Here is a 122,098-nt window from a genome sequence, read left to right as displayed (position 1 = left end):
AACAGACAAAACTGACTAACTTTTGTCAATATCAAATAAACTGAGAACTAAAAGGAAATTCTCAATCTCTCCTTGTTGTATAGCTGAGCTTTTCAAACAGTTGTAACAGTTACTTTAGTCTGACAAAAGCCGAATGACGAATTAGCGCTTCCAGTCAGAGACTGAGGCTACGTCCACACGTACACGGGTATTTTTGAAAACGGAGATTTTCCGTTTTCGTTTTAAAAAATAATCCCGTCCACACATAAAGGTAGAAATGAAGGAAAACGCTGCTATGAACATGCCAAAGCAGCAGGTGGAGCTAGATTCCTAACCGTGCAGAAATGTTGGCCAATCAGAAGTCTAGAAGCCTCGGTGGGAAAAAGTAAACAAAGCTGGGGCATAGAAGCAGAACCGAGTCGTATGTGTGGAGGGACAGTAACTGTGTGTATATGTAAGCATTTAAACACTGCAGAGAGTAGAATTAACAGTATTGTAGAAATTCATTTCACCGAAACAATAACGTGGCGCACAGTGTGACGCATGCACCAGTTTATTGTATTTCCAGACTTGCTTTCGGCACAATTTACAGTGCACGCTACTCTGTTTTTTGTCAGACTTGAAATAGCCGAAATACCGTCACACTACGGAACTTCTATGGCTCTTCCGTTCGACAATCTCTCCGGCGTTGGAACCATCATCTGTTTTCTCTTCGGTCACGCTCGGTTGATTTTTCTAGTCGGCACACTCATTTCCTCCATTACGCGCTGGCTCCATTACCCGCTGGCTGCTTCCCAAACAAACACACGTGCGGCTTGGCACTTGTGCTGTACGTAACAAGTCACGCGACGTGACGCTGCGGCTGTGATTGGTTCAGCTCTGCGCTACTTAATTTGGATTGGCTGACCTTTTTTTTTTTTTTTTTTTGAGGACAAGAGCGGCGAGGTCTATCGCGATAGCTTAATTTCTCTATCGAGTAAAAGTTATATCGCGATACATATCGTTATCGTTCTATCGCCCAGCTCTATCTGTAACCCTTCTTTAGTCTGACAGTATGCAACTAAAGCTGCTCTGCATGTGTACACACACATATATGTATGTATATATGTATATACATACATATATGTGTGTGTGTATGTGTCTGTGTATATATATATATATATATATATTAGGGGTACAACGATACACAAAATTCACGGTTCGGTTCGATACTTTGGTGTCACGGTTTGATATTTTTTCGATGCAAAAAAATGTTCATCCCTTTTTAATTTGTCATTTATTAAAATTATAAATATATATTTTAACTCAAAAGAACAGTTTTTAAATTTAATGTTGCTGAAACAACAAAATAATAGTAAAAAATTAATCTATCTGATCGAGGAATCCCTCATCTTTGGAAAAGAGAGTTTATTACAGAGAAATGTCTCTTTCCAAAATAAAAGCTATACTACACGCTTCTTCTGGGCTATACTCTCAGCAGCATATTAAACATATCAGGTCCCCATGAGGAGAATCCTGTGCTAACGGCTATCTAAATGACTCGGGTAAAGTTTGTAGCATGCGTGCTTGTTGTTTTTGTCTGCTTCCACTTGTCTTTGCTCTAGGATGTAAATGTGCAGTCATATTCGTTGTGTTCCCACTAGTGCTGTCAGCATTAATCTGAAATGACGTTAACGCCACAACACAGCAAATCTCCGTTAACGAGTTACCGCGGATCGCCCCGTACGTGGGGCTGGATGCCGTCAACACGTTAACAAGCTAACTGAGCTAACGCACTAGTTCCCACCAATTGAGCATTACGTGGCACATCTGACATACTGTTTTACTTTTGTCCATGACGCGCTTACCATCAGGGTCATGCTTCACATGAAAACCAAGATAGTTCCAAACGCCAGATCTGAATGAGGGTGGGGGAGGTTCAATTTTGGTTAGCGTTGAGGCAGTTGCCATGTTGCAACAAGCTTAACTTCTGTGTTACTAGCTTGTGCTGTGCTCAGTGGATCTGTGCTCGACAGTGCAGATCCACTGAGCGCTCAACACAGACAGCATCGGCAGAAGAAAAGTTGATAAAATAAATAAAACATTTTGTATTGTTCGATACATATGCGTACCGAACCGAAAGCACTGTATCGAACGGTTGTGTCGTTGCACCCCTAATATAAATATATATATATATATATATATATATATATATATATATATATATACACACACACACACACACACACACACACACACACACACACACACACATATATATATATATAATTTTTTTTTTTTTTTTTCTTGGGTTTTTTTTGTCAGTTGAAATTGTGGCATGGTGTTTACACAGGGATTAGAATTAATAAAGACAGTGTAGCAGATCAGTTAATTTTAATTTGTCGTTATAATACTGTCTGGGTACTAAAATTCCAAACTTTATTTGCAATCATCATGTTGAAGTAATATAGGACATTCAGTAATGTCTGTGAACTGTTTTTTTCTGCAGCTGAATAATAATAAATATAATGTGTAAGTGTAAAAGAACAAAAAAAAAACCCTTGGATTTGGTGCTTTTTTAAATGAAGGATGAAATTTATACACACTGATTTAAAATACACATATTCTCATTTAAGTTATTCATTCAGCTGCAGGATTAAAGCTCGAAATGTCTTTCAGTTTGTCAAGACCACTTAATTTCGTCTGACTGCAGAAGATTGCTTCTTCTTGCCGACGCAAGGCTTTTGTGACAGCATTTGTTGGACCGAGCAACACACAGTAAAAGTGGGCATCCCAAAGAGCTCAGTGCAGATCTGAGAAGATGACAGATTGACACAAACAGTACAAGTTATTAGAAAGTGTAGCCACATTGCCACGGTCTGAAAAAGATCCAAACTGTCGTCCTCAGCAGAGATTAAATTGGCCCAAACTGCGAGGAACCACCAAAGCCCGAGTCAGTGTCACTGTGTTGTGTAAGAACCAAGCTCCAACTCCAAAGCTAACACGTTCAAGCTTAACTAAAGTTGGAGATTGTGCAGGGGAAGCAACACAACTTCATATAAAATTATCCATTAACAGATTTAATTGATCTCTGCTATTTCTAAGTCAGATATCAGATATAGTTAAAGCACTTGTTCAGAATGCACCTTGTCCCAAATAGGCAGTTTACAAGATATGCTACATGTATAATTTTCATGATCTTGATTTCAGACAACTCAAAACTAAACTTGTGCATCATCAAAGGCAGAGCTGGTTTTGATATCGGTTCATGTTGTGCTTGAAAGTTGTCTCAAAAATTCACAAAACACAGTTTTAACCCAGTCTGTGTATCTGGCTTTCACTGCTTTCTTTCTATCATAAACACACACACACACACACACACACACACACACACACACACACACACACACACCATGGCAACTTCAAGTCTGTGTTAGAAGAAGCTAAATTATTTGACTAATAATAAATTAGAGTTACAGAGTTGAGTACATTTTAATTTGTGTTAAAGCCGCCAGTAGAAGTACATCTTTACTGACTTATCTTTCAGAAAATGCCCACAGCCCCAAATACTCTAGTGGTTCCATAAAATTTCTGTGAATGAATGCAAACCGTGTCACAGGCACTGATATATACAAAAAGATCATTAGCTCATCAAGTTACCAGTTGTAAGTTTCTTGTGTCTACAAGAAACTTTACCCTACAAAATATCTGAGTCTGGCTGACAGTTAGTGAAGCCACGTATATAACTGAATAACAACCATGTAGTAATGATGGCAGAGTGTTACCTGCTCCAGAGTGTCAAATGTCCATTATATAACTGAACTGAAGTATTAGGGTTTTTTATGTTTAAGTATGTAGACATTTTTAAAAAGATGTTAAAAATATGTTTGCCCAATCAAGCACAGAGACCCTGTAAAACTGTAGAGCTAATTTCTTAAATCAGTCAGCGATCTCGTTCTGAAGTACAATAAAAAGTTACCTGATGTCAGTCTGGAATGCTATGTGGCCGTCTTCTTCGGGCTGCTCTCGTTAGGTGTCGGCACAGCGGATCATCTGCCTCCACCTCACCCTACCCCACCCCATGGTGAAATTTCAGTGACTAAATTTACAGGATTTAGTGAATGGGATGAAATAGAATCAGTTCCAAAATGATATTGAATGAGAAATTATTTGGACGTTATGCAGTCAGTTGTAATACAGTATGGGACTGTACATTATGGGTTAGACATGCAGTTGAGTCGTGGTTGAAAGTAGATCCCCACACTTGAGGAACTGAACAGCATGGCAGTGTGCCCGCCGTGTTGTAAACTAAACCTTGTGCTCAGCCGAGCTTGCACTGCTGCCGTCCAGATTGATGATCATTTTGACCTGGTGGACTTCTGGGGAACAAAGACAGTAAAGCAGTTGGGTTATCTTTCTCCTGCTGCGTGCACATGGACTTCTCAGAAAACATTTAATTCCTCAGCGGTACTGATTGAGCTGGTGTACTTAATTTATACATGCATAATTAGAGCAAACGTGGCAGATTTTTGTAAGACACACCTGATGGTATAAGTTTGTCTACATTACTCTCGTAGGCTTTCTGAAAGTTTTTATTTGGTTGTGTTCTCACTCATTTTCAGTCCTTTCGTGCAACGTTCCAAGTGGACAATAAAAGAAGAAACTGCCTTAAAAACATCTGCAGCAGGTGATTAATATTTGAAAGGCATGAGACACAAGAATACATCTCATCTTAAGTTTAGAAATGTTCTCAGTTAATAGGTGGCTGTCAAAAAGGCGAATACATTTTTTAATAACAGTAAGTAGAACTTTTTGTCTAGTTTATTCTGATATGCTCACCTTTCTGCTACATTCTGCTTGCTCAGTCTGTTAAACTTGATGTGTTAAACTTATTTTCTTCAGTCCTTTACTTAGTGACTATAATAACTAAATGTGTTTGTGACATGTTTTAAACTGGCTTAAACATTTGCTGAGGGCGCTTTGGAAAATCTGATGCAGTGGAAACAAGTAGATGATTCTTTAACATCTGTAATCTGAAGGTTGCTGGTCTGAGCCCCGGTTTGGACTGTCTCGGTCGTTGTGTCCTTGGGCAAGACACTTCACCCATTGCCTACTACTGGTGGTGGTCAGAGGGCAGAGGTAAAGCGCTTTGGGGTCCTTAGGGACTAGTAAAGAACTATACAAATACAGGCCATTTACCATTTTACAGATAAAGTATATTTTGATGTATGTTTGTGGTATTAACTGGTTATTTGTTAGTGGTAAATTTTGCCTATTAACATTGAGAGTTATTATGATATTTTCTTGAACGGCAGGTGAGTGCGTCTGTGATTCACTGTAGATGTTGTTAGAATGCAGAGGAAACGCTTTACAGACGAGTGTAAGCTTGTGCTCTGTGTGCAATCGCAGGCCATGATTGGCTGGCTGTGAAACTGATACACGGTGTGTTATTGGTTTACCTGTGCATAGAGCTTACATCCTGGAAAATTGATCTGTGTCAATCTGCATATAGGTTAATGTTTGAGCTGTTGGGGCAACACAGTTTCTTCCTGCAGTGATGGATCGCTGATTAGAAGGTCTGTGTGTGCGTTTCAGGTCTCTGTTTTGGAGAATATGTCAAACGGGACCAAGACAGGAAGTGTCTTTGGTTTTCTTTTTAGTTTAGACAAGAGTGCTTAGTATTTGATATATATATGTGTTAATTCTGTGATCACTGTAATCAAAGTACTTAACTTGACTGTAATAGATAATCCATTGGTGAATAAGTAACACGCCCATCTGCCTCACTGTCTCTGAGTCTGACTGGTTTAGAGTCACAGCAGAAAGCCATGTCATCCACTTGGTTGTTGGCGCTAACACAGAATAGCCAGTGGTCAGGAAGACTTTGGACACCTGTGAAATTACTCCTGTAAGTCCGATTGCATTTTCTTCGTATTATTGATGCTTTAATTATTCATCTTTAACTCACCTGTATGCCCGACTGCTCCACATGTCAGAAAGAGCATCCCTTTATCTGACAATACCCCACGGCCAGGATACAGGCGGGAAATATTAAACTGTTAAAGGTGCTAACTCTTTTTTCTGCTGGCTCTCCTATCAGTGTAAGATAACCCCAGGCAATCACTTATCGGTGGTGCTGACAGATAGTGGCCGTGTCGGAGGCCGTAAGGGGAGAGGAGCTGTCATCCAGCTCACTGTTCCTGTGCGTGAAGAGGACAGAGAGACCACAGAGTTGTCAACACCCTGGGACCCCTGTACTCCAGGCATTAGAGAGGCTTGTAAGAAGAGAGTGCCACATTTTTTTTGCACTTTATGTTGTTCACTATCCTTGTTTTTTTTATAATCCTTAAAAGACAATAAAGTTCCCAGTGAACATCAGTCCTCCAGAAAAATCAGAGAGTTGACCTGAATCAGTGCCACTGCAGAGCTGCACAGCTCGAAGGGAGGAGCAGTAGTCTGCCAATTTATCTGCCTATTTACCCAGTCCCTGAAGTGGAAAGACTATGAAGCACGCACTTAATGTCTGACTCATAAATCCACTTGGCTCTTCATATGAATGATCCTTAAAGAGTAGGTGATTGAAAGGAAGAGATATCCTTCTATATTTAGGTGAATGCATTAATCAATAATGCATCCAGCTTATCCTGTACCAGCTTCTTGATTAGCTAGCACTCATTATCCACTGAGGCTTTGTTGCATGCTACCAATCATCAAAATTCACCATGTACTATTCTGAACAAATCTGAGTTTATGTTTTAAGCATGTCTCGTCACAATGTTAAAAAGGTCATATAAAATATTGAAGTCTTTGGTTCTCACTTTTACATTTAGTGGACTTCTTAAAGGGGCTGGCATTCAGATTATTATTTTTTTAAATAATTTTTATGTGACAGTAAAACAAATAGATAAAGAGTGTTTGTAGTGTTATTGTCGTCATGCTCAAACTTGCGCCAAACAGTTTTGTTCTTTGTTCTATTGTCCAAATATGATTATTGGGGAGGTTATTTTTGGTGAGCCTGTTTCCCCCACAACAACCACTGGCGTAAGGTAGCCCTCTGTCTGAGGTCGAGGTAACCGTAGCAGGCCTTGGAAAGTGAAATGCGATGCTGCAGGCCCTCAGGGCTGTGTTTTTGAATCACAACTGCATAATGAGCTGGCAGAGCTCCGGCTGCATCAAAGATGCAGCACCCTAGTATCTGTTTCAAGTCACAGTGCACAATAGTGCAGTGTCACCTGTGCAAGAGCAGTGGAGGCGTTGGGATCAAGAGGAGCACTGAAAAAAGGCTGAAATCTTTCTCCCACCCTGCTATGACACCCTCAGACTCACTGCTTACACTAAATCTCCCTGTTACACTTTGTCTGTGTGGTGCTTGATATTGTTAATCTTCCTTTCAATCAAAAACACGTGTTGGAAATGGCCAAAATACTTGTTTTCAACTTGAGAATTCTAGAACAGCGGTCTCCAATCCCTGTGCCATGGACTGGTACCGGGCCGCGAGAGTTGAGGCTCGGATGTGAAATTCATGGTTTTCAGGGGTTTTATCGTTAACTCTGTTTCCCTGGGTCTTTTCCCGTGTTGTAGTTGTGTGTCTTATTTTGAAATAAATATTTACGCGTTACCATAGCGACCAGAGAGCATTAAGGAGCAGAGAGGAGGATGTTACTCTCAATGTTGTTGGCACATTTCAGGAGGACGCTGCTAATAAAGTTACACAATTACACAGTGAATTTGTGTTTATTATTATACTTACAAAATACCACAGTTTTTGTCTCAGTTGTATCATTTTGTTTTGTTGTATTTATCCACAACACCTTAATGGCCGGTCCGTGAAAATATTGTCTGACATTAAACTGGTCCGTGGTGCAAAAAAGGTTGGGGACCGCTGCTCTAGAATACTTGACTGCAACATCATGACTCAGTGATCAATCAATAAGTGAAGGTAGCACATCTTTACAGTTAGTGACATTTTTGCCTGTGTTCCTATTTCTGGTTTAAATCAGTGAAGTTACTGAAAACCAGCAGTCTGACATTACTGGCTGCATAGAAATACATGGAGGGTAAGTGAAGAGCACAATAGTAATTGGTGGGGTTATTGGGAAACAAACAAGCCCGGTATATGTTGTTGTCAAAAATTCTGCTTATCGTTAATGTGAATGCAGTTTAAGCATTACCTAGTTGATTAAGTGGAGAGCTAGAAATAGTTGGACTTGACCTCAACACAGAACTCAGGTTCTTGACATTGTTTCCTGAAAAGGAGCTGGACTCTGGTCCACTCTGAAGTTGTATGTTGGGGTTTTCCTTGGTGGAGTAAAGGGTTTCTTTCCTTCACTTTCAGCTTGGGGATGACATGTTAACTCTTCTTTGCATGACGCTGCAGAGGACACAGCTTTACGGGACTCCTTTCTTTGGTGGATTCTTGCCAGAGATTTTCTTCCTGTTAAAAGCAAGTCTTTTGAGTCATTAGAACTGTGGTAGTATCTCTCGGGCACTAAGGTGAAGAGAGGACTGTAGTCTTATTGAGTTTGTGGAACTCCCGAAGCAGCTGATGGGAACCATTAGGCCAAGTGGAGTGTGGCTCAGGCAGTGGCTGAAGTAAAAACTCAAGTCTGAGAGGAATTTGGTGAGGTTGTGGATCAAGACTTTAAGTGAACATGATTACGGCAATGAGGCAACTCAGGAAGGGTTAACAGCACTCCCTCCTTAAGCGCTTATCAGCAATGTCAATAGCATTGTTTAGCCAAATCCAATATTCCATCAGTGCTTAGTATTGTTGTGGTTTGATGTTTTGGAAGTCAGCATGGGGGAGTTGGTGAATTCACTGAAGTGCTGTTTCAGGATGTCAGGAATCATCAGGAGTCTGGATGTGTTCAATTAAAATGTCCTTATCTAGTCTGATGGTGAAGACTAACATCTCTTGTGACTGCTGTTCTGTTGGTTTTATGTTTCACAATATGCTGTTCTGTCATTTCTACTAATAAATGAATGGATCATTGCTGTGAACCCAGACAACTGGTGGCTCCTTAATCTCATGACCAGGGTTACCTGAATACAAATCCTCCCCACTTTTGGTTTCTGAACCACATTACACGTCCCTAATTCTAACTAAATGTTAACTAAAATATGGATATGCTTTAAACTAATGTTATGAAAGTCCAATTCTCAATCGCAATGTTGGACAAAACATCAGTGCTGAAAACTAGCCAGTTTCATTACTGATCAATTACAAATTATTTAGAGGATAGCAAGGAAACTGTTGCTAGTAGGTCAACATCGACCATATGACCTGCTATAAAGTGCTGGATTCAGATGGATAATCTTAGAAAAAGTCCAGAGTTGGATACACGCACATATCTTCAATTTTTATCCATGTAGTAAACATGCGGGAAGGGGAGGAGCTTTGACAGTTGATACTAAAACACGTCTAATATTTAAAATGCTCACAAAGATCATAATAATACCAGAAATGAAGCAGCGTGTCTAGAATTTTGTGTGAAGACTGCAGAACTGTTCTTACAGCCGCATCCATGTTTTTATGTTGTTTTTATGGTAATCTGATGTAGAGCATATTTAAAATGTACTTATTTGCATGCCATTGCTGTTATAGTTTACATTAGAATTGCTTTAAATGCTGATGTTCACATTCTTGGATAGTGCATCCAGACCACGACACTCGAGGACGAAAAGACAAACTACTTGCTCCTGATGAATGTAGTGTGTGTGTGTGTGTGTGTGTGTGTGTGTGTGTGTGTGTGTGTGTGTGAATGTTGGCTAGAAAGCACTTAGGCATGTCTGTATGAAGGTGTATTAGTGGGTGTACGAAGCTTGTTGTCATATAAAGCGCTTCGAGTGCTCGAGCAGAATAGAAAAGCAGGGCATAAGAACCAGCCTATCATGTACCATCTAAGACATGGTGAGATATGTAAACTATCGTATACGATAAAGATTTTCTCTTTCTCAAAAAAATGTGTGCTCCTCTGCTTCACTAGGAGTTTCTTTTGACCCAGCGGTTCCCCCAGTGAACCCCACCCCCAGGCCCTTCCTGACTCAGGGATACCATGGGACCCCCTCCGGTTTACCTTTCCAGCCTCCTCTTCCTCTCGTTCCTCCTCCTGTGCCACGCCGGGACCTCCTTCAAGCCCCAGGTTGTGGAGCGAGCATCTGACCCTGAGCTGCCGCAATCCTCTGGTAACACCTCAGGCTCTGGAAAACGGACGTGTTCTGACACTGTGGTTTGTAAACCCGGCATCCTGCTGCCGGTGTGGCTACCACTCAACCCTCCACTGGGGGAGCAGGCAGGGAGGGCAATCATCTATTTCCTCTGTCTCATGTACATGTTCCTGGGTGTGTCCATCATTGCAGACCGCTTCATGGCATCTATAGAAGTCATTACCTCGCAGGTATTATTGAACTTAAAATTGGGAATTAAAAAATGCAACCATTAAATTTTTTACTATCAGGGTTTTGTGTTTGCTCATAGTTGAAGAGTGTTTTGGCTCCTTTTTATCAGGAAAAGGCAAATTTTGTTTGCACTTTGAGCTTGCATTTTTTTAAATATCAAAGTAAAGTGCCAGTATATGTTGCCTTAGATGAATTAACAGATATGAGAATTAGGTAATAAAGAGAAACAGTTTTAAAATATTTACTATAAATTTTTAAATTTTCAATCTTCAATTTAAAAAAATAATTTTATCACATTAACTCGTTGCCAAAACAAAAGTAGTTCTAGTATCAGGCCCACTGTGTTTGAAGCATCGACTGTATAAGATGGACAAAGCCATTGTCACCTCACCCATTGCTGCTGGATTCCACTTTTGAATCACAGTCTTAGTTTGTTTGTTTTTCTGGGAGCTAAAAATGGACGCTAAAGGTAGTAATCCTGGTTAGCAAGCTGTAGACATGCTCATCAGTGCTAAATAACAGGCTAGTTTAAATTTCAGTACCAAAACCAAAGCACAAATCTCTTGGCTGTTCTACAACTAGATAATTATTTTACAGATAATTCTATTAAATAAGTGGTGGCATACCTGTCAATCAAAGCAGCCAGACCCCTAAATTTATGCCTTACACAAATTAAATTACCACCCTCTTCCAAAAATGTTGGATCACCATGTAAATGTAAAAGCAGAATGCCTGATTTTGCAAATCCTATAAATTCATATTTTGTTCACAGCAGAATACAGTTTCATGCAAAACCAGTAGAAACGTTTTAAACTTATTAGATGACCTAGCAACAGGTCAGTAACATGACTGGGTGTAGAAAAACTATTTTAGAGAAGTAGAGTTTAAATAAAGGTTTGCCAATCTGTTAAAAAATAGAATATTGTTCAACATAAAATTGTGAAGGCTTTGAATATCCATCATCTTTAGTACCTAATATCATAAAAAGATTGATACATGTACACAAGGGATGGGGCCAAAAATCAGTACTGGATTCTTGTCTGTGGCAAAGCTTGTTTAAAATGGACCGTAGTAGACTCAAAAACTGTGATTAGAGTTTACATTTTACACAATGTAACAGCATTTTGAAATTAGAGAAGCAGTCCTCAGTGCAGTTATTATGAAGAGTAAAACTGTCAACAGTCAAATGAGCTGTTTTTTGTACCAGACCGTAAACAAGATTTCCAACCTGATGTATTTGGGCATTTCAAATATGTCTTAACTGAAATTAAGCATTTTGGGCATTTTCCCAAACTTCTGTGACTGCAGGAGAAAGTGGTGACCGTCACCAAACCCAACGGTGAAACCACAGTCGCAACGGTACGGATCTGGAATGAGACTGTATCCAACCTCACGCTCATGGCACTGGGCTCCTCTGCACCTGAGATCCTGCTTTCTGTTATTGAGGTGCACAACTCATTACATTTGCAGCAACATATGCGTAACATATACAACAAATGCTGGAGCTGTATGTGCACTCGGAGTCTGTTTTGAATTCTAGTTGTTACGTGGCTCTTATTCGGTTCTAGTTAGCTTAACAAATGAGCTTTGATTGACTCTTTTTTTCTCACTTTAACAGGTGTGTGGGCACAACTTCCATGCTGGGGAGATCGGCCCGGGCACCATAGTGGGCAGCGCTGCCTTCAATATGTTTGTGATAATTGGTCTGTGTGTGTGGGTGGTCCCTGACGGAGAGTCTCGTAAGATCAAACACCTCCGGGTGTTTTTCATAACGGCTTTCTGGAGTATCTATGCCTACATTTGGCTCTACCTCATACTGGCTGTCATCTCACCTGGGATTGTAGAGGTATGTTCTGATGGTTGCATACATTTTAACTGAAAAACATATGTACTTCTGGCCACAGTGCTATTGTTGATTTTTGGAAATGCAGCCTCTGCACTAAACACACTTTAAAAATGAGTATTTCTTTAAAGTTTGTGGTTTTATGAGATTATTTTCTTGAAAAAATGTGTTGTACTCATAAATATACAGTGACTAGTGTATTATTATTTCTTTCAACAAATTGAAAACTCATTGAAAATGCCATGTTGGCCCTTCACGTGGAATACACAGGACCGGATGAATATGGCTAGAGACTGCCCGTACACCATAGGCCAGGCTTGGCCAACTCCAGGCCTCGAGGGCCGGTGTACTGCAGGTTATAGAGCCTTCCCTGGGTCAACACACCTGAATCAAATGATTAGTTCATTACCAGGCCTCTGGAGAACTTCAAAACATGTTGAGGAGGTAATTCAGCCATTTAAATCAGCTGTGTTGGATCAAGGACACATCTAAAACCTGCAGAACACCGGCCTTCGAGGCCTGGGTTTGGACACCACTGCCATAGGCGGAGGAGAAGAGGACTCGTAGGGGTTTGCATTCTGTGGAGGCAAACTTGTAGTTTGTGCCGGCACTTGCGGACAGGATCATACCCATATTTTTTCATCTAAGAAGGGGTCCCCTTTATGAAAAAACATAAATGCGAGTGGAATCTCCTGAAATGAATTCAAGTCTCCAACACATTTATTCCGGATATTATCACAGTTACCTTTTGTCAGCAGATTAGACGTGCGACGCTTCTGACTCCGTACAGCTGACAACGGTCCAGCTAAACAACAATAACAGCTGGTTATAAGCCAGTATTACCCCAGCTAATGATAGACTAGATTATTACAAAAAGCACACGGGTTGGTTACATTCTCATATAATACAAGAGAATTCCCTAAATGTCCAAGTCAGCAACGGTAGATCCACTTCAAAGAAACTTCCACTAACACTGGCTAAAAGCAGCTAGCAGTGGCAAAAACAGCAGTACTTATGGACGGAAGAGTTGAGGATATCTTCAACAACTCACTGCAGTATCCCTGTCGTCAGTCAGAAGTAAGTGTCATTGACTCATACGCTCACACTGGACTCTTTTTACACAGTTTTACAGCCTCCTCCAGAGGCAAGGTAAGGAGAGGTAAGAAAACAGGATTCAGTTGACTTCAATCTGCAGTCTGCTGAGATCTAGTGGTGAGAATTCACACCCCGCAGCTTTAAATATTAATGCATTGTTACTTTTATTTGTATGACATTAGTGCCATTTGTTTTAAGATAAGATAAGATAAGATAACCTTTATTAGTCCCACACGTGGGAAATTTGTTTTGTCACAGCAGGAAGTGGACAGTGCAAAAGTTGAGGCAAAAATTAGAATACAATAAGAATAAATACAGTACACAACTGTACAGAATAGAATAAAATAAAATACTATATACAGTAGAATAAAATAAAATAAATATACAATAAGATAAAAATAGAATACAAATACTATATACAACTGAGTAAAAATACAACGATGACAGAAAGGATTATTGCACTTAGTATTATTGCATATGTATGGATGTGTGTGCTTGATCAGTTAAAGTCTTTATTATGGAGTCTGACAGCAGTGGGGAGGAAAGACCTGCGAAATCTCTCCGTCCCACACCGTGGGTGCCGCAGTCTCCCACTGAAGGAGCTGCTCAGTGCTGTCACAGTCTGCTGCATGGGGTGGGAGATGTTGTCCATCAGGGATGACAGCTTAGCCGCCGTTCTCCTGTCACTCACCACCTCCACTGGGTCCAGAGGGCATCCTAGAACAGAGCTGGCCCTTCGGATCACCCTGTTCAGTCTCTTCCTGTCCCCAGCAGAGATGCTGCCGCCCCAGCAGACCACGCCATAAAAGATAGCAGAAGCCACAACAGAGTCATAGAATTTCTTCAGGAGTGGGCCCTCCACTCCAAACGACCTGAGTCTCCGCAGCAGGTACAGCCTGCTCTGCCCTTTCCTGTAGAGGGCGTCTGAGTTATGAGTCCAGTCCAGTCTATTGTTCAGATGAACACCAAGGTACCTGTAGCTGTCCACAGCCTCAATGTCCATACCTTGGATGTTCAGTGGTTGCAGTGGAGAATGCTTGTGCCTGCGGAAGTCTACCACCAGTTCCTTGGTTTTACTGGCGTTGATCTGGAGGTAGTTCAGCTGGCACCAGTCCACAAAGTCTTGGGTCAGACCTCTGTACTCCTTGTCGTCCCCATCAGTGATGAGGCCGACTATTGCAGAGTCATCAGAGAACTTCTGCAGGAAGCACTGGGTGGAATTGTGGGAGAAGTCTGCAGTGTAGATGGTGAAGAGGAACGGAGCCAGAACCGTTCCCTGTGGGGCCCCCGTACTGCAGACGACCCTGTCCGACACAGCCCTGAGTCCTCACATACTGTGGTCGGTCGGTGAGGTAGTCCAGGATCCAGGTAGTGAGGTGATGGTCCACTCCAGAGTTCACCAGCTTGTCCTTTAGAACCGAGGGAAGAATGGTGTTGAAGGCACTGGAGAAATCAAAGAACATGATTCTCACAGTGCTTCCAGCGGTCTCCAGGTGAGCGAGGGAACGATGTAGGAGGTGAATGACGGCATCATCCGCTCCAATGCCAGGCTGGTAGGCAAACTGAAGTGGGTCCAGTGATGAGCTTATTAGGCGCCGAAGCTGAGCCAGGACCAACCGCTCCAGGGTCTTCATCAGGTGGGATGTCAGAGCCACCGGCCTGTAGCTGTTGAGGTCCTTGGGGCTTGAAGTCTTTGGCACTGGTACAACACAGGAGGTTTTCCAGAGCTGTGGGACTCTTCCCAACCTCAGGCTCAGGTTGAAGAGGTGCTCCATCACCCCACACAGTTGGTCCGCGCAGGACCTGACGACCCTCGAGCTGATGCCATCTGGACCCGCTGCCTTCTTGCCATTAATCCTCCTCAGTTCCCTCCTAACCTGGGTGGTTGAGAGAGACAGGCTGGAGCCTTGTGTTGAGTGTGTATTGGATGCTGTTGTTGGGGGTGGGGGGGAGTGAGCAGGGTGAATAGAGGAGGTGTGAAGTGTCTGAGGTGGAACAGCAGCAGTGGGGGTGGGTGAGTCTGCAGCCGATGTTGCAGACTGCCTCATGGCTGAGTCAAATCTGTTGAAGAAATGATTCAGTTCATTTCAAATGTTTGTTCAAATTTACTCTCTGCTAAATTTACTTTCTTTCATCAGAAAGTAATAATCATACCAATTCTACCAAATGTGGCAATCCTAACAATCTTATGCCTAAGCAGCAGATCTGAAAATATCTTTTTATAGCTTCCCTATGCCCATGTGCTTCGTTGGCATCAATTAGTTTGAAAGAACCTGAAATGTCAGTAAGAGGAAACTGTGGAAGACCTGAAAGATCAATAATACTCATAAAAACTACATCTCTGCATGGCAGAAGGGCAAAGCAAAGCATCACATGACTGAGCTGCAGACACAGAAGTGGTGGCTCACTGTTGCACTTTGCAGTGTTCATGTACGGACGACAGATTAGCAAGAAAACAAATATTTAAATCAACACCTGAATTCTGCTGTAAAGAACAAAAGGAAACGGTGGAAAATGTAAGTGGCAAGAATCTTCAAACAGATGCGGGGATCTTAAATACTGAATCTTACATGACATTCAAAATATTACGAGCTGTATTACAAGGTTTGGTAAATCCTCACTTGGTAACCCTTTGCACACCCACAGTCTGTATTTTTAGATGTTGTGTTTCTAAAACTCACCCAAACATCTAATTAGCTAAAAGGTATACACATACCTTTTATTCTATTTTTAATATATCAAATGAGTAACTGATTATTTTTCATGTTGCCTGCATAATCAGGTGTGGGAGGCCATAGTGACGCTGCTGTATTTTCCGGTGTGTGTGATCTTGGCTTGGATCGCTGACCGCCGCCTACTCTTCTACAAATACATGCACAAGCGTTACCGTGCTGACAAGAGGCACGGCATCGTGGTGGAAATGGAAGGGGACCTTGCTCCCAAAGGCATTGACATGATCGTGGACGGAAAGCTGTCAGACAGCAGTGCATGCCCTGGAAACTCCTCCACTGTTACGGTCTCTGTGCAGACAGGCAATGAACTAGACCCGAACAAAGATGAGGTAAGACTCAGGCAAACGTCTTATTGAGCCACTCAGCCTGAAGGCTTTAAAAGAGCGTTTTTTTTCTCCATTAATTTCAGGTTTAACATCTGTTTTGTTTTAGCTAATTAGAACTCTGCTCCCTGTAGGGGTCAGCGCAGCTGATCATCGTCCTCTATCTCACCCTGTTTCTAGCACCAACCCTCAGCATGCCCCCCTTCACTACATCCATGAATCTCCTCTGTGGTCTTCTTTTTTTCCTCCTGCCTGGCAGCTACATCTTCAAAATCCTTTGTCCAATATATCCTTCTTTGCCTCTTTGGCACCTGTCCGAACCATCTCGACCTTGCCTCTAACTTTGTCTGCTAACCGCTTAGCCTGATCTGCCCCTCTGATATACATTTAGTTATGGCCAAATATCTCGTCAATGACATGAATGTCATGATAAGTTTATTTTCTAGTGATTTCTTTGATCGGTTCTTTATCCAGACTGGAATAATTATACAGCATATATCTTGAATGACTGAAAAACAAGCATTGGGTTGCACAAGTTTGATTTTGTTTTACTTTAATCCACTCAGGGTCAAAACTTTGCTTGTATCCACACTAATGGTTAAATGTTCCTCAACAAGTTCCACCTCAACCAGGTACTTTTGGTAGCCATCAGCAAGCAACTGCTGTAATTCTGACTGGATATTTGACCAGTTTCAAGCAAAGTCAACAAATTTTGATTAGGATTGAGGCCGGAATTTTGGGGAGGCCGTTCCAGTAACCTGATGTTACCTTTGCTTACTTTACCCATTACAAAACCAGTTTTGATGTGTGCTTGGAATCATTATTCTATTCAAACACCCAACTGAGACCAGGTTTCAACTGTGTAGCTGTTGAATTAAGGTGAAGCTGAAGAATTTGGAGGCAGTCCTCAGTCTTCATTATTCCATCCACTTCATGCTTTGCTGCATGAACTGAATGTGATGCTGCCACAACAATTCTTGACCGCTAATACGATCTTCAGAAAGCCTTACCTTTACTCTTCCCAATATATGTCTTGTCATTGTGACCAAATATCTCAATCTTTGTTTCATCTGACCATAAATTTTTGCCCAGAAAGCATTTGGCTTGTCCATGTGGGCAGCTGCACATTTTAGAGAAGGAGCATGGACTTCTTTCTTGGTCTGCAGCCTCTCAGTCTGTGGTGATGTCACGATGTCTTCTTCTAAATCGTGGCAAAGTGGTCCCACATCTAAATAATCTGCAGTTATGTACATTGTTTAAACTGGTTATCTTTGAGTACCAAAGCTCCTCCCCTTAACCATGTTGAAAATTGCTCCAAAGCCAGATCTGTGCCGAGAAACCAACTAATTTAAGTGAACACTACAAATTCTTCCAAGAAGTGTGGCCAAAACTATGCTAACAGCTCGTTGATGGCAAACCCACTAAAATGTAGCCAAATATTAGTGGGGGTGTATGTATGTATTTTCATGTTCATGCTCATGATGAATGCATGTAAAGTTCTTACTGCTACTGCACACATTTCCAATCAGTTCATTTTTGTTTAGAGCTCAGTGAGTTTATAAACAGTCATATTTAATGGTCACACTAGACATTAGTTTTTAGTTTAGTTTCACTTTATTAAAGATACGCATGGGTCCATAGCAAATAAAATAAATACAAAGTACATGTAATATTAAATAGTGGCAGTTCATTATCACGTTTCCTGAAGCAAATAAGATTTTATCTCAGTTGGAGTCTCAATAAGGGAATTGCAGAAGAGCAGACAGGTCGTCAAAGAAACAACGACATGTTGTGTCATCGCAAACTAAGATATTTATTTTCGTTCTGGTGTGAGCATCCCTCTTCACATCCCCACTGCAAACCCTGTCTGGATAGTTACAATAAAATCTCTTCTTGTAAGACACTGTTGAGCAAATCGTTTTTAAAGGGCGTTTTTACATAACATTAAGCAACACACATATCTGTGTAAACACAAGACCTAGTCTGACTACTAGTTCTCCTGCTCTGATAGGTTGTCCGCATCTTGAAAGATCTTAAGGAGAAACACCCAGACAAAGATTTGGACCAGCTGATCGAGATGGCCAACTACTCTGCCCTGGTTCACCAGAAGAAGAGCCGTGCCTTCTACCGTGTCCAGGCGACTCGCATGATGATCGGTGCTGGTAACATATTAAAGAAACATGCTGTTGAGCACGCGCGACGTTCAGGCCACGAGACTGATAAGGCCACGTGCTCGCACATTTGTTTTGAAAGCTCCCAGTATCAGTGCACGGAGAACTGTGGCTCTCTGACCCTGGGGGTGATCCTCGATGGGGGAACTGGTCAGAATACATTCTATGTGGACTACTGTACAGAAAATGGTTCTGCCAATGCTGGAGCAGACTATGAATTTACTGAGGGAACCCTGGTGTTCAAACCAGGGGAGACCCACAAAGAAATCAAGGTAAGAAAGGGAAAAAAGGTAATGTTAGTGTCAGTGTTTAACGTTTATCGTCTCTGTCAAGTGTCAAACACAAAAATTGTCCTGGAGAGGTGACCAGGAATCTAGATTTCTCCCCTATAGTTGTGGTGTCTGTCATCAGTGGGATCAAAGAATCTGTCATTCTGAGAATTTAATTGTAGTGAATGTTCAATAAAATGGTTAACAACCACGTGCATCTGGGAAGGAATGTAACTTTAAAATACTTTGCTCTCTCCAGGTGAGGATCCTGGATGATGACATCTTTGAAGAGGATGAGCATTTCTTTGTGCGCCTTCAGAACCTGAGGTTAGAGGAGGGTGGAAATGAAGGGATGGGGACTCCACCCAAAGGGAGACTAGTGGAGCCGCTGGTTGCTACGGTCACCATCTTGGACGACGATCATGCTGGCATCTTCACCTTTGAGCAGCATGTGCTGCGGGTGAGTGAGAGCACAGGCATCCTGACGGTGACTGTGTTGAGGAACTCGGGGTCCAGGGGCACAGTTGCTATGCCGTACCATACGGAAGATGGCAGCGCCAAGGCAGGAGTGGACTACGAGGAGACCAGAGGGGAGCTGGAATTCACCAATGAGCAGACCAGGTAAGGTATAGTAACATAGAGGCAATGACTGGGAGATAGGGGCACACTGTTAATCTAGCTATAAGCTGTCATTCCTGACATCTCTACTTTGGCTTCGGTGCTAAAACTTAAGCCTATATTTATTTTTCACTTTAAGTCACACAAAGTGACGAATAAAAAAAGGTCTGCTTGAAATTTTTGCAATTTTATGAAAGTATTCACAGTCTTTGCTATGAGCCTATTCATTCACTATTGAGCTCAGGTGTGTCAACTGGTAAATTCAGTTCATTGGACATTACCTATGCATGTTACATATATATAGGTGCAGATGCTTAAGAAGCAGAGACTATGTTGTATTTCTGAGTTTTTCTTCCTGTGTAAAATCACAGAACTGTTCTGTATAGAAATAAGTGCGTGTGTGTTTGTCTGTGTGTGTGCTTGTGTCTTCAGTCAGACATTGCGAGTGTGCATTATAAACGTGGAGGAGTATGAAAAGCAGGAAAACTTCTTCATTGTGCTTGACGACCCCAAATGGCTAAAGCGAGGACTCTCTTGTGAGTGTGTAATTATTTCAGATTTCATTTTTAATGTTAAAGTGACTTCTCATGACTCTGTCACTTAAAAAATTAGTATAAGATAACAGTTGTAGTCTGTTTTTCCTTTCTCATCTACACTAATAGAAAGCATTAGATCGCATCAATGTGCAAGATCAAGTATCAAAACAGTAACAACAACACACGCAGCTGAATGCTGCAAGTAACCTCACACGCAGGCGTTCACTACTGTCTCTGTTTCACTGCAGCACAGACGCTACAGCTAATTATGAGTTACTGGTGTAATTATTTGTTCGTGTAACCTCATTGTGTCAAAAAGATGCAGAAATTGGATATTTGCATGCCAGTGGAGGGGAAAGAAGTAGTCGTGTATAAAATAATTTTTGTGGAAGTTCAGAAGGGAAATGAGTGTAAGGCTGTTTTATCACAGCATGAAAATATTGCTTGTACTCAGTCATTATCTGTCTTTGTTCACAGCACTGCTGCTAAACCAGGGTAAGATTGTTTGGGTGTGGTTTTGCATGTGATCTGTGCAGCATTTTAAAATAGCTGGCTATTATTTTGAAATTCCAAATCCTTGGCCCTAAATGTGACAGTGTGAAGTGGTCGTTTTGCACTATCAGCAGAAATTTGCATTTCTTGTTTTGAGCTCAGTGAACGCCCAAGCTCTTGCTTCTTTTTACACTCACTTTAATACCTTACTGTCAATTTGTGAGTTTGTCTCAATGGGCATGAAGACGTCTGTAAAACGTTTATGAATACATTAATATTTATTCCACGGGTTTGTGTTTTTATTAAAAAAATAGTGGCAGGGCCAGAGGATGAAACACTAAATGTGCTTGTGAAGAGGGCCAAACACTCGGGAAGTACAAGTAGAAAGACTGGAAAACCTGGCTAGCTTATGTGCAACCCAGGTGAGCACATTTCACTCAAGCAAGCAGAAACCATCTTTGGGCCAGGAAAAGCTTCAACTCTGTTGGGAATGCTTTCCACAAGGTTTAGGAGTGTGTTGATGGGTTTATGGGAATTTTTGACGATTCTTCCAGAAGCATATTTGTGAGGTCAGACACTGATATTAGACAAGTAGGCAGTTGACCTCAGGTAGAGGTCAGGACATGCCGAAGCATGTTGTGGAAATTTTAAATAACCTGCAAACACCCCCAGGGAGCATTTTGAAGTGGTTTAATAACATATTGCAATATGGATATGTCAGCTTCCACAACTCTTACATGTTGGCCCATCTCACGGGTGGGGGGGGGGGCTTTACCTTCAGCCCCATCCTTAAAACCTCCCTTGAGCAGGATGTCCGTCTACAATGGATCCACTGTGAAGGCGTAATAAAACTTGGGGTCCACTTGTGATAACATTCTACATGCATGCATACAACTGGTGACAGGACTGATCTTGCTATACTAAAGTGAGAAAGCGATATTACTATTACTAATGTGATATGATTAAAACATATGATTAATACAAAAGAAATCTGCCACCACAAGCATTAAGAGCTCCTTTCATTGGAACTATGGGGGCCAAGCCTATTTCCTGAAAAACAACCCCACACCATAATCACCCCTCCACCAAACTTTACAGTTAGCACAAAGCATCAGACAAGTAACGTTCTCCTGGCAACCACCAAACCCAGACTTGCTAGATAGAGAAGCATGATTTGTCTCTCCAGAGAACATGTCTCCACTGCTCCAGAGTCCAGTGGCGGTGTGCTTTACACCACTGCGTCTGACGCTTTGCATTGCTCTGGGTGATGTACGGCTCTAATGCGGCTGCTCGGTCATGGAAACCCATTCCATGAAGCTCTCTACACACTGTTGTTGAGCTAATCTGAAGGCCACATGAAGTTTGGAGGTCTGTAGCGATTGAATCTGCAGAGAGTTGATGACCTCTGTGCACTATGCACCTCAGCGATCTAAGTGTCCAAGTTTCTGTTGTTCCCAATTGCTTTCACTTTGTTATAATACCACTAACAGTTGCCTGTGGATATATTTATCAGTGAGGACATGTCATAACTTGTTAGACAGGTGACATCTCATTGCAATACCACAGTAGAATACACTGAGCTCCTGAGTGTGTTTGTGGAAGCAGTCTGCCTGCCGAGGCGATTGAAACACCTCAATATAATAATTTGGATGGGTGAGTGAATACCTTTGGCAATATAATGTAATTGATGCACTGTACTGTGCACTTGTCTTCCCACTCTGATGGCAAAATTTACAACCAGTTGTAAATGGTTAAAAATGCAGAAGCTACTATATAACATGTTACATTGTGCTAGTGTGCTATTTTTCTTCACCTTAGCTTCAACTGAGGTTAAGAGCACGTGTGTAAGATATCATTAAGGCTTGAATAGTGATCTCCTGTCTGCTCTCTCTCACAGTGAATCCCACCCCTGAGGAGGAACAGGCCAGGAGGATCTCTGAGATGGGAAAACCCATTCTTGGAGAGCACAGCAGGCTAGAGGTCATCATAGAGGAGTCCTGTGAGTTTAAGGTGTGTGTGGAGTGAGTGGGGGGTGTTTGTTTCTTATATTATGATGCTCATACAAGTGTTACACTGCAAGTAAAGTGGCAGTTACTGACATGAAGTTATGTTAAACACATGCAGCCTGAAGATTGACAAATTAAACCAGAACTTTACTTGCAAATTTGGACAAATTCCTTTAAAAACTTTGAAAAATAAATGTGTAAGATTGTACAAGTATGTGGTTTTCTTCACTAACCTCCTGCTGCCTTGTTGTGCGTCAGAGTCCCAATGGAGTACTAGACCAGGTACAGTTTCTACTCACGCGCTGTTTGATACTCATCTGCTTCCAATCTATCTATTTTATTTCATTCCATGTACCTTTATTTCCCATACATAGAAGGAATGTATGTGTACATTGTGTATTGTGTAAGCACTGCTTGACTAAGTCCATCTCATTTGGTACTGTGTTTATACCCATCAGCCACTATATTAGGTATACCTGTATAATACCAGGTTCAAACCCCTTTTGCCTTCAAAAATACATTTATTCTTCATGGCAGAGATTTAGCACGATGCTGGACGCATTACTCAGTTTGGTCCATGTTAACATGACAGCATGACTCAGTTGCTGCAGATTTCTCAGTTTCAAATCTCTTGAAAGGTACTCTGCTGACTGTGGAGACCGTTTGAGTACATTGAACTCATCGTTATGTTTAACAATCAAGTTTGAGATGATTAGAGCTGTGTGACAAGGCACACTATCCTAACACTTGGGATTATAAAGGGATGAAAGTGTGCCAAGAAAAAATGCCTCATAATATTATATCATTACTGCAGAACTAAACTGTTAATACAGGGTAGGATGGATCCACCCTGCCAGATTCTGACCATCCAAATGTGGCAACAGAACTAATTAGACTGATTAGACCGGGCAACAATGTGAGTTGCTGCTGCTTTCCTATCCGCTTGAAACAGTCTAGCTTTTCTGCTCTGACTTCACCAGGGCAGTTTCACCCAGAGAACTGGCACTCATTGACCAGTCTTTCTCTGACCGTTCTCCTTAAATTCTAGTGTGAAGGAAAATCCCAGTGGATCAGCAGTTTCTCAAACAACCACACCACATTCAGAGTCACTTAAATCACTTTTCTTCCACATTCTGATGCTCTGTTTGAACTTGAGCAGGTTGTGTTGACCCTGCGTACATGCCTAAACGCTTTAAGCTGCTGTGTGATTGGCTGATTAGATATTTATGTTAAAGAGCAGTTGAACAGGTATACCTAATTAAGTGGCCAATATGTGTTCTTATTCTCAATTAGATAGATGAATGATCATTTAAATAGTATTTATTCTTTTTGGTGTCGGGGTGTGTGTTAAATAACAAAACAAGTTAAAATGAAAAGACATTTGAGACGTGGTTTGAAAAAAGTCTTGAAACTGTGTAATGTGAACCCATCTGTTGTGTATGCATCCATGTAAGCAATGATTGTTTCTGCTTGATTACCAACATATTTAATTTGTTGCAACAGAACACTGTGGACAAACTGCTCAAGGATACAAATCTGGCCGTGGTGATTGGTACGCGCTCATGGAAAGAGCAGTTCATCGGGGCGGTCACAGTCAGTGCAGGTCAGTGGCATCTTTGTATTTATTTATTGTTTTGTGTTTTTGTCATTTTTTTGGAGCTTCACTTGTAAATTTCTGAAATTCAGGTTTGCCTGTGAATCTTTATGCATGAAATTTATTGCACTGCATGTAATTTTATTACAAGACTTTGTGAACGTTATAATTAAGACTTGTACTTTTGAAACCAGGTATGGACACAATGTGGACTGGGAAGTGTGGTAATGTCTCTGTGTTGTAAATGGTAAATGGCCTGTATTTGTATAGCGCTTTACTGGTCCCTAAGGACCCCAAAGCACTTTACACAACCAGTCACCCACCCAGTCACCCACTGGTGATGGGAGCTACATTGTAGCCACAGCCATCCTGGGGCGCACTGACAGAGGCGAGGCTGCCGGACACTGGCGCCACCGGGCCCTCTGACCACCACCAGTAGGCAACAGGTGAAGTGTCTTGCCCAAGGACACAACGACCGAGACTGTCCAAGCCGGGGCTCGAACCGGCAACCTTCCGATTACAAGACGAACTCCCAACTCTTGAGCCACGATCGCCCCCAAACAGAACTCTAACTTCAACAATAAACTTTTGGTGGTTAAAACTGACTAGTGTACAGTAAACGTCGCCTTGGCTCATGGATGTGAAAGATTTAAGATGCTTTAAATACTGATAATATTTTTTGATGCGTTGGGTCTTACAGGGTTAAAGCTTCATCTGATACTATGAAGCGGTCTGTGATTGGCCCAAAGTGTGATTGCACCATTTGTAGGTATTGACGTCTTCTCTTTTTTTTGCCGTGTTTGATTTACTTTCTCTGTGTCTTGGTAAACAGGTGATGAGGATGAGGGAGAGGAGCAGCGAGTGCCCAACTGCTTCGACTATTTCATGCACATATTTTGTATCTTCTGGAAGATCCTGTTTGCTTGCGTCCCACCCACAGGGTACTGGAATGGCTGGGCGTGCTTCATAGTGTCAATCACTGTCATTGGTATTTTAACAGCCATTATCGGAGACCTAGCCTCCCATTTCGGGTGCACCGTCGGCCTGAGAGACACTGTCACTGCAGTGGTCTTTGTAGCACTGGGGACTTCTCTTCCTGGTTAGTGAGGTGTTCTTGTTGTCATAGTTGTTGTTGTAAACACTCTTGTATTGCAGAAGTTTGAATTAGGAAAGTGAATGTAAGAATGTACAGCTGATTAGCCTCATTCTCTAACTTGACTGTTTTCTTTTTCCAGACACCTTTGCTAGTAAAGTTGCTGCTACGCAGGATCAGTACGCAGATGCGTCTGTGGGAAACGTGACAGGAAGTAACGCAGTTAATGTGTTTCTGGGCATAGGTGTGGCCTGGTCTGTGTCTGCCATATACTGGGAAGTCAAAGGGAAGGTTTTCCGTGTGGACCCAGGATCACTGGCCTTCTCTGTCACGCTTTTCACCATTTTTGCCTTCTTGTGTATGGGAGTGTTAATGCTTCGCCGAAGGCCGTCCATAGGTGGTGAACTAGGAGGCCCACGCGTCCCCAAAGTCCTTACCTCACTGCTGTTCTTTGGACTCTGGTTCCTCTACGTCCTCTTCTCTAGCCTGGAGGCCTATTGCCATATACAAGGCTTCTAAATGAGCACAGCTGTGGAGAGTCATGCCTGCACAATAACACACACACACAAAACTCCCACTGATAAACAGTTGCCGTCATCATTTGACATCTGCTGCTACGGTTTAGAAACATACGTATACACACCACAGATTCAACCACGGAACATCCGCTGCCGGACTGTGAAATTATTGTGACAGCACTCCTTCATTTTCACCTCATGAAGTGCAGCGACTGCTTTTTAAGAAAGCAGAATAGATGTGAAGTCGCTGGATTTTGCTTGATACCTGGAGACTCGCATCCTGGATGCCCAGGATTTGGTCGTATGTCTCCCCACACCTGTAGAGTCTGGGTCAGAGCTTATTTTACAAGATGACTATTTCAGGCGTTTATATACAGTAAGCTGCTCAGATACATAACAGTTGGAAGAACACTACTTTGCTTCATATGTTTCTCTCGCAAAAAGAGAAACTTTGTTTGTTAGTTCATTGTTGTCAGTATTCATGAATCCAGGTGATTTGAAGGAAGACTGCAGGCCACTCAGTAGCAAGTGAGCTTTTTTGACAGTCCACAGGAGAAGCAATAAGCTGCTGTTATGAAATATCTCCCACTGCTCAGTTGTGTGTCTGTGTTGCGTTAGGTGACATGAGGCACTGTTTGATGTTTAGCGCTCTGCACCTGCTTAGTTTGATCCCATTGTAGGCATTGATAATAGCAACACTACATGGAGCCAGTATTGAAATGTGAAACTGATAAAAAGTTACACGATGAATTTCTCATAAGCACCTTGTGTCTGCCATTTAGTTTGACTCCTTGAAAACAACGATTCATTCACCCCTGAAGTCTTATCTGTTTATTTATCAATGGTGTAATGTTATTGTATTTCTAATTTTATGAATTTGACTGTTATTGACAAAAGCACGTTGTAATTTATTGTAAGTTGTCATAATTACATTTAAATTTTAACTGCATGTGTCTCGATGAGGTTTGTCTTCAAGTCCACGTAAGTAAGCATGATGGTATGACTTATTGGGGTTATACACTTACCTGTTCTGTGTTTAACAGATGCATTTTAAGTTTGTGCACCCAAAAAACATGGAAAGTGAGGTTAAAAAATATTTTTCTCTTAAAAGAAAGAAAAATCAGTACATAATATATAATTTAATATAATATAATAACATGTCATGCAGGTCGGACCTCAATTAAAGCCTAAAAAATTCACTATCTGAGATTTTAAGCAGAGCAAGATGAGTTGCTGTTGCTGGGGAGCAACTGATAACACCTCTTATTGTAGAGAAAAGTCACTGATAGCATTAAATGGTATGTGAAGAGGAATGTCAGCGTATTTTGTTTCCTTTTTTCTTTGTTGATTGATTAGAGGGAAGGTTTGTTTTACGCTATTGTTCTTTTTTTATTAAACATAGAAAAGAATGGATGATCCACTCACTGAAGAACGACAATGTCCTTATTTATTGAACCTGTGAAACATGGGGGGGGTTAAATCACCTGCGATAGGTCACATGACCAAGACCAGTGACACTAATATCCAGTGTAAACCACGTCTTATACAAGACAAAGAGTTGACAAATAATCGTCAAGTAATACATATTACCTTGGCATGGGTCAGTTAAAGATGGTGTTGACTTTGAAGACGAAAATGTTTAAATAAAAACACTTTATAAAAGACTTTCTACAACCCAGGATTCAGTAGCTTGTAGAACCATATATAGCAGCCTGAAGCAGCTGACTTTATCAGTCTTTGTTGTGGTTGTGGTTTTAGCCCACTCTTCTTTAAAGTGTTGCCTAAGTTCACTGATGCTTGCAGGCATTTGTGCCGCAGTATTTCAACAGGGTTGAGGTCTAGACTTTGACTGAGCTTTGGTTCTTTTCCTTGCTGCTGTGTTTGGGATCATTGTGCTGTTGCATGATCCAATTTGGGCCAAGCTTCAGCTGTATTACAGAGAGCCTCACATTAGACTGCAGAGTTCATCATTACTGACTGTTACCCAAGGTACCCAGGTCCTGGGACTGTAAAACAAACCCAAATGAGCAGATGTTCGTGATGTGCTGCGATTAACTTTAGCCAAACATGAAGATTTTTTTTCTCAAGCAGTCCACACCACAAACAACAGTAAAAATCGCATCTAAACTTCACAGCATCAGGAGACTCACAAAAAAATCATAGAAGTATTCATTCTGTGCATCAGATGTTTTCCTGATTGTTTACAACTTGTTAACTGCACTTATGCACAGGGGCTGCTGCTTGCTGTATCCTGCAGTTATGGCAGGTGTATCAGATGAAACTAGGTGCACGCTTCATTGGCTTTGCAAGTGATGGTGCAGAAAAAGGTGTAAAAAGGCCAACCTTTATCTGACTCATTTTCCTCACTGCATCATTCACAAGTTACAACCTGCGATTCAAGACGGTGCAGAACACGTGAGTCAATGCGAGTCACTTCTGACTGATGACTGCGATACTGGCATGAGTTGTTAAGGATATCCTGAACTTTCCTGTTGGTAAGTTCTGCTTTTTTTGCTGCTGTTAGCCAGCAACGGTGAAACTTCCTTTGAAGTGGATCAAACGTGGGAAAGAATAACTCCCCAGGAAGAAGCATCTGGCAGGACTAGGCTCAGGGAGGGGACTCCATCTGCAGCGAGGGGTTTGGGGCGAGAAAAGACAGGAGAGATAAACACGTAAAAATGATCAAGCTGTTCAGAGGGAAAGTTTGATTTTTAGGACACTTGAGTACAACATTAGCCCACTGGCTTAATGTTAGCTTATAACCAGCTGTTGTTGTTTAGCTGACTTGTTGTCAGCTGTCTTCAACTGCTGATAATAAGTGATAATTGTGATGTCGAGAATAAAACCATAGCCATATTTATTGACGTTTTCATGTCTTAGAGCCCTGACTCCAGGAAGAGGATGATGTTTTATCCAGATCACGCTCTGTCTTTCCTTCACGTTTTCACTTCTTTGGTGAAGGGACTCTTTTTTTCAGATAATAAAGGTATGGTTCGTCATATCTTAAATGTTAAAATTTGCTTCCACAGCATGCAAACGTGTGCAATTTCTTACTGGCCATATGTTCAGTATTTAGCCACATACAAAAAATATGATCAAAGTATTCAAAATGGGAGAGCAACATGGCCACAAATCAGCACCTGCTCCTATGTATTTATAATGAATGAACATATGTCTATATGAAAATGTTTCGAAACATATAGCCATGACTGAACGGCACCATCTACTAAGTTGGACAGCACATGCAACTCCACATTGTATGCACAGCAACCTTGTGCAGCGCAACATTCAGTCTGGTTGGTGTCTTGTATTGTCAAGCTCTTGAATTGTTCAGATCCGCTATAACACGCATGCACTCAAGGAAAACTGCCCAAGGATACTTCAAAATGCAAACTGGAATACCCAAAGATTGATGCACCGACCTTCCAATTAGTAGACAACCTGCTGAACTGACCGTATACATGCATGAGGCTGTTTTGAGATGACTTCCAAGCTGCTATTAGCAATACTTAAATACTGTTGTTGGGATTTGATAGTGGATTGTTTACTTTATTTATTTGAATATTTTACACTAAAGGAAATGTGTTTATCTTGTTACTGTATATCTTTATTTTTCTGACTTGTAACTGTCCTAAACACTGGACTCCTGTTGAGAGTTACATTATTGCTGCAACAAAATCTTACTTGCGATGATCCAAGGCAAGGGTTCTCATTGTGTAGCCTGCAGGCAAGGAACCACAGTAATGTTTCGTGCAGTCTGTGAGTGCCACGAGAACAGTGTGCAAAATTGTACATTTTATCCATAGCTCAACAACAGCCTCAAATATTTAATGCACATCCATTTGATGTGAGAAGTTTTAATTAATAGGTGAAACGTGCACATTTAAGCTGATTTGTTTCTCACATCTGTAACCAGATAAACATAAAAAAGACAGAAGAATAAATCATATCTTCTTGTGTGTCTATGTGAGTGATATTATGAAATGACAAAAGTGGAAATAATATTTTCAAAGCAAATACAGAATGCCTGAGATTTTCATAGAATTATTTTCCAGGTCAGTAATAAGGACAAATCTACCATAAGCTGGTAGGTATTGGTACATAGAAAATTGCCAGAAATGAGCAAATAAGTGTTTAATCCTCAAAATTCCCCAGTGGAAACTGTACTTGGTGTTTCACACCCTGTTTGAATTCTACTAAAATCATGTGGTATTCAGCAGGCCCTAAAATTCTAATAAAACCTCAGACATAACAAGACATAATATATATCACTCATTATTCATTTGTCAAGAACTAAAGCAGAACAAAGAAGCATTTGGAAGTGCATCCTTGCTACTTTTATAAGAAGAAGAGAGTAAATAACACCTAAGTGCTGTTAATCAGATACACTTGATTAATCTTCATCAATAATCTTAGTTGCTGCCCATCAGTTTGGCAAGGGTTACATGGACAATTCGAAGTCCATCATTATTATTAAGATTATTCACAAGTGAAAATTATTTAAGAGAGTTGCCAATCTTCCCAGGACTGGACGTCTCATCAAATTCACCGCAGGGTCGTCCCATGGAGTCCTCAGTTACTATAATAACCCCCCAGTTAGCATTCTTATATGTTAGCTTAAAACCTGTCTGTCTTGCCTGGAATTATTTCAGAGCTTAGAGGCAAAATCCACATCTGTGTGTGTGTGTGTGTGTGTGTGTGTGTGTGTGTGTGTGTGTGTGTGTGTGTGTGTGTGTGTGAGAGCATCTCCCTAAACCAACCTGCACAGAAGGAGCATATGGTGACAACTTTGTATGTGCAGTGAAGGTCAGGAGGCTCCTCCTGGTGGCTGAAGAGTATGTTGGAGGGCAGTTATAACTGTGTTCTCTGGGTGTGACGCGCTGAGAGCAGTTGGGTTGTCTGAACAGATTTGTCTGATGTCCACTCGCAGCTGTTCCAGGAGTGCCGGAGACACTGCCCTGTGAAATGGTGAAACACAGATTCTATCATTTTGGAAATAGAAAAAAACCCTGTTGTTTTATTTTCTAATGTTTCTAATTAAACCCACGGTTTTGTAGGCAGAGGACAGTTACAGGCACCATCATTTACAGTAATGTTTGGAATGATGTCATCAGGGGGCGTTGCTCTTGAAACACTGGCAGCTTAGCCCAGCCCTGTAATTGTTTGGATTTTCACTTGATAAAAATACCTTTTTAAAGATGTTTAGTATATTTGATAGTAAAATCAGGTCAAACTGTCTCACAGCTCCTGCTTTTACTGTGTTATAATTAAACTTTGTCATCTCTGTCTTATCTGTTCTCCTCTTCTTCCCCTTTCCTGCTCTCCTGGTGTCTCATCAGTCTGCTGCACTCTTAATCAGAGCTGCACTCTCCTCCTGTTCTCTCTCCTGTCCTGGTTGTAAAAAGAAAGCATCACCCTGAGCCAACCTATGCAAATCTCACATACTTTAAATCTGAAAGGAAAACAGTAAGTACTTTAATACTCACTCTCAATACTTAGAGAGAACAAAATGCACAGTGGAATATTATCAGTCATGGATTAGCCTCCCCAGCTTCCAATACTCACAGCTCCTTCATTGCTGACCATTTTGAGTCAGAATAAATGAATATTAAGACAATTAGGCTGCATAACACTGTATCCACACAAGTGTTTTATAATTACAAATACGTGCCATAAGTATGATACATGCGATTAGCAAAGAACCATTTTCATGGTCTTAGAGGACGCACGTTATGTATAATACATAACAGTAATATTACAGCTGAATCTGATGTTTTCACAGTGATTGGCTGAATATGCTCCATGGATGCATATTTCCATGAATGATATAGTTCGGTTTTCTCCCATAACATTAACGTGGTGTGGCTTGCTGCAGTACAATTCTAATTCTAATTGCATTTTTGTTGTAACCCACACCTAATTTGTTTTTATTTTGTTATCCTCCTTCATTCACTTTATTTTGCTGTCTCTGTTTTTCTGATGGGGACGTTACTTTGCAACCTAACATCCAGAGATATTAATGAAGGAAACGCTCTTTTCAATTCACACATCTTTTCATTCCAAATCCAAGACCTTAACTGGTGAAAAGGGCAAATTTAACCCTTCCACTAATATATTTTATAATTGCTTGATTATTTCTATTCATTTTTTTCATTAATGTGCTGAATTTAAATGTTGCTGCTGGACTTAGAGTATTGTCTTTTTTCCCTTAGGGCATCTTTGTATGTAAAAGCAGAGAATGTGAGTCCTGTAGCTCAGATAAATGTCTCCATTTCACAACACAGTTTACTGTTGCTGAACTTTCAACAGTGGCAACAACATTCACACATCTGGAACTTCTAGTACTGAACATGTGAATTATTTTGATCGATTATTTAGATAGATACTTACACTAATATTGGCCCAAGAAACATCCCAAATAGACCAAATCTGATGATGCCATAGCCCCGACACTACATACTGCCCTCTCGCACCTGGAGAAGAGAGACACATATGTGAGAAGGCTGTTTGTAGATTAGAGCTCAGCATTCAATACCATCGTTCCCTTGAAGGAAACTGCAGGATCTAGGACTGAGCAGCTCTCTCTGCAGCTGGATCCTCAACTTCCTGTCTGACAGACACCAAGTGGTCAGACTGGGCAGCATCACCTCATCCCCCTTCATAATGAACACTGGTGCTCCACAGTGGTGTGCACTGAGCCCTCTCCTGTACTCACTCTACACCTATGACTGCACGGCAACTAGCAACTCCAACATCATTGTGAAGTTTGCAGACGACACTACAGTGGTGGGTCTTATCACCAAAGGTGATGAGACGGCTCACAGAGAGGAGGTCAGCACCCTGACGCACTGGTGCCAAGAGAACCATCTCACTCTCAACGTCATAAAGACAAAGGAGTTGATAGTGGACTTCCGGAGGTGTAGAGAAGCACGTACCTCCATCACCATCAACGGTGCTGCTGTGGAGAGAGTGAGCAGCTTCCGTTTCCTAGGTGTATGTACATCTGGTGGAGGATCTCACATGGTCAGTTCAAACATCAAAACAGTGAAGTGACTCTTTCTCAGGAGACTGAAGAGATTCGCCATGAGCCCCCGCATCCTCAGGACCTTCTACCGCGGTGCCATTGACAGGATCCTCACTGGATGCATCACCGCGTGGTGTGGCAACAGCACCGCTTACAACCGCAAAGCTCTCCAGCAAGTGCTGCGGTGTGCTGAAAGGATAATTGGAGGTGAGCTGTCCTCCCTCCAGGACATCTTCAGGAAGCTGTGCAAGGATGATCAAAGACTCCACCCACCCCAGTCATAAACTGTTCAAACTACCTCCATCTGCCTGATGGAGGTACTGCAATATCTGGGCCCAAACTAGGAGACTGAGGGACAGCTTCTTCCATCAGGCCACCAGACTGCTGAACAGTGACACTTCATAGGCACCTCACTCTCACTTACCGGAACTTCAACACTATGCCTATTTTACATATATGTATATATGCGCAGACCAATGACTGTTTTCTACAGTAATTGGTGCAGATACACACACACACACACACACACACACACACACACACACACACACACACACACACACACACACACACACACACACACATATAAATATTTGTCATATATATTAGTAATGTGCATACATCCTTAAAGTTGTACATGTATTTATTCTTATAATTCTCACATTCCTGCCCTTATATTCGCTTGAAGCTTGTACACAAGAATCTCACTCTCATGTGCTGTACCAGTGTACCATTAATGTGACGTGACAATAAAAGTGATTTGATTTGCCAGGAGGGGCCACTGGTGGGTAGGCAGCAAATTTGGGGGGTTGACCAGTGCCCCCTTGTATAATAGAATATCTATTTGATGGAGACAATCAGACAGATAAAATTCTTCTTCTCTTTCTGGTCTTGCTCTTGTTCAATCACCATTATTTCATCATATTAAATATGTGCTGGAAGCAAGAAGTGATGTGAAATTACAACTTTTTAGGCTCAAGTTTCTAAATGTTCTGTTTTTCACTGTTTTTTGATTGTAGATTAAAACTAAATTAAAGCGTTTTTCATACAATCATTGGTTCTAAAACATGAACAAAGGGATCAACTCCACCTCCTGTCATGACATTAATAATTGACAGGCAAAAGTGACCAATAGGAACATGCTAAGCGCGAGCCACTTTCTTGTTGCATTCAAAGGTCATCATGGGAAAAAGAAGCTTCATAGCACATTAGTCGAAACGACATTTTTTTTTAATGTCGAACGGACATTCACAGAGAGAAAAATGTTTAGTCATTCGAATCATCGTCTCACATGCAGAATAAAATATGACTTTTTTTTATGGGAAAAGGAAGTCTCCGGTCTTACACCGTGGAAGTCTAGAGTGGTTTATTGAAAATAGAGCCGTTGCTGATGGTTATGGAAATACCATCCCGTTTTTTCCCACGTATCTGGAATGCAGCAATAGGCCGGCACAGGGGACAGGACAACATGGCTGCTTCTGCGGGCCGATACTACGGAGAAGGTGGCAGAGCAACGAAAAGACAGAAAACTGAAGACGGAGGAATGACAACGGTAAGTGTTTCCTTCTGACTCCGGTAGTTGGTGTTTTAGTATGCTTAAATGGGCCAGTTTTGTTTATCTAAGAAACAAATATACTTTATAGCAAAAGTAGTGCTTGTCTCACCGCTAGCTAAAATTAAGTAGCTAACTAGCGAGCCAAACCAAACAAGCCAATGGTATGGTCAGATTTCGTTTAAGCAACAGTAATTGCATGTTTATTGTGTAATATGAAATAGCTGTTTAATGACACGCAATTTCACTGTGTGTACAGATAGAAGACACGTTTTAGTTTCAGTGTTGCAAAAAAACTCTGTTGCAGTTTAATGTCAGTTTCTAACACAAATCCCCAGTGCAGTTATTGTTAAAGGGCTGATTGACACAGATTGGCTGTTTTTGTGTTGTTTATGTCTCAGCAAACATTATCTTGCGTTTCCTTTTTCTTTCTTTTTTTTAAATGAAAAAAAATAGGAGAGCTACGATGACCCTCACAAACCGCTCCCCTCCCCGGTGGTGCATATCAGGGGTTTGGTGGACGGTGTCATGGAGGCTGACCTGGTGGAAGCCCTGCAAGAGTTTGGCACCATCAGGTAAAAGCTGAACACACTTAAAATGAAGCTTCTCTATCGTGTTTGTCGCATTCAGTGGACTGAGATTGGTGCACATGTCTGATGTCAACCATACACTCCCGTATGTTCCACAGAATATTAACAACTAACAAAAAAAAGGTATTGAGCTGATTTAAATGTTGGTTCTTGTTAATTTCATATTCCCTAACTCAATTTATAACACTAGTTTAGGTTTGATAAGTTATAGGCAAAGTAAGTTTGCTTGTAACTAAATTCAAGTTGTGTAGTTTTAAAATTAATAGGCTGATTGTGCCTTTATTCATTAAACATGGTTCAGTGTGGGAACTATAAATCTTTCTCTTGCTTAATGTCTAGTTTTGTGGTTATGATGCCCAAGAAGCGGCAGGCCCTGGTGGAGTATGAGGACATGAACGGCTCCTGCAATGCTGTTACTTATGCAGCAGAGAACCAGGTTTACATTGCAGGTCACCCTGCCTTCATCAACTACTCAACTAGTCAGAAGATTTCCAGACCAGGAGACTCGGATGACACTCGGAGCGTCAACAATGTTCTGCTGCTCACAATTATAAACCCCATCTATCCCATTACCACGGTAATGTAAAAACATCTTCTTATAATTTATTATTGTATATTCCCACAGATCATTCAGTGAATTCATTGTTAGATATCAGGTATCTGATAATGCTAGTCAGATAATCCATTGAAAATCCCCAAAAGTTGATTCTGTTCATCTGGACGCAGCGTTTTCAGTGGGAGAAACGTTTGGTCACTCATCCAAGTGACTTCTTCAGTCTCAGCTGACTGCAGGTTTCCCCAATCTTATAAACACTACATTTGCATAATGACTGAAACTATCACCAATGAAGAAACAATGGGCTGGGAGGTCAGTTCCTTGATTATTAATATACAAATTCTCATGACCATTGATCAGCAACCACTGATCAAGCTCATTGAATAACAACCACTGATCAATGGCCATGAGTCCCATTCACAGAGAGTTGGGGAATCGCTGCAATCACAGCTTTGTAAGATGGCGAAAGATGTACCGTTAGGCCCCCTCCTCGATTCAGAGATCGTCTTTCCCATTTCATGTAAATGGCCTCTTTGACTCAAACCAGCGTTCCTCCCTGTCCAGGATGTTACATCCTCATCATTGAAAGAGTGTCCACTGGCCTGTAGGTGTAAGTAGACTGCAGAGTCCTGGCCTGACGAGGTGGCTCTTCTGTGTTGTGCCATCCGCTTCAAAGGAGATTGTTTGGTTTCCCTGATGTATAAATCATGGCAATCGTCTTGGTATTTAACAGCGTACACTATGTTACTATATTTGTGTTCGGGGACCTGATCCTTGGGGTGGACTAATTTTTTTGGCGCAGCGTGTTTTGGGGTTTGAAAGCCATGGAGATGCGGTGTTTAGAAAAAATGCATTTCAGCTGTTCTGATACTCCTGACACATATGGGATCACTACAGGTTTTTGCTTAGGTAACTGTTGTCCTTCTCTCCTGGATCAGCTGGAGCCGAAATCATTGAAAATGTTACAAGAAGCACACAGTGGAAAAGTCCAAATTCATGACCTGAAGTAATGGAAATCAGGGCTGTAAAATTATAAAAATATTTCTTTATTTATTAACTTCCGAGTCTGTAATCAGTGGCACCTAGAGTAAATGCAGTTAACCTTGCATTAATGTAATGTTTCTGCTCTAGATGTTGCCTCATAGTCGCTGCTGACCAGTCTACAGCTGTATATGGTAGCTGTGCTGGTTAGTTTCCTTGCCTGTATCCTACAGACCCAATCAGAACTTCACATGATTCCATCTTAAAGAATGTTAACTATCCCCAGCTTAGTGAAAACAAACATCAGAAAGAGATATGTGAAATAGTTATATTAACGTTCCTGAAATGTATTTCCAATTCTATTATTTTATATGATTCCAGCTGCTCTAATGAAAGTACTTGTTGTGCTGTGATCTATTCCTATTCCTCATTAAATACTGAGATATATGTCGTATGTTCTTATCCACCCTAAAAATACCTGTATGAGTTTTGTCTCATACATCTGGTCCTGCTTCACTGTTTATCTTTGCTGGTCTCTACAATACTCGTCACTACTATCATCAGTATCTTTTCCCCTTTGATGTCGTTTAAAAAATCTAGTTTTTGACTTTGGGTAAGAGCTTTCAAAGCACTGTGTGTTTGTGTTTTAAAGGTGAAATGTATGTTGTCACATAAAGTATTCTCACGATAGTGATGTATCAATCTGTGTGTGTAACCCTACAGGATGTACTCTACACTATTTGTAACAACTGTGGCCCTGTACAGAGGATTGTCATCTTCAGAAAAAACGGTGTTCAGGCCATGGTCGAATATCCTTTTAGATCATGTTTTTTTTTACTACTCCCACTCAGAAACATCAGTATGTTTCTACATGAGCATTTAAACCTTTATGCAGTCAGACCTCCCCTTAACTCACTGCTTCCACATTTGATTCGGTCCAAAGTGCCCAGAGGGCTAAAGCCTCTCTTAACGGGGCAGACATCTACTCTGGCTGTTGCACCCTAAAGATTGAATATGCCAAGGTAAGTGTCTAACCACCCTTTGTAGCTCGACTATTAATATCAGGTGCTTGTGAGAAGAAAATCATTTTCATCTTGCCATCCTTTCTATAGCCAGCGCGACTCAATGTCTTCAAGAATGACCAGGACACATGGGACTACACAAATCCCAACCTGAGTGGCCAAGGTAACGTGTAGCCCCTGCCTGTCCCTCCCTCTTTTTTTTTTCTTTCTCTTTTCCTCTCATGGCATTGTATGGGATGGTTAGGGTTCTCTGCCTCCAGGGGTATTGCCTTTGATCACAGACGAATGGTTTCTTTGACCATGCAGCTCAGCCCTGTCAGAGGCAGTATTCCTGCGATGCCTTCACAGTCTTCGTGCATTTTCTCGCCACACAGCAGGCACAATGTAAGGGCATGAGGAGCAACCTCCAGGGCAGCTGACATAAATTATAGGTTCGTGCATGTGAAAAGCCCATCGCACTAATCACAGCAGCATAAGCAGGCACACCATTCTTCACATAGGTTCACATTCCCTGTAGAGCATGTCACAGCTGCACAATCTCACATCTCTGCCAACTGTAATCCAGTGAACACAGCAGAGGCTGTTACACCAGTTAACCTTAAAAACATAGTGGAGATTTTGTCAGAATTAAATCAGGCTTCCTGCTTTCCAACTGAGTGTCCTTGTTGGACCTGTAGAAGGCATGTGATGATGGGTTTCAAATGTTGGCCAGACTTTGCAGGCTGGAAGGTTGTTGGGTGTTAGCATTGACAGCAGAGACAGTATGTGTCATATAGGGCTGTGCGATATGACCAAAATCTCATATCCTGATATAAAACATTTATCGTGGCGACAACAGTATTTATCACAAAAATATTACATTTTCTGTCAATTCTGTGAATCTCGCTCAACTCGACTTGCGTGAAGTGTTTTCAGCTCGGCGTCGTGTACCTGGAGTCGAGTGTTACATAAGTTGAAACAGACGCAATTTTTCTTTGAGTATTTATTACACGGCGTGCTGCAGGGAAAAGCCTGTTCTAAGGTTTGTTTTTTTAGCACCTGACGGCTCTTTTTAGCTTCTCATCCGTAAACACTCTGCATCTTTCACGTGATTCACTGTATTTTGAAAAATCTCAACAGGATCTTGAGCTTTATTGTGAAAGGTTTATGTAGAAAATAAGCAAGCAGACGGCAGAGCCATGCGATGGTTTTACCGTTGTTGTTGCTAACGACAACGCATAAAAACAGTCGCATGTCCGTCCGTAGTGTAGAGAAAGAGAGAACTTTAAGAAGTTCTACTGTGACCATCAAAACGATGAAAAGATATTGCCATAAACAGTTTATTTTGTGACACCACGAAACAAACGATAGCGTAAAATGAAACGATAGACGTTTTCATATCGTGATATCGAACAGTCCTAGTGTCATAGTGTGAGACTTAATTTTTTAATTAATTTTCGATGAATGGTTTTCACACGTGTCAAGTATATGATCACTTTTAACAAAAAAAACAAAGTGAAAGTTAACAATATGGAAAGTGATGTGAGCTTAAAGATGGGTTAAATGCAGATTTCATGTGTTATAATCTTGGTGGAACCCAAGTAATTAGCATTTCATGAAATAAATTAAATAGTAAAGCTCCAAAGTTCAGTGTTCCTAATGTGTTTTGCGTACCTTGAGTATTGACGATATGTTAGGACCAGCTCTAGCAAAATTGGTGTAGAATGAAAATGGCTACCTTTTTGGGTAATTATATAAGATTTTTATGCTTAAACATGAGTGTTGCTGCACTGCCAAGTCTGTGACCAGTTTAATACTCTTGGCTGTTCAGATGTCACGGTAGCTGGAAAAAGACAATTCACCTTGATCACAAAGACCCTACTGCTGCTGTTTGTTCATTTGTTGTTGTTTTTTGTTTGTTTTTTTAAAACCTGATCACAGGCACATGCTTTACTTTGGTGCAGTTGTCTGATGGAGAATTTATATTTTTCACTAGACACTGTAAAAGGTGTAGTTACTTGTCTGACACACAGCCGGAACCACAACATGTACATTGCAAGTTTCATACAGGTTTTTGACATCATGTCCTCATAAGAAAGTTTTTGATATTGCATAGCTTGCACTGCCTTACGACCTAGAGGTACTCCTTGTGTCCTCACGGTGCAGAATCATACAGGCTTACCTCAACCTCTAAGCAGACACAACGGCTTCTACAGCATAACAGCAACCACAACTAATGTAAATCTGCTTTATGGCATACTGTACGTCGGACACAGTGGGGCATCAAATACCGGAACACAACCTCAACTCGGTACTTCCTTATTCCAAGCTCATCACCACCACCTGACATGGGAATCCATTTCATTTTTGATGGTGGGCAGTAGCCACCATTTTCAGATTGAGGGACAGAAATACTCGAAGGCCATGCGAACAGACACCCCGCATATCCACTACAGACTGATGTTGTAGATTGATAAGCATCTACTACCATCACTTTACCACTACAGTACATGCCATCTGCAGAGCTCCGAGGAGTCCCCACTTTGACACAACACATTGATGATGAGGGTGGGGGTCAGCTGTGTGGCCATAGCGACCACACCTCCCAACTGTTGGGATGTGCTTACCCTAACACAACCACAGGAAGCAACAAAGGAGTTTTCAGACACACTCAGCCTGACCAGGGAACAGATGACACCACATATGGGGGCGGTATACAAAAAAGAGGCCATGCTAATACTCCTCATCTCTACCTTCCTGTGCCGAACACCACATGACAACACAGCGATCCGAATATCCAAGGCAACATACAGCTGAACTGCTATGACAGCACATCATATTTCTAGTGACTTATTGTCAAGCTTTGCAAGTGGCTGACAGCTATTAAACCAAATAAACGACATCAAGTGAGTGCCATTTTTACACAAGAAGAAATATCCATGGGGGGTCCATGAAGACACAAGCATCAGACACCTATCAAGCATACAAGCACAGAGGCAAACAGATTACAGATCTTTCCCAAAGCTTTCTGCATTTATGGACTCTGGTGTTCTGTTTTTTTTTTGTTTTTTTTGTTTGTTTTTTTCCCCCTGTACCTTCCTTCCCATTTCCCTTCTCCTCTTTGTGCTATTCTTGTGTTGTTTCTGCATTGTTTTCATTTTTCCTTTTTTTTTTTTTTTTTTTTTTTTTGCACTGGACCATAGTGATGCCTTTAACGCCTCCCGTGTGATGCAGGTTTGGCTCAGTGTGTCTGTGGACTGACAGCCCACTCAATCGGTGCATATGTCCTGCTTTATGGTCAGAGCACGGTAAGCTGGAAATGAGCCTCTAATAGCACAATTTCCAAAAACAGAGCGGCAGCAAGTCAAAACCCAACATGGACGCATGGAAGTACTTTTCTCTCTGGTGGTGGAGATGCAAGGAAGGAAGGAAGGAAAGAAGAAAGAAAAGACAAGAAGAGGGAGAATGAGTTGAGGCTGGAGTCAGAGATTGGCGAGTAGCATCCTTGCTGAAGACTGCCCCCTTTCTTCTCACTGTGTCCCATGCTCCATGTATGGTGCTGTAAGTACTGAAATAAATGAATAATCTAACTTCATGGTTAACAGTTCAAAAGTATTGTGGGGAGAAATCGCGTACTGTTGATTTAAATTGGGAGATGGAGATGTCTTTTATGTAATAGTCACGTAATTCATTTTAAAGAGTACAATTATAGGTTGCTGCAGTACAACACATGAACCGAGCAGTTGTAAAGAATATTTGATCTTGACCTGTGTGTGTAGAGTTGTTTTTTGGATGAGAGATTAAAAGTTTTCACAAAACTTCACAAAGTCCAGTCAATTTCAAAGCATTTTAGACTGTAGTATGAGATAAAAATTTCAAATGTGAGTCACAAGGCAGATCTTTAACTTCTTTTTTTTATATATGTGAAATTTGGTTATCATGCATAATGACACAACAACATGGGAGATGGTTTGTAAGGATGTAATGGAACCAAGTTTTTCTTTTCTTTCTTTTTTTAAATCAAATAGAGAGAGAGAGATATTGATGCTTATATTTTTGGAAAATAAGACTTGACATCTGGTGACTCCTTCCAGATTTCTCAACTCGCATTGCTAGTTTTAATATTTCTGTCAGGCCAATGTAGCTGTCCAACATGGCCAACACTGTGATTGTGAAACTGTCCATGACACTAGGATTATGGGTGTGCTTGAGTGCCGTGCCAGATGTTCTGATGTTTAGGTTTAAATGCACCATTGAAAGCATTTTACATAGAGGTTCCACATGAAGACCTTCATTTGCAGCCTGTAAATAAACAAACAGGTGGCGGAAATGATTGTTTACCACGGATGATGTGCACATAGTGACAAAATTATTACTGAGAACTTGATGGTTTAGATAAGTGATTGCATAGGGAGTAAAGAAGTTCTACCCTAACCTTACAGAGAAGGTGCCTGCTAAACAGATACTGGTTTAAGAGTTTAATTTACTGAGTTTTGGTGAACTGAGCTGAAGGAAAGCCTTCTTTGAACAAAAATAAATCTGTTCGTACTTTTTGTTGAAGTTAAATCAGCCGACGTCGCTGGTTTAATTTTTCACCATGTTATTAGTTTCAGTGCTTGATGTTTTTTCACTCATGTTATATCTGTGTCCTGGCTTGTAATAAATGTATACTGATATTCAAATAGTTTTCAATAAAACAGCAGGTGCTGCTCTTAGCACATTGCGTATTTTACTCTTTGATTTTCTGTTTTAATGTCTCTATTCGAAACAACTGAGCATGTGATGAAATGTGTTTATACAGTGTTGCCAGATTGCTACTTTTTTTCATGATGTTTTATTGGATTTGACGTGTGTCATGTGTACCTGCACAGATGCTGATGGTGAAGGCAATTGGAACAATTCACAAGGTGTGTGCGCTTGTAGTAGAATGGCAGATGTAAGACTTTAAAATTTGAACGCTATCTTTCAAAGTCACTGTGGAAAAAGAAAATCTCCATTATGTCACCTGTAAAACCTGCTGACTGTTTGAACACTTTTTAAAGATTTCAGGCCCTTCAGTTGCATGCCATTCACAAACATGTCCCTTAGCATGTTGTAGCCCATGCAAGGTACCTTTGAGACACGTGGTAAAGAAGCTGTTTGATGGGCAACTTTTTTTTTTTTTTAATCTATTATAGATCCCAATGCCAATCCTAACAAACGGCAGAGGCAGCCTGCTCTTCTGGGCGATCACCCACCTGATTATGGTAAACATCGCATAATCAAATTAGTGTGACATGTAGAAAAACGGACACTGCTCAAAATCTGTTACAATTATGTTTGTTTTTTTTGTTTTGCTTGTTTGTTTTGGGGTTTTTTCCCCATCTTAAGGTGGACCACAGGGAGGTTATCATGGCTACAACGATGACAGCTATGGCCCCCCTCCTCCCCATCGCATGGGGCCAGGCATGGGTGGGCGTGGTCGGGGTAACCAGCGCTACGGTCCTGGATATGGACCGCCACCGCCCGAGTACGGTCCTCACGCTGACTCTCCAGTTCTTATGGTATATGGCCTGGAGCCCTCTAAGATCAATGCTGACAAGGTCTTCAACATCTTTTGCCTGTATGGCAATGTAGAGAGGGTAAGTGAAAGCTGACTGAAGCATCAAGTCATTGTTTTGCTGTTAGACCCCATAAGTGAAGGACATTTATAATATTTTGCCATCTTTCCAACAACTGAAAGGGGCGCAAAGAAGATTTGCAGACACGTGAAAGCTTAGCACGCGATACTAACTTGTCAGCCATTTTGGTCGTGTACTAATGTTGAAACATTTTTTGAATATGATCACTTGAGAACAAGGCGATGCAGAATTTTGAAACTGATATATAAACTGATATATCCTTCTAGCTGTATCTGCTAGGAGGCCGAGGGGTAGCACTGAATGCCGCCAGTGTTTTGTTTTGTTTTTTCCACTGAGGGCCAAATTCCAGTTTCCTCAGATGATCTTTTTTGGATAAAGCTTTCATTTCTCTGATGGTAGGTAACACCTTACCTGCTAAGAGGGACAGATCGCTTGTTATCCAAAGCCAGCCAGCTGGCTAGTCTTTTTGTGCTTGATTGCTAACATTGCTAACAATAACAAAAAAAAAAAAGCCTGTTGGTTGTTGATGTTAGTGGGCTCCATTTCTGAGCTACTATGTGATGGTGTAGCTTACTGTTGATGCTGGAAGTGGGAGAAAGACAAGTCCATCCTTCAGACAATCTGAAGGTCTTTTTTGTTTGTCCCATTGCAAGGAGGTGTCGGCACAAAAGTCATCATAAAAAGTTCATGTTTAAATACTGTGTGTACTGCTGGGTAATATTGTTTTAGTCTATTTTTCTTTCAGGTCAAGTTCATGAAGAGTAAACCTGGAGCAGCAATGGTGGAGATGGGAGACTGTTACTCTGTGGACAGGGCCATTACTCATCTGAACAATAACTTCCTTTTTGGACAGAAACTCAATGTTTGGTAAGAACAGAAACAATTTAGAAACATCAGCACAGACTTTTAGAGATAAATTTCTCCCTTAAAAATAAACAACAGATGCAAGACCTCTGGCCTTATTTCTTTCAGTGTGTCCAAGCAACAGGCTATAGTGCCGGGACAGTGCTACCAGTTAGAGGACAACACAAGCAGCTTTAAAGATTTCCATGGATCACGCAACAACCGCTTCACCTCACCAGAGCAGGCGGCTAAAAACCGAATCCAGCATCCGAGCAACGTCTTACACTTCTTTAATGCACAACCCGACATCTCTGCTGAGATCTTTAATCAGGTAAAAAAAAAAAAAAGCAACAAAGGTTGCTATCTGTGATGGCCAAAAGCATCCATCCAGTGTTGCCAACTTAGCGAGTTTTCAGACCCCTTAGCGACTTTTTTCTAAAAAGCGACTAGCGACAAATCTAGTGACTTTTTCTGGTGTTATTGGAGACTTATGACGACTTTTTCACATGAAAGCACGTATCACTCTTACTCTCAACAAGCAGCGGGTGCTGCCGTGGGCAACTCGCCCATGTGAAAATGCTCACAAGCGGCAGGCAGGTAGTCCTCACGCAGCAGTCGCCCCGAGCTGATGTCAGAGCAGGAGATATTCCCCTATAAAAATGTTCTTTTACTGTTACTTTTTGTGGATCAAAAGGTTTAAAACTAGTTAAAAAGACACACACACCAAAACAGTAACTCCACCAGAGTGCCTATTTCGGGTCACTTTTGCAGGTCCAAAATCCGGATAAAGGAGGAGGGTTGGAATTATTTTTTTAGGGTTTTTTTTTTTAACTCACTCTGTCTCTTCCACAATGTTATTTCTCTCTCCTACAGCGTCTGTTATAATTACATCGGTAGGACCAATTATGCAAAGATGTCATTTAGCGACTTATAGGACAGCCAATAGCGATTTTCCTTGCTGAGGAGTTGGCAACACTGCATCCATCTCACATTTTCACTGAAACGTGTTTCTGTGCTCAGGTCTGTGATGAACTTGGAATCAAGAGGCCCACAAGTGTGAAACTTTTCACTGGAAAGAGTGAGTAATATGTTGTAAATGGTCTGTATTTGTATAGCGCTTTACTTGGTCCTAAGTACCCCAAAGCGCTTTACACTATACACAATCATCCACCCATTCACACACACATTCACACACTGGTGATAGCAAGCTACAGTGTAGCCACAGCCGCCCTGGGGCGCACTGACTAAGGCGACACTGGCGCCACCGGGCCCTCTGACCACCACCAGTAGGTGAAGTGTCTTGCCCAAGGACACAACGACCGAGACTGTCGGAACCGGGGCTCGAACCAGCAACCTTCCGATTACAAGACGAACTCCCAACTCTTGAGCCACGATCGCCCCACACTTGTTGTCACTAAAGTTATTATCTCATTATTTGGTTGTGCTGTTGTGTACTAACGGCTTTTTAATACAGAAGTGTTATTCAGCATGGTAATGTCATGTGATTTGACAGGTGAGCGCAGTTCATCTGGCCTGCTTGAGTGGGAATCCATCAATGATGCCATGGAAGCACTAGCTATGATGAACCATTATCAGATGAAAAACCCTAGTAAGTATTTAACATGTAGATCAACAAGCCAACGTGGTTCTTGGTATGTTGTACATTTGAACCCTTAATGACATTTTCTACATTTTATGATGAAAGTTTTCTTCTGGCTTCTATATTCTAGGTGGGCCTTACCCTTATACACTGAAGCTGTGTTTCTCGACTACACACCATGCCAACTAAATCTTCCTTGAAACCATTTGTAATGTTTTCTGTCTTTGGATAGAGTATACTGCAGCTCTGTTTCACGTACCATTAAAGCTGTGTTGACAATAATTAGGATTAACGTGCTTTAGAAAATGTTACTTAAATTATAATTTTTTAAAATAATTTATTTTACTTTTACCATGTTCTTCAACTTGTTGTTTATTTTGTATGTTCACAACACTACGTTTGATCGCCCGCCACCTTCTGTCTTTTGGTTATTAAATAAAGCCAACAGTAACCATAATGTTGCTAATAATTTAACCAGTGTCACATAATCAGAGATTGTGTTGTATTATTTCTTCAAATCCATTCTTGAAAATAAAATGCATTCTCTCAAATCAGTTTTATTCATATTGCTCCAGTTCAAACTTACAGTGTAAAGCACCTTGAGATGACTCTAAGTCAAATACCCTACAATATTATAGAGAAAACTACAACAATCAGACTATTTCTTGTAGCAAAGCACTTGATGATATTGGGAAGGAAGAAATCCCTTTTAACAGGAAGAAACACCTGGCAGGAAGAGATCTGCTTCAGCTGGCTGGGGATTGTAGGGAGGGGATAGTTGTCATAACATCAAATATACAAGCACTTGTATAAAATGAAGAGATATGGGTATAAATTGGATTAATCCTGTTCTGTGTGTGTGGACCTGACCCAAGTGGATGATTAAAGAGTCTGATAGCGGTGGGAAGGAATGACTTCCTGTAATGTTCCCTCAGACAGCTAGGTTGAAGGAACCTAGTGCATCTTTCTTACTGCCTGTCCTAACTGCCCTGCAGGTGGGCAAAGTTGCTACTCAGAGCTGTGTACCTGAGACCATATGAATATCCACTCTCACTGACAACAGAAAAAACAATCAGCTTTCAGCTCACAAGGATTATTTACTGACATAATTTTTGAACTTTGAGCATAGATAATATGAACATTAATTATTGTAACTTTTTATACATCTCAAGAAATAGGTATAGAAAAATATACCCTGCGATTTGTTCAATGCAAACCTATTTCTATTGTCCTTATAAGATTATTCTCCAGAGTTATTCTTCTATTAAAAAAATATATATATATATGTTGTAGAAGAATCAGTTTCCCTGTTACCACTGTGAGAGAGACGAATCTTAATGCAAAGTACATCGTTCCCACTGGAGATTTTCACTATGTGACTTCTCATCATCCCAGTGAAGCTGAGTTTGAAACTGTCACGTCTGTGCAGGAAGTGGAGTATATATATATAATATTTCTCATATGTCTCCAGCATTACAGCACCAAGACTGCCTGTCCTCTGTTAATCAAAGTAACCGCAACACAAGCCGTGTTTTCTGTCTCCCATCCCAAAACAAACCAGCTCCAGTTAAACAGGTTTCACAGAAAAACGCGTCCGACTAGCGTCAGTATCTCCGCTACTTATGTATCTTGTCGCCAGTAAAGTAGTCCCTCTGAATTTTTCCCTTTACTAATTGTTTACAACTGTTCCGTTTCTATGTGGTCTGATTACTTTGTTGCTCAAAAGAAATTTAATATTAAAAATCTAGAAAATAAGAAACAATGGCTTTAAAGAGAAACTACGTCTCCCATAGTGCTCTGAGCCCTGGCCGCGTAGGTGTTTCCGGTGTCTTATAACATTTTACTTCCTTCCACACAGGCTGACACGAACAAACGAGAAAGAAGACGTCGTTAAGTTTTGAATGTTACCGCCAGTAGTCGGATTTTGAACTTAGTTTTTTGTTATTTTCTGTTGTAAAATCCGCAGTATGTGGCGAATGGTGTCGGAGGACTGAAGAATCGCTGCAAAACGTAGTCCGTAACGTGTAGGCCTCCGAAGAAAGTTTGGTCGAGGGCCTGTAAACAACATGTCCTCCGCCTCGCAGTCTTCCTCGAGACGGCAATGGTGCTACCTCTGCGACCTGCCCAAGATGCCTTGGGCTATGCTGTGGGAGTTCAGCGAAGCTGTATGCCGGGGTTGTGTCAACTACGACGGCGCAGACCGGATAGAACTCCTCATTGAAACTGCCAGGCAGCTGAAGAGCACTCACGGAGTTTTAGACGGCAGGTCCCCTGGTCCACAGCAGGGCAAACCCAGCTCTGCTGGGCCCCTTGAAGCGGGGCGGCATCACGGAGAGCGTGTAGACCGGGGGAGGGGTGAGTATGGGGCTTCTTCTCGCCTCCCCAATGGTCTGCATAGAGCTGAAGATGTAGCTTTGTCAGAGGGCAGCCGACAGAGCCCGAACACTCGTCGGGCTATGCCTGGGGTAGTTTCTAGTCTTCATAACACCATACCCCATGCCTTGATAGCTCAGGGGCTAGTAGCAACAGCTTCTCATGGGATTTTAACCCCATTAACAAGCACGAGAGCTGGGGCCGCTCCTATTGCCGTCTCAGCTGGCCCCATAATAAGCGACAGTGGCAGAAGACAGGCTGTGTCCCTGGGTATGGGACCTAGCACTTCTACTCTAGTGGGCATAGATCCGGCAGTGTGGAGGAACAGTGAAGTAATGGCTGAACTGAATGAGGTGGCTCGTAGTAGAGTGGAAGGCTGGCCTAACCGTCCCAAAGCAGTTCGGGATGTGCTGGTAGCTCTCAGCAGCTGTGTCCCCTTCAATGTGCGCTTCAGGAAAGACCATAATCTGATGGGGCGTGTTCTGGCCTTTGATGCTAGCGCTACTCCAGAGTTTGAGCTGAGGGTGTTCGCGGAGTATCCCTCTGGCTCTGGAATGATCTACTCAGGAGTTCCAGATCTGGTCAGGCAGATGTTCCGTGACTCCGCCAAAGATGCTGGTAAGGCAGTAAACTCTGGGCTGCGCTACGTGGAATATGAGAAACGGCAAGGCACCGGAGACTGGCGTGGGCTGTCTGAGCTGTTGAATGATGGTGTGCGTATGTTTAAAGAGCCTCCAATCCCAGAGGTTCTGCCACAGCCAGACCCAGTGCTGTCTTTGGCAGCTCCTGGACGCCCCGGACCAGCCAAGGGCACCACCAGGCGCCGAAAGGCTTCTCCAGGCTCTGAGAACGGAGAGAGTGAGGGAAGGGCCGAACACCCTGTGAGGGAGCCCTGGCCCCGGGGCACGTACTCAGGCATGGAACCTCTTCCTGGCATGGCTGTACCTCAAGAGGGCCCACCTCGTCTACACAACCAGCCTTCACCCATCTCAGCACTTATGGGAGTGGCAGATGGCCTGAGTTCCAGTCACATGGCCAGAGAGAGCCCCAGTATGTCCACAGCCCACTCCTCCTCAGCTGGGCGCCCCAGCAGCAGCAGCCCCTCGACTCCCTCCACCTCAGTCTCTCAGGCAGCTGTAGGGCAGGGTCTGAGCACTGGAGGACAAAGTAACAACACAAACACTGGGGAGTCTACAAGTAGCACCCCAGGCACCCTGCTTTGCTGCACCCTCTGCAGAGAGCGCCTGGAGGACACTCACTTTGTCCAGTGTCCCTCAGTCCCGCACCACAAGTTCTGCTTCCCCTGCACCCGAGGGTTCATCCGCAGCCAAGGTCAAGGAGGAGAGGTTTACTGCCCCAGCGGAGAACGCTGCCCCCTGGCCGGATCCACTGTGCCTTGGGCCTTCATGCAGGGTGAGATCTCAACCATCCTAGCTGGAGAAGGAGATGTGACAGTAAAGAAGGAGAACGACCCTTGACCCTCCATCCTTTTGGCAGTGAATGGTGAGAAAAACCTGAGAGGAGCAGGCCTCTTTGTTTTATAGCAGAACTTTATCAGCGAGTGTTAAAGCAACTATCAAAAGCAGTTAAAAATAAATAAAAATGGCAGACAAGTGCAGGCATATGGTTTCACATGTGCTTTTATTAAATAGGGTAACTGCAGCCCAAATTGTTTAACAAATGTTATATATAAACATTTGTTAAACAACTTGTGTGTTAATATTTCTTCAACACTATTCTAGAAATTAGAATATCTTTGGTGGTAGATGTCAGACAAGGTTTTTGTTTTGTTTTTTTGACCAATTTGGGAAAAAAAATAATTTGTAGGTGCTAGCTTTGCCCAGCCAATTTCTCTGATGATTTCAGTGACACTGTTGAGTTACTTTCAACTCTTCCTTGTCACGAGGGGTCACTACGCCACATGCAACCCGAAAATGTATTAGTCTCTGGCTGGAATTGAACTAAGCAAATGTGTAAACTGCTACACTAGTGATTTCAGTGTTAGAAATGGATGAAATCTCCTTATGACGACTTGATAGTTTTGCTGAAGTTGTGGCACACTCCCATCATCAGGTCTGAGGTGCTCATATGACTTGGCCAGAGCTCAGACAGAATCAAAAGTGATGGAATAATACATGACTAAAACTTTTGACTTCTGATAAGTTGTCTTTAGATGTTAGAAGGCACCAGATTTCAGTGTTAGTGTATGTTAGGCATTAGACAACCTGATGTCTCATTGGAGATTTCATGTAATCTCATGATGCTGTGAGCAGGGCTCTGTGGGGGCACACCATCTGTGGCACAACTTTGTTTCTTAAAAATTCATCTACATGAGCCTTGTAATGTTTTTAGCCTCTTTGTTCTCTTTTAGAATGATATCAGATATCTTCTTGATGTTACTGTGTGAGAATATTTTTGAATGTGGAGTTACCTGTATGTATTAGATGCATCTCAATATCAGGTCTGAGCTGTGGGACAAAGAATCCCTGTGTCACTCTACTGTTTGATATTCTTACATGGCTTTCTTCTTTTTCCACAGTGGATTAAAACACAGTGAAAGCACTTACCTATAATCTCAAGCAGAGGTCCACTTTGGCTGTAGTTCATCATGTGTGCCTCCAAGAGCCAAATAACTCTGAAGCCCAGGAGGACCACTACACAAAGACCGGTAACTCGAGACAAGACTCACTCACGAGAGGAGGGAAACGTCTGAGCATCGGGGCTGCATCGTGATCGAATCAAGTCTCGACCCAATCTCTCTCCATCCTTTTAAAAAAACAAAAAAAACCCCCAAAAAAATCTATTTATTTTTTTTTCCTAGTGTGGTAGAGGCCTCATTTCAAAAAGCCCAGGATTAAAAGCACACACTTCCCCCCCCCCCCAACAATGACAATCTGATCTTTTTTTTGTTGTTGGTTTTTGCATCCTGTCTGACACAGATGCAGGATACTTTTTACATGGTTTGACAGAATGATGCAATTCTTTAAAAACGAATGTTCAAAAAATGTTAAAACCATTGGGTCCTTAAAGCCAAGGGGAGAAAAATGTAAACCTTACAATACGTCACTTGTTATTCTCTTTATATTGTGTGTCAAAAATGTGAATTTTCTTTCAATATGGCTATGTAATTTCTATTTTTGATACAATACAAATTTCTATGTATTTGTTTATAGTGATGAGAAGACCAAAGATGGCTTCATGCTCAATGTAATTTTATTGTATTGTAGCTGTGTATGCTGTATTCACTGATAACCCTGGCATCAGTCACTAATTAGTTCTTCTATCATGCAAGTAAGCTTGTTTTGTCTATTTACTTTTTAAATTCTATGTATGGTAAAATTATTAGCATCACAATCTTCAATGGTTAACCCACATACTCATGTGATCTTAACAGGTCAATTCTACAATAAATGACAATGTAGTTAAAACTTAGTCACTTTGCCGCTTTTCTACTAATGACCGTTGGAAGCCTCAGTTGTGCATTTATATAAAACTTTATTAGATAAATATTTTTGACAGGAAAAATAGGGAAATCCCACACCAGCTCACTGGCATGATTAGAATCTTTTCCACAAACCACTATTAGCAGGGTTGTAAACAAACTGAACAATGTGTATTTACATGCACTTAGGTGACCTGGCTGCAGTAGTATGAACAGCCTGAGGGGTGTACTACGAATGAAATTCAACACGTCCAGGCTTTTGGGTACCACAATGGTGGTATTATCTGTTGGGCTGTGCTTTCTGCTTCAGGGTCTGTGGGCACACACATAGAAAAGGGGGTGTTTTATGTACCATGTGATTGTTCTTCCCCACAAAATGATCGCTGAGTGACAGAGACATTATCAGCCAATAATACAGTGGTTGTTTAAAATCTATAAAGAATATAAAAACTAAAACACTGCTGGTAATTCAGTGCATAGATGCGGTAAAAAATTTCCATTTAAGCTAATAATTATAATTGCCAAGTGTGCTCTTTGGTGCTGTTCGTTTCTAAGGTGACAGCTGGAGTTCTGGAGCTTTAAAGTGTATACATTTTAATATCAAAGTAGTGAATTGTATGTATATATATATATATATATATATACCATAAAACATGTTTTCTGAATCTCCAAATTAATACATGCGCATTCCCATGACAATGGAATGCATAGTTTATGCTTCATTGAGTGGTTTTAGTTAGGTACAACAAATCAAATCGAATCACTTTTAGAATAGAATAGAATAGAATTCAACTTTATTGTCATTGCACATGCACAGGTACAGGGCAACGAAATGCAGTTTGCATCCATCCAGAAGTGCTTTAGTGATATAGATATATTACAATATATATTAGCAATAATATAGATATGTGAGTATATTACAGAAATGGGTCTATTATGGTATGTTATAATGTACACGGTATGAAGTATGTTGTGAATATTCTATAACTATAAGTATGTACAGGCTGTAGTGAGTACAAGCTATGTACAGGATATGAACAGGATATAAATATGAAAAACTATACAGAATATGAAATAAATAACTTTACAGAATCTGGGATATACAGCTATACAGAAATGGGAACTATGCAAGTTGTAAACAGTTGTAGGATTAAAGATTATCGAATGTACAGAAAGATTATTACAGAGCTATACAGTAGTGCAGTTAAGATAAGTGAGGGTGTAGATAGTTTCTACAGAGGCTATATAAAGTGCTAGTGGTTGTGAGTGGTGGTTCAGTCCATGTTATTATTGTGTTTGAGGGTACAGTTGTCCATTGTGGGTGTGTGTATGTTCAGTCCATGAGTTTAACGTGGGTCAGATGTCAGGAGGCAGAGTTCAGGAGTCTGACAGCTGTGGGGAAGAAGCTGTTCCGGTACCTGGTGGTCTTAGTCCAGAGGCTCCTGTAGCGCCTCCCAGAGGGCAGGAGGGTGAAGAGTCCATGTGATGGGTGACTGGGGTCTTTGATGATTTTCCCAGCCCTTTTCAGACACCGCTTCCTGTAGATGTCTTTTATTGTCACATCACATGTGCAGGCACACTGGCACAGCACATGCGAGTGAAATTCTTGTGTGCGAGCCCCACAAGCAACAGAGATGTGCAAACACAACAACACAAACGAGCAAAATACAATTTGCGTATATAAAACATTTTCCAGCAGACGTTCTATATTGTGCTTAATAATACATACTGTAATATTGGCTTCCAACCCATTTCATATGGAAACTCCAAACATAACACCTTGCTGATTTAGCCAGGTAAAAAAGCCATTTATGTGACACAAAACGGAGTTTCAACATAGCTAAACCATTAACTTCACAGTACACCCCGCTGGTTACTCCAGAATTTAAGTAAATAGCAGCTGCTCTGTTACTGTTGAAAGTGGGAGGCCCGACATTCATTTCGAGATGTGCGCACTCAGCTGTAAAATGCTTTGGTGAGTCACCGGTAAACAACAGCATGAGCAGTCACAACAAATAGTTGCTGCTATTTAGCATGTTGAGAATGTGACATTAGACAGATTACACATGTCTGTCATCTTGGAAGTGATTTATGCCAGACTGCTGTTTACCCACTATTGACTCACATGACTGATCTCTGGTAACCACATTAATGCTCAGGAGTAAAAAAAGAAGTACATGTAAAAACCAAGCCAGCTTCTTGGCACTGGTAAAAATTTGCATTTGTGTCCATGAGAATAAATCACTCTGACTAGTGTGCACAGAAAATGAGAAATGTGTGTATTCATGGCAGGATCCTCTAATCTGTTACACTGTTCAGTGCAACCAGGATTCTCACTTTCATGAATAAGTCACTTTTACAGGAAATGTTGACTGCAGTCCTGCTCCTTAAGTGCATGTGAATGTTTAATAGTGATCAGCCATACAGGATAAAATGCTTGACCAAACAATTATATGTAATATTGTAAACACCACAAGCAAACCCAAAGAGCTTTAACTAATATCAAACCAAAATGTGTTTAGCTGTAAACATACTTTTACAAAGACAGTGGTATAAACCTATATTCATTTACATGCAGTTATTCATTTCATTCATACAACTGAAGAAAAGACAGAAGTGGTGAGCATGATCACGGTGCATATCAGTGCTTCAGATGGGACACCCGCCGTCTACCAGGGCCTCCTGGGCTGCCTTCAGGGTCTCCCGCTTCACACACTTCCAGTAGCCAGAGATGCCATTTTGAGGCTGCACCTGAGGGCAAGACACTGTGCATCACACCAACGGTTCTGGGAGACGAGCATTAGCATGCAGCCTAGGAGTGATATGTAAAATATCTATTGCTAATAAACAATTTGTATTTTTGCCATGATTAAAGTCAAATGATGGCAGTTGTTTCTACAGTACATGTAATCCCAGGGACACCAATTAGGATGTAAATATATGACATGTTGAGCAGTGTGCCCACTACTTTAACTCGCTTTGGTTAGCTAATTAAGGGGTGGATGTAGCTCAGGAGATAGAGCAGGTCCTCTACTGATCGGGAGGTTGGAGGTTCGATCCCTGGCTCCCCCAGTCTGTGTGCCGAATATCCTTGGGCATCCATCGGTGTGTGAATGATAGTTAGTAAGCACTTAAAAGCATAGAAGACAGTGCTTGTGTAAATGTGACATGTTGTATAGAGTGCAATAAGAATCAGTTTATGTAAGGAAAATAAATACAACTCTTAGTTAAATGAGACACACTCATGTCTGCTAAAAATAAAAGTTGACCTAGGCTGGCCAGAAGAGCTGGAATGCTCCACCGTCTCCTCGGCTGTCTGTACAACAGTGAAGCCAGAATATTTTGAAAGCAGATCCTGCAGTTAATCGACTTAAGCACCATTTCACACGATGCTTTATTCAGTAGATTTATGGCCGGCTCAATAAAAGTAAAAAAAATGATTAATGATGATCCTTAAAACAGCAATAGAAAATGAAGCTTACTAACTGAATTTTACAGAAGCCTGAACGGAATTAGATCAGTAACATAGCTCATCATCTGGATTCAGAAAGCTTGTAAATCTACGTTTTTCATGCGAGGCAGCAACTGGACGAGAATCAGATTTTCTTACAGCAGCGCGACGTTCAGAGTTCGACAGTGGAGTTAACAGACTGCTGCTGAAAATTCAAAACATTTTAGCAGGTTATGCTTCTAATGAACATTTGCAGATGTATGCCACTATTGTTTTAGTTGATCGTTTCCAGGAATGGTCGGATGATTTGTCGCTATAAATTCTGGGACGGCAAGTAAGCACTGAAGCGCCTTGGTTAGTATTCAGAGAATTCAAACACTTCTTCTTATGGCTGCACAGATACGTCAGCGTCACTTCACTCCTTAAACAAAATGAACAACTGGAACAGACCCTGAGATGGATGGACCTTGGCAACCAAAAGCTAACAGTCCAGTCTAATATGTTCATGTGCCCTTTTTAAATAAACTTGTGTAAGTAAGTAGTTCTTAGTGATAGACAATGTTGCACATGGATGACATGAGTTAACAATGTGCCTTAGTGTTTGTGTACTTCAGTGTGATCTACACTACAGTTAGAGGAGCACTGACGATCTTTGATAAGTGTCTTATATCTGTACCCACACATCAGGCTTTTACAGTTTTATATTTAACACATGGAGGTGAGAGAGGCATTCACTTCACTTAAACATGGTGACAAAGTAGAAAAGTCAGTGTTTTATGGACACAAAACAGTCTAAGAAGATGGGGAGAGTACCTTTAGACCCCGCAGTACTCGGTCATTCATCACACCAATGAACTCCTTGTGGCTCAGGCAGTTGTCTCCATCTACGTCGAAAAGCTTAAACACTGTGTCCAGCACGTTCTCGGAGAGTTCGTGGCCTGTGGCAATCGTCACAGCTCGCTTGAACTGGGCTGTAGGGAGAAGAAAAAAAAAAAAAAAAATCTATGTCTGGAAGATTGGAAGAAAACTACAGACTGATCTAACCGACAGAGAAACCGTACCCATGCCCACAGGACGGTTGGCTTCTGTGACCATTTTCATTGAGAAGGCAAAATCTTCCAGGTTGTTGGTGAACAGGCAGAAGGCTTTGAACTCATCGAATGCGATACTCTACAAAAGAAAACATGACAGCTGACTTTCAGGCCACAACAAATCCTATTCTGACGGCACCGAGTGGAGGAAGCGTGCTTGTACCTGACCCGCAGGTATCTTCTTCCTCATGTTTTCCCAGTAGACTTCATTGTCTTCTTCGTTGGTGTAGTGTAGCAGCCATTCTGCAAAGTCTTCCCTCCGCATGGTGTCCATACCTTTGGAAAACTGCAGAAACTCCATCTCCTGGACTTCAGCCTGTAGGTCCTCCATGAACCTGAACAACAAAGACTAATTACAAAGAAGGCTGACCCACCAGTGTTCTCCTGCTGAGGTTTGCCAGCGACACAGGTGAAGACCACACAGTGAAGTCCAACATTTTTATATTCAAATGAAAGGAAAAAAGAAAAGAAAAAGAAAACAACTATATAAAAAGGTGAAATTCCACAAAAAGTAACAGTGGAGTGATAAAGTAAAGACAAATTCAGCACAGTGAGGTCTTCTGGTATCCTCAGCCTCAAGTACAGCTACATAAAGTTAGGTAATCATAATTGCTACATCCTTATTCCATTAGGGATTGGCTGGCCTGTCACAGCACCTTTCTAGTTATGGACCACTCAAAGCACAGACTACAGTGGAGTCACAGTGGACCGGTCAAGTAAAGAGAAACTGAAAAGGTCAACAGGGAAAACCCCACAAAATACACAGATTTATATCAGAACATCAGTGGCTTAGTAGCACATCTGGCTCATAATTAATCAAAATTCACAGGTGATTGTAATGTGTGAAGTATAGATTCTTTTGGTCATTTGGTTGGCTGTATTTCACAACCATATAAAAGTATCTGAGTTAGTCAGAAGTAACATGACAACATGCCAGAAAGGTCCAGACAGACTTGGTACCGGGCTGTGAGACTTGAGGCTCGGGCGTGAAATTTATGGTTTTCAGTGTTTTTTATCGTTAACTCTGTTTCCCTGGGTCTTTTCCCGTGTTGGAGCTGTGTGTCTTATTTTGAAAGAAATATTTACGCGTCACCATAGCGACCAGAGAGCATTAAGGGGCAGAGATGAGGATGTTACTCTCGATGTTATTGGCACATTTCAGGAGGACGCTGCTCATGAAGTTACACAATTACACAGTGAATTCACGTTTATTATTATATTTACAAAATACCACTGTTTTTGTCTCAGTCATATTATTTTATTTTGTTGTATTTATCCGTGACACCTTAAAGGCCGGTCCGTGAAAATATTGTCTGACATTAAACCGGTTTGTGGTGCAAAAAAGGTTGGGGACCGCTGGTTTAGACAACTCAAAATGTGATGTCCACATATGTGGACACCAGGTCCTAGGAGGTTAACACATAAGATTTATCACCATGAAGAATCTTAATAAGTGGAAGAAGATGGGTAGCTGGATAAGGAATCTTCTGTTAACCATTGAATATTGTTCAGAAGTTAGAATTTGGTCAGTTTAAGTAAGGCAAGGCAAGGCAAGTTTATTTGTATAGCACAATTCAACAACAAGGTGATTCAAAGTGCTTTACAGAGACATTAGAAACAAGAACAAATAAAAAGCATGATTTAAAATTGAATAAAACAAGCAAATAAACTAACTAACTAATTAACAAACAAACAAACAAACAAACAAACAAACAACAGTATATAAAATCAAAACAGATAAAATCAGAACAGTAGATAAAATCAGTAGTTAAATGTAAGTTTTGAAATTTAAGCTTAAAGTGTGGATTTGGTGCTTTATTCAAATGCAGCTGAGAACAGGTGAGTCTTCAACCTGGATTTAAATAAACTGAGTGTTTCAGCTGATCTGAGGCTTTCTGGGAGTTTGTTCCAGATATAAGGAGCATAAAAGCTGAATGCAGCTTCTCCGTGTCTGGTTCTGACTCTGGGAACTGATAAAAGACCGGATCCAGATGACCTGAGGGATCTGGATGGTTCATACTGGGTCAGGAGGTCATTGATGTATTTTGGTCCTAAACCATTCAGAGCTTTATAGGCCAGCATCAGAACTTTAAAGTCTATCCTCTGACGGACAGGCAGCCAGTGTAAGGACCTCAGAGCTGGACTGATGTGGTCCACTTTTTTGGACTTAGTGAGGACTCGAGCAGCAGAGTTCTGAATGAGCTGTAGTTGTCTGACTGATTTTTTAGGTAGACCTGTAAAGATGCTGTTACAGTAATCAAGCCTACTAAAGATGAATGCATGGACTAGTTTTTCCAGGTCCTGTTGAGACATCAGATCTTTTATCCTTGATATATTCTTGAGGTGATAGTAAGCTGACTTTGTTATTGTCTTAATGTGTTTTTCTAAGTTTAGGTCTGCATCCATCACTACACCCACATTTCTCGCCTGGTTTGTGGTTTTTAGATGTATAGATTGAAGTTCTCTGGTGACCTGTAATCGTTTTTCTTTGGCGCCAAAGACTATTACCTCAGTTTTGTTTTTGTTTAGCTGGAGAAAATTGTGGCACAACCAGTCATTGATTTCCTCAATGCATTTACCAAGAGCCTGTACAGGGCCTCGGTCTCCTGGTGACATTGTGATATATATTTGTGTGTCATCTGCATAGCTGTGATAGTTTATTTTGTTGTTGTTTATAATCTGTGCCAGTGGGAGCATGTAGATGTTAAACAGAAGGGGTCCCAAGATGGAACCTTGGGGAACTCCACATGTGATACTTGTCTGCTCAGATGTGAAGTTACCTATTGATACAAAGTATTTCCTGTTTTCTACGTATGTTTTGAACCAGTTTAGTACAGTTCCTGAAAGACCTGCCCAGTTCTCCAGTCGTTTGAGTAATATGTTGTGGTCAACTGTATCAAATGCTGCACTGAGATCCAGTAAAACTAGGACTGACATTTTTCCACTGTCTGTGTTCAGACATATGTCATTAAACACTTTGGTCAGAGCGGTTTCAGTGCTGTGGTTCTGTCTAAAACCTGACTGGAAGGCATCGTAGCAATTATTCTGTTTTAAGAAGTAACTGAGCTGTTGAGAAACTGCTTTTTCAATGATCTTACTTAAAAACGGGAGATTTGAGATCGGCCTGTAGTTGTTCATTTGTGTCTTGTCAAGATTGTCCTTTTTCAGTATAGGTTTGATTACAGCAGTTTTTAGTGATTCTGGAAACACACCTGATAATAAAGAAAAGTTGACGATCTGTAACAGGTCTGACTCTAAAGTCTTTGAGACCTTTTTGAAAAAACTTGTTGGCAGGACATCTAAACAGCAGGAGGAGGAGTTCAGTTGACCTAAGATGTCCTCCAGGTCTTTGCTGTTAATAGGTTGAAACTGTTTCATGGTGTTTAAACAGTTTTTTGGTGGACACAGTACATATCCTGGATCTGCTGTTGATGTACCAATTGCTTGTCTAATTTTTTGGATTTTTTCAGTGAAGAATTTGGCAAAGTCATTGCAGGCCATGGTCGAATGAAGTTCAGCTGCCACTGACACAGGAGGGTTTGTTAGCCTGTCAACTGTAGAAAATAAGACCCGAGCATTATGTAGTATGCATTAGAGTTGTACTATGAAAATGACAAATATGATCTTGACCCCAGTTTGAATGAAGACCCATGAGGTAATCACTGTTAGCACGTGTCACTAAAATCTGATCAAAAGCTATCGGAGAAGCAAAAATTCTTATGAACTGCGAATAGATGGAAAGATGACGACTATCTCGCTATGGTATGAGCTCAACACTCCTTTGGCTGGATGAGTTAAATTGGGCAGAAAGAATGTGTGCTCCTGAAACACGTGGAGAACTTAAGTTTCTTTCTCTCTCCTTTTTTTTTAAGAAAGCAGTTCAAGCCTAATATGAGCTTTACTGTTCTTTTCCTTGCCTTTGCCTAACGACATGTTCAAACAGTATTTCTACATGCAAAGGATTTAGGGAGCGTCTACATCCCTTACAGGTGAGATTCAAATATTGACAATGTCTGAGATTTCAAAAAGACAGAAATGTTACATTGTAAAATTTGTATACAGAGCTGCTACTTATGAAAAAGAAAATGTCATGTGCTCTGTAGTACATGACTGTGATTATTAGGGGGTATCCCTACCGGCAGAAGTCCTTATACTGCAACTTGTTGTCCCCTTTCCTTCCAAAGAAGTAGGCCTGTAGTGTTGTGTTCACACCTTCTCCTTCTTCTGTGGTTTTCTGGGTAACATGCAGACAGTGTTCAACAACATCATGTGTGTTAACATTCAAAGTGAAGTGGCAGAAATGACACCATAATACTGATGAAAACCCCCAAAACAAAACATGCTAATGTTTGAGGTAGAACTAGAGTAATATACAAAGTGTGTCAAGAAGAGTCATCTGATTTCATAGTGTTTTGGTGAGAATGGAAGCACATACTGTTGGAAAGACAGGATTTGTGAGTATCACATAGCTGTACACATTTGACGTGTTTGAATATTGAATGGACATATGCCGTGCATCCAGAGGGAAACACATTGAGCACTTGTGAAAATTATAAGTTTTGCATGTAAAAGTGTAAAATCAACCATGTATTTTAAAATTTTCTGCAAACTTTTGAAAACAGATTATTCTTTCTGGTCCTCGGCCAGTGTTATCAGCCTGTATGTTTTCAACTAGCCCATCAACCAATGAACACTCACCTCTGTAGTATCTATCGGGGCTCGCAGTTTAGTTTTTCCCATGATTTTCTTGAGCTTCAGCAACAAAAAGAAGAAATAAATTAAATTTAAGTTAACCAGTTAATCAAAATAACTAGTTGTACTGAAAATGTTTGGCTGTCCAAGTGTGAGCAACATCCTACATTATCAAACAGACAATACAAAAAACAAACAAATAAAAAACAGCATGTTTGAAAAGGGGTTTCTCTTTACAACAGTCACAAGACAAGTCCAAACAAATATAAAGCTGTGGTACAGTTCACTTATCAAGTTAGAGATGTGGCTTTCATGTAATCACATGATAGAAACCAGAGCAGATGAGAATCCATGCACTTCTACTTTTCACTAAATGCCTTTGGCTTGTTCACCAAGTCATAACATGAAACTATAACAAGGTGAAGGACGTGCCAACATGCAGTCTAAAACAAAAGCCCATCGTTCTAAGCCTGAGCGCTACACAAATCTTCTCTGTCTGGTTGAAAAGTCAAAGAAAAAAAAAAAAAAAGTCAGATGACTTTAAATAAATCCACTAAACTCAAGCAGCGACAGATAAAATACAAGACTCGAGCAGCTACAGCTCTCCCTCACCTTCACGTGGTGCCTTGGTTCATACTTACAACTGCAGGAGTTGTAGCACATGAGGAAGCGTTAAAAGTGGCGACAGTTTGAAATTAAGTGCACACAGATATTTAGAACAAATATTCCTGTATAATAAGTCCGCCCATGAATTTACTGCTTCATTATGATCTGTTATAATCTACTTCTGCTTTTATTGTCAACACATCCTAACACATCACAGCTCTTACTTTCAAAAACTCCTTTTTGTCCACATGCTCGTTGCCATCAATGTCGAGCATTTTGAAGGCTATATCAAATCCAGTGCGCGGCTCTGCAATAACAATGTAGGGCAGTTATGTAGTTATGTCATGTAGACAAAGAGTATCAGAAATAAACAGTCCAGAATGGAGTGAACCAGTCAGCACAATATCTCCTGCAGGAGCTTGGACTATTGGAGAGACTTACTGGTCAGGATGGACAGCAGGAACAGATACTCTGTGTAGGATATCAAACCTGTGAGAGATAAAATACACTGTGCTGCATTTCAGAGAACAAACAGGGGGACACACTGACAAAGAGGATTATCATTAAACATGAAAAGGTGGATTGTTGATGGTCTGCTGACAGGTTAAAGCGGACCTCTCATTTTCTTTATATTTTGCAAGGAAAATGGGAAATAGGCCATTTACTGAAACGTGCAAACATGCAAGCAAATGCAGAACATAAGATGAAACCAGAGTTTGTAGACATTGTAACCTTAATGCCCGGGATTACTTCTGATTGGATCTCGTCTCTCCAGAACATTTACATCTCGTTTTTAATCATAGACAACACATTTTATCACTGTGCATTCATTTTTATCTAGTTATCGTCCTGTTGTCATCAGGAAAAACAGTCAGTGAAATGAACACCACGGCTGACATGCAGCCCCAAAACGTGACAAATCCTCCAAAACGCCTGAGGTTTTTAATAGATGCATCAATTTTGAAATCCTACGCCTTGTTCTTGAGTTATTGCATTCACACACTCATGACAATGCCCCATCACTCTTTTACAGCTGAGGGTAAAAACGTTTCTCTAAAAATTATCAGCTACGAGCCCTGGACTGAAAATGACTGACAAAAGCAGCCAATGTCCAAAGAAAACCTTTTGAAAGACTTCTGAAAAACCTGGAGAACTACTGCTCAACAACACCTTTAAAAAATGATAAAAGGAGCTGGTGATCATTCTGGTGTTATAGTGAATAGAGAAATTGGGGGGAGGATTTAAACAGATGATCCACCTGACAATTAAAAGGTATGGCATTGCAGTCCCCTTTGAGAACTTACCTTTGTCTCCCAAGTTTCTGAAGAGATCATTACCAGCACGAGCTTTAGAGGCAGCCACCAGCATACCGTTCACATCCTGCCGGGATAAAACGAACCATTAGCCTAAAGAAAAGTCTGCATGTGCAGGTTACACACTGCTAGGAAGTTAATGTACCTGTTTGGTTAAAATTTTCTTTTGCAGCTTTCCTGCAAAAACCAGAGAAGATGTGTTGATAACAGAACAGCACAAAATTATTCAATAACAGGCACGAGGCAAGCCGCGCACGTGAAGTTGTTCCATGCACACAACAAACTACTCTGTTTTGCTTTGTGGGAACATGGAGGTTCCTCTTCCCAGTCAGAACTGCACTCAGTCTTCTCGTACTGCTGCACGGCCACTGATCTGAAATGTTTGGGAGGTCTGTCTGGGTTTGGATACATACAGATGGTCTAGTCCAGTCTTACTGACACATGAAAGCACTGTACACCATAGGCCACACTCACCCATCCCCACACACACAGCATTTTTTTTATTAGTTAAACACAGTAAACATGAGCAGTTTAAGTTTCACTATATTCGCATTAGAAAGATTCACAAAATAAGGGCACTGTTCTTTGACATACATGACACATAGTGGGGATGAAAAAGTATTTAGCAAAGTTAAATCTACCATTTGACCTGGCAAATTACATCCTATATATATTTAGTTAAGAAAGAACAGGGATGTAGATTATGGAAGGCTTTGAGCTGTTTAACATGTTGTACGCTGTATGAGCTGCTTACGATCAACTTTCTCCAGCATCACAGAGAATAGGAAGTCTCTGGGGGTCATGTAGGGCTCCTCTTCATGGACGACTGAGGCAAACTGGATGAAGCGGATTTTCCTTGCAGACATCTGGGGAGCTGCATCTTCCTGCAACAGCACAAGGAGCACAAACACCAATGTAAGCTACAGAACACATGTTCGACAGCACCTCCCTTTATATGTTTAATGATTAAATGGACAAATGAGTGGTTAGTTAAAAATTAATTTTATTAAATTATATCTAATAAGTCAGACGAACAGATTCACTGTGTATAAGTACAAACAGTTTCAGTGAGCACCGCTAGGGGGCACTAATTGACACTATGAATTTGGACGGTCTTTTTGTAGATATCCAACTAACATTATTGTGTCGCTTGTACTTGTAATTACGAAACATCGTACTTTAAAGGAACACAGACAGGTATATGAGCGGTACTGTTCGTTTGCGGTGAATTTTGACGACAGAAACTTTCTGAAGTGTCTACTTACTTTTTCTTCCTTAGCATAAACGGCGAAGGGCAGAGTCCTGTTGTTTACATGATACCGGTAATAACAGACAACCCCGGTGCCAATTACAGAGGCCACAATGCCGCGACCGACAGTACGGTACTGTGCGAAGGTTTTCAGAGATCGAGGGCTCCTCAAGACACCCCTCAGGAGAGCGGTAACTTTCCCCCAGCTGGCCATTTCCAGGAAGCTAACTCGCTAGCTGGCTAAACTGCGTTCGTCTTAGCAAAGCGAGGCCACGCCCCCTCTCCAGCCGTGATAGGTAAGGACTAGATGACGTGAAGCCGTCAGCGCCGGATTGTAGAGTTCACCTTTTTAGAAGAACACTTTTGAGAAAATATTATATATAATTGTAAAAGACACTTCATCTGGATTGTTTACAGAGCTGTGGCAACACATAGAAAAAGTAGCTTATGCCTAATATTATTTTAAAAAGTCAGATAAACAAGCTTAAAAATCTCGAAATAGCCTTTATTGAGTTTTTAAAATAACCGAATATGCATTTTTATTTCAAAAGTAAACAAAAAATAATCAAACATATAACATGTCTCAGTTTTTGGGGCCTCAGGTCCAACATTCAGATTATATAAACTCTATACTGGCCCATGATTGGCCAAAGCCCTGCTGGTACATCAGATATATATATATATATATATATATATATATATATATATATATATATATATATATATATATATATATATATATATATATATATATATATATGTGTAGAGAGAGAGATTCCAAGGCCTGAAGGCTGCCTGTCACAGGCTGTATATCACCCAGGTACAGACCGAAGAGGAAGGAGTGGAGCAAAGGTCAAGATCCATTTAATTTAACCACTCCTCATTCCTAGACTATAATGTCACAGAGGGCATGTTCTCTGGTGAAACTAGACTACCTGAAACAGTGTCTGCTGAATCGTTACTGTAGTCTTGTTTTGGTTTAAAATACAATTGCATTGTAATAATATATAAGAGAAAAGATGCATTGTTTTAGTGCAATTTATCAAACAGAGTCAATATGTATCAAGTATCTTAGAACAAGAAGAGGTCCAGGATTTATTTTTGAAAGCAATCATCAAATCTGTGTCAGAATTCCAGAAAAGATTATCGGGAACATATTAATGCGCCGTGAAGATCTATAAAAAATGTGTTCACACCTACAGAGGGGGAAAAAAGACAATAGCAAAATGAAGGGATGAACAGATTTTATGAGACAAAACCACATTTCATATTTTCACAGATACATACTGGCAGATGTAGCTTTACATTCTTCAAATATACATCGAATTGTGCAGATTTTGTGCCGCACTGTGTGCATGGATGTCTTTAGAACAGATCCTGCATCACTGCTGCTCTTTCTCACCGTGCACAGGGCTGCACTTGAGTGCCCCAAAAAATTGCACAAACCTTTATTTTTACTCACATTAATTATTCACATCTGTCCAATTTTTTTGATGCACCGTATGCTGCTTGGATAGGAGAACTTTAGTTGGTTGCTCTAAGAAAAAGCCAAGAATACAGTATACATCTTTTGTTGTTGTTGGTACTCTGGTTACTGTGTGTACAGAAGGAGATGTAAAGCATTTGGATGACTTCTCAGTATGGATACAGTCTGGAGCCCTTCAGCAACGATTCCTTCTTGCAGCAAAGTGTCAGTATGAAGGCTCCTGCAGCTCATTCCCATGAGGAGCGCAGTACACTCAAAGACTAACCCTATGTTTAATGAAGGTTTCGGCCATGTTTACATAATCCATAAATACTTTATTGTATGTTACTGTTATATGCAAATTACAACCACCACATTTGTTACACAACCTTAGAAGGCTTCAGCATGGAGAATATGAAGTTGTTACTGCTGCTGCTACCTTGTGACGATAATGCTCTGGCTTTTCAGCTCAACTCTGAGAAGAAAGACGGTAATAAACCACTCGTTTATCTTGTAGTTGAAATCAGTGTGTGGTGTCAGTGGGTGTGTGCAGGTATGCGTGTGTCCACATCAATTCCACGTCAAGTTTTGCATCAGCAAGTTTGGAGGTTTATTTAATGTCATAGCAGCAAGTTTTAATGTAAGGTAACAAAGACATACACACATGTAAGACCATCAATCAATGAAGGAAACAGATTTTTGCACATTTTTTTTCTCTTCAGTCACGTTTATGCTGCCTATTTAGTTCGTTGACTGCTGTAACATAGTGGAAAATACCCCCCCACCCCCCTCCCCCTATGTGTTTCATAAAAGTAATGGGAAGCAAACATTTCAAATGCACATGGTAAGGCAGGCTAAGTATCTGCCACGAATCAGAACAATCACAGCCACATGAAAATACCAAAGCATCTAATTAGATGACTGAGAATATGTATTGCAACGGCAGACGAGTGTCAGGTCAAACAAAACATTATTCATGATTAAAGGACCAACTGTTTCCCGCTGTTCCAGCAGATTTCATGACATGGCACTTATGTAAAAGCAAACAGTGTGTGACAAATAAAAAACAAAAGAACATTCACATTGTAGCAAAACTTCTCTGTTCGCAATCTTGTAATGTGAAAGTGGACTTTTGGTGTTTTCAGAAAGGAAGACTGTTAAGAAGTCATTTTACACAACTGAAGAAGTGCAATTCGACAGTATGGAAAAACTTTGTGTTGCGAGTCATTCTCACAGCACAAATTTCAGGAGATTCGCAGTTTCTCATTAGCTCCAAAATAAGCACTGTAAAGACTATTTGGACCTATGTGTGGAAAAATAACTCACATATACGACAAACGAGCACTATTTTATAAAACAAAATAATCACTGTGATGACAAAATACTTTTATTCCCTGAGCAGCAGGTAGTGAACTGCCCAGGCTAGTTGATCCTGTTGTGTGTGTAATCCATAAACTGAGCACACCTCCCACAGTAACACTGGCTACTCAATCAGCTAATATTACATGGGGCAACTCTTCAGTCTGATATAATAAATATATGCATATAAAAATACAACAAGCATACCTACAGTACACCTGCTGCTCTTCCCCAGTACAACGTATTTAATACATCTAGATACTGGTGTACTTGTATATACACTGTGATAATTAATAGTGACTCCTAATTTGCATAATTTGTATTTAAATGTAATAAACATTAATATATGAGTGATGACTGATTTTATTTGTGGATTAATACAAATGTTTTAATTTTTACCGATTCAGAGTATGGTTTTATTAGAGCACAGGTTTTATTGGTATACATACAAAGATAGGTCTATACACTTCATGACTTACATGTAACTCGTCTTTGACAAATAGATTCCAATTGCTTTGAAGGTCAAACGAAGGACAAAGGGCACAGAGAGGTCTCGTCTCTCACACACCTGCTCAGGTTTTGACATTATGGGGAGGGGGGTACCTGAAATCAGTACATTCTGTGGAAAAGAAATAGCAGTGATACAGTACAAACAGCAGCAGGGCCATTTGGCTTCTTCCTCTCATGCTTACTGCAGAGAGAACACAACTCTGCTTTTTCAAACAACCCTCGGGATTTTGAGAAGTCGTCTATGACAGCAAATACAACCCACCCACCCGCTCACATTAGATTATTGCAATTTCAGTGCTGCCTGATTTATGCCAAGAACACAGAAATAAAGGCAAGTTTAACAGGTGCACTAAGACTATTTCATGCAATGTTCTGATTTTTTGTCATGTACACAAAGGGATCGTCTCAGGCTTAGTGTTACTTTGAGCGTTGCCACTTTGAACATGCCTTGGGGTGATGGATCAGAATTTGAAGGGATGCTCTTCTCTGGACACGGATCGTTACGGATAAATCATAATGAGAATCAGAAGAAGTGAAAAGAAAAGAACTGTGGAAATGACACCAGTGAAGTCAGTTGGTAACACAAGCATTCCGTTATATTAAGATGAGTCAAAGCTAGCCATGTGTCGGGATTAAATGTCACTATGATTAGTATACAGATGTGTCAAGTGTTTAAGGTGCACAACTGCCTGGAGTAAGCTTACGTGGAGGTGACAAAAAAATGAGAGAATTTACAGCTGCTTCTACATTACTTCTTATTTCCTTTCCCCCATTTCTCTCACCGACAAAGAGGAAACATAAAAAAGTATATTGCTTCAAAAACATTTTTCTTTTTTTACTATTGAGAAACATTTCATTCGCCACTTCTCAGGTTTGTCTAGATAGACAGAGCATTACATTATCAGTCAAAGATACATAAACAAAGATGCTGTGAATCCGAGAGATTAAACGATCAACAATAGGAAGTGACAGTGACTAATTCTTGGGACCATTTGTTGGAGTCTGTCTGCCTGTTTGTCCACCCGGCCGGCCTCCTATCTACCAGCAGGTGGCCCACCGCAAGCACTGATGTATTTCCTGGGTGAAGGGGGAGAGGCTGAGAGATTAGTCTGTCACAGTTACAATAGTCAATCAAAGGACCGTGGCCTCGGTGTGTTCCAGCTGTGTGACCGAGGACCTGCAAACCTAACTGCACATGCTCTCCATCCATCCCTGCCTCCTATGCTGTTTGTCAGTGAGTAGCAGTAAAACAAAAAAGGGCTTCTCATTTGCTCTTTCCAGACGTGCTGGAGCCCCCCGCCCCACCCTCCAGCTTGTCAGCAATTTCAGATGTGTCTAACTTCTCAGAGCCGTCGCCTTTCTCTGATCTCTCCTTCTCAGACCTCTCCTCCCCCTCTACAAGCTCGGACCTCTCTGACCTGGCGTCTGCATCTCCCTCCGACTTCTCCTTCCTCTCAGAGCGGTCAGGATCCATAGATGAGGTGCCTGGCTTATCCCACGTGCCCATGGCCTCGTGCTCAGCTATACAGGTGGTGATAGTGGAAGTCCATGCCTTTAGGTCCTCCTACAGAGACCAGGATCAGACAGAGAGCTTATATAAGGAGTCTGCTCATCATATAATGCTTTTTTCTCTTTGCATTTGATTCATTGTGTGGTTTGGGATTTACACATCGCATTGTTACGCATCCAAATCTGAGCCTGCAGCAGATATATGCAAACCATCCAGCTGAAACGCTACATTTTCTTTATTTGAATAAAGTGTCTTCAGGTGGGAAACAATGTAATCAAATTTGCCTTTGACTGAAGGTTGCACCTCTTCTTATTACATCAGTGGTTTGTGGCTTTGTGCCGCACCTCATTCACACAAACCGAACCCATCAATTACTAAGTGGAAAGAGTTCAAACTATAAAGACAGAACCAAGAGTAGAAGAAGTATTTAGGTTCTGTACATGCCAAATACTGCAAGAATGTAAAATGAAGTATTTTCATTTCATTTACTTAAAATTGCACTTGATCTAAGGGACTGAGAGATGGTTAATGTGTTGTGGAGGATTGTTTCCTGCTGCTGCTGGGATCATTGTCCTGTTGCATGACCCTATTTGAGTCAGGCTTTAGTGGTTGGACACATGAGCTCATATTTGACCCTAGAATATTTCTGGATACGACGCAACTCAAAGTGTTCACATCACTGCAAAACAACTTCAAAACATTTGGAAATGGCTTCATAATCATTCCAAGAATGATGGGCACCAGTAATTATTTCACTAAGATCATTGCTGATGTCTTTCCCTTTTTGTGTTAACATGCACTTGAATGGTCCAAACAGTCAAAACGTCAGTATTTATAGAGCTGTTCACACTTGCTCAAGATCTATTAATCTATTAACACATTTGATTAGCAGGACCTGCCTGCAACCTACCCTTTAATTCATATGGAAGCAGTAACGGTGTACTTTTAACATAATGCTGACATAAATACTACACTGAATACTACACTCCCTAAGGAAATTATGTGGCTGCAGTGGCTTCAAGACAGTAACAGTAACAGACTGAACTAATTAAATAACACAATATATTACAAAGTTTACAAAATATAAGGAATAGCTCATATATATACAAATAGCTCAATTATAAATTTCCAGAATATTACAGAGGTTAGATATATATGACTGACATTTTACTCTAACCTGTAAAACTTTGTTATTTGTTATTTTCACTACAGAGCGTGTGCAAAAGGGTGTAACTATTGCACTGTGTACTGTGTATTAGATGGAGGAGTTGTACAAGGAGATAACCACAGGCAGGAATGATTTCCTGTGTCGCTCACTGGTGCATTTGTGTAACATCATTCTCTTGCTCAACATGCTCCTCTATGCTGTCCTTGTGTGATTTTAGTAATCCAGTGGCATTAAAAAGAGACAAACTGGTAATATTATAATCAAAATGTGTGAAAATGTGTTGGATACAAGTTAAAGAAACGTCATTCTGTTATCTGTGAAGTTCCATTAACAAACCAAAACCAACATTTCTGTTGTTCTAGATCTTCAGTACCCTCTTGTCAATAGTAACATATCACATACACATGTGGCCAGACGTTTACATAGACTCATCATGGGTATGAATGTTACGGTAATGGAATGATTATACAGCAAACATCTTCACTGACTTTAAAAACAACAACTAGGTTCACAGATGACAAATATCTTTGATGAGAAGATCCAGAATGCTAAATACAGGCTCAAATACACCCCTGCTACTATTTGGTGAAATATCTCTTAGCAAGCTGCAGGGACACCAGATGGGTTTTGTTCGCTATCAACAAGCAACAAGCTTCCAGCAGAACTGTGGTTGGGCATTTGACAACTCTTGTCAGATTTGGTAGAATTCATTCAAACTGGTTGGTTTTCTGGCCCTGCTTTTGAGCCCAGTCCATACATTTTCATGATGGTTGAGGTCAGGGGTGTTGAGTTTAAAGATGCTGATTTTGGAGCAGGGGCTTCTTTTTTGGTCAGAACCCTATTAGTCCAGTGGTGACACATCTGAATTACTTGTATTTATGTACAATTGTTTAAACTGATGATCTTGGAATGTGCTGTTGTTTAGAAATGCTTGTGTAAATCTTTAATCCTCATTTTTAGATATTTATCATGTTCCTTGGACGTTCCCTTTGTTGCAAGTATCGGTCAATCCAATGAGTGATGCCTTTTTATGCTGGTAAAGAGAAACTACCAACCAGTCATGATCACTAACAAGAAGTTAACAGGGCCTTGACCTATCAAGTTAAGACATTGAAGAGCCTTTAGCACCACTTATTAAAAGGTTTAAAGTGAGCTTATATGTATTATTTTGACAATTTTGAAAATAAAAATCCAAAAGAATTCAAACTTGTGCTCCTAGTTTTTGCCTTTTAATGTCATTAAAGACATATGCTGTATAATCGTTCCACCCTGAAACAAGAAAAAGCCAGAGAAACAATTAAAAGCCCAAAATGACCATGCCATTCATGCCCAAGGTGAGGGTATGTAAATTTCTGGCCAATAATTTATATAGTATTTACCTGAAAAGCGATTTCCTAAAACAGCTTGACAGTGTATTTTTAAACAAATGTTATTGAAACTGGAGTAAATAGTTGATTTGTTCGGCATATTTTGAGTCTGGTAGCAGGGCGACCTGTGCAGATCAGTGCCCACGTTTAAGGTAATGTTCAAGATAATGAAGGAAGGAGCCAGCCGGTGTAATGCTGTAGATTATTACTTTAATCAAAATTGTTTTTGCAGAACAATGAGCAGCAAATACATTTATTGATGATCTTTGTCTTTTCATGAGTTTGATAATGTACTGACTGATCAGAATGCTCCATGTCTTTAAGTTCTAACATACTAACACCAGTAAGTTAATTGACCTTACCAAGTTACAAATGTATCTTACCTCATCTTTTGCATGAAACACGAAGTTGTTTCCATCGTTCACTCTGTTGCACAGAAAATCAATAGGGACTTGTCAGTTTTTATGCATTTGCATGTATTTTATAGCCATGTGGTTAATCAATAATTTAAAATCTTTTAATAGGCAATAACCTTTAAAGACATATTACACTTTTCAATATAAACTCAGTAAAACCACAATTTGAAATCACAGTTACTGGCAATAAAATTTGCCATAATAATATGAATAATTCTTACTGAAGGATGAAGACATTTTTCTTCTTCTTGTATCCCATCGACGGATCAAACGAGCAGTTACTAAGGTCAACAGGAGGCTCTCCGTTGTATGTTGTGTTGTGGTTCCTGGCATCCTTATAGAAGGTCAGCTTTCCATCTTTCAGCACACAATATACGTTCACCCAGGACTTGCTGGAAAATCACAATGAGACATCAAACAGATTTGTAATGCATTTCTGCAGATAAGTTGGGTCACATCAGTTATTTTTGTTTCAAACAATACACATTTAAATTTTAGAATAACTAATAAAAATCAATGAAAATTTGCAATCAACCTGTCAAGCTCTCTGTTTTCCCAAATCAAATATGCCGTTAACCGAGATAAACCACTTGAATCAAACATGCAAATGAATCTTTGGAAAATCCTTTCTGCTGGTTTTGGAGGCAAAAATATTTAACTGTCCAAAAACATATAGATCTAACTATACTGTCGCTCTGTGTCATAACACATATATAGTGTGACTGACCAGGACTGAAAGCTAATCGTCGATGGTTTCTTCAAAGTTCATGACACATGCTAACATTGATAGCATTGATAACATGATAGCTGGATCCGACTGAGGTCAGTTTAATAAATTAGTCTTCAATGAAGACAGTCAGCTCACTCTGGTCAAAGATAGTAACGACAGTGAGCGTGAAGGTTGCTTCTAGACAACCTGCTTTCTTTTCGCAAACACAAAAGTAATACCCTGCTGGCTGAAACCATAAGCTATTTGACCTGGTTTGCACAGTTTTCCATAGTTTGCAAATTTTTGATCAGACCTTTAATGAGGCAGTTGTTATTGCTGGGGTGGTGTTTGTCTTTTGTTCATGACTTCTTTACCTGTTTGGGCTTCGCTGCTGAGCTTCAAGGTCAGAGCTGGTGGCCTTTTTTCGGTAGAGGGAACCTTCGTTGTGGGCAGTGTGTGAAGGCGGCTGGGGTGTTGTTGGGGCTCCAGTTGCCGGGGCTGAGCGGGATCGTCGAGTCTCCTCAGGCTCTTTTGGACGGGGCCTTCTCCTTGGTTTGGGACGGTCTCGGGCACGAGGACGTCCATCAAAACGGGTCACGGGTGCTGAGAGGCTGCTAGGAGGTCGATAAGGCTCTCCTCGTGCCTGAAAAACCCGATAACAAAAGAGAGAATATTGCATCTATACATAATTTAAACTAAAGTGACACCACAATACTGTGGTGTGCAGTATGTAAACTCACATGTGCTGCCTCTCTCTCCTGGACCTGCTCTACAATCTCTGCCATGGTATTTCTCTTCTCCCTGGATGGACAGCAAACATGAGTCACCCACACAGCAAACACAATCGTTACGTAACCTCCAAATGATAACGATCATGCTGGACTGTGCTGACTGGGCAAACTGTAAAGAAACCACTCATTCACATACCCTGAGCGCTTGTCAGAGCCCTCCTTAGCAGAGCCCTCCAGGTCACTCGAGTCCTGCCTCTGCAGCCTCTGCTTGCCGCTCCCCTCCTGTTCACTAGACGACTGCCTCTCCAGGCGCCTCCGGTAACGCTCTTGCCGCACAATCAGCGGCAGCTCATTCAGCCTCGCTTGAATTTCCTGTTCGCTGGAGGTCTGTCTGCCCAGCTTGTACTCCCTTTCTCTCCTCAGATGGTCCATCTGAGGGTCAGAGCGGCTGCCACGGGGATCTCTCTGGAGGCGGCCGTGGAGGAGCTCCAGCCCTGACTCTGGCCCCATCATGTCTGCCATCGGGATGTCGCCAAACTGTTCACGCTGCACTCTGCTGGCTTCGAGAAGAGGGTTTACAGCCTTGTGGATGTGGTTGATTCTAGGCTGCATGAAGTCAGCTTTCAGGTGCTGCCATGCATATGCCATTTTAGGGTCCATGATGCCACCACTCTGTGCCAGATATCCAGAGCTGCCCAGGCTTCCACTGCTGTAATGATTTTGTGCCAGATAGCCTGAGCTACCCAATCCGCCAGCGCTCTGATAATTCTGTGCCAGGTATCCAGAACTCCCCATATTAGACTGCTGTGCCAAAAACCCAGAACTTCCCATATTGGGCTGTTGTGCCAAATACCCAGAGCTCCCCATGTTGGACGGTTGTGCCAAATATCCTGAACTCCCTAAATTTGGCTGCTGTCCCAAATATCCGGAAGTCCCGATGTTTTGCGGTTGCGCCAGATATCCAGAACTGCCCATATTCTGCTGAGACAGAAAGCCTGGGCTTCCCATACCTCCACTGCCTGGCTGCTGAGCTAGGTTACCTGAACTTCCTAACCTGCCACTCCCCAGATGATTCTGCATCCCACCCATGCTCCCAGTAGTTAGTCCAAAGTACCCAGAGCTTTCTGCGCTACAAGCAGTTTGATGGTTCAAACCGAGATAGGTGGAGGTGTCTACTCCACCACTCTGAGAGGTCAGTGCTGAGAAACCAGAGTCACTCCCACCTCCGGCTGCCGGGTGGTTCATCCCAAGGTAAGAAGTACCCATCAACTTCCCGCTGCCCTGATCCAGTCCGTGGTAGCCTGATCCATTTATAACTGGACTATAGCCGGCCAGTGCTGAAGACAGTCTCTGGCTTGCAGAGGTGGCACCCAGATCCAAACTGGGCTTCAAGGGCTTCGGTTCAATTTGGGCCTGTACCGTCTGCCTTAGGAAAGAAGAGGTAGCACTGGTTGAGGGAACACTGGGAGTCAGGCAAGATAATGGGAACATCCTTCGGCTGGAGAGTGGGGTCCTTTTCTCCTCCTCTTTTTTCTTCTCAGCCTAGAGAGAGAGTTAGCTACATAACTAATAGCACCATATAAACTTGATTAACGCCACATTTTATGCGATGGTTCCAAAAGATGCAGGTAAAGCTAGTGATTTGTTCATTTCAAACATATGCCAGACAAAACACTAAGCAATGTAGCGCGGAAGGCAGATTGGGTGCAGTGGGATTAGGGTACACCACATGCACTTAATGTCACGAGCCAGATTAAAGCCTGTGATGATGCAAACTCATGGTATGCGCCCATGCCTGCTAAGCAAACACAACACGTAGTCACTTTAAAAAAAAAAACTGTGACTCCGGCAAACTGATTCATTATTTATCTACAGTCAAGCTTACAGCAGAAAGCTGGCGCAGGGAGCTGAAGCGTTCTTTCCAGGTTACAGCAGCCTTGCGGAAGGCCTCGTGGCGAAGGATGAGCTGCTCAACCTCATCAGTTTGGGCTTGGGCTACTCCTCCCTCTTGATGCCTGGTAGTGATCAGCGGCTCCTTGGCCTTTAGCCAGGCTTCTGCTTTTACTGTCTCCTGAGCAAACTGGAATTTTTCTTGCTCTGGAAGTGACAGAAGACCAGCCACACTATTACCAACTCACTACATGCTTAATGCATACTCAGTAGAATCTGTTATTTACATGTTTGTGTATGTATTATGAGGGAATTTTATCATTTATGTTACAGCTTGGATTTCAGTCTTTTTGGTTAAATTGTGTTGAGAGTGAATCTGCAATGTCAGCTCAACCAGAAAAGAACAGTAAGATTCATACATGATTCATGATATATTAAATGCACATAGTGGCATGAAAGGGAAAAACATTTATAGTTTAGGCCCATTTAACATTTAACAGAGTGTTTTGTTAAGTATTCATCTATTAAGTATTCTATTTACTCACTGCGCTGCAGCCGTTCCTGGTGTTTGTCCCATTTTTCAACAAGATCCTTCTGCTTAGTCAGAAGACTGTCCAACTTCTCTTTTATCTGCGGCGACAGGCAGGTTGGTTTCATTACTACATAAAGTAATTGTATGATTTTTATGTATTCTTATATTAACAGTGTGAATATTTTTTGTCAGACCTCCTCTGAAGCAGGGTTGCCAGCAGCAATCAGGATCTTGCCGAGATCTGCACACTGCTGTATGGTCTTGCTGCGTCCATCTATTTTGGCTTTCAGCTCCTGGTGTTGTCTCATCATTCCCTCCAGAGCTGTCAGATCTCTGAGGAACACAGATCATTTTTTTCTGGTTACATTAACCCCCTCACAAAATATTTTAAAAAAGGAATCCTGACAGTTCTACTTCTTAAACAGTTGTTTAACAGCCATATTAGTCTCCTTATTTAGCAGTATTAGCGATGTGATTGTATTGGCAGCAATAGTTTGCAAATCTGTCAAAGAGCAAAAGATTGCCAAAGGGCCTCATGTACCAGCCATGTATATGAATGATTCACACACAAATCAGTGATTGACCAATATTATGTCAGCATATTATAACAATATATTTAATACAAACAAATTCAGAAAAACCTCTGATCCGGACGGAGGGACACAATACTGTCAGGCTTTATCACACCAGCCTTCATTTATTACCTGGACGAGTGTGAAAACATTCTTACCCTGCCCCAGACATTCTCTATGGATTGAGTGAAAACATTTGGGTGTCAAAGTTAATATTAAAAAAACTAGCAGACTGCATGAAGAAGAAGAAGAAGAAGAAGAAAAGGAATAAGAATAAGAAGAACACAATCTTATAGCCAGACATGAAAAAAAGAAAATTTTCAAGGGCTTGTGCCAAAAGATGGCACTGCAAGTGATGAGAAAAAAGGATGGTGGGGATCAAAAGTTGAGGAAGGCTCAATTTTTGTAGAGGCATAAAAATGTTAGCTGCATCAAAACACACTACATGTGCATATGTTTCGCCATCTTTGTGGCTCCCATAGTGCTGTATGTTCATGCATATGCTGATATGTGGACATCTGCTGAAAGATTTCAGGCCAAATATGAAAATACTGCAAGTTGGACGGTGGTACTGGTTGGGAACATGACAAATAAAGGCAGTGATTAGAGTGTCAACCTGAGAAGCCCCCAACAAAAAACAAAAACAAACGGTGTAGCAGGTGTCATATGAAATTAGGTCAAAGCGGCACAGAAGACAATATTAACATTTTGTCTTCATTGACCATATAAGACCACAGAAACCTGCAGGTAAAAATGCACTCTCTAAAGCTCTAATTCATCTTTTCCAAACTGTAATAAAGGAGAGCCATACCTTAACAAGCATATGCTACCTTACCTTGGCTCATCCCATCCTATCTGGCCCATGATTCCTTCCATCCACATTAGGTTTTCACGCACCACTGAGAAGAACTGGACCTTATCAGTTACTGAAGTCACTTGGACACGACTGGCCTCACAAGAGCTCAGCAGCTCCTTCCATGCATCCATCACTTCTTGTTCCTTGACCATAATAGCCTCAGCCTTCTCACCAGCATAGATGGTCCTCAGCTGGGCAGCATTCTCCTGCAGCTGCCTCACCTGCATAAAGACATGCGTCACTCTGTTTAATTAATAAAAGATTAGCCTTAGTTTTTAGTCAAAGTTTGCTTTGTCTATGACGTATAATCTATTTTGTGACAAACACAAGTTTGGTGAGTATATCACTTGCCTGTGCAACTAGAAGTTGAAGGGCATGCTCAAAAGAGTGCATGAGTCTCTGCAGGGTGGCTGGATTGGTAATGTTGGCTTGGCACGCCCTCACTTCTGGCAGCTGCTTCATCTTCCCTGCGATCTGAGCCAAGACCTACAACACAGGACAACGCTGTCATCATGAGTGCTTTAAAAATAGAAGCTGCAACTCACGCCCAGACAGTCTACCTGTAATGTTGAGGAAGAACAGGGCACACCTGAGTCACTGTCTGATATCGGATGTGACCATACCTCCTTGCAGTCGGTGAAAAACTTGTGCAGCTGGTGCGATGCTGCCAGCATTTGTCTGCGGGTCTCCATCAGCTCCAGCAGGTCAGCCCACGACTCGTTCAGTCCGTCTTTCCACTCAGCAATAGTGGCCGCGTCTGAGTGGCCACAGTCTATCATCTCGTTCACCATTTTGTTCACTTGCTCCATGCGCTGCTGGCCAATGCTGTTGGTTTCTGATGCAAACTTGGTGAACCTCTCCTGAAGGACCTGAAACGCAAATAAACAACGCAACGCTACAGAGACTCACACAAACATGAATCATTCTTTATTCTCATAAATGTAATGTAATTTAACACAGTGGATGATTTCCACCCTGCAAATACAGAATGCTTTCTCCTGTCCTGACAAATAAGTTCCTCGTCAAAAATGTCTCCAATGAACGTAAAAGGAAAGTCAGATGTATCCTATCAATGCAAAAGATGTTTGTTAAATAAATCTGTTGAGTGACTGAGCAGCTGATTAAAACTGGACCAAATTGCACCACTTCCAGTGAATCCTTGCAGGCCATGGTGCCCCCCTGCAGTTCACCCCATTTAAAACAACTTTTCTCTGATCAGCTGTCCCAGACAGAAAGAACACATGAAAAACAGGTGGGTGGTGCTGTTGTGCTCATTAATTTTCCAATCTCAAAAAAAAAAGTTACACGGTGTAAAGTTTTCACCACAAGATGTCAGTATATTGCAGATTGAAGTCCACTGAGTTTGCTTTCTTACCCCTCCCAATTCAAGCACATGATCCTAGCTATGGCCATGGCTGTTGGTGGAACAAACATGTTGCAGTCAGCCAAGAGAGATCAAAGTTGAAACACAATATACGTCTGTCTCCTTTATGGTATACACTATATAAGTATTCACCCACCCATCCAAATCATTGAATTCTGGTGTTCCAATAACTGTCATGGCCACAGGTGTATAAGATTAAGCAACCAGGCATGCAGCATGCTTCTACAAACATTTGAGAAAGAATGGTGTGGCACTGTATTAGGATGCCACCTGTGCAGTCGTGAAATTTCCTTGCCACGGTTCACAGTTTGGGCTCAGAATTGACTGAGACTAGAACACCTCATGTGTTCCTGTTGTTTGACTAGATGCTAAAACCTTGTAGATATACTGACCGTGACATCCTCGAGGTCCTGGCCTAGCTCAGTGGAACTGGCTACTGCTTCACGCTCAGTGATCCACTTCTCTAACTCCTCTACTTCCTTGTTGAGCTGGTACAGCCAGTACTGCTGTTCCAGCTTCATCTTTCTGTGTTCCACCATGTCCTTCAGAGACACATAGAGGCGGTCTATGTGGGACTGCTGCTTGGTGATCTGCTCACTGTTGAAAGTTAAGACAAAACAAAAGAATACAATTACAATTTCAAAACAATTTTCCGTTAAACTTTAGTACTTAGAATGTGCAAAACAAATTTAGGATAATCTGCAGGGATTATGGCACACCTGTCTGGGTGTCCTAGTTCTAGTAGATGTTGGCATTGCTGAGATAACATGCCTACGGTCTCTGCATATGTCTCCACGGTTTGCTCCAGAGCCAGGTGGGTCTTCAGAAGTTGTAGCGTGCTCGCCTCATCCTGAAAAATAAAACACCATGATCACTTTGATGATAACCTATGGCTGTAAAGAGCAGTGTGAATATTACAGGGGTACATACTGTGCCTTTTTCTTCGCTGGCCAGGTTGAGCTTCTGTCCTGACAGCCAGGATTCCACTTTAGCTGCTTCGCTGTAGTACTGCTGAGCCTGTAGCGCAGCTTCCAGCAACACAGACCTCCTCTCCGTCTCCAGCTGCAGCAACTCCCACAGCTGGCGTACATGTCCCGCCCCCTCACGTACAAATTCCACCTCAGGAGTTCTCAGTGAAGCAATGATTGCTGCCCGATCAAGAACCTCCTCAATACGAGCCCGCCGCCCTGTCAGCTCCCTCTGGATTGCCTACAGAACCGATGAGAAAGTTCTCAGTCTTATCAGAATGTGGATTACATTTCAGCTGACCATGGCCAAAAGTCATCCCTGACTTACCTGGTTCTTTTTGATATACTGCTGTACGCTCTGGAGGTTGTTTCCATAATCCTTACAAGTAGCTAAAGGAAGCCTCTCCTGAATCCACAGCTGCCAAACAACCACAGTGGGGTTATTAAATATTTCAGAAGGCATGTTTACGATCAAACGTAGACCAAACACGGAAGCGATGGCAAAGACATGATATATTTACTTTGCAAATTTTGAATATGAAAAAACAATTATGTGTGATGATATTGTAACAACCATACTGGCACATTTTATAAGCAGTGTTTAAATTTAAGACAAAATATATGAAACAAGAAGAGGAGGGACTCACTATCTCATCTTCCAGGTCCTGGGCGACTTGATGCATCTCTTTGGAAGCCAGCAGGATGCGGCGTCGCTCCTTCAGGGGCTCGATGAGGCGGACTATACGGGTCTCCACTTCGCCTGACTGCTCGCCGACCTCCTTGTCACCTGCCATCAGCCCTCGCTGGGGTAGGCAGAGCCCCTGCAAGCTTCCAAGCTCTCCCACATCCTTGTAAAAGTCCCCTATCTGAGACTCCATAGCCTTCACCGGATAGAAAGGAAAGGTCATGTTACAACCATATGAAGGATGGACAAACACAGCACGTCAGCTGTTTCCCTAACAGAACATTTCAGGGTTATATAACAGGTGCATTTTTGAATGCCTCTGAACCCCATGTTTGAGAGCAGGCCACTACAAGGGCCGCTGTGGGCTATTTATTGAAAATTTTCAACTATACAGAAAAATGTTGCAATTTAAGCCAAACTATACAAGAAGGCTCCACACTTCAGTGGAAATATGCACCTACATCCAAGGTGGTGTTAACCAATAATAATTAATTACAGCTTTCTTGATATGTTAAACACATTTGGTTGAATTTTATGTTGCGCTGGTTTAAGAGACAAGTTCAGACCAAGAGGAGGGCCTTGGGACTTGCCTGAAATTTCTGGAGCTGTTCATTGAAGGTTGGCAGGTGGTGTGCCTGTTCCAGCTGGGGGGGCTGCTGCTCCAGGTGGGAGAGCTGATTGTCGAGGTCTGAGTAGCTCTTCACTGCTGGCTCGGGTTTGTTATTTTCAAAGAGCTGGCGGGCCTTGGCCTTGGTCGTGGTCTCCAGGTCAGACCAGCACTCCCTAATCTCCTCCAGCTTCTGCTGCACCACTGAACGGAGCTCAGGTTTCTCCTGGATCAGCTCCTGACCTTCCTGCAGAAAGAAAGTGCAAGTGTTAGGGTAGGTTTTTAGAGAATGGTGCATAGTCGTGAAGTTTTATTAAAATTACATTATGTGTGGCACTGTCACTTCCTGGCCAAGTGATTTTGTTGCTTCTCGCTCTTGCACTCCTTTAATGTCAGGTTTTGCTTCAATGGAAGGCTCCTACAGATCGCCTTGCTTGCTACTAGAAATCTATAAGTTGCACGATGCTGCAAACAACTGTCAATTCAATTCAGTTCAATTTTATTTATACGTCACCAAATCACCAAATTCATCAGACTTGACATGTATCGTAAATCAACTTTCCTTTTGAAAGCATTTTTTTCATGAACCTTTTATTGATTCATTTCACCAAATGAATATTTAGAATTGAATAAACACACTAAGCCACAAACCTATAGATCCTTTTCCCAAGTCTGTATGCATTCTTGTATTTCAGGAAGGAGCTGGGAGAACAACAGATAGAAAGTGAGTGGCTAAATTTGGTTTTGTCCCCAAAATAGCTCAGCACGACAGAGCTCCACGCCAAGGCTGCAGCCCCCCGCTTGCAGAGAGGCAGGTGTACGGAGCAAAGTTTGGCCTTGGGCTGACCTAAAAATGGTATATGGCAAGTCTGATAAACCCCCGTTCCGCCCTTCGCTCATACTCCTCTTCTCTCCCCTAAATATTTGAGCTCTGTTCATGACATGATGTGGATGAGGAGATTTGATGAGATCAAAGCTTGTGGTGCTTCCCTTTGTGTCAGTTCTTCCCTAGAATAGATAATTACCAGTCTCCAACTACAGTGAGACTTAGGGGAGTAGGAGGCGTTTTCCTTCTATGACAAGGTACTCCTTCGTGATTTGAAGCACCAGAAAATGCTGCACTTTTTAAGGAAACGTCCTGTTCTGGCTTGCTCTGGATGATGCATTGCTTATTTACTTCCGTCCTATTATCACATCAGCCATGTGTATGGTGGGGTGCATCTTCTAAATCCTGCTTCTCTCATTTATCTTTCACAGAGTTGAACCTATATCCTATGGCTTTCATAATGCAGTGCTGCATTCCTTCTTTTGGCACAGTCTGCTAAACTGCTGCTAGCGCTCACTCGCTCACATCCCTCGCTCTCCCTCTCATAATGCAGAGCCAGCAGAAAGCAGGTCTTTCTCACTCTCTTTTCTCTTGGCTTTACTGACACACAGAGTGAGGCAGAAGGAGAAGAAATCAGAGAGGGGGTGGACAAAGGAGATGAGAAAAGGCAGACTAAAGGAAGAAGGGAATCGAGAAGAGAAAGAATCAAAGGTTTATGGTGCATACAGCCCAGGCACAGTCAGATCCAAAGGGTATCTGTGAAGGGAATTTTTGGAGGCCATCGTAGCTGACATAGTACCATATTTTAATGGCTACCACAAATAAATCACGCCATTATGGCAGCATTGTGTTGCCAAATTCTGCAGGCTTCCATTTAAAGCTGATGCAGCATAATTCAAAAGTGGGTGGGATTAAAGAGCTTGTTTCATTCCACTTGCAAAAACAACAGTGTATTCACACCACACAGATCGATGCACTGTAGGTGTGAATACACTCTTCTGCTCTGCAACTTGGACTATTATCTGCTGAACACCTGCCGCTAATGAATCTTTAAAAAATTACTTATTGTACAATTGTGGTTAAAAAGTGCATGAATTTTGGCCAGTTTACCCACTGTAGAGTCCACATGTCATGTTCAGACCAGTAAAACAGATTATGTAAGACTAGAAGAAACATATGCGAGAACAAAAACAAAGATTTGTTATTCTGTTCAACAGTCACCTCAAGGTAGACCCTACAAGCGCTTAAATTCAGTGAATTCCAGCAATTCACTGAATTCAAGCGTTTAATTTGAGATTACATTATTAACTGTTAATAGTGTGGCAAATCATCACTATTCAATTCAATTCAGTTTTATTTCTATAGCACCAAATCACAACAACAGTTGCCTCAAATCACTTTATATTGTAAGGCAGACCCTACAATAACACATACAGAGAGAAAAGCAACAATCATATGACCCCCTATGAGCAAGCACTTTGGCAACAGTGGGAAGGAAAAACTCCATTTTAACAGGAAGGAACCTCCAACAGAACCAGGCTCAGGGAGGGGCAGGGTAAATGCCCCTTAAGTAGTTTTATTCAGTCTTATATAAGCATATGGGACATGTATTAAGAAATTATATATGCTGAGCCTTTAATGTGGTACAAGATGGCAGTGTGACTTCCTCTAATGTATGGTTTGGAGATGGTGGCACTGACTAAAAGACTGGAGGTGGCAGAGTGGAAGATGTTAAGATTTTCACTGCGAGTGACCAGGATGGACAAGGTTAGAAATGAATACATCACACTGATGGCTCAGTGGCTTTTGAGATAAACTTTGAGAGGCAAGGCTGAGATGGGCTTTAATGTGATTTTCACTTTCCACTGTTGCCATTTGTAAAATTGAATTTGACGCCCTTGACCTCTAAAATAGGTAAACAATTAGAAAAAAGGTCAAGACTTGGATGATTACTTAGTTAAAGGGGCTAGTGGAGTTTCCATATGGAGAAATCTGGCTAGAGAATACAATATGAAGAATGATTGAGTTAATCTGAATATTTGTGTTAGCACAAATACACAGAAAAATGTGCAATAATTTGTCCAAATATTGGGCAAAGAAGATCATGTCTTCCTTTGGAAAGCAATCTGCTGTGCATGTATAGAACATGTGTATCCATACAAACTAAAAAGGTGTATAATAAGAATAAGTGAGCTCTGTATCCGTAAAAGAGTTAGAGTTGCTAACACAAAGCAGTTTGATGGATGTACTAAAAGAACACGTTACTGGCTCAGGTTGACCCTAAAGCCAGAATTGTCTTTGCCATATATGTGATTTCTTTTAATCTAGCAAGATCACCATAGTAACTTGTGCTGAACACACAACCTCGTCTGGAGCTGGTTATGTTCAGGATTTTTGCTGTTTTCTGTCGGTTCATATGCTTCATACCTGAGGAGGAGGAAAGCCATGCGGCAATTTTACAACATGCAAACTGTATGTTTTCTTAATGTACAACTCTAATCTGCTTCCTGTAGTGTAGCTAACTAGTCTATTAGTAGGTTACTTGTGACAAAGAACATAAATAATATTAGTTTCACCTTAATCTGGCAACAGACAGGAAAATGCCACAGAGGAATGGACTGAATGTCCTAAATGTCTAAATATGTTTCAAGTTTCAGATCTGTAAAGGACTGGTGAACAGCAGTCACAAGTCATAAAATAAATATATTAACTCAATAATTCAGAAGATTAATGGTTCTTTTGCAACATCACTAACTGATGTAATTGCAGGCACAAAACTCTTATCGCCTTTTGCCATTTTATTTTTTACGTTCTTTATTCAACTTTCTCATCGATTTCTCTAACGATTTCACTCAGTGCAGCAGACAACATTCAATCTGTCCATTCTGTGCAAAGGATGAGTGAAATGACATGTCAAATGCCCACTTACTGTATATGTGACAGTGCGCAAATCCTGAGGCAGCCAGCCTGGTTTAAAAGCATGGCTTTGAGCCACTTTTACGTTTTGTGAATCAGGTAAAGCAAAGAAAGCTTGGCCATGTTGACCAGGTGGAAAACAGGGAGATAAACAAGGGGAAGACATGCAGAAAAGGGCCACGCGTTAAACCCGAACCCAGGCCGCTGCACTCCATTTGTGTGGCAGATGGTCCCCAGCTCACCCACAGGGCCAAACCGGCTCCCTGCATGTGCAAGCCTTTGACTTGGATCAAATGAACCAGTGTAGTACAGATATAAAAGTGTAAAGAGCCTGTAGGGTTGACACAAGATTATACATGCCTCTCAAATCTATTTTACAAATAGCGAGCAAACAGAACAGAAGCCAGAAAATGAATTAGTGCCTATTGGTAGGCTTTTTATCACATAAAATAACCAATCAATACAGTGAGTTTGATGAGCTTTCATTAGCTTATGCTTAAAACACAACCTCATCTGGAAAATCCCTGATGTTCCATTCAGAGTTTCAATTTAAAATAATCTATAAGTACCACATTTGCACCTACTTTTATCCTGGAAATATGTTCTAAGAAAAATAAATATTCTTTCCTGAGAGAGTATATTTAATACATTCATCGAGGTGTATGTTGGTAATACCACTGAATAATACCATGCGGTGCAAACTCTGTAAGCCAAGAGTGTTTTACTTTGGTTGAAATGCAACTGATAAAAGAAAGTTTTAAACCAGCTTCCTGGTTTAAACCGCCTGTTTGACTCGGTGTGTCTTCTGCATGGAGTTTGTAAGTTCTCCCTTTTGCCTGCACAGGGAGTCTGGCTCCTCATGCAGTTCAGACAAGCTTTTGAAGGTAACTGATGATTCTTAATTGGTTTACACTGGGTCTTTAGATTTAGCAGATTGTGAGTGTGTGTCTGTCTGAAATATACACTGGTGACCTGTCAAGGCTCATTTAGGCTCAGTCAGAATCAGAATACTTTAAGAATAATATTAATACTTTAATAATCCCTAAGGAAGCCCCCATGTAGCCCAAAAAAACAATATGTAAATGGATGGATTTTAGGAGGCTGTTTATTAGTAAGAATATTCAGTCAGTAACCAAAAATGTATGCTATTCCAAATCTTCTCCATTATGCCATGTAACAGTGTTATTCTCAATGGACTTAGTAGTTTTTGATAATTATCTGTAGCACGTTTATAGTTTGTAGAGCCCTAAAACAGCAGAACTGAGTGCACAATGAGTAGTAAAATAAATAGATTAAGTTAGCAGAGTCTGAAGCCTAGCTTAACAAGGAATATTGATAACCACCAATGTGATCCCAGTCATCTCTGACTGGGTTTTGAGGTTTTTGTTGAGTCAGCTACAGAAACAAGAAGCATGGCTATGTTGAACCTGTCAAACTGAAATGTGATTAAAAAAATGAATGAATTCATTAAAAAGTGACATAATGCTAAGATAGCAGTAAATCTGAAGTTGTGTTAAGGCTAATGAAGACTATACTAAAGTAAATACTAGCATGTAACAGTGCTGGGAAGCATATCATTTTTTCAAATATCATTGAGCAAACAGAAGACAGAATGTGACAGTTCACGACATCAACACACAAACATCTGTGAAAAATGAAAATCTAATATTTGCATATTTACAAAAGTATAAGGCCAAACAGGATGTTGGGTGATCCTAGCTTGCCAAAAAAACATTACAAGCTGGAAGGGACTCTGTTGCTACATTCAAGAACAGTAAAAACAGATGGAGGATGACAAAAATAACTTGTGACCAATAGAGGACATGTGTTTGTTGTTTTGTTTTGTCTTTTTCTTTTTTAAATTGCACCTTAACTTAATTTCTAGACTTGTTGCTTCTGTGCTAGGCTGTCACTGTGGGAGGGCCTCATATAACTATCTCACAGAGCTAGATAACCAAAACTGTCAAAGATACCATGTTACTCAGTGGTAACAGGTGTTTTTAGCAGTGACAGAAACATTTTGGCCACACAGTTTCTACTGAAAAGCACAATAGGCACCCAGTTAAAAATTTAAATTGTAGTAAATGGTAAATGGCCTGTATTTATATAGCGCTTTTACTAGTCCCTAAGGACCCCAAAGCGTTTTACATATCCAGTCATCCACCCATTCACGCACACATTCACACACTGGTGATGGCAAGCTACATTGTAGCCACAGCCACCCTGGGGCGCACTGACAGAGGCGAAATTGTAGTACAGCATGAGACCTACTTGACCGCCCAGCTGTCAGTAAACAGTCTTGACATTTGGTTATTGAACACTGTGCTATTAAATAAATCCGTATGAAATATTGTTTAACTCTTGATTTGGATAAAATGTTTCTTGGTCTGCAGCCGTCCTTCAGGGCAATCAAGGCAAGCAGTATTTACTTGTCAAATCTAAAATTAGAGATTATTTAAAAAGAAAGTATTGCAGTCTCTCCTTTCTCCTCAGGCAGTGCTTTCATAAAACTTCTGTCCTGTTTAGATCCATTCTTTACATTACTGCCATCTTATGGCTGCAGTTGGAAAGCTCGGCACTTGGCTTGTGTTGTGTTTCATGGTAAACTGATGGGAGATCATCATGAGTTGGAAGCTGCCACTGGCTCTGTTTCCACTGCTCTGAAATCAGCTATGACCAGCACTTTTTTGCTGAAACAGAACTAGCATTAGCAAGTAAACAAGCTTCTGTTACTTAGCATAGTAACAGATGAGTTTCTTCTTGCTAACCACTTTGACCAACACGCGTAAAGACTGAGATTAGCAATTCCTTTAAAAAGTGTGCGTGTTAGTCCCCATGGGGAAATAGTTCCTCTGCATTTAACCCATTCAGTACATTAGCTAAGACACTTCTGACGATAATGAAGAGGGGAAGGCATCTGGTCTAAAAACGGGCAAGGTAATCAGTGCAGGCACAGCAGCACTTTCAGATTAACATCTATGAGAAATCACTTGACTGAATGTAAAGCGGTTAACCAGCTGTTTTGCCAACACTCCACCTTCATTTTTAATCCACCTGTAGATATTGACAGTAAACCATGTCACAAACTGCTCGAGCTTGTTAATTAGCAGATTTTCTTTTGTTATTAATATATCTTAATGCACTTTTATTTTTAAATCATCTGCTTCTGAGCTAATTAACAACTTTTTTAGAGATATATGGTCCAACCACAAAAACGATTTACAGGATATGGTGAATGGTAAATGGCCTGCATTTGTATAGCGCTTTACTCAGTCCCTAAGGACCCCAAAGCGCTTCACACTACATTCAGTCATCCACCCATTCACACACACATTCACACACTGGCAATGGCAAGCTACATTGTAGCCACAGCTGCCCTGGGGCGCACCTACAGAGGCAAGGCTGCCGGACACTGGCGCCACCGGGCCCTCTGACCACCACCAGTACGCATATGTTGATATGCTGATGATGATTACGAATATAACATAGTTAAAAAATATCAAATTAATTAATAGTTAAAATGTGCAGCAGTATTCCATTTAACACTGATGGGGAGCATTTTTCTGCAGAATAATTATTTTACTTTTGATATTTTATGCACAGTTTTCCAATAACACAGTTTTATGTGTACGGAGGTGCAGTGTTGGGAAGGCTACTTTTAAAATGTATTCCACCACAGATTACAGATTACATGCCCCAAAATGTATTTTGTAACATATTCGGTTACGTTACTCAATGAGAGTAACGTATTCTGAATACTTTGGATTACTTAATATATCATCATGCTTTTTACAACTACATGAATGTCCTATTGCTGTGTGATTTATTACTATTACTGAAGGTTACTCTCCATACCAACACCAACTAGATGTTTAAATCTTAATATAAATGAGTAACAGTAGGGTGGACATTAGGTAAGGCTGCACTTTTTGCAGTGATCTCATATAGAAAACTACTCCGTGCAAATATAAAACAGGTCCGCGGCTCCGAACCGTAGTAAAGGGACCTCTGGCTAATACGTCGGGTTTTGTGTCGTAACCGAAAACGAGCTTTACTTTGTTGTCTGTGTCAACTTTGCTAGCAAGAGACAGAGAGAGGTGTTGAAAGGCTGCTGCAACGGAACTTATTGTTTCGGAGGAAAACACGAACACAGCCAACAGTCGAGTCTTAACGACTTACTTACAGCTGGGCTCGTCAGGCTCTCTTTTTGGCTGCAGTGGTTATTATTATATTTACATGCTTCCAGCTCCCAACTCGTATTTTTCAACTCTCCTTTTTTTTTTTGCACATAACGGGTATAGGGCTATGCCTGTAACACTCTGCTCATATTGCCTTCATATTAAATTGTTTTTTGAATAATAATTTTAAACATTATTTATTCACGTCATTATGCAGGACGCAAGTCGAGGTGACATGGGCCACGAGATTGAAACACAGACATTCGAGCCTCTTATTATTATTAGTGTTTTGTTTGGGTTTCCACCAGTGTGTAATTACCAATAATAGAGAGGGCACAGCCTAACATGTGAAACAGGAAAAGAATGTAATCTATTATTTCAACAAAGTAACTGTAATGGAATACAGTTACTCATATTTTGTCTTTTAAATACGTAATGCCAGTACATGTATTCCGTTACTCCCCGACACTGCTGAGGTGTTGTCATGATCTTTTATTGCTTCTTTTCCTAAATAGATTGTTTGAAAAATTCAAGTTCAAGTTCAAATTTTATTCGCCACATGCAGTGGCAGGTTACCCTGCAGTGGAATGAACCCGCCCCCGACCTAACACACACAACATAGAGCACGTGACCAGCAACAGGGTTGGGTAGGGGATAAGGAGTAATCCCAGGCAACACAGCAGCCATCCTGCCACTGCGCCGACTCTCCAGCGCGGGCCCAGACCTGCCTCGTGCTCCCAGGAGGCAACAAGCATCGAAGGCAATTCTTCCACCCATTGTCGCTGTCAGCCAATAGGGTACAATTTTTAATAAAATACTAGATATTTATTTGTCTAGATAAGTAATAACACTTTACAATTCTTCAGCGAGGAAGGACTGCAGAAAGGCAGGCAGCACAAATGGTATGCTTGAATCTGATCCAACTTAAATTGTTGTGGAAGATGTTTTTGTCTGTTTGGGAGCTGGTGCAAGTTGTCTCTGCTTGCCATTCTGTAAAGTCACATGCCACTGCCACAATGATATATCAGCACCACTACTTTATATGTTAAGTAAGTAACAAAATAAGATAACAATATCTATGCTAAGGTTAAAAAGCCAACTCTTCATGAAATTATTCCAAATTTATTTATATAACCCCGGAATTAATTAATGGATGGTCCAAACAAAAAACAGTATTTCCCATGATCTCCACAAAACTCCTGTTGAACCTGCTCTTTAAATTATGATTTTTGTTGTTGAGTATTGACAATGTCAAGCAAAGTACTTAAATGTTCTTATTATCAACAACTTTGACTCAAAATGAGCATTAAACTGATCCTACACTGAAAAAAAGGGATTGGCCATCTCTTGGATTTATGTAAGCATCTTGAGTGTATTTAACACAATTGCCTCATGCGTTCAAGTTAAGTGTAACTATATAGTGTAGAAACTACATGATATGCAGAGAGGGTAGATTAAATTGTCCATATCATGTTCAAGTGAAGTAAGTCAATAATATAGCAATGTTAAATCTCACGACACCGCACAGGATTTCAGTCTCACGCGCTTTGGATCGTGGTTTGAGGAAGGCGCCTCTTGGGTGGCTGTTACATTAAAAAAGTCTACCTTGTAAATTGAACACAAAAATTTCATGTTTCTGTCTTGAATGTAATTAAATCATGTAGGATCTGTATGAAATTCAACAACTTAATTTGTTCTTGTTGAGATAACATGATATAATCTAGTAAGAAATTCACAAGATCGCAAGAGATTTCAAACTGCAGGAAAATCACTGGAGTTATAAGAGGCAGACAACTACACACACACCACGTGTATGCTATTGCTATTTATTGTGGTTTAACCTGTCAAGGACAAAAAGGCACAGAAAATTCTGCATCAAGCCTTGAAATCATAGCTTTCCTGCTTTTTTTTTTTAAAGCAGCAGGTGGCATGGTGGTTAGCGCTGTTGCCTCACAGGAAGAAGGGCCTGGGTTCAAATCCACAATCTGGCTAGTTTGCATTGGTTTCTCTCTGGGTGTTCTGGTTTCCTCCCACAGTTAAAAGTCATGCAGTCGTTAGAATTAGGGTTAGGTTAATTGGATTCTAAATTACCTGTGAATATAAGTGCAAATGGTTGTTTGTGTCTATGTGATAGACTGGTAAGCTGTCCAGGGTGTACTCTGCCTCTTACCCTATCACTTCTGGGTTATACCCCAGCCCCTCCTGCAACCTAGAGATAGAAGGATGATAGTTGTTCAATAGATCCATTCATGTTAACCAGACTCTAAACTTTGTTGAACATTATGTAATATGAAGACAACATGTAGTATTTGAGTGACCAAGTAGTACTGGGTTAAAAGTTATTGAATAGTGTTGAGATAAAATGTCAAAATTACGAAGGATTAAAATATTCCAAGAGCTCACCTTACTTCATCTAAACATGTTTCAGTCGCGTTTTATCAACACAAAATGCACAGGTTTATTGAATATGAATAAGTTGTGTTGATTTAACTCAGTTGTTTAAGTTTCTGCCAAAGCAAAACAGTTGTGTGCAACCAATGTCCACTATTGAATTAAATAAATCCAACATGGATTTTTTTCAGTGTACCAATGAATGATGAATAGTAGCTTATACCCCTGTTACAGTCAGAAACCTTACTGTCCACACAGTGGGAAACAGTCTTTCATCATGTATCATTAAAAATCTGTAATCTGTCACTGAATCCAGTTCCCAACAGGTGCACAATACCTGAAAATAGTAGCCACAGGCAGGATAAGGACACTATTGGTTCTTCTGACTTGCCGTACTAATAAAAACAGCATTGTGTCTGAGCACGCCATGTTGGATTAAACAATCCAAGGAGCTTGAATGTAAAGCAGGCACATGAAATTGATCCATCACGTATGTTAAGATGTCTGAAGCAGTTTTGTCCAAGTGTTTTTTCCCCTGTTAGATCTCAATTGTTAAAAAAGGGGAGCTGCTGGAAATACTTGTATATTATCAATGTCCACTGTCTGTGAATATGACATATAAACAAATCTATGTTCATCTCAACTCACTGCAAAAATATACTGGGTACCAACCTTGAGCAAAACACAGATAACCAATTTGTTAGGTATCCATTTTTAGTTACCTAATTTGTGTCCGTTCAGTGATCTATGTTCTCCAGCTTGTTACTTCCACAGTGTTTGTTTACAATCCACTGACCCCTGAGCCCACAGCAAGACAAAGCACAAGGTCAGCTAGTATTCCACCCACTGTAAGAGAGAAACACCCACAGTTCCTCCACATATATGAGCCGACATGGATCTTTGTGGCTCTGCTGATTAAGTAATGTGAGAGAACAGAGGTAAGGCCTGATACAGGAACCCTTCCAAAAGGACGCAGAGTTCTCCGGTCCCAGCACAGCAACATCTTTTTTCTGTGTCTCTCAGGTAATGACAGAGATAGCATTGGGGTAGATTAAGAGGTAGATTAAACTGTCACTGTCGGGAACACAGGAAATCAAGGCAGTTAGCACATGTTAGACAGTTTTTATGGAGTAGCCATCTTCTGCGCTCTGTGTCAGTCCTTTCAGTTTTTCTGCTGTTTGGCACGAAAGGTTAAAAACAAATGCACTGATTTGGAAGAAAAGCAGTATCCTATTTCATTCTGTTTTCATTTTAGAGGTAAAAGTGGATTCACATTACAGGCACAACCAAGCAACAATCTACAAGGCTAATAAACTGCAGTTCTTCAAATAACCACTTGAAGCCAACTCCAAAGATGAGTCAACCCCCTTTGAGTCTTATGTTAAAAACACTCAACTTAACAGCAAAAATAAGCTCAACGGTACAAAAAACCAGTCTTATTAAAGATACAAGTAAGAAGACCAAATGTTCGTGAATGCCTCTCGTCCAAATATGGCCCCTTGTTGGCTCCAACAGAAACAAGATGGCAACAGCCAAAATGCTAAAATTAAGACTTCAAAAAGGGACATTGTATACCAGTGCTTGTGCCTTAATAATTATATCCATCCTTATATAAACTCAGTTGGCAGAACATCAAGTGTATTCCTTCATTCTAATGTAACAGTTTTCTATCCCAGTGGTGGACGAAATATATAATTTAACTGCAATGTAAGCTGATCACAAATGGTTCAAGATTTTACTGTATGTTTTAACTGTCTCACTTTATGTTCTACCTCCAGCTTGTGTAAAGCAGCTCATGAAAGCATAAATAAAATGAACAAAAACATTGCAGTGGCAGGTCCTGAGACATGTCCAGCCTAATCCTTTAACTGCCTCAGTGCTGTTTTTAAAACAATATTTGTATTCTAGTTACTGCAGTACCAGAACACATATATTGTGTTATAATTGTATCATTTATCAGTGTAGCTGCCAAATGACATTACACTAATAAATAACACATTTGAATACATAAAGATTGATTAAAAGACTTATCTTAGTTATCAAAACTATGTGTACTAGATATCACCAAATATGACAAATATTGTTATTAAAGGAGACATTAAATTTTAACAGGTTTACAAAGTTTTCTGCACAAATACAACAAATACAAATAATTGTTGTGTGTGTACCTATGGATTACACCTACAGGTGCTGCTCTGCCATAGAAACTCTCGGCACACAGTTTTTGTGTTGATGTTAACGCCAGCACCAATTTGGGGCTCTGAGTCAGCAAAGAGTTGGCAACTTCATGGTCTGCTGCTCTGTGGCTGAGTTATTAAATGTGGTTCCTAATTTCCTTCTCTCACCGCAACCGCTCGCGGCAGATGGCCCCGCCCCTCCCCGAGCCTGGTTCAGCTGGAGGTTTCTTCCTGTTAAAAGAGAGTTTTTCCTTCCCACTGTCGCCAAAGTGCTTCCAGCTGTGGAAATGGGACTGAAAACACCTGAATTCAAAGATTGAGATGTGTGGCAGAAAGGTGTTTGCAGTTCAGAAGCTGGAACCATTCACTACTAGCTAGAGACACTGAGTTAAACCCACTAAGTCAAGATTGAATGTACAGTTTTGGCAGAACAATATACAAACCAAAAAGGTAAATATGAAGGTCAAAACAGATTTGACAGAGCAAAAGGTCCAACACAGGGTTTCTATGGGGAGATCTCAGTTAAGCTGTAGCTGCCAACGTCTGTCTTGTAATCTGTTAACCAAATTTCTTTCTAATAAAGAGATACCACAACGACTCCTAAGTTGTATCTATTTGACAACATTAGGTCGTTTGAGTTGTGTTGTGACATTAATTGAGTCTTTTTGTAGAAATACATTTTTACAGTAGTTCACTGCTCAACTGGTAAGATCAGAAAAAATAGTGTCCTGCACTTCTACACCACAGTACATAACCCTAATGAGAACACAAGTGAGTGTGGCTGCTTGGATTCTCCAACTATCCCTGGTCCACAGCATCAACAACATCTCCAAAAAGCCTGATTACTAGAAATGTAAGTCCTACTATGTTTTTGTTAGTTTGCATCGTTATTGAACTACGCTAAGGTGTCTGTCTCAGTCTGAGGGTCTAGACTATAGCACAATGAACCTTAAAATGCATTTCACACATGGACAACCAAGATGGCTAATGAGGATTTCCTCATTATACCATTGTAAGATTTGTCTGCAAGGGTTGTGCTTACAATTGGTTACACTGTCACCCTATGAATATCTAATAATTCAATATATCCTACAAAAAAGCTCTAATAATTTAAAAGCAATTAATTTCTTTATGCATTCAATAAAAATGAATGACTTAAACATACTGAAAGGTAAATGTCTGAATTTCTCTTATTTATTTATTTCTACTGCAGATGAATATATTCACATAATCTGATAGAAGCAACTCATCTGCTGTGGACATCAAATAGTCAAAAACATTGCTGCCAGAACACCCGTTACACAATAAGAGACAAAGTAATGATGGTTTTTGTATGATAGGAAATGAGAAATCCGCTCATTAACCTTCCTATTTTTCAGAATATGGAAAAAATAGTGATTAAAGTACTTAAAATGGAGCCCTTAGAAGACTGCAGTAGTTTCTGGATGACATTTTGCTAATGTTCATATGATGCTTGAGGGACAAACTACTGCCTGATTCAACCAGTTCACAGTGTTTGTGGATGGTCATCAATCTGAATGCATTAAATGACATCACTACACATGCACAGTGCATATGGAGTCAGAGTCAATAAAATAATTTAAGTATCAAACAGTGTTATACTGTACTCAAGACAAAAACTGTATCCAAAATATGTGCAAAACTGCAATTTATTCAAACTTTTTTCGTATTTACTACTAACATTTAAAATGTCACATATAATGTACCGGTGATTTAAACCAGCAGATTTCAATGCAGGCCTAGAGCACATCTAAGCTGAAAAACATTGTGTATGGATGGGATGTTGCTCTGTCAGGATTTCAGGAAAGCAAAGCATTATGGGAAAGCAGAACAAAAAAAATGATGTGAACTGACCCTATATCACTTGTGTCACATAAAATTAGTACATACAAGCAAGTTACAGTGTCTGCACTTTCTGCATGTGTGTCCATAACTGCTGCACATGTTTAAATGTCCTCTGTATGAATCACTGTAACCTCCATAACTGAGCAGGCTGGTCAAATGTCTGCATCAAGAGGCAAAAGAACCACAGGGATCACACCACCTGTGAATCTGAAAACAGCACAGCTACTGTAGCAATGTAACCTTGACACTGTAATTCAGGATGTCCCCAAGCTGAGTGATGACATGTCACCCACTTTCACCTATTCGATTTTACTGCCACCACACCCACCATCAACACCGTTTCTTTGTCACGTGCTCTCTTTGGCTCACGTGCTCTGCCTCTTTGACCTCCCCATCCCTCCCCCACTTTTCCACAAACAGCCCTCGATCACCTCCACTCACCTGTTCTATCTTGGCCAGCCATTCTTTATTGCGGGCCAGTTCTGCCATAAAGGCCTGGTGCTTCAGCCACTTCCTGTGTAGCTTTTGAGCTTCATCCCGCGCTGTGTCTCGGGCCATAAGCATCTTCTCTTCCACCCGCTGTCCCAATCACTGAACTAGAGGAGACAAAAATAGCCACTATCAGGAGCCCAATGCTCGAGCCAGCCCTTCTTCCCCCCTTTTCCACAGGACGTCCTGCCTACCTCCTCTACGCAAGAGCCACCCGCTCTGCTCTGCAGGGGCCTAGGTACCTGTGCTGTCACCACCCACCCCAGCCCCCACCAGGCACACTTTTCTGGGAAAAAAAAATCAAGATAAGCACCTCAGCAGCAATGGTAGCAATGGAAACACTCAAGCCCTTCCTTCGGGTTGCCCCTGGGTCCTCATGCCCTACCAATTCATGGTGTTGCGGTCCTGATGCTGCAGTGCCTGCTAGCCAGTCTCAGAGATGGCAAAAACAACCGGCTAAAAAGAAGAAATGCGCCAATTACAACACTGGTAAAGAATGACACGCACATCCAAGATTCCTCGCAGGTCGTGTGTTATCGTCTAGCTCCAAATGTCAGTTACAATCCAACCATCAGTGATGTGTGTGTAGCATAGCAGAATCCTTCAGCCGGGGCAAAACCTGACCATCCACCACTCGCCAGTCCCGGTCAATCTGTAGTCCTGTCTAATGATGCTGTAGACACAAGGAGGAGGAAGAGTTGGAGTGGGAGGAGCAGGGTGAATGGGATGCAGAGGCAGTGCAGAGGAGGCCGGATAACATAAGGTGTCCGCTCTTGAAATGCATCGTTCCTACCGCTGCAAGATGCACATGCAGGCTGGTGTGAGATAGTCCACTATTTTCTCTCCTCACTTCTCCTTCCTCAAGTCCCTGAACAGCTCAGCCGTGGTTGGTGCATGCTGCTGCAGTCCTTGCCTCTCAGCTACGCTTCTGTGTGTGTGTGTGCGTGAATGAGTGTGTGTGTGTGTGTGAGTGTCTGTGCAATCACAATCAGCACTGCAGTGCCGGAGCAGAGAGAGAGAGAGAGAGAGAGACAGAATGAGAGAGAGGGAGGAGGAGAGGGAGGAGGAAAGGGAGACAGTGAGAGGAAATGGAGAAAGAGGGAGCGCCAGAGCAAAAAAAAAAAAGCATGGGAGAGCGAGTCAAAAGAGGAAAAAGATGATGTTAGTGGGGGGGAGAGGTGAAACAGAAAGAAGAGAGAGCCTGCGTCATCCCTCTGTGTCACCAGGGACATTTCTCTGCACTAGAAATGACTGCACTCGGAGTGGGAGCAGGGTTTGGGAAGGAGGGGGGAGGTGTCGTTTTAAAACAGCTGAATGAGAGGAAAGGAAGACGCATGCACACATGGTCCACGGTGCAGCCGACTGATTCCCATCACTGTTCATTTACTATCTGCAAGAGCACCTACATGCAAAACTTCCCCTGCAAATATGTCATTTAAATGCAAAGGGTTCACTCTTAAGTTAATATCACAGCCCCAGCTCTGAATTATAGATAGCTACATGCTATCACAATTACAGTTCATCTTTGCTGCAGCATTAGATTTCTTTTTAATGTTATTTAAAGATAACATTTTTGTCCGACCGAATCACCATGGCATTCAGTGGCATTTAAAGTTTCATGAGTGGAGGCTGAACTGGAGCACTGCCCCGATCTACCAAGTTCTGTGGTTCTGCTGGCATTTTGTTTTTGTGTTTAGTTCAATGGATTGTCTTCATTTTCTTGAACCAACTGACTGGGAATATTTCATAACTAATGAATACTACAACACAGTACATGAGGACAAGAACCAACGAACCAATGAAGCCAACTTCATCATATTTCAGCAGACCACACAAAAAGTACTTTACTTGTGAAACTTGCATTTACAAACCTTACTGTTGTTAAGATTTGCAGCATTATAAAACATGAATAATTTAGACTATTGTTCTAAGTGTACTAACAGCTGGTGATGTAGTGAATTTGAATTCAAGAATTTAAAACTAACCCATTTTGGATTAGGTCGCATGTCTTTGATATCAAATATCAAAGAGACAACGCTGACATAATGATTATGAAAAAGTCTGCATGAAAAAAATTGATACAGCATAGTATCGCAGTATTTTGCATGGCAATATGACTGCAATCGAATTGTTGAAGGTTTGCAAATAACTACAGTCTAATTTATAAATCCAGACAGATTGGCAACAATCAACAGTCTGAATGAGGTTTTGTCAATGAGCACTAGTCGCAGAACTTAACCTAACTGACTGCTAGCTGGTAATAATTAAATGTGAACTTCTGTCTATGCAGACAGCAACATTTAAGCAACATTTGGTGATTTATCACAGCTAATTGCTGTATTATCTGAAACACATTGCATGTAATTGCCAACTTGACCCCATTTAATTGCAGACAGATATCAGACTGATAGCAGACTGACTCCTGGCAACATATATGGCAGGTTTTAGTAGCAGTGTTGATATGCTTGACAATCTCATTTTGCTGCAAAATAAATTTGCCATTAAAAAAGCTGATAAATCACAATATACAGTATGTTATTACAATACTCTGAATATCACAAAATTGTTTAAAAATCCCATCCTCTAACAGGAACAATAGGCAGTATCTTTAAAAAAAACAGTTTAAGGAAGGAGCACGATCTGATATCCCTGTGTTGGTGTTCCGACACCATTGTAACATTGTTGGTGCAACTGACCAGTTACATTGACTGAGCATTCAGTTAGCATTAGCCAAGAAGTAAGAACTAATGTTATTGCAAACGATCACAAGCAAACCAATATGAGTAACCTAAGTTTGTCATGGTCCTTCAGTCCTTCTTGGCTTGTTTGTTTGTCTCTGTGTTCGAGAGCGGGACTCATCATGGGTTCTTGCCTCTGGCCGAACACATCTGCGCTAACCAACCACCTGGTCCTCATGATTAGGGACCGGGTCCCTACTCTTTCAATTAAATTGAATTGTTTGCCATTTTTGCACACAATTCCCCTATCGATTCCAGTAGCCTCGAATGACGTCACCACGTTGCATAGCGTCATTTACCTGGCAGGAAACATGGTGCCTAAGCGGCACAAACGCTCAAAAGTTTGGTTATAATTTACGAGAACGGATGACAACAGTGCAACTTGCAATACTTGCAAAGTAGATATTTCATTAAAGGGAGGAAACAACAAGATAACCTTAAATGAATGTCGTGTTTTTAATTCCGCTCCGGACTCGTGAATCTCAACCCAGCAGCAGCGGTAACGTTTGCACGTCCTCTCCCGTTAATACGGCAGGTAAATAATCAACTAACATTGCATATTATGTTAGCGCGATCTGCCTTATTGCAAAACCTGCCATTACTGTGCATTTAGATGACCATGATGAGAGAGACAGACAGAGTCTGGCTCAGATGCTGGCAGTTCTCGCTGCAGTCTACCGGTAGCGTCTCCTTTCAGGCCAGGATAGACGAATGTCACCAAGCAGTGACTAAGTTTGTGGTTAAAGGCTTGCACCCATTTGCCACAGCAGATGCCCCCGATTTTCGGTAAGTGAATGTGTTTAATTGGACACTTTTGTGTAATTGCTACAGAATAATTTATGTTATACTTTGTTATTGCTACAGAAGAATATTTATTTTATTAATATTTTACACCGTGACACCCTATCAAAGAGCCGTAGGTTGTGGATCTCTTAAGATCTCACTGTTGGGTTTGTAAGGCCATGTTACTCCTAAATTCTTATCTTGTTCAAAGAGAAGATATAAAACAAAGTTCTAAGCTAATCGACCTTAGTGTTCTCCTTTTTAAAAAATATGAATATGATAGGAGAATCGATAAAGAATCGAATTGTTAAACAGAATCAAAAATGGAATCGGAATCGTGAAAATCTTATCAATTCCCATCCCTACCTAACAGTGAACTGAGAAAGTGTAATCTGTAAATACTGGATGTGTGGATTCCCTTCCTCCCTGGAACCCCCTGCAACCATTCCCCCTTTTCCACTCTGATTATTGCAAATATATTTTCTTATTGTAAATAAACGCACTGAACTGTGATCTCTGAGAGTCCTGTGCTTGAGTCCACCTGCCAATTAGCCTTGACAAATTTTGACAAACTGCTCTTGATAATATATTTATTATATTGCATAACAATTTAAAATGCTTACCATTTGTTCCAGAAAGAGGTTTTATGTAAACAAAGTATATTTACGGTGGCCGCAAGAAACAAAGCACAAAACACGTAAAAACTCCATAGCACGTACAAAACACAACAGAAGTGCTCCAGGATGCTAGGGCGCAGTGCTGAGCTTTTGTTACCTAGTGGCTACACAAGCCAGGAAGTACCAACGATGTGTATAAATACACAAACAATACACTTATGCTTTCAATTGTGTAATTTAAGTGATCGAGGTAGCTCTGTTTTGGAAGTTCAGTTAACGCTAGAAATGTGTTTTGGAGTTTGTACGTGCTTTGCCTCTAAGGGCCACTGTATATATTTATATATAAACATATATAAATAAAACCACTTTTTTTTTACATTAGTAATTCCTTTTGTGCATAATTTTAGATTGTTGTTAATAATAAATTAATTAAAGCAACAAAACAACCTGAAGAGCCGGTTGGGAGCCGAAAGAGCCGGTTCTCTAAAAAGAGCTGGAAATCCCATCACTAGTGAGCAAAAACAAAACCAAAAAACCCCACCCTTTCCTATTGGTCGAAAAAAAGTACCATGTCCACCAATCAAAAAATGATATGGCAAGTTGTTTAGGAAAGGGGGAAGTTTTAAGAGTGACGGCGGTGTTTTGAGATTATCTAGGGATTGAGAGTAACGTAGTTTCTATTCTCTGTATGTCCTGTACATGTGGCAGAATTGACAATAAAGTTGACTTTGACTTTGACTTTGACTTTGAGAGATTTGCGAAGTTTAGCGCAAATCTTGTGTAGTTAGTGTGTAGTGTAGTCAATAGTTTTGTTGTGTGTGTCAGAACAATGAGGCGACTGCTGAATGTTACAGGTGTTACAGCAGTGATACATCTCCTGTTGTCAGGCCTGCAGGTATCAGGCTGTTGTTCTCCTTCATCTCATAGTGGACAGAAATTATTTTGGAGTGGCACAAATAATTTGTGTGGCATCAAATGTGATGCAGAACAGCTGATTGTTCTGTAAATAGTTTGAAATGTTTATTTAAAAAAAACGCCTTGGCTGCATTTTTAGGTAAACAGCTGCTTGCAAAACTTTGTTTCCAAAACTCAGTTACTTTTTTGAAGAAGTAACTATATAATTAATTGCCCAACATTGGTCATCATATACTGTATTTTGCAGACAGAGAGTTACATACTCTCTCCCAGACCACAGACTCATACTCATAATACAAGTCAGAGCTTTATTAAAAAAAAAAAAAGAAAGTTGTGGTTTCAAAATTGGAGTTCAAGTTATTTTTACTTTCAATAGTGTTAACATGCTACACAGGTCATGAACAAGATTTTTTTACATTTTCATTGTAATTGGGCTAAAGCAGTTAATTAAAAGTAGTCTAACATAAATGTAAATGCTGTAATTTGATTATTTTAATAAACCATGTAACCTGGATGGATTCGATGCTGGCGTGACCACAGTGCACACGTCTAATGTTGCTCACAGTGGTCCAAGGGACCGCTCAGGGAGTTTGTGTGTTCGCTCACACACATGAAAAATTAGAGGTGGTGACAACTACTTTCCACTCTCCTTTTTCTCCCTTCCTCGTGCTCACACACACACAGCGGATATGGCAGTCCATTCTCCCTGCAGCACGGACTACACTGCCCATGAGGCTACATTCTTTAGGGCTATGCCTGTAACACTCTGCCGATTGCCTTCATATTAAATCATTTTTGTGAATAATTTAAAAAATTTTTTTCTTCACGTCATTATGCAGGCTGCAAGTAGGGGTGACATGGGCCGCGAGATTGAGACACAGGCATTAGAGCCTCTTAATGCGTGTTTTGTTTGGGTTTCCACCGGCGTGGAATGACCAAAAATAGAGATGTCATAGCCTAACATATGAAACAGGAAAATACTGCCGTGTAATCCATTTATTTCAACAAAATAACTGTATTGTGAATACCACCCTTTTAAACGGTAACTGTAACGGAATACAGTTACTCATAATTCGTATTTTAAATACGTAACGCTGGTACATGTATTCCGTTACTCCCCAACACTGTCAGGTTAAGGCTGTGTGCAGGTAGGAGTGGAAGTAGAAGGACCCAAAGTGCAGACACTCGGAGGCGGAAAGTAACTCAAACTCAGCTTTTTATTGCTGGATGGCAAAAAGTGGCAAAACGTAACAAAAATCCAAAAATCCAAATAAACTTACATGACCAGACAGACAGAAAACACAGCATAAATGAGAGTAGATCACGACACAGACACAAAAAAACACAGGGCTTAAATACATAGAGGGAGCAATCAGGGAATGGGTAACAGGAGGGAAACACAGCTGGGGCAAATCAGGCCTAACGAGACAAGGGGAAGCAAAACCAGACACATTAACATCAGACATGGACTTTCAAAGTAAAACAGGAAACATAACACAGACTCACAGGCAGGCACTATAACAAAGGGAACAGAGACGTGGGACCAGGGCAGACACTGACACTGACTTGACGTGGGAATACAGCAGACAGGGGAGACAGCAACTATGGAACAGACAGAAAACCAAAACACTAAAACTCTAACCAAACCCCACCCAGAGAACCTTAACTAAGAATAATCCTAAAACCTGTAAAGCAAAGCTAGAATATAATGAAATAACAAAATCAAAGAACCAAAAACACAAAACGACCCAGGGACCCTAACAAACACTGCTTACGACACCAACTGTCTGCCATCTATAATCCAGTTTTGAGAGCCTTCCCAGACGACTTAACGTCTACTCATAATCCTTGGCCATTTGACCTCAGTAAATCACATAATAGGGTGGGGCTAGGTTTCACAATGGGTTCACCCGAAACCTTGGCTGATTGTGGCCCACACCCATTTTCACACCTTGACTCGTGTGATTAGGTAGAGGATCAATAGGGGTCCATGACCCTCTTGGGGACACCCCCATAGGGTTTAAATCTGGGACTCTTCACCAAGTCCAGATGCTTTTCTTTCCAAGCTCCTTAGACTACAGTGACTTGGATGACTGAGAACCTTCATAGACATCTTTCTTGTCGGAGGTCATTTTTGACAAAACAAACAAACAAAAATAACGGCCGACAGCACTGTACACAACGGTAGACTGGTGCGTAATAAGCAAGTGAATAATGCAGAAAACAGAGATTTGAGATGGTCAACTGGTCTTGAAGTACACTGAGGGAGAGAGAGCTGTGCCGGAAGTGTGATTTTATCATGGTGGAAACAAAACAACAAAAGTAAGAGGGAATTAATGATGATGTTTTTCAATCGTGAAGTGTAGTTTGGATCTTCTTTTGCTGCTGATTCAGGTAATTTTGGTCGGATAGTGACGAAACCTGCAGCTGGACATGATCACTTCTTCTATAGGGAGTATCAAACTAGCTTCCTACCAGTGATTTTTGGAAAAGGCTTCAAGATTATGTCCCTCGGGCAACCAACGGTTCTACCAATCTTCATTATACTTTGGCACGAGAAAAGTGTCAACCATGGTAATCTCTGTATAAGATAAGATATACTGTATTTTTTCTAGATTTAGGAAATTCATTTGCTGCAGCAGTTAAAAATGCAACAAAATTAAAAACAAAAATATTATCCATCCATGCACTTATACTTGCACTTATCTGGGGCCAGGTCGCGAGGGCAGTAGCCTTAGCAGCGTGTCCTGGGTCTGCCCTGGGGCCGTCTCTCAGTGGGAGGTATCCGGAACATCTCACCCGGAAGGCACCCAGGGGGCATCCTTATGAGATGCCTGAATCACCTCAACTGGTTCCTTTCGATGTGGAGGAACAGCAGCTCTGCTCTGAGCCCCTCTTGGCCTGACAGTACCTATCAGCGGCCTCCGAACTCCTACAGGCTAACTAAGCCTGATAGGCCTCCTTCTTCAGCCTGGTGGCTCCCTTCACCTCTGGTGTCCACCATTTGGTTTGCGGGTAACCACCACGACAGGCAGCAACCACCTTCCGGACTCATGACCCCATGTGAGGGTAGGGACGTAGATCGACCGATAAATCGAGAGATTCACTTTTATACTCAGCTCTCTCTTTACCACGACAGGCCGGTACAGCGACCGCATCACTGCAGCAGCAGCAGCACCAATTCTTCTGTCGATCTCCCTTCTCCCGTCACTCGTGAACAAGACCCTGAGGTACTTGAACTCCTCCACTTGGGGCAGGAACTCGTCAGGCATAGACTTTCCCAGGGAGGATGAGGAGTGTGATCCCCCTATAGTTGGAACACACCCTCTGCTCCACTTTCTTAAAGATAGGAACTACCATCCCGGTTTGCCAATCCAGAGGTACCGCCCCTGATCTCCATGCAACACTACAGAGGCATGTCAACCAAGACAGCCCTACAACATTCTGGCCTAACGGTAGCTATCAGCAGCCTCCGAACTCCTACAGGCTAACTAAGCTTGATCGGCCTCCTTCTTCAGCCTGGTGGGCACCATTTGGTTTGTGGGTTACCACCACGACAGGCACCAACCACCTTGTGGCCGCAGCTCAGTGCAGTGGCTTCGGCAATGGAGGTGTAGAACATGGTCCATTCGGACTCAATGTCCCCACTCTCCCTCTGAATGCTGTTGAAGATCTTGCGGACTGGGGCCTCTGCCACGCGTTCCCAGAGCACCCTCACTATACGTTTAGGTGCGCCAGGTCTGTCCAGTATCCTCCTCCACCACCTGATCCAACTCACCACCAGGTGGTGGTCAGTTGACAGCTCAGCCCCTCTCTTTACACGAGTCTCCAGAACATATGGCTGCAGGTCTGGTGAAACTATTACAAAATCTATCATCGACTTGCGGCCTAGGGTGTCCTGGTGCCACATGCACTTATGGACACTCTTATGTTCTAACATGGTGTTCGTTATGGACAAACTGTGGTTTGCACAGAAGTCCAACAACAAAACACAGCTCAGGTTCAGATCAGGCAGGCCGTTCCTCCCAATCACGCCACTCCAGGTCTCACTGTCGTTGCCCACAAGAGCATTGAAGTCTCAGAGTAGGACAATAGAGTCCCCAGGTGGAGCACCCTCAAGCACCCCACCCAGGGACTCCAAAAAGGCTGGGTACTCTGAACCACCACTAAGCGCAGACGACAGTCAGGACCCGTTCCCCGACCCGAAGGCGCAGGGAACAAACCCTCTCGTTCACCAGGAGAAACGTCCAACGTACAGGCAGCAAGCCGAGGGGATCCTCTCACCAAGGGGAACTCCAGACTGAGACCAGCCCCTCTCCAGGAGAATGGTTCCAGAGCCCAGGCCATGTTTGAGGTGAGCCTGACTATATCAGAGAGGTGATGTTTCATGTCAGAATTGCTAGTCTTGGTAGCCGGGGGATCATTCCGCCAGGGCCTCCGCTCCTGGCTGCCGCCTGGCACACATTGCACCCAACCCCTACGGCACCTCCTCCAGGTGGTGGGCCCATATCCCTCTTTCGGGCTGTGCCCTGCCGGGCCCCATGGACCACCAGATGCTTGGGCACCCTGCCCCAGCCTGGCGCCAGTGCGGGGCCCCGGTAACCCTATCCCAGGCAAAGTGAACTGTTCCCTTGGTCTTTCACTCATAGGGTCGTCTGAATCGCTCTTTGTCTGGTCCCTCACCCAGGACCAATTTGCCATGGGAGACCCTACTGGGGGGCAAAAGACCCTGGACAACATAGCCCCTGGGATCCCAGGGACACCACATAAGGTAGTGATTCGTGGAGGGGATTAATATTATATATTAATATATCAGGTCTGGATGTACTGATGTGTGATCCAAAAAGTAAACACAAGAACAACAAAGCACATAAGTAAACATAAGAATTCATCCTTAGTGAAAAGAGTCTGGACATTCGAAACTGTCGTCTGCAGACCTCAATGACTAACTGAGAATAAAAAAACGATTCTGGTTAGTAGTTGAGGTTGTATGAGAGACAAAAAGTCTCACCACTTCAAAAAGCACAACACTATTTGAGGTCCACAAAAGGAACCCTAACAGTCAAAAATTTTGATCAGGTATCAAGAACCAAAAAACAAAAAACAACATACAACAAAACAAAAAAAGTTTACAAGGCAGAGAGAGCTCTTTAACTGAATATATTTAACTTCCTTCATGCGACAAGTAGTTATAGAGTTCCAAACTTTATTTCTGTAGTCATTGTGTGTTTTGTGATTATTTTACCTTCCTGGTCTTGTTATCACTGATTACTTTCACCAGTTTCTTGTTACCTGGCCTTTCCACACCCCTAATTAGCCCTCGGTGTATTTTAGTTACCTTTTATTTTGGACTTTATCAACGAATAAATGGCTGGACTTTTGCTTCAAACTCCATCTTTCAGTGTATCTGCATTTGGGTCCTCACTTCAACACACACTCTGCACCATGACAATTAAACCAGCATTATAGAAAAGCCTTGAAGCTTCCACATGTAGTGTTTTGGCAAACATCATGCTTTTGTTTTTTAATTATTTATTTGTTTTTGGTAAGTTACTTTTTATGGAAGAAAACATGCTAGTTTATCAGCTAGCTTAGTTAGAAAGCTGCATTCCTAACGTACAGCTAATTAGTGCTAAGTAACGGACTACTAAAACGCTAAAACTTTACTCACAAAAACTGATTCAAGGTCTGTATCACATAGCAGACCATAATATTCATCAGATAATGCGACAAAAACAATTTTATATTAATATTATTTTTTTAATGGTGCCAAGTTGGAGCTGAGTCACATGCAAGTGTGCAGGCTTACTTTAAATAAAATTTAAAAAAAGTTTTTGTGAATTTTTTTGAAACTTTACATAAATTATAAAATTACAGCTTAAAAAAATGTTTAGTACTCACCTGTCTGACCATCTTCATCAGTTTACTTTCACACAGGGTGTGTCTTCTCTCATTCTTTCACGACACCCCGCCCCCAACTTTGATGTCGTCTCTCCCTCACTTATTCTGAGGCGATTGTTTTACAATTCTGCTGCTTTTTAATTAATTAATCAGTTAGATTAATGGTAATGTTATAGCTTTATCTGACGGTTTAAGTGCAGACAGGATTCATCCACATTTTGGACCAGAGGAGCAGCTGCTTTATTATAAACCATTCTGTTGTCTAAACCTGAAATCGGTGTAACAGCTGGCCTGTACGCTGTGTAGAGAAGAACATGAAAACAACGTATACCGTCATTTCCTGACCCGCCCAGGCATGTAAGTTACACATTAACTATTTTTCCTTTCTGTATACTATGCAGTCCTAGTTATTAGATTGAGATATCAATTCTGATTTTTGAGTCCTGTTAACTGATTCATTTAGACTTGCTCCAGTGTTGTGCAGCAGTGTTGTATACCTCCGAGTGAAGAAGAATAACACACTACATGAAAGTAATGTGTGAGCTGTATGATTGGTCTTGTGTTCATTGTGGACTGATTTCTATAATTTGACTAATAAAGTTAAACACTGCAAGCTCACTTAGCTCACTTTAAAATATATCTCAGTTGTCTCCATGCATCTTGTATTGTTTAAGGGTCTGAAAAGGAAACTCCTACAAATACATATTTAATGAGGTCAGCTGCAAAAATAACTGTCCATGGGCCAACATGCTGCACCAGAGGAAACCCCTATTTTGGCATTAATAAGCTGCTATTGGGTTGGGACTTAATGAAGATGCTCATTGTCAGTTTGTGCATGACAGGCGTTGACAATGCAGGTATTCTGGTACCTGACCTTATTACATATGGTTACTTAACACAGAATATATTAAAAAAAAAACAACAATGTAAATTTACCATGAAAACTGCAAAATAAAACTTTACTAAGAAGTAAAATACAGGTTTATACAGACACACACAACACTCAGCTACTGGGTGTAGGCCTGTGAGATAAAAAGTTACATTTATTTTTGAGTGTAGACACAGTTTTAGCTGACCTCAGGTCAGCAGGCGGCTTGTTCCAAAGACCTGGACTCTCATTTCATCTAATTCTTGGGACAATTAAAAGATCTGCACTTGATGACCTGAGAGGTCTGACTGGGTCTTAGACACTGAGCAAGTCAGAGATGTACTGGGAGACCAAATCACTGAGAGCTGTATGATCTAATAAAAGGATTTTAAAGGCAATTTTGAATTGAAGTGGGAGCCAATTAAATGACTACTGCACATTTTCTAACTAAGATTTAATGCTAAATTTTACCTGAAAAAACACATTATTTTATTTGTGAGAGTGTGTAACTATGATGGCTCAAAGCTCAGCGCTTAACCTGTTACTTTGTCCCGTGAAGCTGGCTTTATGGTCCTGCAAACGTGTCCCACCTGTGTAAACAATTCCGGTTGGACAGAGGGGGAGAGGGCTCCCTTGCAGTTTTCCAACAACCCGACTATGCATCTGTGGAACGTATCTGATGAATGGTGACATGTTCACAATCACTGGGAATGGGAATACTGCAAAACAAAAAAGTTCAACATGAAAAGCACAGATGTTCCATTTATGCTGCAGCAGACACTTTTCATTGTTTTTAATGTTTCACTTCAGCTCTCTGTATGTGATCATTTTTGCTCTTCTCTATGGTTGGCTCTCACCAACAACAGCAAAGGTAAGAGTGGCCCGCAGACCAGCTGTACAGCATACTTTGTGCATCCAGCTGACAGAAGAGCTTTTTGCAGGCTGATGGGCCAGTGAATGCACTGCCTCTGCTACACCATAAAACTCACTTGACTCTTCACTCATCCTTCAGATCTGAGCCACTTTCCCCTCATCAGTAATAAACTACTTTCAGCTGCTGACCACAGTGTAGCTCTACATGTTTGATTTGGCAGAGATTTACATAGGATGTCCTTCCTGACGCAACTCCAAAGGGGATTTGTGTCTCATTTATTGAAATCGAGTGAAACTGAACTGGGACATATATTGAAATATATCAAAATACAGCTGTTAATGTGACTGTGTTTGTATGTCTGAACCTGAAAATATCTAATATAAAAATGTAAATAAATAGTCTTTTGTTTGTCTTTTAAGCAAGAGGCCCAAGAGGCCCAGTATCTTTGCTGTTTCTAGGACGGCACTCTTCTGGACAGAGATCTTGGGTGTCGTTGCTGGGATCTGTTGGAACCACCTGCCCAGTTTGGGAGACCCAGAGTGCTTCGATTACCTCAGGGACTTCCTTCACTCTCCACATCTTCTCTAACTACTCTCTTAGCCCTTGGTATTTGTAAAGCTTCTTGTCTTCCTTCTTCCTGATTTTGCTGTCACTTGACATCGCTCCCCATCACTGGGGCCTTCTTCCTCAGCTTAACCTTTGCCAGTTTGTCCGTTTGTATCTGGAAGTTACAATGAATCTTAGGTTGGTCATTCTTATCCTAGGGGGTGTGTCCCATTTTTACCTTAGGCCATAGTCATCAAGGGTGTTCCTGCATACTATGCCACTTGGTTATGGCGTTCCATGTATGCTCTGCCCGCTAGCATCTTACTGTAAGATTACAGTTTTCAGTTATAGAGTTTGAAAAACATTTGCAATATGTTACTATACTAATTTGTCTAATTACATTACAGGTACAAATATGTTGTTACTTGCGTTATAAAGATTCTTATCTTTAACTTAACTTATCTTAACGGCTGCTGGACAGAAAGAAAAAACAACATTAAGTGAACATGTTTTTTCTTCATTTAATTCATGTGTAGGAGAAAGAAAATGCAGCAACACAACTTTTCAAGAAAGGAGATACAGACTTTGTACACTGATTTACATTTAAGGAAGGTAATGTGTTTGTATATCTATATAGAAACAGAGGTGATAGAGTTTAATCTAAAAATGGGAAGAAATTTTAAGGCAGTTTAAAACCCAAGTGGTAGAATGTAACTGAGTATGTTTATTCAAGTACTTTCCTTATGTGTTTGACTACTTGTGTCTTTCTTTTCATGCCACTTTCTGCTTCTGTACTCTGCTCGATCTTAGAGTAAAATATTGTCATTTTGACTTCACTAGATTTACCTAAAAAGCTTAAGTTAATTTAGCTTTGCACACAAACCACATAAAGAAACAAGATGATTACAGGATTAGTTGACATAAAATTAGCAACTATTTTATTTAAAGTACATGTGGGAGAATTTCTCTTTTCAGAATTTAGATTAGTACATGTTGCTGTTTTTAGTGAGTAAGTCCAAGTAAAGTAAAGTAGGTCAAAGCAGTGATTTTAGTTTGTTAAACAGTTGTTGATACGAAACTATAATTCTAAGACTTCATGCTCAGTGCAGTCTTTTTGCCACTAGAGGGCAAACTTTGTTTAAAAGTTAATGGGTAAATGAAGTGTTCAAAACAACATAAAAGAGAGGAGCGTCTGCAATGACAAGGATCTTGGCTCCTGACCGCATGTAGATATTTATATATTAAAGTAAATTTATCAAACATGTATGGGACATTGTCTGGTCTGTAGTCTGTTACAAGTCAAGGTTCTGTGTTTTGACATTTACTTTATACCAGAAAACAGAAAAATGTATCAATGTAAAGATAAGTTCATACTCCTCCCCATTCAAACCTCTTGTTCCTGTAAGGATGTGGTGTATGTAGACAAGTACAAGTGCTCTCCACATCTAATATACACATTCATGGTACTTAATATTTAACTCATGAAACAACTGGAGAGACTTTATGTTTTGCAAACAAAGAAAATATGTGTGTGACACAGAATTTCCCATTCTTTCTAACAATATGGTCAAAGTGTATTTATTCTTCATTTTCACTAATGATCCCTTCGTGGTGACCCTTTAGAAAACAATTCTCACTTCTTCTCACTTCTTCATTTTAGCATCACTGTGGATTTTTGTGACAATTACAGCAAGTCCTATTTGAATGTTCAAATGAGCATCTTATTATTTTTATAAGCTTCAAAATGTTTCATTTGCTTACATTAAAAACACTTTTGAACTACTGGTACAAATTAGGTTTCAAGATTAAAAAAAAAGAGAGACTTGTAGTGCATGTAGCAGCTTTTTCCACTGAGTGATTAACAGCCAGAGGTGAGACAAGGTTATGACCTCTGCTGGGCTGAAGTGAAGGGCAGGGCTGCAAGGCAGCAATTAGCAGTGACCACATAATGACAAAACTCCGAGGTCTAGCTAACTTTCCTTTGCTCTTAAACAAGCACAATCTCTGCCAACAAGACAGCTGTAGTGCATTTGTTTTTAGATTTGTATGTAAATTATTTTCACTTTGCCATAACAGATCATCTGCCGCTCTATCTCTAGCATCCTCTTCTGTCACACCAACCCTACTGCGTGCCTTCTTAAACTACATCCATGAACCTCCTCTGACATCTTTCTCTTTTCCTCCTGCCCAGCTACGCCATATTCAGCATCTTTTGCTCACTACATCCACCGTCCCTCCGCTGTACATGTCCGAACCATCTCTAACTTTGCTCCACCTGAGCTGTCCCTCTGATGTACTCCTTTCTAATCCTGTCCATCCTGCTCACTCCCAGTGACAATCTAATCATCTTCATCTCTGCCAATCCCAGCTTGGCCTCCTGTCTTTTTGTCAGTGCCACTGGTTTCCTAACCGTACATCACAGCAGGTGTCACTATCATCTTGTAAAGCTGAACTTTCAGTCTTGCTGTTGACCCTCTTTCACAAATCACCTGGACACTTCTCTCCACCCACTCCAACCTACCTACCCTCTCTTCTTCTTCTCTCTTGTATACCTCAAGTGTATCATGTCTTGTTTCGACCAGCTTTTATTCCTTATCTCTTCAGAGCATACCTCCAGACTCTCTACTCTCACTGTAGACCACAGTGTCATCTGCAAACATCATAGCCCGCGGAAACTCCTGACAAACTCCTACTTGACCTCATCTGTCAACCTGTCCATCACCATCACCAAGAAGATCCCTGATGTAATCTAACCCCCACTTTGAATCCATCTGTCACTCCTACCTCACCGCTGCCTCACTGTCCTCATATATGTCCTGCACCACCCTCACATACTGCTCTGCCACTCCTGACTTCCTCACGCAGCACCACAGTTCCTCTCTTGGTACCCATATACTCTCTCTAGAGTCACAAAGACACGGTGCACCTCTGTCTGACCTCTATAATCAAAGCAAACATCACATCTGTAATGCTCACTGATTGTCACCTCTCTTCTTAACTCTCACATGTGAGTACTCTCACATCTTCTCATTCCATTTACTTCGCTCGTTATTACATTTCCTTGTTTCCATTTCTGTCTTTAATCACTTTAACCTGCTGCACATCCTTTCAATGCACACATTTCTTCACCACTTCACATTTAAAGAAGAAAGGGATGGGACAAATCTGACCGTGCGACCAAGCTACTCAGCGTCAAAAGACTATTGCTATTGCTGTGTGATTTATTAAAATTACTGAAGGTTGCATTACACCTGCTAGCTGCAAATAATCATGTGCAGTTCCTTAAAGTAGACAGAAAGAAAACATATTACTAACAGAGAAATAGTTTTCTATACGATGATCACTGCGAAAAGTGCAGCCTTACCTAATGTCCACCCTACTGTTACTCATTTATATTAAGATTTTAAAATCTAGTTGGTACTGCTTTCAGAACTACACATGACTGTTTGCAGCTAGCAGGTTGTTAATGCTATCCATCAAGTCTAACAGCACCTCAGCTAACACCAGCTAACAATATTAGCTTGGTAATAGTAATAAATCACACAGCAATAGTACATTACATAGTTATAAAAAGCATGACAATATATCAAGTAATCCAACGTATTCAGAATACGTTACAAATTACATTTTGAGCCATATATTCTGTAATCTGTAGTGGAATAAATTTAAAAATGTCATCTTCCAACACTGCAAAACTGTGTAATTTTAAAACTGTATATATACTGTATATTCTGTGTGTTTATTATCTCACTCTTATTGCCTGTTTATGCACTGTCCTTATCTTCAACGTCATGCTGCTCTGTTGTATCTTAATTGCCCCTTGGTGATAAAAAAAGTCTTTCTGATTCTGGTACAACTCATTATAAACCTTTTCTTCTGCCCTCTCATCTCTTTGGTATACACCTTGCATCCTAACACTCCTGCCTACTTTCTTCATTTCCCTAACTCTTCAGTTCTTTGTTGACTTCTTCCTTCGCATACTTTCATACTTTTGTACTTCCAATGCCACCATCAAGTCTCTTCTTTTCTGTCTTCTTTTCCCTGTCCAAAGGATACACCAAACACTTTGGCTGTTTCTGTCACCACCACAGTTCTATCTCATCTGGTAACTCTTCCTTACCATCCGCAATCTGTCTCAACTCTTACCTGAACTCTAAGCAACAGTCTTCTACGGGTTTTCTTCCGGCACCCTGTATAGTCAACAGCATTAGAGACAGTCATTGTTAACCCAATCCAGGATGGAAAACTTATCGTTTGTGATTCACATGTTTGATTTAGCTTTTAGTTTTTTCACCCATCTGATGCAACCCTCCCATTTCATCTGGGCTTGGGACAGGCAGTAGAAGTACACTGGCTTGCGCCCCCTCATCACTGGGTTGATTATGATTCATACTATCAGTCTGGTGAATTCAACTATGCTCTCTGCGAACTCTTATCCAAGTCTTGTAAAGTTCAACTTGCTAGCTATAGCAATGCTCTGTGGTCAGAGAGCCCCACTTTAACTGCTGTGGGTTGTGTGGGAACTATCCTTCAGACTCTTAACTTTGACCACATGTTCCAACACTCCAAGTGGACCCTATAATGATAACCCAGCATAATGACTGACTTCTTGTTAGAAGGAATGCTCTATGAACATACGCCGCTGCTTTTTCTTTCTTTTCTTTTTTTTTTAAAAACCTGGAATCTTTGTTGTGTGCAAAAAAAACTACTAATACTAAGGAACATGAATCACGGTTAAGTGTAGAGTTTAGTGTCTTCTGCCCTGGAAAGTAACATTTTTTGTAGCAATTTATGTAATTTGTATTACAGCTCCATTTCAAATGCAGTTGGCATGCTGCATAAAACATAAACTGAGCAAACTGAAGGGTAAAATCAATCAGGTCAAATCTTTATTTCATTGAAAACAGTATAAAGAAATGGATGGATTTGCTGTGATTTCCAGACCTGTAGACCAGGGGCCTGCACTAATAACAGACAAAATTCAATAGTAGAAATCACTGCATGAGCTCGGGAACACTGCTGAAAACTATAATGGACTGTGGTGAAGTGGTTAGTATCACTTGTTTTGACATATCCAAATTTGAAAATGACTCTGGAAATCATAGACGATGTGTTTAATAGGCTAAAGAGGAGAGTAAGCATTAGCACACAGTTCAGTCATTCATTCATGATGGAAATGCACACTTGTGTGTACTACACGAATAACTTCTACATCCGCCAAGGTCCCATTATTGCTGAGCAACGTATGCAGGCTTTGAAGTAAGGCTTTCAGCAAGACAATGCCTGCCAAACAAAACACTGCAGATATTTCACCATCATGGCAGAAGAGTGAAAGATTCTTGGTCCAGACATGACAACAGTTTGCACATATGAAATATGTGACAAAGAACGTATCGTACTGTTGAGCAGCTGAAATCTTAAAGCAAGCAAAAACAGCAAATTAGTCTCCTCGGCTCAAAAACACTTAAGAGTGCGTTTCAAAGAAGCAGCAACTCAACATGCAGCAGACTTTCAAATGAAAATAAGTTAGCAGAACAAAAAATCCAATGATTTCATTGCATTGTGTTTTTTAATCAGTGTTTTACACCGAGGCCGGTGATTCATATCATGATTCAAGGAAAAGGGGAGGAAGTGTTCCTACATTCCTGTGCGAAGGAAACTGTTAGACATGTCATGACATCAGTACTGACAGATCTGCAAGGTTTTGTTACATGACATAAATCACTGAGGGAAGGTTATAGAAATGTTCTGCTTATGGCTAAATTAGAGAGTGCATGTTTTTTAGTGGCCCAAACATTACACGTGCTGGCATGGCAACCAGCCTGCCTTTCTGACCCGACTCTAACAAAAACAACTCAATCGGCTGCTGCTCGTATCTCAGAGGCAGGCCAAACACGTATATATCTGGACGATGATAACTAAGTAAGTAACTGCTCAGATCTTTCACTCATTTTTCAGCTGTTATGAATAACTGCACTGAAAAGTGATGACAACATATTTATTAACCCCGGTTACTACGCACTCTTCTCGATAAGCAACCTTCTACTTTACGAGTGTTATTTTTCCGCCTCATAAATCAAAACACTTTCAAGTTTTGAGAGAGAGATAAACCACTGGAAACGTCTCTAATGTTGCAGAGTAAACTTCAACATGCCTCTATGATTAATAGCCAACACTGTGACAGATATCCAGTGAATAACACTTTCAATGGTGAGCTGTGCGTGCTGAAATACGCAGAACCCGAACCCGTTTCAACCCGACGACTAAGATTTTATAGCAGACGTGTATGCTGAAAGGGATTACCGCACCCCATTACACGTAACTGCCAGTAATTTCAGACAGAGTGATTCACAATTGTTGTGTCATTTGGTTTACTGTTTTTAACATATTTGAAAAATATCACATCACATCAGCAAAGGATGTGTGTTTCACGCAGGTATGTTTCTTCAGCGTGTGCCGACAGATTATACCACAGGTCAGGCTGAAGCTCGGACTACAGACGTCAGGTCTCACTTTGTGACTCTAAGCAGGCTGATCATCTCCTTTTGCAAGGGGCAAAAATGACAAAGATATACTGATCGGCACATAAATATTTACATATTAAAATTAGTTAACCAATTAATGTAGTTTAAAAAAAAACAATTTCTCACTTTCTTTTTAGCTCCAGTTGCAAGTTGCTTTGAAATGAAGATTTTACATATAAAATATATACAGAGAAATCAAAAAAGTGAGCTGCTGGTTTTCATGTTGTGCAGCTGCACAACGTTAAAACTATTGAGAAGCGAAGTGAATAATATTGGTCTCTTTGCTACAATGTGCTGTTCTTCTGGAAAACCTGACTTCTTATCCTTCACGTGCGTGTTACTTTGCTATGTTCCTCCCATCTAAAATGTATTGTTAAAACCAATAAAACCCACAATATGCTTGGATTATGACTTATGTTACTTGGTTATTTTGTGTTTAAAGTGTAATAAGATGTTACTGCAAAGGATAAGTTGATAGGCTTGTATTTCTGGTACAGTTACTTAAAATTAATGTTTCCAATTGCTAATATTTCCAAAGGATTGCAGCGTTTTTGTAATAAAGGGGATTAGTGTGTGGCAAATGAAATTACTGCCACGAATGACCACAGATTGGCAGTATTGGCACTGATCACACTGATTTTTAGACAAATGAAGAAAAGAAAGAAGTTGTGGTGTGAGAAATAGCAGAGGGGCCGAGATAACCACAAAGTTATTATCTGAGAGGAGGCTTTTTATTGAGGTGAGAAAATTCTGTGGCAGACACCAAAAACATACATTAACATACCACTGCAAAGCCAAGGTTAGCGAGCCTGGACTTTACTCACTTATTACCCCTAACTATCCCTTAGGAAATATACATCTATAATGTTTGACACACAGACCTCTAATAACAAACGGCTAACAACCAGTCATTATGGGGGTTTGAGCAAGAGATTTACAAATCTTAGGTTCAGCAGCATTGGACTGGTTCCTCCTGCTTGAAAATTGTTATTCTGTCAAGGGCACGGCGAGCGGCGTGATAAAATCTTGTGATTTATTCTCGGTGGCTGATAATTACTGGTGTCTTGTCACCTGTCAAAAATGAATGGACGGGGAGAGTCCGAGGCTGTAGTCTTCATGCTCTTTACACCACAGCAGTAAATCTGACATGTTTGTGAAGCCATAAATCAATGCCTGCGATAAAGCCTGTGCGCTTCATGGAGCTGAGCAGCAATGGGCTGCACTTTTCAAACCATTTAAGCTATGGAGGTATGCAGGGTTATTTGAAAGGTGTGGTAAGTACAGTGGTTTAAGTGGTTGCTTTATAACTTCACAGGAATGGTCAATTGCAAACCAAGGCAGAAAAAAGTTTGCAAAGTTACAAGTTTGCTGTGCAAAAATCTTAGGAGTGAAAAATCTTAAGATCTATGCTTTTAAAACATGTAAGTGAGAAGGATTTTTTTTAATGAAGCATGGACATATGAATTGCAAACTATACATAAAAACGTCTATGTATGCAAACTATACAAAGAAAAGCACCTGAACTTCTTTAAGTTGCTGTCCAGACGTGTTTCTTTCCAAGCTCCTTAGACTACGATGACCTGGATGACTGAGAACTTTCACAGACACAGTCACAGTGTGGGCACATTATAAAGTAACACAGTCTGTAATACAGTAATGTACTGCACAGCTCCTAGTACGTCTGTATCCATATTACTGTTCACATTGATAGGTGGCACATACTTTATGCTTCTTCCCTGTTATTAAAATGATTTGTGGTGATACGTGAGATTTAACATTATATTGTTAACTGGCAATCATGTATGTATATTCCAAAGTAACCAGTGATTTAGCCCTTTAACAGATGGTAGTGGATGTATTTGTGTAAGTTGGCTTTAAAGTCCTCAAAGAAAATGCATTCTTATTTTCCACATACTTAACTTAAAATGGGTTTGGTGTAAAGACTCAACAGTTTTTTTGAGACTTTTAAAAATGTCTGTGTTTCACTTGTTTTTAGCAAATAGTGCAGAAAAAATGTAATCAAGGTATGAAAAAACTTTTTTCATGTAGGTTTATGTATTCAGTTATATTCAGTTAAAAAACATAGGAACCAAACATAACCCAGGTGAATAGAAAATACTGTTTTAAATGATATTTTAATTAATATTTTTATATTAGATGACCTCTAAGTTGCTACTTCTGAATAAAGACAAAACTGAGGTTATTGTGTTTTGCCCTAAAAATTTTAAAAACATGGTGTCTGATCAGATAGTTATTTTAGATTATATTACCGTGGCCTCTGTGAGGAATCAGGACCAGGATATTTTCTTCAGTGTGCACATTCAACAAATATGCAGGACTGCCGTCTTGCATATCTGCAAAAGCTCTAAAACTAGGAACATCCTTAGAGTAATGCTGAAACATTAGTTCATGCATTTATTACTTCTAGGCTCGACTATTGTAATTCATTTTCATCAGGTTGGCTCCTTAAAAAGCCCTCCGTTGATCCATATTGCTCCAGTGAGAGTACTGGTTGGGCTAGAAAGACAGAGCACATTTCTCCCTCATTTGCTTCTGTTCACTGATTCTGTGTTAAATCCAGAATTGAATTTGGAATCCTTCTGCTCACATAAAATGTCTTGAATAATCAGGCTCCATCATATATTAAATACCTCATAGTACCATAGTGTCCCAGTGGAGCTCTTAGCTCTCAGACTGCCGGCTTACTTGTGGAACGGGCTCCCAGTTTGGATTTGGGAGACATACACTCTCTCCATGTCTGGAATTAGATTTTAAACCTTCCTTTTTGATAAAGCTCATAGTTAGTGCTGGATCAGGTGACCCTGCACCATCCCTTAGCTATGCTGCAATAGGGGTAAGCTGCTGGGGGCAGTGTTTCTTCTTCACCCACCTCTCACTATGTGTCACTGTCACTATTATACCACTAATAATTTTAAAATCTAGCTCTCTGCCCTAAATGTTTTCGTCCTATTTCCCTCTGCGCTCTTCTCTTTTACTTCATCTTCAACCGGCCACGGCAGACAACCACCCCTCCCCGAGCATGGTTACGCTGGTTTCTTCCTGTTAAAAGGACGTTTTTCCTTCTTACCATCACCAAGTCCTTTCTCATAGGCGGGTCGTCTGATTGTTGGAGTTCCCTGTCTATGTAAAGCAGGGGTGTCAAACTCCAGGCCTCGAGGGCTGGTGTCTTGCAGGTTTTAGATCTCACCCTGGGTCAACACACCTGAAACAAATGATTAGGTCATTACTAGACCTTTGGAGAACTTCAAAACATGTTGAGGAGGTAATTTAGCGATTTAAATCAGCTGTGTTGGATCAAGGACACATCTAAAACCTGCAGGACACCGGCCCTCGAGGCCTGGAGTTCGACACCTGTGATGTAAAGGAAATTTATGTGGGGAAAAAATGTATCAAAACCTACCTGACTGTATGTGACAAAGTCATTTCCAAGTCTGGAAAGTCTGGATCTGATTGATATCCTCTGGCATGACCTTAAATATGTTTTTTCTGCTCAAAAACCTTCCAGTGTATCTGAATTAAGACAATTCTGCAAAGAAGAGTGGGCCAAAACTGAAAGACTCACTAATGAAAAGTCACTGCCAATGATCACATAAACGCTTGACTCTATTCCTCCTGCCAAGGATATCACAACCAAGTACTGGGTTTAGGAGCAAAGTGTTTGGGTCACTTTCTTTCCCTTAATAAATCACATTTTCATTCTAAAACTGCCTTTTGGGTTATCTTTGTCAAATATTAAAATTTATTTGGCAATCTGAAGTAAAATAAATCAAGAAGGGGCAAATGCTTTTTTACAGCACTATAATTAGATGTCCTTCTTCTGTGTGTGTAATGTTTTTAAAGGTTGCTACCTCAGAGCTTCGCAGTGACCTTCAGTTCAGTGTTTTGCTACTAGAGTCTATTCTTTACTTGGCTCAAAGCTTAACTATGACCTTACTATCCACTCTAAAATCTGACATAAAGAAACAAGTGAAAGGAAAACAGGAAATCTGCAGTACTCCTCAGCACTGATTGCCAAGGTCTCTGTTACTATGTTGGAGGAATGGAGTACTATTCTTTCAAAGGATTTTCTTTTATTTGGTATCTAGTACACTGGCTTAAAATCAGACAGCGTAAAAATGAGAAATGCCAAGTATTCACTGAGCCTTCATGTCCGGTGGATGGAACAACACCACTGATGATAGAAATGTTTCATCACAGCATAACTGTGAATAACTGTATTGTATTAATTTGCAGTGAGGGAACATCCACCCCTTTGAACATACAAGCATATATGTTCTTTATTTAAATACTCAGGAAAGAAAAACAAGAGAAACGAGACACAAAGCGCTGTCTTTGTCCATTACCGCGAACAATAAATCATACATTATAATCATTTTGCAAACTGCAGTAAGATTTCCGTATTTAATATTAAACTGCATTACAACATTGCATCTGACTTTAAATGGATCCCCATCTCCACTTGCAAAAGACTGAAAGATCGATAGCCTAAGCCGGCACCAATTGCAGGTTCTGATTGTAAAATATTTGCCCCCTTTTTTCCCTCTGTCTTTGAAGTCTAAGGCTCGCTCTGCTCTTGTCCTCCAGTGCTGCCCAGGCCTGATTTATGAGGACAAGTTCCAGGGAAGCTACTCTAAATTACATGGCCCTTAAGCCTGAGCAGAGAGATACAGAGAGAAGGAGAATCGCCACTCCAGAGACGGCTAATTGCAAGCTTGAATCTAACCCAAGGTAGATAAGAAGGTTGCTTACTTCCCAGGCTTGACACATGGGGAAGCGCATATAACAGGTAAATGTGCAATTTGTCATGAAGATCTGTGGGACTAATTTGATAGAAGATGTATTTAAATGAATAATGAATATGCCTTCATTAGTAAATAATGTAAAATTACATATTGTACAGGGCAGAGAAAGAAGTCATTGTGGGGAACAATCAGACTGAGCATGCTGTTGTTTGTAAAGGTGAAAGACAGAGTGACCGAAGGCCTGTGATTAAAGAAAAGTGAATTACAGCTGAATGAAATGAGCCAAGATGTTGATATTGAACTAATTAAATAAAGTAAAAATAAAAACTAGACTCTTGAAAACATTTTTAACCAACTGAAATGATTTTGCGACCATTTATTGTCAGTAAGTTCGTTATTTGTTAGTTCGGTAAAATTTTATGACAGTTTGTCTGATGAGGCATCGATAGATGTGCTTATTGAGACGCTGCATGTCTACAAGACTGTGAGTCAACTGTTCTCACAAAGTTTTATTGGACTAATTTTCCTAAATCTGACATATGCTCCATAAAAGTGTAAGTAATACTGAAACTGGTAGAAACTAAGACAAAGTTAAAACGTTTCAAACTGTAAAACTTAAACTAAACTGCCTTGAAAACAAAAGGAAATAAAAAACAATCAGAAAATGGAAAACTATAATAACTGTGGTATGAAGCAAACTGGCATTTCCAAAGTGCAGCATTTTGCTTTTATTTTACAATGAAGTGTTGAAACTCTCCTGTGAGGGAGAGTCAGAGTAGAAGGAGGAGGACGTGTCAGTGCCATTTGCCTTGAGGGTGCCCATAAACCTGAAGAGGGAGAGAGAGTGCATCATTCTTTACAGGTGAGTATACCATGTGACCTCAAGATCTTTAAAAAGCAGGTAAACCTGTCTTGTTGAGGCACAAGTTATCACACAGCACCAGGGGACTCAGAGCAGGAGAATACACGGGCTGTCGGCACAGCAGCAAACACCGACAGCCCCACAAAAGAAGCCGAGGCACATCAGCGAGCGTGCGACGGAGTGCTGGAACCCTGCACTCACAGCTCCTCGTGCAAACCACATCTAGGATTTTCACTGAAATTGCACTACAAGAAGGAAGATTTTACGTTGTCTCATCTGGTGTGCGCACTACTGACACAATGAGCTGCAGCAGCGTTGCGAGCTCCGAGTTCTCTGAGGAAGAGCTTGAACTTGGCGGTCTGGTCCAATGCGAAGATGAAGGAAGTCCCAAGCCATCATTCCAAGACGAGAGTTCAACCAGCAGCCCAAGCGAAGCAGAGGAAGGCCAAACCAAGAAGCGCAACCGACCGGTTCGCTCAAAAGCTCGAAGAATGGCCGCTAATGTCCGCGAGCGAAAACGCATTATGGACTACAACCAGGCGTTCAATGCCCTCCGTGTTGCCCTGAACCATGACCTCAGTGGCAAACGGCTGTCCAAGATTGCCACACTGCAGCGAGCCATCAACCGCATCTCTGCTCTCTCAGTTTTCCTGAGCTCTCATCCACCCAGTAAGCCCTGCACCCACCGTGAGTGCAACAGGTCATCAGTGGGACCGGCAGCGATGGGGGCGTCACGGCTTGAGCAGACCAGGTTAACAGTTCCTTGTCCGGAGCATCAGAGCTACGTCCCCTGGCACGCATCCATCTCTCAACAGATGCAGCCACAGCCAGCGCCTCACATGCACAGACCTCATGCCTACGTAGACAACACAGTGCCATCATGTCCCCCATCACCACACTACCCTTGTTATCCCACCGAGGGACAGTTTTATGCCTCACACAGACACTGTGGCACCCCCTGTGATCTTCCACCCAGCCCTCTGAGATACCCTCAGGTGGATGAGGGGTTGGGATACCAGCCGGGGATGTGGGCCTCCTGCACTCAGGGATACATGGACACCTTTGCAGAGCCATCTGCTACTCTGGGACTTCCATGGCAGGTGAGCTACCTGCAGGAGCCGGAGAGCAGCTTCCCCCTGTGCTCTGATATACTGTAACAAGCTTCACGAGTACTGTGAAGTCCTGAAAACTGAAGAACCCTGATGGACTTTTTAAGGGTTTGAGGGAGTAACCTTGTGCTCTTACTGTTGCTGTTATTGAAACTTACAGGAAGGCTGTGATTGTAGAGCAAACTACAGTCCTGCAAGCTGAACACAGATAAAGGAGCAATGGCAATCTAGACTGCAGAATGTTACATATGTTAGGTATTTTGTTTTGATGTTGAATTTGAAAATGTTAATTCTAAAGAATGTTTTGCAATCTACAGATGACAATTCACATAATTATATTTTTGCTGTGCTAAATTGTCCCCTTTTTCGGCCTTCTGCAAAGGATGAATTATTGG

General features: G+C 41.1%; 6 protein-coding genes across 10 annotated transcripts; 4 read left to right on the top strand and 2 right to left on the bottom strand.

Moving 5' to 3' along the window:
• Window positions 1-10,013: 10,013 nt before the first annotated feature.
• Window positions 10,014-25,647, top strand: slc8a2a (solute carrier family 8 member 2a). 5 transcript variants are annotated; one of them, XM_085363326.1, is made up of 12 exons: window positions 10,014-10,355; window positions 11,665-11,802; window positions 11,975-12,202; window positions 16,077-16,355; window positions 18,361-18,792; window positions 19,049-19,410; window positions 19,840-19,943; window positions 22,333-22,445; window positions 22,700-22,723; window positions 23,945-24,044; window positions 24,868-25,134; window positions 25,271-25,647. In XM_085363326.1, the coding sequence occupies exons 1-12, from the start codon at window positions 10,014-10,016 to the stop codon at window positions 25,645-25,647; spliced, it is 2,766 nt and encodes a 921-aa protein (XP_085219452.1). The 5 variants fall into 5 exon arrangements, with proteins under 5 accessions (XP_085219452.1, XP_085219454.1, XP_085219455.1 ...); XM_085363329.1 differs by lacking the exon at window positions 22,700-22,723 and adding an exon at window positions 20,421-20,438 and having other exon boundaries at window positions 10,068-10,355; XM_085363328.1 differs by lacking the exon at window positions 22,700-22,723.
• An 8,413-nt stretch (window positions 25,648-34,060) lies between these two features.
• hnrnpl (heterogeneous nuclear ribonucleoprotein L) lies at window positions 34,061-45,667 on the top strand. Its single transcript, XM_085364280.1, has 14 exons — window positions 34,061-34,222; window positions 34,679-34,797; window positions 35,152-35,389; window positions 37,073-37,160; window positions 37,277-37,371; window positions 37,462-37,534; window positions 42,222-42,257; window positions 42,528-42,596; window positions 42,721-42,971; window positions 43,717-43,838; window positions 43,944-44,145; window positions 44,835-44,892; window positions 45,328-45,423; window positions 45,545-45,667. The coding sequence occupies exons 1-14, from the start codon at window positions 34,061-34,063 to the stop codon at window positions 45,601-45,603; spliced, it is 1,668 nt and encodes a 555-aa protein (XP_085220406.1). The 3' UTR covers window positions 45,604-45,667.
• A 1,606-nt stretch (window positions 45,668-47,273) lies between these two features.
• On the top strand, window positions 47,274-51,041 carry LOC146623746 (interferon regulatory factor 2-binding protein 1-like). The gene is made up of 2 exons (XM_085363325.1): window positions 47,274-49,290; window positions 50,327-51,041. Exon 1 carries the CDS (start codon window positions 47,481-47,483, stop codon window positions 49,263-49,265), a length of 1,785 nt encoding a protein of 594 aa, XP_085219451.1. The 5' UTR covers window positions 47,274-47,480; the 3' UTR covers window positions 49,266-49,290; window positions 50,327-51,041.
• A 1,676-nt stretch (window positions 51,042-52,717) lies between these two features.
• micu2 (mitochondrial calcium uptake 2) lies at window positions 52,718-63,895 on the bottom strand. Its single transcript, XM_085363324.1, has 12 exons — window positions 63,648-63,895; window positions 63,137-63,266; window positions 62,528-62,559; window positions 62,374-62,449; window positions 61,511-61,558; window positions 61,294-61,376; window positions 60,470-60,523; window positions 59,908-60,005; window positions 55,935-56,106; window positions 55,742-55,850; window positions 55,494-55,651; window positions 52,718-53,980 (listed from the first exon to the last, which is right to left on the bottom strand). Exons 1-12 carry the CDS (start codon window positions 63,843-63,845, stop codon window positions 53,879-53,881), a joined length of 1,260 nt encoding a protein of 419 aa, XP_085219450.1. The 5' UTR covers window positions 63,846-63,895; the 3' UTR covers window positions 52,718-53,878.
• A 4,334-nt stretch (window positions 63,896-68,229) lies between these two features.
• Window positions 68,230-95,278, bottom strand: sptbn4a (spectrin, beta, non-erythrocytic 4a). The gene is made up of 19 exons (XM_085363323.1): window positions 95,156-95,278; window positions 80,344-80,607; window positions 79,716-79,949; window positions 79,397-79,486; window positions 79,031-79,309; window positions 78,820-78,950; window positions 78,493-78,697; window positions 77,340-77,585; window positions 77,068-77,202; window positions 76,696-76,937; window positions 75,483-75,621; window positions 75,302-75,386; window positions 74,752-74,963; window positions 73,063-74,408; window positions 72,876-72,936; window positions 72,510-72,778; window positions 71,648-71,818; window positions 71,394-71,436; window positions 68,230-68,529 (listed from the first exon to the last, which is right to left on the bottom strand). Exons 1-19 carry the CDS (start codon window positions 95,276-95,278, stop codon window positions 68,230-68,232), a joined length of 4,575 nt encoding a protein of 1,524 aa, XP_085219449.1.
• Window positions 95,279-120,893: 25,615 nt separating this feature from the next.
• Window positions 120,894-121,751, top strand: bhlha9 (basic helix-loop-helix family, member a9). The gene has a single exon (XM_085363322.1). The coding sequence runs from the start codon at window positions 120,894-120,896 to the stop codon at window positions 121,749-121,751; it is 858 nt and encodes a 285-aa protein (XP_085219448.1).
• The last annotated feature ends 347 nt before the right edge of the window (window positions 121,752-122,098 follow it).

Source organism: Diplotaxodon limnothrissa, linkage group LG10, assembly GCF_057381915.1.
Source record: "Diplotaxodon limnothrissa isolate DT_005_m linkage group LG10, D_limnothrissa_male_GT1.1, whole genome shotgun sequence".
NCBI lineage: Eukaryota > Metazoa > Chordata > Actinopteri > Cichliformes > Cichlidae > Diplotaxodon > Diplotaxodon limnothrissa.
The sequence above is the reverse complement of the archived record's forward strand: the minus strand, read 5'-3'. Positions and strand labels throughout refer to the sequence as shown.

Bases quoted from the DNA above. Each gene is read 5' to 3' on its own strand.
- slc8a2a (XM_085363326.1), top strand. From the start codon at position 10,014: ATGGGACCCCCTCCGGTTTACCTTTCCAGCCTCCTCTTCCTCTCGTTC. The intron at 11,803-11,974 runs GTGCACAACTCA...TCACTTTAACAG, and splicing joins TCCTGCTTTCTGTTATTGAG to GTGTGTGGGCACAACTTCCA. The intron at 12,203-16,076 runs GTATGTTCTGAT...CTGCATAATCAG, and splicing joins TCTCACCTGGGATTGTAGAG to GTGTGGGAGGCCATAGTGAC.
- hnrnpl (XM_085364280.1), top strand. From the start codon at position 34,061: ATGGTTATGGAAATACCATCCCGTTTTTTCCCACGTATCTGGAATGCA. The intron at 37,161-37,276 runs ATCCTTTTAGAT...CTGCTTCCACAT, and splicing joins TGTTCAGGCCATGGTCGAAT to TTGATTCGGTCCAAAGTGCC. The intron at 42,258-42,527 runs GTGTGTGCGCTT...AATCTATTATAG, and splicing joins CAATTGGAACAATTCACAAG to ATCCCAATGCCAATCCTAAC.
- LOC146623746 (XM_085363325.1), top strand. From the start codon at position 47,481: ATGTCCTCCGCCTCGCAGTCTTCCTCGAGACGGCAATGGTGCTACCTC.
- micu2 (XM_085363324.1), bottom strand. From the start codon at position 63,845: ATGGCCAGCTGGGGGAAAGTTACCGCTCTCCTGAGGGGTGTCTTGAGG. The intron at 62,560-63,136 runs GTAAGCAGCTCA...TGGTTTTTGCAG, and splicing joins GATGCTGGAGAAAGTTGATC to GAAAGCTGCAAAAGAAAATT. The intron at 60,006-60,469 runs GTGAGTGTTCAT...CATGTTACCCAG, and splicing joins CCCCGATAGATACTACAGAG to AAAACCACAGAAGAAGGAGA.
- sptbn4a (XM_085363323.1), bottom strand. From the start codon at position 95,278: ATGCTTATGGCCCGAGACACAGCGCGGGATGAAGCTCAAAAGCTACAC. The intron at 77,203-77,339 runs GTATGGTCACAT...CCTGTGTTGTAG, and splicing joins TTTTCACCGACTGCAAGGAG to GTCTTGGCTCAGATCGCAGG. The intron at 71,819-72,509 runs GTAAAGAAGTCA...GTGATTTTCCAG, and splicing joins CAGCAGCGAAGCCCAAACAG to CAAGTCCTGGGTGAACGTAT.
- bhlha9 (XM_085363322.1), top strand. From the start codon at position 120,894: ATGAGCTGCAGCAGCGTTGCGAGCTCCGAGTTCTCTGAGGAAGAGCTT.